This window comes from Spermophilus citellus (assembly GCF_964194105.1).
Source record: "Spermophilus citellus genome assembly, chromosome: 11".
NCBI classification, from domain to species: Eukaryota; Metazoa; Chordata; class Mammalia; order Rodentia; family Sciuridae; genus Spermophilus; species Spermophilus citellus.
In genome coordinates this window covers 60,178,405-60,322,583 of record NC_138192.1, presented here as the reverse complement: position 1 = coordinate 60,322,583, position 144,179 = coordinate 60,178,405, and positions in this window count along the sequence as shown.

Sequence of the window (144,179 nt, the reverse complement as noted above, 5' to 3'; positions counted from 1 at the left end):
GCCTACCAAATTACCCAGAAATAGTCATCTTGTAAGACAGTAGAAATACCTATTAAATTTTTGGCTAAAGGGACACCTTGGGGACAGCATTCTCCTACATCAGGGAGCTTTATTCCAGGCTATGGAATATGCAGTTAACTGCTTATATATTTTGTTGTAACCCTGATAACAAGAACACACACACACACACACACACACACACACACACACACACACACAAAACAGAATATAAAAGAGTAGAAATAGTTTCTCATTATCAGTCCCAGTGACATGACTTTAGCTTTCATCTCTGAAATCTTAGGTTCTGCTATATTAGATATCCCAGTTCCTAGTTGGGGAAGAAATACTTACCACTTAGTTACTCTGAGCTCCTCATGCTATTGTGTGAGGAGGTAAATTAATAAATTGCTTGAGTTATGGGTTTATCTGACCCTGAACCCAGTAAAAATTCTAGGGTTGCTTCCATAGATGTGGCTGGGAGAAGTATGTCTAGAAGTCAGGAATTCACTGGAGCATCATTTGATGATACAGCAACTCAGTGATAAAAGTAAATGGGAATGGAGGCAATCATTGAAAAAAGCAAGGCCACTGAAGTTTCAAACTCTGTAGGATAAAACCTTGATAACTGAACTAGGCAAGAAACTTACCTAAATGTGAGCAGAATCTGGAACCCATCAGGTAAAGAAGATCCTGAATGTGAATTATGATTTTGGCACAAGCTTCAACAGCTTGTTTCACAAACCATCTTGCCTTCAATTCTTCAAAGAAAATCCAATTTAAAAAGGACTTGCTCATGATGGATTGGACTTCATGTAGTATATGAATGGGCTGAGTCAGATACCTTTAATATATAACTTCAGATTATCTCAGCTTGATTGCTGCCTTATTTCAGCCACATCTGTAAAAAAATGAAAGGTGCTTGCACCTTCACACAGGTGTTACCGATCACAACTTGCCTGAGGCTGGTGCTGTGTGCTTTCTCTCCCCATCTTGGTACTCTTTGCTGCTGGTGGGGGATGTTTTAAAAATACACTTGTTGGTCACACACATATAATACTGAGTAGAAAGGAGAATACACCCTGTGGATTGAATCTTTGACTCAACAGTGTCAGAATTCCCCCAACAGGATGTTCTGAGAGGCATTTCATATGCTTTTTTAGACTATATTGTAAGATCAAACCACTGTCCGTGGCCATAACCAATTCAGTAAACCTCTTTGAACTGCCCTTCCTTCCTTTCTTTCTACATTAATCACACATCCCCCTCCTCTATTTCCTAGATCAAGTACCTAACAAAGTACTTGCAAAAAATACTGGGGAACACAAGCTAAGATATTCCAGAATAAAGATAGGAAATGATGAAAAATAATTGAATTTTGGACATATTCTCAAAGTACAAGGATAATGATTGAAATTTCGTTTATCAGTATATTTTTGGTAAAATGGTAAGGAACCCTATAAGAATGAATTTATGAGAGAATGCAACAGTTGGAGAACAAACATACTGACAGTGCTTCTGAGTGTTACACTATGCCCTCTTAGTTTAATTTCTCTATCCCATTTTTCACTCCTAATGCCAATACCTCACTTTTGCTACTTTATCCTTATAACTTTATACACACACACACACACACACACACACACACACACACACACACTTGTCTACTTTGTTGATCTTGAGAGTTATCTTGGATATTATTAATCTTTATCAAACATACTGGTTTTAATATCTGTATTTATATTCTTGGTTAATAACTTCTCCCCCAAACTCTAATTTTTTTGCCCTAGATTATCTCATACTTTTATTATCTTTTTTACCTTTAGATAATTAATATACTGAAAATTACTTTTTGTAGAAGGTATGAAAGTTCGATCCATATTTATTTTCTCCCAGTTGTATAACCTTTTAGGCAGCATCATTTGTTGAATAATCATTTTCCTTCTTATTAAATAAAATCACATTTTTATATTTAAATTTCAGAAATATATTTCTAGAATATAGTTTGTTTTGCCTATGCAATTTATCTCTTTGGCCTGTTCAATTTAACTACAGTCACATGATTAAACTGAATTGCAAGATAAACTGAAATATAATTTGGGTAGGAAGCCATGGATCCATATGTAAATTTATTACCATGGAAGGTGGGAAGAATGGGCATGTGTGGACACCTATCATTCTGCTATACTTGCCTATGCCACCACTACATTGATGCCTATATAAGTTCTGATGTCCAACAAAGGAAGTATCCTCCATTAATCCATCTTTGAAAGCTTTTTTTCCCCTCCTTTTTTGGATGGTGTATGAGGTAATTCTATTATCAAACTCCATTTTAAAACTTCTGTTGTTATCCTGTTTACATAGAATGTTATTAGTATGCAGACAATGATATTTCAAAATTTTTTTATTGGTTGTTCAAAACATTACAAAGCTCTTGACATATCATATTTCATACATTAGATTCAAGTTGGTTATGAACTCCCAATTTTACCCCATATAGAGATTGCAGAATCACATCGGTTACACATCCACATTTTTACATAATGCCCTATTAGTAACTGTTGTATTCTGCTACCTTTCCTATCCTCTACTATCCCCCCTCCCCTCCCCTCCCATTTTCTTTCTCTACCCCATCTACTGTAATTCATTTCTCTCCTTGTTTATTTTCCCGTTCCCCTCACAACCTCTTATGTGTAATTTTGTATAACAATGAGGGTCTCCCTCTATTACCATGCAATTTCCCTTTTCTCTCCCTTTCCCTCCCACCTAATGTATCTGTTTGATGTTGATCTTTTCTTCCTGCTCTTCCTCCCTGCTCTGTTCTTAGTTGTTCTCATTATATCAAAGAAGACATTTGGCATTTGTTTTTTAGGGATTGGCTAGCTTCATTAAGCATAATCTGCTCTAGTGCCATCCATTTCCCTGCAAATTCCATGATTTTGTCATTTTTAGTGCTGCATAATATTCCATGGTGTATAAATGCCACATTTTTTAATCCATTCATCTATTGAAGGGCATCTGGGTTGGTTCCACAGTCTAGCAATTGTGAATTGTGTTGCTATGAACATTGATGTGGCAGTATCCCTGTAGTACGCTCTTTTAAGGTCTTCAGGGAATAGTCCAAGAAGGGCAATAGCTGGGTCGAATGGTGGTTCCATTCCCAGCTTTCCCAGGAATCTCCATACTGCTTTCCAAATTGGCCGCACCATTTTGCAGCCCCACCAGCAATGTGCAAGAGTACCCTTTTCCCCACATCCTCACCAGCACTTGTTTGATTCCTCACAAAATACATGACCTTTCAATTCTCTAGAAAATCTGTTTTATTAAGATTTTAGTTTTATCTATTTCATCATTAATTAAATGTATTCTTAATTATTTTATAATTAATGTGATGCTTTTAAAATTTTCATTTCTAGTTTATATTGCCAACTAAATGAAAATGGTTTATTTATTTTCAATCCAGTAATTTTAAATAATGCTAATATTATTAAGATTTTTATTCTTAACATTTTTTGTTCTTTTTAGATATATAGGATGGTAGAGTATATATTTCCTTATTTATACAAACATGGATTACATCTTATTCTAATTAAGATCCTAGTCTTGTGATTGTACATGAAGTAGGGATTCACTGTGGTGTATTTATATATGTATGTAGGAAAGTTATGGAAGAATCATTTCACTGTCCTTCCTATTTCTTTCCCCCATACCTTCCCTTCATTCCCCTTTGTCTAATATACTAAATTTTTATTCTTCTCCTCTCCCGCTTATGTGTCAGCATGCACACATAAGAGACAATCCTCGACCTTTAGATTGGCTTATTTTGCTTAGCATGCTAGTTTCCAGATTCTTCCACTTCCTGGCATTAATTTTATGGCTGCATAGCATTCCATTGTGTAGATTTACCATACTTTACTTATCCATTGATCTGTTGTAGGGCACCTAGGTTGGTTCCATAGCTTAGATATTTAGAATTGAGCAGCTATAAATATTGATGTGTCTGCATCACTATAGTGTTCTTTTTTAAAGTACTTTGGGTATATTACAAGAAGTGAGATAACTGGGTCAAATAGTGGTTCCATTCCATGTTTTCTGAGGAATCTCCATATTGCTCTCCATAGTGATTGCACCAAATTGCAGTCCCACCAGCAATGTATAAGTGTGTCATTTCCCCAACATTGTCACCAACATTTATAGTTACTTATATTCTTTTTTTTTTAAAGAGAGAGTGAGAGAGGAGAGAGAGAGAGAGAGAGAGAGAGAGAGAGAATTTTTAATATTTATTTTTTAGTTCTCGGCGGACACAACATCTTCGTTGGTATGTGGTGCTGAGGATCGAACCCGGGCCGCACGCATGCCAGGCGAGCGCGCTACCGCTTGAGCCACATCCCCAGCCCTTTACTTATATTCTTGATAATTGCCATTCTTATTGGAGTGAGATAAAATTTCAGTGTAGTTTTAATTTTCATCTCTCTGCTAGAGATGTTGAACATTTTTTCATGTATTTGCTGACCAATCCTATTTCTACTTCTGTGAAGTGTTTGTTCAGTACCCTAGCACATATATTGATTGGATTATTTTGGATTTTTGTTTTGTTGATGACTTTTTTTGAGTTCTTTCTATATCCTGGAGATTACTGCTCTATCTGAGGTGCAGGTGGCAAAGATTTTCTCCAATTCTGGGGGTTCTCTCTTCACGTTATCAATTATTTCCTTTGCTGTGAAAAAAACTTCTTAGTTTGCTGATGTCCCACTTATTGACTCTTGATTTTACATATTGTGCTTTAGGAATCTTGATAAGGAAGTCAGTTCATAAGCCAATGTGATATAATTTGGTGCCTACCTCTTCTACTATTACATGCAGGGTCTCTGTTCATCTGCCTAAGTCTTTTATCCACTTTTAGTCAAGTTTTGTGTAGGGCAAGAGATACAGATTTAATTTCATTCTGCTACATATTGATTCCCAGTATTCCCATTTGTTGAAGAGGCTATTTTTCCTCCAATGTATATTTTTGGCACCTTTGTGTAGTACAAGATAATTGTATTTATGTGCATTTGTCTCTGTGTATTCTATTCTGTACCATTGGTCTACATATCTGTTTTGGTGCCAATACATACCATTTTTTTGTTATTATAGTTTTATAGCATAATTTAATGTCTAGTATTGTGATGCCTCCTGCTTCATTTTACTTGCTATGAATGACTTGGCTATTCTGGGACTCTTATTTTTCCAAATGACTGGGTTTTTTTTTTTTCTATTTCTATGAAGAAGGTCATTGGAATTTTAAAAGAAATTGAATTAAATCTGTATAGCACTTTTGCTAATGTGGCCATTTTGATAATTTTAATTCTGCCTATCTAAGAACATAGGAGGAAGTTCTTTCAATCTTTTAATGTCTTCTTCAATTTCTTTAGTATTCTGTAGTTATAATTATCTTTTTTAGAGCTAGGTAAACACTTTTATTTTCAGTAGCTTATTTCTCTCTCTCTCTCTCTCTCTCTCTCTCACACACACACACACACACACACACATGCTATAATTTTTGTCATCTTTTTTTAAGTAGTATTTTGGTGTTTTTTAGTTGTAGTTGAACAAAATACCTTTATTTTATTTTTATGTGGTGCCGAGGATTGATATGCTGATATCCTGCCCTGCATATGCTAGGTGAGCACTCCACTGCTGAGCCACAACCCCAGCCCCTTGTCATCTTTTTTTAAAATTGGTTCTTTTTAGTTATGCCAAACAATAAAATTTATTTTGACATAAGTATAAACTCATGAAATATAATTTGTTTTAAATCAGTTCCCAGTACATTTCCTTTTCCTCTCCTCCCTCCCCCTGTTTCCTTCGCTATACTCTACTGATTTTCTACTATCTATAATTTCTTTTTTTAAATAGACCTTTATTTTTATGTGGTGCTGAGGATTGAACTCAGGGTGTAAGTGCTATGTGAGCACTCTAACACTGAGCCACAGTCCCAGCCCCTGTAATTTCTTTTTTAATTAGTGTTTTGTGGATGAAGAGATTCACTGAAGTCTATTTATATATGTATGTAGAAAGTTAGGTTAGACTCATTCCATGGTATTTCCTCCTCTATCTTATCACCTCTTCTTTCTCTTCACTCCCCTTTGTCTATTCCACTGATCTTTCTTCTATTTTTTTTTTTTTTTTAATTTCCATCTTCTTGTTTTGGATTAGCTTTGGCATATCAGAGAAAACATTTGACCTTTAACTTTTTGGGACTGGCTCATTTCACTTAGCATAAGAGTCTCCAGTTTCATTCGTTTATTGGCAAATGTTGTAAAGTCAATCTTCTTAATTCTACGTAATATTCCACTGTGCTTATGCACCAGATTTTCTTTATCCATTCATCTGTTGAAGGTACTTACATGAAATCAGAGTAATTTTGATTTGAATTTCTGTAATTGCTAGAGATTTTGATAGATTTTATGTAATCTTCTGAGAAGGGTCTGTTCAGTTCCTTGGCCCATTTATTCATTGGGTTATTTGTGGGAGTTTTTGTTGTTGTTGTTGTGTGTGTATGTGTTTTGGTGTTAAGGTTTTTGAATTCTTTATATATTCTACAGGTTAGTGCTCAAAACTCAAATCAAAGTGGATCAAGGACCTAGGAAGTAAACCAGAGGCACTGTGCCTATTAGAAGAAAAAGTAGGCCCAAATCCCCATCATTGTAGGATTAAGCCCCAACTTTCTTAATAAGACTCCTATAGTGCAAGAATTAAAATCCAAATGAATTTTACAACTGTATATTCTAGTTCTTCGTAAAATACTGTTAGAATTTTGATGGGAATTGCATTGAATCCCATTAGTGCTTTTGGTAGTATGGCCATTTTGACAATATTAACTCAGCCTATCTAAGAGCGTAAGAGATCTTTCCAACTTCTAAGTTCATCTTTAATTTCTTTCCTTAGTGTTCTATAGTTTTCACTGTAGAGTTCTTCTCACTCTCTTTTTTTATAAATATTGATTCCCAAGTATTTTTGAGGCTATTTTGAATGATATAGGTGTCCTAATTTCTTTTTCAGCAGATTCATCATTGGAATATGGGAACATGATTGACTTATGAGTGTTAATCTTGTATCTGGCTATTTTGATGAATTTATTTATGAGCTCTAGAACTTTTCTGGTGGAAATTTTGGTCCCTCTAAACATAGGATCATGTCATCAGAAAAGGGAGATAATTGGAGCTATTATTTTTCTATTCATGTCCCTTTAATTTTCTTCTCTTTCCTGATTACTAGGGCTAGAGTTGCAAGGACTATGTTGAACAGGAGTGGTAAAAGTGGACATCCTTATTTTGTTCCTTTCAGTTTTTCTCCATTTAGTATAATTTTGGCCTTGGGTTTGTCATATATATCCTTTAAAATGTTGAAGAAAATTCCTTCTATCTCTTGTTTTTCTAGTGTTTTAAATATGAGTGAGTGCTATACTTTGTCAAATGCTTTTTTTCATGTATTGAGATAATTATATGATTCTTGAACTTAATTTTATTTATATGTAAATTACATTTATTGATTTCTATATGTTGAACAAAACTTGCAACCCTGAAATGAAACCCTCTTGATCATGGTACACTAGCTTTTTAATGTTTTGTTGCTGCTGCTGTTGTTGTTTTTTAGCTTTAGACTAGAGATGCTTTCAGGGCCTTTCACTAAGGTTTTTCATATCATAGTAAATAATTTGGATTTAGTTTTACAGAGTAGTGACTTGAACATAATTCCATTTTAGAAGCTCCTCAGAAAGACAGTGTAGAGTAGAAGTTAAATGGTTAAATACAAGGAAGGCAGGAAAACATTTAATCAATCAACCCCCAAATCCACTTGAAAATGAAAACTTTAGTAAGGGCACTGGCCATAAGATTAAGAGGAAAACATGACAGATGAAAGTGACCTGAGGGTTTGTGGAAGGAAAGTGTTCACAACGATGCAATTCCAAGTTACTCCTCTTCTTTCCATTGTAGCTTTTACTCTGCTTTTAGTAATTGATGTTTGTAAACTGTCACGTGGCCTCAAATATCCTCGACCTAGAATGGTATTTCAATGATAAGAAAATCACGTAGCTCATGATTATGATATATAAAATAGAAAAAATATATCAGTTATATTTAAAAGAACTTGATAAAATTTACCAGATGTTTATAACAACAACAAACCCCACAAAGCAATATAGAATAAGTTAATTGGAATATATTAATAATTATAAAATAGTAATGATAATAACATTAAATGTCATTCTAAATGGCAGAGCTCAATGCAGTGTAAATAAATCAGGGATGACATAAAACAGACTTTTCGTTTTCTAATTATTCAATATTGTCTTAGATGTGATACTAAACTAATATATAAATACAAAAATAAAGGAAGAAAATAAAAGTAGTTGCATAAATATTATAAAAGAAGACACAAATTTACTATTTTTTTAAATTACATAAAATGACTAGCAAAAAAAAAAATAGAAGGCCCAGGAAAGAAAAATTAAATAAATAATAGAAATAACATTAGTGATGGTGGAATGGAGCCAGGCAGTGAGTCCCAATCTCACAACAGAGGCAGCAAAGGAAAAGCAGACTTGAAAGATGAGTGACAAAGTAAATGTTCTAAGAGTCAATATTACATAGTCTAAGACCTGTAGAAATTGGAAGCTAGGTTACAGAAAACAACAACAACAAAAAAAACCAAAATTCCCTTAACCCTGAACCCAAACCCAGGGATAAAAAGGGGAAGGGGCAGCAGAGAAAGAGAATGAAGGGGGAGCAGAAATTCTCTTAAGCTTACCCACTTAAAAAAAAATTAAAAAGACAGAAAAAAATAAAATGCAATGGTAACAGAATGGTCCTTAAAACAGAGTAAACAGCTTAAAACCAAACCTTAAAAAAAAAAAAAAAATTATTGAGCCAGGGTTCTACAGTCATCTTGTGGAGCCCTCATTCAACCAGAAGAAAGTCCCCTGTGGTGGGATCTCTTAAATTTAGTCATATAGTCTTCTAGAAGGACCACCACTAGCCCCAAATTGCTGTACTCCTCTCTCCCCCTCCCTCACCACAAACAAAGTGGAATGGCTGGCAGGACCTGTGTGAGGAACTGTGCCTAACTCTGCTCAGTGTGACACAGGCAAGGGTGGAGAGCTCTGTGTAGCATCCACTTGCTTGACTCGGACAGAGACAGCAATGAAGCAACTTTGACCTTGAACAAAGGAAAGTGGATTTACCAGGTCCTGACCACTGCCAATAGTGGAAGGCACTATGGGAATCCCAGAGATGGTCCCAGGATCGGTTTGCATCAGAGGGAAGATGCCCAAATGCCCAGTGACATAGAGACCAATGGGAAGTTACCAAAGCCTACACAGAGGGAAAAAGTTGATTTCTGGCTTAACTGGCTCATTGCCTCACTTGTGATCACAAATGGTGAGTGAAAGGACATTGTTTGGTTATATGCAGGACATTGCATCAGACTTATTAAACAGGGGGAATCAATGCCCGCCTAGAGTCCAGATGAACCACCTGAGACCCTTCACTACAGAATTTCAGAGACTGATATCGGCTGGGGGATACCTCTGCACCACAGAATACCATGGAAAACTGCAGAGTGAGTTCCTGCATTCATAGACTGGAGCCACCAGGGTCTTCACTACTGCAAAAAGGATCCAGGGGAGAGGAGCAAGTATGTGGTGACCCACATCTGATTTTAATTATTTTCTGACTTTTACATATTTTGGTGTTGATTTGTTCTTCTAGGGCTTTGAGATGTAATGTATGCTAGGTTATTGATGTGGTGACTTTCTATATTTTTAATGAATGAGCTCAATGCAATGAACTTTTCTCTTAGAACTGCATCCAATAGAGTCCCAGAGTTTTTGATATGTTGCCTTAGTGTTCTCATTTACTTCTAAGGTTTTTTTTTTTTTTTCCCCATTTCATCCCTTATTTCTTCTGCTATCCATTGTTCATTCAAACAATATTATTTGGTCTCTGGATCTTAGGGTAGCTTCTTTTTTATTATAAAACTTATTTCTAGTTTCATTTCATTATGATCTGGCAGAATGTGAGGCATTATATCTAATATTTTTTATTTGCTAAGACTTGCTTTGTGGCCTAAGATAGTCTATTTTAGAGAAGGATGTATGTATCTGAGAAGAAAGTATATTCAGTCACTGATGGAAAAAATATTTACTTATGTCTTTTAAGTATATGTTATTGTATTTTTTTAGTTCTAGAGTTTATTTATTTATTTATTTTTTTGCTTCTAGGATCTATGCAGTGGTTAGAGAGGTATGTTAAAGTCACCCAGTATTATTGTGTTGTGGTCTATTGGATTCATGAAATTGAGAAGGGTTTATTTGATGTATGTACATGTACCATTGTTTGGGGCATAAATATTTACAATTGTTATGTCTTGTTGATATATAATTCCTTTAAATAGTATGAAAAGTTCTTTTTTGAACCTTCTGATCATTTTTGACTGGAAGTCCACTTTATCTGATATGAGAATAGAAACCCCTGCTTGCTTATGCAACTAATTGAATGAAAGTTTTTTCACATAATTTTACCTTAAGTCTGTGAATGTCTTTGCCTATGAGATGAGCCTCTTGGAGACAGCATATTGTGAGTCTTGTTTTTTAATCCAATCTGCCAGTTTATGTGTTTTGATTGATGAGTTTAGGTCATTTCCGTTCAATGTTATTATTGAGAAATTATTTTTATGACCTGTCATTTTGATCAATGTCTGATTTTATAAATTTAAATTGGTTTCTTCCTTGATTGACTATCCTTTTAGAGTAATTCCTCCTTTTGCTGTTTTTCACTTTTATTTTTTTCATTTCTTCATGAAATATTTTATTGACAATGTTCTGTAGTACAGGCTTTCTAGTTGTGAATTCTTTTAGCTTTTATTTATCACGAAAGGCTTTTATTTCATCATTAATTCTGAAGCTTAATTTGCTCAGTATAGTATTCTTAGCTGGAATTTATTTTCTTTCAGATATCGGTAAATATTATTCCAAGAACTCCTAGATTTGACGGTTTGGGTTGAGAAATCAGCTGAGATATGAATTGTTTTCCCTCTACATGTGATGTGTCATTCTCTATGGCACTCTTAAAATTCTATCAGTAATTCTGTATGTAGGGCATTTTCATAATAATGTGCCTTGGTGTGGATCTGTTGTAATTTTGTATATTTGGGGTTCTATAGACCTCCTGAATTTGATTTTCCATTTAATTCTTTGGGTTTGGGGAATTTTCTGATATGATTTCACTAAAAAAATCATACATTCCATTGGTTTGTATGTCCAAGACTTCATCTATCTCAAATAATCTTAAATTTGGTCTTTTCAAGTTATCCCGTGTTTCTTGCAAATTTTGTTCATGGGCTTTTAACATCTTTTCTCTATGATATACTTTATTTTTAAGATTATATATTTTGTCTGCATTGCCTGAAACTCTGTCTTCCTAATGGTCTAGTCTGTTGGTGATGCTGTCCATTGATTTTTAATTTGGTTTATTGATTCCTTCATTCTGAGGATTTTTGCTTGATTTTTTTTTCAGAATCTCTATTTCTTTATTGAAGTGATTTTTTTCACTTCCTGTATTTTCTCTCTGATTTCACTCCTTCCATTGTCCTTTAACTCACAGATCAGATTAACTAGGTACCTTCTAAACTCTTTCTCTGACATTTCTTACACTCTGGTGTTGACAGATTTTGTTATTGAAATATATTGGTTTTTTGGGGGGTGATTTCTTATCTTTTTTTTCATGTTGTTTGTGTGTCTACCCATCTACCAGTATGGACTTCAGACAGTAGTGTCTCTCTCTGTCCTGTGAACTTATTGTGTTCCTGAAGGTTTTCAGCACCTCACCTTTCAGGAGGAGACAAATAATGACAACAACCAACGCCAACAATATATTAACATTACACCAAGTAGTTACTGCTATGATGTCTACAATGTTGATTCTCAAAATAAACAGAATTATATAATCAGTTATGCCTACAATAAAAACAGTAAGTTTGCAAAAGAGTTTACAATTTTGAATGGTGAACAGGAAGAGAACAGATTTGATGTAGGATGTGATATTTATGAGGGAGGATGAGAGAAGATAGAACTAAAAAATTAAAGAAGACATGAAGAGAGAACAATAGAGATTGGCCGTTAGCAGCAGAAGAGAGAGAATCAAGGGAAACAGATAAATGAGAGAATAAAATATATATAAAGTTAAATTTAGAAAATTAAATATAAAATTAAGAATATAATATAAGAATAAAACAAAATTGAAATATATTAGTCAAATATACTAATCCTCAAAAAACTGATTCATGAAAAATAACTGGCTCCAAAAATGCTAGAAATGATAAAAAAACAAATATTAATATGTATAAATGTCCATGAACTATTGAGGTCATAATTAAACAGAAAAGAAAAAAAGATTAATGAAAATTTAAAGAATTGTTTCCATTGGAGTTCAAAAGATTATTGGCTTTCCTCCTTAGCAATTTTAGGTGGAATTATCGAGAGTGTGATACTTGCTTCACCCTCAAGGTGGAGTTGCTAGAGTAAGAGAGCTAATTCCATACTGGAAATTCTGGAGGCAGAGTTCAGGCTTAGGTAGGTTCCAGGTTCTTTGCTGAATGCCAGTTGTGCTGGAGATTTAAAATCGGTGCACCTCCAGGGCCCAGGAATTGCTGATCCACGCTGGGAGACTGCATACCAGGGATTTCCCCTGGGTTCCATTCGTGTGGTGGAGGAGCCAATTCTTAGTCAACTTTGTCACCTGTGGATCCCACATTTCCTGGTCTTAAGTTCAGTCTCCAAACTCAATCTCTGCCATCCCTGCACTTTCAAATTCATGGCCAGTTGCATCTTTCCCAGCTAGTCCTGAGAGCAGCTGGATAAGTGGGGGAGGGGTGAGCTGGGTGGGTTTCTACAACCAATAGTCCCCTGTGTAAACCTCGGTCCATGTTTGATTTTCTTCTAGTTACTTAGGGACATTGTATGTCATGCAGAATGGATTTTCCAGGCTATATTTTGGGCCAAACATGGGTTTTCTATGAATTGGCTCCATCAGCTGCTGGCCCCCACACTGCAGCTACAAAATGATTTCTTCCTCTGTCATCTGCAGGCAGTCAGGAGAGATGGGGCTTCTATCCCATGCAAGGAGATTGTGTGACATGCCTTTCAGTTTAGTCAAGCAGTGTCTTTGATTTTTAAACTCTTAATAACCAGACATGCCTCAGGCCTGCTAAAAATGTGGTTTCCTTTAATCCCTTATCCCTTCACTTTGTTCACAGAGAGACAACTCTGGCTGTGGCCTCTGGCTGCAGAAGAGGCTGTGGCACTGTGAATTTCTTCCTTATTTTATTATATCCAACCCCCTGAATCCCTGATCTTTGAATGTCCAGTATTAAATTCCAGTAAAGTTCCCCCAGTTTTTTTTTTTTTTCTGTTCATCTACCTTGATGAGAATTTGCCTTTCTGCTTTTTTGGTTTCATATCATAGAGCATCCAGGAAAGCAAACTTCTCTATTCCATTGTGAAAACAAAAAAACTTTTTTATGTCTCTCAATCACAATATTTTCTCCTGCACTTGTTTTAATCTTGGGTGGTTTTATTCCCCATGGCCCATACACACACAAAATTCATTGCTAATGTTGACAGTAGGAGGCCATGTAGCATTCTAAACCTAGAAACAAAATCAATACCATAAAATGGGAAAATCAGTGGTTATTGTTCTAGTTAAGTATGTATACTTCCACCATACTCATGATCTTGAAGAATAAGCTTAAAGTGTCAACAGCTGTTGAAGTGACTGTATTAGATGGAGATACTTGTAATGACTTGGATGACCAGATGCAAAACATATCTTTCTCACTACCATGACAATCAAGGACAAAACAAAAGTTTGTTTGCAATGTTGAGAGAAAAGACCGAATCAGATTTTTATGTTTAATTTGCTGTAAGCATTTAGTGGCTTAAATGACTCAAGGATGATTATGTGAGAATGAATGGTGCGACTGTTTGTGTTGATGTTAAAGCAGCTGAAAAAAAATTGGAAATCTTAGATAAGCTGATTGTAGAGAAAAATTACTTTCCTGAGAAAATCTTCAATATGAATACAACTTCTCTATTCTGTAAATAGATGGCCTTCCTTTGGATAAAAGTACTTTAAGGCAAGTCAATGTCAAATTTGAAGATTTTTAAGGCCAGATTAAGAATGTTGCTGATGGGAAATGTTTCAATTTCTGAATTAAAACCCTTTGTAACCTGGCACCATTAGAACCACAGCGTCTTCAAGCTTATCAAGAAACATGCATTGTATACTACAGGAGAAATAAAATATTATGGATGATCCAGTTTCTTTTCCATGATGACCTCAGTGAATTGTTATACCTGCAAAAGGGAAAAGTAGTATTTGGAAAATAAGATAGATACCTTTCAATACTTAGGATATTACTAATAATGTTTCTGCACATTCTCCTTTTTTATTGGGCTTTGCTCTGATATAAAAGTAGTATTTCTGCCTCTACATATCATCTCTTGAATCCAACCAATGGACCAAACAGTTATAGTAGGTTTTAAACCCTACTTTTTGTTGTTGTTGTTTGTTTGAATTGATTGAACGTAGGGGCCCTTAATCACTGAGTCACATCCCCAGCCACTTTTATTTTTTATCTTGAGATAGAGTCTCCCTAAGTTGTTTAGGGCCTCACTAAGTTGCTGATTCTGGCTTTGGACTGATGATCCTCCCGCCTCCGCATTGCAAGTTGGGATTATGGATGTGAGCCACCCCACTCATCTTAAAGCTTAGTATTTGAGGTGAACCTATGCCCATGCTATTACTAAAATTAAGAGACAATGATACAACACTGATGCATATAGATGACAACATCTGTGTTTGCATTGTGAACATTTCTTGTTCTTGGGGTAATGTCACCAAAGTCTGTATGAATGATATCTGAAAGAAGATGCTCAAGAGGTTTGGCTATGCCTTCAAAGAATTTGCCAAGGATGAAGAAGATGCTAAAATCAACTGTTGTAAGTTGTAAGTTCAGCAACATTATCCTGGGTGTGGATGAAGATGACATTGAATAGATCCTAGAGGTGATTCCTAAGGTATTAACTAATGAGTTTCTGGAAATGAACCAGGAATTCAGAGATTAAAAAAAAAATAGGCAAGTTAAAAAGAAACTGCATGATAAAAAACCTTCAAAAGTTAATAGTGAATTATAAAGAAGATTTTGAGACCTCAGCTCCTTTGTTTCAGAAGTTTGAAAAAATGTAACCCAACACTGAAGAGTTTTCATTAATAGAGAGAAATAATGCATTATCTGATGAGTGCAAATCTATGACAAAAAAGTATAAAGCAAACTACCACAGACATATTCTGAAAAGAATGACATTTCTTCATAAAATAGGTGCTTCATGAGGTATTCTAGGAGAAAGCATTACTATCTTAGGAGAAGTAGCTTCATGTGTACTATTGCCCTTGGAGACCTTTCAATGGGATAAGAAGTGGAGGTCAAAGACCGTGACATTGATGATCCTGACCTTGTGAGGTCAATCGATGGTATGCATTTTTTGTCTTGGCATTAAACAAGAGTTGAAATAGTGAAATAAATCATTTCAAAAATAGAAAAAAGGCAGGGCTGGGGTTGTAGCTCAGCGGTAGAGCGTGTGAAGCCTTGAGTTCAATCCTCAGCACCACATAAAAATAAATAAATAAAATAAAGGCATTGTGTCCAACTACATCTAAAAAATAAATATTTTTAAAAAATAGAAAAAAGCACTCAAGATATCAAGGATATAAAGAAAAAGCATACTTCTTCACAATCATACAATGAGAACATTAGTGTTTAAGCTGCGTTTTAAAATTTCAAAAAGCTAAAAGGAAATTAAGGTATAAAGTAAAAAAAAAATATAAGCTAAGATCAATTTTTCACTGAGGGAAGAAAAATATTAGTAACTTTAATGTAGCCTAAGTTTATCTTTTTTTATAAAATCTCCAGCAATGTAAATAGTCTCCTAAGCCTCTCCATTCACTCAACACTCACTCACTAATGCACCCAAAGCAACTTCCAGTCCTGTGAGCTCTATTTCTAATACAGATTCTATACATAGCCCCCCTTTAATCTTTTATACTATATATTCACTGTGCCTTCTATATTTAATACTCTAAGATATATAAATGCTTTCCATTACTGTTGCCTATAGTATTCAGTACAATAGCATGCTGTGCAGGTTTGTAGCTGAGGAACAATAGGCTGTACATATAGCCCAGGAGGATAGCAGGTTACATCATATAAGTTTGGGAATGTATAATATTCTCATAACAATGAAATTACTTATCCCTTATGGTTTAGATATTAGGTGTCCCCCAAAAGCTCATGTGTGAGGAAATGAAAGAACATTTAGAAGAGAAATGATAGGCTTATGAGAGCCTTAACCCAATCAGTGAATTAATCCCCAGATGGGATTAATTGAGTGGTCTTTGAAGGTAGGTAGAATATGGCTAGAGGAGGTGAGTCATTGGGGTCATACCTGTGGGATATATATTTTGTATCTATCAAGTAGACTCTCTCTCTGATTTCTGGTTATCATGTGAGATGTTTCCCTATGTCACACTCTTCCTCCATGATGTTCTGCCTCACCTCAGGCCCTGAGGTGTGAAGTTGGATGGAGACTTTAGAAACTATGAGCCTTGAGATAAATTTTTCTTCCTCTAAAATTGTTCTTGTCAGGTTTTTCAGTCACAGTATCAAATAATCTGACTAAAAATTGACTTATTTTTCAGTATGTATCTCCACTGTTAAGCAACACATGGCTGTATCTTCATTTACAATACAAATTCTTGAGTTCTAGATCAATAGAATTTTATGTATCTTGGTTTTAATGATTTTAGCTCCTCCTACTCAATGGGACTAAACCCATATCACTTCCTTCTTTACAATATTTCTCTTTCCTTTTTTGAGGGGGATCACCAGGAATTGAATTCAACCACTCAGTCATATCCCCAGCCCTATTTTATATTTTATTTGGAGACAGGATTTCACGAAATTGTTTTAACACCTTGCTTTTACTCAGCCTGGCTTTGAACATGCCATCCTCCTGCCTCAGCCTCCCAAGCCTCTAGGATCACAGGTGTGTACTACCCTGCCCAGCACACAATATTTCTCTTCTTGAGTTACCTCTATCCATTCATGTCTCTTCATAAAACATATTGCTATGTTTTATTGTCCTTATAACATAATTTCCCTCTCAGACACAGGATAATATTTGTAAAAAAAAAAAAATAAGTCTGATAATGATTCTTGGTTTCTCTGATCAGAGTCGAAACAAAAATAATTGACTTTATTAAATTAGTCTTGAAACTGTTTTTAAATTTAAACAAAAATAACTACTTGAATTATTTCAATCTCCTCAAGAAGAAATAAACATTCCTGTGAAAGACTGAATACCAGAAGATGTAAAGGAATTTTGAGAAGTGTTGTTATCCATGTGTGAAATTATAGAAATATTTAATTGAAAAATAATCCTGAAATATGTTAGGCTACAATAAACTTATCAGAAAATATTTTTCTTGAATAATAAGTCAGCTTTAATTTACCATTACTTTTTTAATTCATAATTTTGTACTCTATATGTCTTTTCAAAACACTTGGATAATTTAATATAGCCAGCTAATAGATAATATAGTATGAATAGTAAATTAGAAAATTCTTATATTAAAAACCAAGTAACTATATTAAAGTCTAGAAATTTCTTACACAGCAACATGATATATTTTAGTTGAACAATGAGAATAAAATGTGTATAAAATATGTTAACAAATATTTTGAAATGTAGTGCCTCCTCTCTCTTTTTGGAAGGAGGACTTAGCAGCTGACAGCAGAGAGCCTCTAACACTCAGCTCCTTGATCCACCTGCACCGCAAAGAGCAGCCTCCCTGCCTGTGAGCTTGTGCTCTGGGATTGGAGACTGCCACCCAACCAGATAGACAGGATGTATCATGAGATTGACAGGAGACCATTGTGATGGGTTATTTATGCCCCAGAAGTCCCCATGGGTTGTCTAAGCTATGTTAAGAATGCACTGCTGTTCAGCTTCTATGTCTGCTCAATCCTGATTCCAGTTTATCTTCCAAGGAGATCTCTTAAAAAAAAAAAAAAACAAAAAACAAAAAACAAAAAAAAAAAAAAACCTGCTTGTTAAACTCTGTTAGTACCCAATTCCAAAGAATCCAACCTGCAGAGAGGTTATCCATTATTATGCAGAGAACAGAATATATTCACTCTCTACTTAGTCTTCTGGTTCACTTTACAATGAACATGATGTTTTCTTCTTTTCTACATATAATCGTCTAAGAAAAGTCACATCCTCTTATTATTATGCTCAAGTTTGGAACTTATAAACAAAACATTAAACAGCAAATATAACTCCAACCACTTAATTAAAATAATCAATTCCATGTGGCTTTTCAAACAGAAAGAGATAAAATTTCCAAATAAAGACTTTTTTTGGAAAGTCACTATATGAATATATTGTTTATGAACAGTTATATCAATTCTTTCAGAGGTATACATCATAGTCAACTTGAGGCCAAAAATGCTTTTATTTTTAAGTAAATAGTAAATAATTAGTTAATAATTGAATCCATGAAGTTAGGGGAAAATGGTCCATAAATAGGGGAAATAATTTATGGAAAAAATTAACTATCAAACCAGAAAAAAGCAAAAAATAATAGTAATTAAAAACTTGTAAATATGCCTCAAATGGGAATATCATATGTGGATAAATATCTTCAGGAAAAAAATAACAAATATTCGCAAGCATGTGATTCAGACATGTAAGAAAGAACATAGCTGTAAATATTGCAATCTCTAAGGAACTAATGGAGTTGAGAAAATATAAATTACCAAGATTAATTGAGAGAATGGTGCATTTGTCTTAGATGAAATTGAAAATTATTTGAATGTGCAAATAATTATATCCAGAAATTATATATTTCAGAATTTTTCATGGGGGTGATTTATGACAGACATTTAAGGAATGTTAATTATATATTATTTAAATCATACTCTATACCTTGCTTAAAAGGAGTTAATTTTAAGATACTTTCATAACCTTGATATAAAAACTTTATTAGCAAAATGAAGAAAAAATACTGACAAGTCACACTTATGAAGATACATTTTTTTGATTATGCTAATGTCCATGCTAAGTACTTTACATGCATCATAATACTAAACACTCTAAACCATCTGCAAGAGTAGAATATTGTATTATCTATGTATTACACACAGAGTAATGCTTAACAGGTGTAGTCAAGTTGCCCAAAGTAACAGAGCTAAACTAAGAGTGAAAAGGGATATGAATTCAGATTTTTCTTATACTAAGGCTAAACTATAAAACATATAATAAAATTCTGTAGTCTACTTAGTCAAATACCATAAATGTAAGAAAATAAAATCTCAGACTATCAAAAATGATGAAATCACCAAGTGCAATCCTTTCACGTACTCTTTTCTATTCCTCTTCTCACCACCTAAAAGTTTCTTCTGACAGCCATGTATATTACTTTCTCGTCTTTGAAATGTTGCCTTTCATCAACACCTTGTCCCTGCATCCTTTCTAAAAATGCAACATTTCCTGGTTCAAATAGTGTAAGGGGAGAGTATATCTAACTCATTCCCAGAACAGCAAGGTCACAGTGGCTGTGGAAGTAAGAAAAAATCCAATTTGCTAAACGTTCCTCTTCCTCCACTACCTTCTTTTTCTTCTTTTCCTTCTTTCTCTTTGGTACCAGGGACTCAACTCAGGGGTACTTAACCACTCAGCCACATCTCCAGCCCTTTTGGTTTATTAATTAATTTGTTAGAAAATGTCTCACTAAGTTGCTCAGGGCCTTCCTAAGTTTCTTGGGGCTGACCTGAAACTTGTGATCCTCTTGTCTCAGCCTATTCAGTCACTGGAATTACAGGCATATGCCACCAGGTCCAGCTTATTTATTCTTTTTATTTTAAGATGATTTTATGATTTTATTATGGCATTAGAATTATATATATTATAGTGGGGTTCATTTTGACGTTAATATACATGCATGATATATATTTTGCTATGTTACAATCTATTGAACTTCCTCTTTCCCTTTTCATCTTCCTCCTCCTCCTATTTTCCTTTCTCTTTTATTGTTTTTTCCTCTACTTATTATTTTTTAAATTGGTACTTTATAGCCATACATAAAAAGTGAAATGTACTATGGTATATTCATCTATTTACATGTGATAATTGGGTCAATTTTATTCCACAGTTCCTTTCTTTTCCCATCCCTTCTATTTTCACCTGAATCATCATCATCTGCTCCATTGATTTCATTTCTATTTTCATGGTGTCCCCTATGAAAAATTAATTAACTCCTTTTTCTTTCCTTTATTGTGCTCTAGTTTCCATATAAGAAAGAAAACATTGTACACTTGACTTTCTAAGTCTGGCTTATTTTATTTAGAATGATGTTCTCCACTTCCAACTGTTTACCAGCAAATGCCATACTTTCATTCTTCTTTATGGCTAAGTAATACTCTATCGTGTATTAGTATCACATTTTATTTATCCATTTATCTATTGACAGGTGGGTTGGTTTATAACTTGGCTCTTACGAATTGTGCTGTTCTAAAAATGTGACTGTATCATTATAGTATGCTGATTTTAGCTCTTTGGGAGAAATACCAAGGATTAAAATAGCTGAGTCATATGGTGGTTCCATTCTAAGTCTTTTAAAGAATATCCCTACTGCTTTACAAAGTGTCTATACTAATTTGCAGTCCCACCAACAATGTATGAGTGTACCTTTTCCCCCATCTCCTAATTAGAAGTAGTTATTATTCATATTCTGTATCATTATCATTCTAACTGCAGTAAGATGGCATCTCAATGTAGTTTTGATTTGTATTTCTCTGATTTCTAGAAAAGTTGAACATTTTTTGATATATTGGTTGGCCATTTGTATTTCTTCTTTTGAGAAATGTCTGTTTTGTTCTTTTGCCTGTTTTTTTTTTTAAAGTTCTTTATATATTCTGAATGTTAATATCCTTTCAGAGGAGTAGCTGGCAAAGATGTTTTATTTTCCCCTTTTATGTAGACTCATGCTCTAAATTGTTTTCTTTGCTATGAAAAAGCTTTTAAATTTGATATCATCTGAGATTTCAATTATTTATTTTATTTATTGAGCTATAGTAGTCTTATTAAGGAAGTTGGTGCCTGTACCAATATGTTGGAGTCTATCTGACTCAGATATACTGTTGAGCCTAAGTTTTCTTCTAGTAATTGCTCAGTTTCTGGTACAATTTCTTGGTCATTGATCCACTTTGAGTTGACTTTAGTTCAGGGTGAAAGAGGGGGAGCTAGTTTTCTTTGATGCTGATTTCTACTTTTATTCCATTATGATCTCATAGCATGTAAGAAATTCTCTTTTTTTTGTATTTGTTAAGAGTTGCTTTTTGTCTTAAAATATGGTTTATTTTAAAGAAGTTTCCTGTGCAGCTGAAAAGAAAGGAAATTCATTTGTTAGCAAATGGAATATACTATAAATGTCCAATAGGTCTAATATTTTCTAGTTTTGAAGAGTTTTTACATTGTTTATGTCAGAATAATGTATCAGTTGTTGAGAGAAGTATGTTAAAATTAGCCAGTATTATTATATTGGAATCTATTTATTTATATTGAGTAGGGTTTATTTTATGTGTACAGGTGCACCAATATTAGGGGCATAAATATAATTGTCTTATTGTTGGATGGTTCCCTTAAACAGTATGAAGTGACCTTTTTCTCTTCTGGTTAATTTGGGCTTGAATTCTACTTTATCAGATATAAGATTAGTGATTTCTACTGGATTTTGATCTCTTATTTATTTGCATGGTATTTCTTTTTCCATACTTCTATCTTCATCCTGTGGATTTATTTCCCTGAAAGGTGAATCTCTTATAAACAATATATGGTTGCATCTTGTTTTCTGATCTATTCTACCAATATATGTCTTTTGAATAGAATGTTTAGACTATTTAATTTCAGGGTCAATTTTCATTTTCTGCCATTTTGATTTTTAATGCTTAATTCAGACTTGGTTCTCCTTTAATAAGAATTTTAGTAATCATCCATACACTGACTCTGATATAAATTTTTTATTTTTTTCTGCATGACATATCTCATGTTTTCTAGTGCTGGCTTAATGGCTATGAATTCTTTCAGTTTCTGTCTATCATGGAAATTTTTATTTCATCTTTAATTCTGAAGTTTTGCTGAATATAGCAATCTTAGTAGGATCCTGTTATCATTCATGAATTGGTATATGCTATTCCAAGCCCCCCAGTCTTTTAGGGTCTGATTTGACAGATTAGTTAAAATCCAAATTGCTTTACCTCTAAATGTGACCTGCTTTTTTTTCTCTTTTGGCTTTTAGGATTATATCCTTGTTATGTATATTAGGTATTTTCATTATAATGTATTTTGATAGGATCTTTTTTGATTTTATTTATTTGAGGCTCTAAATGCATCTTACATTTGGAATTCCATTTCATTACTCAGATTTACATTTTTTTTCTGCTATTATTTCATTGAAGAGTTTGTGAATTCCTTTGTTTTGTATTTTGTGCCTTCATCTACACAAATGATTCTTAGATTTGTTCTCTTTGGATAGTCCCAGGCTTCTTAAATATTCCAGGCATAGTCTCAATATTTTCTTTTATTGTTGACTTTATTTTCAAGATTACACAATTTTTTAAGGCCTGATAATCTGTCTTTAAAGTGGTCTCCTCTATTGGTGATGTTTTCCACTAAATTTTTAATTTAAATTATTGAGTCTTTCATTTCCAGGATTTTATTTTATTTTTTTATTTTTTGATAAAGCCCGAGTGTTTTACCCAGTGAGTTACATCCCAGAACTTTTTATTTTCATATTTTATTTTGAGAAGGTGTGTCAATAAATTACTCAGGGTCTTGATAAGTTGCTGAAGCTGACCTTGAACTTGTGATTCTCCTATCTCAGCCTGCTGAACAACTGAGATTACAGACACATGCTAACATGCCTGGCTTCCAGGATTTCTTTGTAAATTCTTATTCAGGAATTTCTTCCACTGTGGTGTCAATGGTGTTGTGAGCTATTTGGGCTAGCTTGTTTAACCAGAAAAACCAAGGAATCATTCTCTTATACTTTTGAATAAGGAAATTTTGACTGAGATGATCTTCCTTTATTATGTGTCCTGGGTTGAATAAATGTTTGGTGTCAATATTTCACTCAGTCTGAACACACTATTATGTCCATTTTCTAACACCACATTGAGGAGATAGTATTTTCAGTAGTTTCAGTCACTTCAGAACAATGCCTTATACTAATAAATTTTGGGGGGAGGTGTTGGGTGCCCAGGGATTAAACTCAGGGGTACTCAATCATTGAGCCACATCCCCAGACCTATTTTATATTTTATTTAAAGACAGAATCTCACTGAGTTGCTTAGCACCTCACTTTTGCTGCGGCTGGCTTTGAACTCAGTGATCCTCTTGCTTCAGCCTCCTGAGCCACTGTGGTTACAGGCATGCACCACTTCACCCAGTCTGTCAAAATTTTTAAAAGTAAAGTTCTTTAGCAACCCACTAATCTATGGAACTGTTTTTTGAAGTAGTGTGTTTTATTTATGGAGTTCAGTTATTGTGCAGTTTGTTTATTCTCAGCTCTAATACAAAGCTATCAAATATATTCAGGGTGCCTGTATGCAAATTAATGAAAAAAACAGAACAACACTGACCCTGCCCCAGCATCAAACAACTAAAGTAAAAAATAAAGTCAACAAAAAATTTAATAAACCAACCTCGCCAAAAATCCAAAGAGTCACTATCTTAGAAAAATAGTACTAAATAGTAAAAGATTAATAAAAAGAAAAAAATAATAAAATAGGAGTTATAAAAGCAGAAACATAAATGCATATGTATACATGAATCACTTAGCAAATATGGCCATAAAAACAACAAAAATTATTAAAATAGAAAAAAATATTAATTAAAAATGCTTGAACTTTTCCACTGAGGAAGCTGAAGTTGAGACTTTATGTCCTATTCCAGAATAACATTCTGTCTCTTATTTCTTGGGCTATGCACCTTTTAGAGGCAGCTGGGGCTAGGTGATATTAAATCCAGCCTCTTTTTTTTTTTTTTTTTTTTTTTTTGCCTTAGTGCCTGTGGGAATAGTTAGGAAGTGTAGCCAGTTGGAATGTCTCTCAGCTTCTCTTCTTGCCTGTAAGGGGTAAAGAAGGGAGGTGGCAGGATGGAAGTAGAAGTACATTCTCTTGAGATTTTGTTTGAATGTCTTAGATCACTGCTCCTGCTATTTGGAAGTAGTATGGAAGTATATTTGGGAAGTTCTGGATGCTGGGTTTAAGTTCTACATTGAACTTTAGATTTTTTGGTAGGCTACATACTTTGGAGAGCTCAAACTTTTGCATCCCTAGGGATGAATAGATGTCTATGTCAGCTTGGCAATTGCTTTTCTAGCATCTCCCCTGAGTTCTACTCATATAGAAGGGCAACAGAGAAGGGTAACAGACCAAATGGTGCACAACAGGATTCCTGTGGCCAGCCCACCACCCAAATATGAATTTCTAAGTCCTGAATGTAGTCATGCACATCTGATTAGTTCCCCACCCATCATTTTCAGCTCATCATTGATGCCACAGAGCTCTAAAGGAAATTGAGTTACACTTTTCTTTCTCCATCATAATCATGCTGCCTGGAAAATTTCCCCAATTCTTTTTCATTGGTCCTTTGCACATCACAGTGTCAGAGGGAAAACAGACTCTATTCTGCTATGTACATCTATCTAGAATTCTCCTGGATCCTCTATTCTTTATAGCTGTTTGGTGAATATGATTTTCCAAGTGCATTTAGGTCATACAAGAAGAACTGGCTGAGACCAAGTGGAAGTATTTGTTAAGAACTCTTGAGTTCCCATAGGAATAAGATTTGGTATAAACCAAAGTTTTTTACTTTGGGATTTGGGAAACATGGAGCTTTTTTTGTATGCCAAATTTATCCACTATATTACTCTTTCCCTTTGTGTAGCTCCTCACTTTGCAATGAAACCGCATCACTGTCTCTGCTGGGTCTAGGCGTATTTTATTATATTCTCCATTCACTGCATCAGAATCTCTGGGCTCCTCTGATTCTGGCAGACACATAATGATTTGCCATCATTTTCTTTAGACACCCATCTTGGATATGAAGCCATATTCCTGCATACAAATTCAAAGAACACAGTGGGATGTGCCTACTTTCTATACTCCACCATCTTGTGATTCTAACCAATATCTTTTGTTAAAAATTTAGATGTAAATTAATGTCTGTATTTTACTGTATATTGAATATTTCTCAGTGATAATGCATTATCTTACAATTTGAAAGAAATTGTTGCAACACAGAAAATTACACAAGTAATAAAATTAGGTGATCCCAGTAATTTCTAAAGGCCAACTGTATAAATGATCTGCTTACAAGTGAGTATTGCATCCTCCGCCTCCATCCAGTGAAAACAATTGCAATGGTGAAATATTACTATCTAGCCTATAAATCACTAACCCTTTTTTGCTTCTTGGACAGTTTTTAGAATCTAATGCTGCATTTGCCACATAAGCCTCCTTGTTCTTAACTGAGAGCACTGTGGGACAAAGCTGTTGGGTAGATCACATGAGTACCTTCTTCTCACCATTGCTACAGTTCTGCTAATCATAAAATGTGTTTGAGATTGAAATACCTGGCTGACGTAATTTATATTTCATTATAGTTATGTAGTTTGTAAAGCAATTATCTCTTAATATGTTCATTGAATGGACAGTGAATTCAAGAAATGATTATCTGAATAAGCCAAAGTCTTCATTAAATATGAGATACATAAAATCATTTTAAAGATAACTTATATCTTGATACTTAATATTATTAGATACTTAAATGTTTTAGGTATAAATCCTCCTTCATAATTTAGATTATACTCTGTCTAGAGCATTGTGGTAGAAGCTGAGCAATACTCTTAATATTTTGTTCTTGATTATAAATCCCTTGAAGTACTTAACAGAGGGGCTTATAAAAAGGCTCAGTTTGAAAACATTTCTCAATAAGATGAATTTTCTATGGACTGAATTATGTTCCTGCTAAATTCAAATGCTGAAGTTCCAATCCCAATATGATGGTATTAAGAGACAACTCCTTTGGGAGATGAACACAATTAGAAGAGATCATTAGGAAGTGGGCCTCATGATGGAATTAATTCTGTTCTAGCTGGTGAAAGGCCTACCAGATTTCTCTTTCCACCACGTGTGGGATGCAGAGAGACATTAGCTGTACAAAATTGAGGAAAAAAAATGACCCTCATTAGGAACTAAGCCAGTCAGCTAAGGCACTTATTTTGGGTTTCCCAGAACTGAGAAATAAGTGTTTGTCACTTAGCTACCCACTCTATGAGATGTTGTTTCATTAGTCTGACATAATATTGGTCTGTTTAGTTTTTTTTTTATATTTACCTGATTCAATTTGGCAAGATTATGAGTGTCTAGAATTTGTCAAAGTCTTCCAGATTTTTCAGTTTATTGGAGTATAAATTTTTAAAATAGGTTCTGATTATCCTCTGGATTTCAGAAGGGTCTGTGGTTATGTCCCTTTTTCATGGATGATTTTGTTGATTTGCATCTTTTTACTCTTTGTTTTGATGAGTTTTTCTAAGGGTTTGTCAATCTTATTTATCTTTTAAAAGAAATAATTCTTTGATGCATTGATCCTGCATATTGTTATCTTATTCTCAATATTATTGTTTTGGGCTCTGATCTTAATTATTTACTGTTTTCTTTTGGTTTGGGACTTAGTTGTTTTTTTTTTTTTTCCCCTAAAGTCTTGAAATGGAGCATAAGCCTATTTGGGATTTCTATATTTTTGATGTAGGCTGTCAGTACTATAAATATTCCTTTTAGAATTGCTTTCATACCATAAAAGATTTTGATGTGTTGTATCTTTAGGTTCTTGTTCATTTCTAAGAATTTCCTGATTTTTCCTCTCATTTTTTCTTTGATCCTGTCCTCATTTAAGGGAGTATTGTTCAACATCCATGTGTTTATGTGTCATCTATTATTTGTCTTACAGTTTATTTCTAATTTAATTTTATTATGTTCTGATAGGATATGTGTAATTCTATTAATTTTTTTTCTATATTTGTTAAATTATGCTTTGTGGTATAGAATATAGTCTATTTTGCAAAATTTCTAAGCACTGATGAGAAGAAGGTAAATTCAGCTGTTTTGGTATGAAGTATTCTGTAGATGCCTGATAGGTTTATTTGGTTTGTAGTATTATTTTGGTTGTAGTTATCTTTATTGATTTTATGTTTTGATGACCTGTTTATTGATAAGTGTGTGCTGAAAGTCACCCAGGACTATTGTGTTAGGGCAGGGTCTATCTGGGATTTAATGTCATGGAGGGTTTTTTTTTTTCTTTTTTTTTTTTTTTTTTTTGTGTGTGTGTGTTTCTTTTTTCTTTCTTTCTTTCTTTCTTTCTTTCTTTCTTTTTTGTAATGTAAGTCGTTGTGACATTTGAGGCAAAAAATATTTCCTATCTTTATATGCTCTTCTTGAATTTTTTCTTTTACCAGAATATAGTGGCCTTTTGGCTTCTTCTAATTAATTTTTTCTTGAAATCTACTTTTTCAGATATGAGAATAGCTACTTCTGCTTGTTTTCTTGGTCCATATGCATGGAATATTTTTTCCCATCCTTTTACCTTCAGCCTATATCTTTGCTTGTAAGATGGGTCTCCTGTAAACAGCATATAGTTGTTTTTTGATGCATTCTGCCAATTTGTGTTTTTTAATTGGGGAGTGGAGATCCTTAACATTCCCTATTATTATATATGTGCATTTGTGGTTTCCTGCCTTTTTGATTTTTGGCTCTATTTAATCCTACCTTGATTCTCATTCAGTGTGTAACTCTTCTATTGGACTTCCTCTGTTTGATAGCTTTGGAAATTTTGTTTTAGTTTCTCTGTGTGCAGTTTACCTTTGATTATTCTTTGTGGTACTGGATTGCTGCTCATGAATATTTTCAGCTTATTCTTCTTATGAAAAGTTTTTATTTCCCCCTTGAACTTGGAATGGAGCTTTGCTCATTATAATAAACTCGGATGGCAGTTGTTTTCTTTTACAGCTTGAAATACCTCATTCCAGGACCACCTCCTTAATTTTCAGGTCTGAACTAAAGTATCAGAAGTGAGCCTCATTGTTTTGCCTCTAAATGTGACTTATTGTTTCTCCTTTGTGGCTTTTAATATTCTTCCCTTTGTTCTTTTGCAAACTAGGCATTTTGGTTGTGATATGTCTTGAAAAGGTTCTCATTTGAATAGCTTCTATTTGAAATCAAATGATTTCAGCATTAAATAGAACTATCTGGGGTCCTATTAGACTTATGTATGTGGATGTCTATCTCATTTCTCATGGGAAGCTTTCTATAACTATCTCATTAAAATATGCTTTATTCCTTTATCTTGTGTCTCCTTGTTTTATCACAATGTTTCTCAGGTTTGGTCTTTCACATTTACCCAGAGTTATTCTATATGCTGAACATGTTTTCTATTTTTTCCCTTTATTGCATTCTGTGTTCTCAAAATCATGAACCCTGTCTTCAGTGCCTTAAGTTTTGTCTTCAAGTGTTGAAGTTCTGTTTTCTATGGGATCTAATCTCTTAATTATGCTCTCAAAAAAGTTTTAATTTTATTGATTGTATATTTCATTTCTATCCATTACAATTAGCTTCTTTATACTATTTCTAAAGTAAAGAGGTCTTTCATCTTCTGTATTTTCTCTCTTGATTTCTTCTTTAGATCCTTTAATTAATTGATTATTTTAATAATCAGTTTTTATAATTTTTTCTGGGATTTTTGTCCACATCACTTTCAGTGGGATACTTCCTTGCCAATTGTGAATTTGGGGGGGTCAGGAATTTTGTCTTGAACTCTTGCATCAATTGAGATGAATTACCCTTCTTTTTTTGCATGTCCTTTAGTGTATAATCATCTTACTTGTTCTGGGATTCACTCTTTTTTTGATATCTGAGAAGATGTCAGGGAATGGGACCTGAGGTCTCTCAATTTTTCTCTTTGGGTTTTTGTTGTTGGTTTCATTTTTGTCTCCTCAATTCTTTGAATTGGAGTAATATCAGGGCTTAGACAGAACAGACTGTGCGTAAAGTGAGATTTACTGTTGGTTGGATGAAATGTATTTCTCAGATGCAAGATCTCTACTCTGTGATCTTGAAGTGCCCTAATCTGTTCCCAGCCCCTCTTAGAGGAAGGGGAAGCCAGGACTGCCGTTAATGTCAACAACAGATTTATGATAAATGTCTGCTGTCTATTTTGACATCTATAAAACTAATTGTCACCATCTACACACAGATAGTGAGGTTAGCCTTTAACAGTAGTACATCAATAAAAAAAATTATGAACTAGATCAGGAATTTGATAGCAAGTGTTGACGATGTATATTAGTAGTCACCCCAACTTGATTTGCGTAGGATTTACAAAGTCAAATTGTTAGTTTTGGTTTTGTCTCTTCTATTCTTTGCACTAAACCGTAGGTGAAGACTAAGTGTCATTAATTTATGTGTGGAGCAAGGCCCACTGTTTTGCTTGAGTTTAGTACAGAAGAGTCTCTGACCTGTGAACTATTATTGTCCCTATAGGTTCCAAGCACCTCCAAAAATAGAGCAAGATAAACAATAGTAATAACTGTCACAAAGAACACACAACATTAAAATAAATACCCAGTTCCTACTATGACATATTCAACACTTAACACCCTTCCTGTTGTTTGGTGGTATCAACAATTATAAACATGAAAATAATAACCATGAACTAGTTCGGGCTTTAAAGCAAGCAGCAGATGTCAATTATATAATTCACAGCAATAATGATTTCAGCATTAATGGTGAGGACAGGGATTCTGAAAAATGCTAAAATACAGTTAATCCAGATAAAAGAAAATGTGTTTAAAAGGTAAAAATACAGTTTATAACTTCAAAATGTGAACAGTGAGAATTCAGAAGAGATGTAGCAGGTGGTGATTATCCAGAAGGAAGGGAAAATAGGAGAAGCAAAGTAATGGGAAAGATGCAGAGAAAACAATAGAATTTGGCAAAGGGGAAGAGATAAGAGCAAAAATAAACAAATGAAAATCATACTAAAGAAAACCCAAATGTGAAAACAAAAAACCCCAAACCCTCAAAGGATAAGGCAAGAAAAAATAACTACATTAAATAAATGTAAAAAATGAGAGAAAAATAAATACGTAAAAATAGGTATTCAGGTCCCAGAACCAATTAGTACAGCAAGAATTTACATTCACATGCACACATGTGCACATGCATGCGTGCATATGTGCGCGCGCGCACACACACACACGCACACACGGGAAAAAAAGAGAAAGATTCTTAATGAATAATTAAGAAAATGTCTCCAATATGGTGGTCAAAATGGTTGACTAGAATGGGTAGTCACAACAGTACTTCTAACTCTTCTTGAGTTATATACTGAGAGAGAGAGAGAGAGAGAGAGAGAGAGAGAGAGAGAGAGAGAACAGGGTAGGGGTTGTTAACACCTTCTTGTTTTTGTGTTGCTCTTTGAGCTTCCAGTTGCATCAGGCTAAGATTGAAGCTGTTTGATATAAGACTCATTTTCCCTTCTCATGAGGAGGGTTGGGTTAGGAAGTTCTGTCAGTTATAGTTTTGGCCATTGAGACCAGTTCTGTGTACTCCCAGGGTAAAACTTATTCAGAATTCTGAGGGAAGTTTCAGTTTAGGTCTAATCAGATCTCAGGAGATTTGTTGGGTAGAGTTGGTTTTAGAGAGATTAGATCAGCCTGCCCCTAGGACTTGACAGTAGCTAATCTCTGTTGCTGGTTCTCAGTAATCTCCCAAGAATTTCAATCATGGAACTTTGTTGGAGAAGACTGATCCTCCTTACACTGCTCCCCACAGGCACAGCTTTCCAGGCTTAGTCCTAGTGATTCTCCTCCTTGTGTGCAGTCTCATGGCCTGCCCACTTCAGCTGATCATGTGAGCTACCACACACAAAGGAGAAGCAAGTTGGACGCTCCTTTGTCCTTTTGACTTAAATACCCTGGGTACCATCTCATGCCTGTTTTACTCATTTTCCACCAGTTATGCCCCCTGCCACTTGGGTAGCCACTTGTGGGTATATGGCAGGAGTGTTTGCTCTTTTCTCCCATTTCTTGGAGTTGCCATTGAGATGCAATCACCCCAAGATGGCCCCCACCTCATCTCTGCACAGTCAGTTGGGAATCAAGGCATGCTTTTCAAGCACCAGTGCACAGTGCAATCCCTGGATCTGCAAAATTCAGGCATCTTTTTTGATTTTAAAGTTTTCCATGCCAAATCTGTGTTTCCCTGTCTTCACCCTCCTTCTGTGATAAATCAGTGCTGCAGTCCCTACTGCTTTTGGTGCAATGTAGCAACAGTAGGCTCCAATGTATTCTTTCTTCCTTTTTTATTGTACTCCAATTTCTGAGTCTCTAAGCCACTTTGGATGTCCAATAATGAATTATTCTGAAATTCCTCTTTCATGCACCTCTCTGAGAAGCTATACACCCACATTTTGAATTTGAGCCACAGTGATTCTTTGCAGAGTAGAGGAAAGATACATTCAATCTTCTGGTCTCTGTGAATGTCTTCCTCTGAGGCAAGTCAATTGAGAATGCCCATTGCCTATCTGCAGGATAAGTTTGATGTATTTATAGATATTAGAGATGGATTGTCAATAAGGTCGTTTTATATTCTGCAAGAACATTTCCAAAAGTTTAAGATTTTTCTCAAATAAAAATCTTTCATTGTGGGCTGGGGATGTGGCTCAAGCAGTAGCGCGCTCGCCTGGCATGCCTGCGGCCCGGGTTCAATCCTCAGCACCACATACCAACAAAGATGTTGTGTCCGCTGAGAACTAAAAAATAAATATTAAAAATTCTCTCTCTCTCTCTCAAAAAAAAATCTTTCATTGTAACAATAGAAGACTAACATAGATTCACTCCTTTTCCTGATTTTTTGTCTTCATAATATTAATATCCATACTGTTACTACTTATTTATTCACTGTATCCCCTTTTTAAATTAAGCATAAAATAAAATATTGTATTTTGAAAGGATACAGAAAACTTATACTAGCTTGACATGAAAATTGTTGTCACTGTATTGATGCCAATTATGTTACATATTGCTGAAAAAAAGCCTTCTAAATTCTTAGAAATACTAATTGAATTCTACATTCATTTACAATTTGTGTTCCATACCTTATTCATTATGCTACTTTCCACTGATTAGATAATTACATTTTAATCATAAAATGTAAGGGAAAATAACTAAGCCTACATGTTGTATCTTCCCTCACACTTATGATTCCATCATATTAAAAAATGTAAATGAAACCTATAAAAAACAGTGGTATATAATTAGGAAACTTTTTTTTTTAACTACATCAATGATCTAATGTGGTAAATGTCTTCTTAGCATTGATCATGTTCCTGTATTACTGAAATAATTCAGAAATTTACTAAGGACTATTATACCATGGTCATCAATTTAGATTAGACATTATTTCTACCCTCAAAAAGTTGATAGTCTAATGGGAGATAACACACTGTTATCTAGTTTGGGAGAATTAACAATATTATCAATATTGAACTTTCTAAAGCATTGTTTTGGTTTAAATATGTGGTGCCCCTAAAATCTCATGTGTGAGAAAATGTAAGAAGGTTTAGAGTACAATGACTGGGTAATGAGAGATTTAACCCAATCAGTTTATTAATCCCTGGATAGGGATTAACTTATTGATTACTGAAAGCAGATTGGGTAGGAATGAAGGTGGTGGATCCCTGGGGACTGCTTTTGGGTTATATATATTGATTCTCACTAGTGGAATATCTCTGTTTTTTGATCATCATATGAGCCACATATCTTCACCACAATCTTTCACCTTGACCCTCAAGCAATGACGTTGGCTGTCTATTGACTGAGGCCTCTGAAACTACCAACCCTCAAATAAACTTCATTTTCTCATAATTTGTACCAGGAGTAGGGTCATTGCTACGAAGAACCTGACAGTGTGGTTTAGAAGCTTTTGGAGCCTTTTGGGATTTGTGGGAAAACTTTTGAAAGTTTAATAATGCAAGCTAGAAAAGGCTTAGGTTGTTGAAAGTTGAGCTTAATGGGGGATTCTGGTGAAAGCTCAAAAGAACAGAATGCCCATAGGATTGTGCAAAGGAAAGACAGGACTCAAGAGGCTGAAAGAAAACAGGACACTATTGGAAATTGGACTAGAGGCCATTCATATTACATTCTGGCTAAGAAGTTGTATGCATTTTCCTTGTATCCTGAGACTTCCTATTAAACTGAATTTAAAAACAATGGATTTCATAATCTGGCAGGAGAAATTTCTAGGGAACATAGTATTCATGCGGTGGCATGGGTATTGGTACTGCTTTAGCCAAATTTATTGTGATATTCAGGAACAGAAAGCAGAGCAAAAAGATTTTAAAAACTTGGACTTGAAACGTGGGACTAAAACTGGGGCTAAAGAAGTTGCAGTTGTTAAAGACATTTACTGTCACTGAAGACTGCTCAGAGACAATAAGACATATGTCTTGAGAGTATCTCAAGCATTAGCAAGACTACACACCCATCTCAGGCTTAAGGGAGTAAAAATTTCTTTGAGAGGAGACGAGTGGGGCACACTTCTTGCATAAGAGGTCCTGGGAAGTTTTTTCATTGTGCTTAGCCAACCAAGCACACAGAGGCTGCTGCAGCTAGGGACCGTGGAGGTTTTACTCATGCTTGAGATGGCAGCAGAACTACATGATGCTGATACTGCAGGAATGCAGGATGTTGGAGTTAGTGTGTCATGGAGCCTTCCACCAAGATTTTAAAGGAAGACCTAAGAGGCCAGGAAGAATATCCCAGGGTCAGAGTCCCTGTGGGCATCCCCTGAAAGGGCAGTGTTTGAAGATATGTTTTAAAAAAGCTAAAACTGGAGTGGAGACCCACAAGATTAAGAAATGCCAGTACTGTAAACATTATGTGGAGGAAAGCTTCAAGAATTGAGCAGAGACAATTAGCAGAGGGGCAATGTGAGCTGCATTCAGCGAAGCCATAGAGGCAGAGCTATACAATCTGAACATCATGATGTCATGGGCTCCTAAAGCCAGACATGGAACTACAGAATTTATTTGCCCAGATGGATTTTGGTCTCGCTTTGGCATCCCTTCTTTCTAGGCTCCTATTTTTGTGAATGGAAATGTTTATTCATTTTTAAATGGTCTTGATTTTTACAGAAGCTTATAATACGAGGTTACCTTAAATCTCAACAGGGGACTTTGAACTTGAACTTTTGGGAAATGTTGAGACTATGGAGACTTTTGGAAATGGACAAAATGTATCTTGCATTTTGAGATGGTCTTGAACTTTGGGAGATCAGGGGAGAATGTTATGGTTTAAATATTAGGTGTCCCCATATACTTATGTGTGAGATAATGCATGAAGATTTATAGTACAATGATCAGGTTATGACAGCCTTAACCCAATCAGTGAATCAATCCCCTAACAGGAATTAATTGAGTGGTAACTAAAGGTGAGTAGGGTGTGGCTGAAAGAGGGGGGATGTGTCTTTGGGGTATATATATATTGTATTTGGAAAATGGAGTCTCTCTCTTTCTCTGCTTTCTGATCATTATGTGAGCCACTTGTCTCTGCCACACTCTTCTGCCATAATTTTCTGCCTCACCTTGAGTCCCTGGCTGTCCATGGACTGAGACCTCTGAAACCATGCACTCAAAAATATGGTTTACCTCCTTACAGTTGTTCTTTTCAGGTCTTTTGGTCTCAGGAACGAAAAGCTGACTAAACAGGCATACACAGAGTGTGCCTCCATTTATTCTTTTTCAATTTCTTTAGGCAGCATTTAATAATTTTTAGCATACAAATTTTGCAAATTTCATTAGATTTATATCTAAATATTTCATGATTTCAGTGCTCTTTTAAATGGTACTATTCTTTAATTTTACTTGAATTTCCAATTTTTTATTGCTAAAAGGTAGAAATACAACTAACTTTTGCATATTGCCATTACATCCTGTAAATTTGGTTAATCACTTATTAATTACATTATTTTTATATAGTCTCTAAAATTTTTAATTTGATGATGGGATAGTTTTGTTTCTCCCTTTGCCATAGGTGTTAATTTCATTTATTTTCCTATTCTATTACACTATTAGGCTCTCCACTTTGATCTTGAAGAGGAATGGTAAGAGAAGATATCTTTGTTCCAGAGCTCAGGAAAGAAAAGGAGTATTTTATCATTAAATATGATGTTAGCTGTAGTTGTTTTGTCAAAGTGCTTTTTCTGGTTGAAGACTTTCCATTCTATTCTTAGGTGGCTGACATTTGTATTATTAAAAACAGGTGTTAAATTGTGTTAGAAGTTTCCTATGTCTGTTTGAATGATAGTCATTATTTTTACCATAACTGTATGTAAAATTGTGGATAATGTGATTTACCTGGATTGATGTTTGAATGTTGAAGTAGCTGTGGATTCCAAGGATAATCACCCTTGGTTATGATATATTCATCTTTTTATGTAGTACTGTATTTCTTTTGTTAATATTTTGCTGATGATCTATATATTAATAAGAAATATTGTTCGGCTATTTGTTGTCTTATATTTTTCCTGACTTTGGCATTAATGTTGGCCTCATAAAGTGGGTAGAAAATATAGAAACACTTAATTTATATTTTCTTCAAAAGATTGTGTTGAGTTGAAATTATATCTTCTGAACATGTGTGGTAGAAACCCCCAGTGAAACCCCATTGGGCTCAAAGTTTTGGTATATTGGAAGGCTTTTACCTCCTAATCCAATTCCACAAATACTTATTTGACAATTCACTTCTAGAGTAAGTTTGCTTGTGACTTATAAGAAATTTACCCATTTCATTGAAGTTTCTGTATTCATGGTATTGAAGTTATTCATATTTATTCTTTTACTATCTTTTTATTGACTGTAAGATCTGTAAGGATATTCAGCTTATATTCCTGATAGTAGAAATTTTGATAACTCTCATCTCCCTCTTCCCCTCTCTGTCTCTCTCCCTCCCTCCCTCCTTTTCTCCCTAGTTCTTCTGTTCTCTTTCTTTACTTAGTCAAGATGACTGTAGAGAATATTGATCTTTTCAAAGAACAAGTTTTTTACTTGATTGTTCTCTATCGATTTTGTTTTCAATTTTGTTAATATGTAATCATATATTTATTTCTTCTTGCTTATATTTAATCTTCTTTCTCTCATTTACTTTCCTCCTTTCTTCCTTCCTTCCTTTCTTTCTCTGCTCCCCTACCCTCCATTACCCTACTTTCCTATCCTCTCCTCCCCTCTCCTCCCCTACCCTCTCTTTCTTTTTCATACTGGGAGTCAAACCCAGGCCTTGCATATGCACTGCCTTACATCCCCAGCCCTTCTTATTTCTTGAAGTGGAATCTTAGATTAATTCATAATATGAGTTAACCTATGTATATATTTATATATAAAATATTATATATATTATATATTCTATATTGTAAAATATAATGTCTATAGAATCTCATATAATTATAGCTAATCCAATAATCAGTTTTCCAAATGTTGTATTATCTCCCTTCCATAAATTCTGATATGCTGTTATAATTTATATTAAATTTAAAATATTTTCTACTTACCCTGTGACCTTCTTCTCTAATCTATTTTCCCCCCATGGTTTCTACTGGTGCATTATAATTATACATGTTGGGATTCATTTTTATATATTGATACATAAAACATGATATAACAATATAATTTGGTCAAAACCATTCTCCAGTATTTTTCCTTACTTCCCCTTTCCTTCTCTTTTGTTCTCCTTTATTCCTTTCCTATATTGTAATGGTCTCTCTTCCATTTCCATGAGAACTTACCCCTACCTTTCTTTTCCATTTCCCCCAGGCTCCCATGTATGAGAGAAAACAAAAGACCCTTGACTGTCTGAGGATGGCTCAGAAAAGTTGCTCTCAAGTTCCAATCATTTTTCTGTAAATGACATAATTTCATTCTCCTTTAATGCTGAATAAAGCTCCATTGTTCAAATATACAATTAAAATGGTGGCAGATGCAACCAAGTGGGTAGAGATGCTTTAACTGCTGTCTTAACCCTATGTGTGCCTTTAGGCCTGAGGCCCCTTTCCATCCTTTTCAAGGGGACTATTAATTTCTCCTTTCAACAACATTGTAACCCATTTTAGAAATATTTACAAATATTTACAAATATTTTAGAATATTTAAAATACTTTCTGTTAACTATTTCCAATTTAATTCTACTTTTTTTTTTTTTTTAAGTACAAATTTTCAGAGTTGTAGGTCTTGCGCTTAGGCCTTCAATCCATTTTGAGTTGATTTTTGTGCCAGGTGAGAAAGATCAAATTTCAGTCTTCTGCATGTGGATATTCAATTTTCTTGGCACCATTCGTTAAAGAGGTTGTCCTGTGTCCAATGCCTATGTTTGGTGTCTTTGTTGAGAAACAGTTGGCTATAGGTATGAGTTTACTTCTGTAATCTCCTTGCTAGATGATTTTCAAGTCCCCATTCTTTTCATCTTCCTTAGTGAAGCGAATCTAATTTTAAGTTTAGCACATTGGTATGAAGTTTAAAACCTATAATACATAGACTTCATTATGGTCATATGGGACATATGTGTAGATTTGGTCCTATATGAGTGATTTATGGAGGAAATCCCTATGGAACTTACAGGAAGATTCATTAAAAGGATGGAGCAAATCTCTTCTCTTTCTTCATACCTTTAATATGAATGTAATAGCTGAAACCCTGACAGTCATCTTTCTCCTTACAGTGATGTATTACGTGAGGCACGGCAGTATTATAGAACTCTGACTTCCTGGTATCAACTTGGAGTCACTATCATAGCTTTGGTCTTCTTTTGTTTAAGAAATATATCTATAAGCTGAATATGGTATTGATATTATATGGTTTTGTTTATAGGCTTACAAACCAGCTTGCATCTTCTAATCTATATAATTTGGATATTTATAGTGACTATTTTATTAGGTTTGTTGTTGTAAAGCATAAATGAGTTAATGTATCAAACTGAGTAAACAATTGACCAGCATATGGAAAATATTTTTTAAATGTTAGCTATGTTCATACATTATGAAATTATTTTAATGTGGTTCCTCCCTTGAATTTCACACATCACGACACATATTTTCCCTGTTTTTATCTTCTACAATTAATGCAGCCAATAACAGTGTGATTAGCAATTAATTTAAATACATAGCTGCTCCTTGACTTAAGATGATGTTCCATCTCAACAGGCTCATTGTAAGTTGAAAACATCATAAGTCAAAAATGCGTTTGTATTGGTTTTGTAGTTCAGTGGTAGAGAGCTTGCCTGGCACATATGAGGCACTAGGTTCAATTCTCAGCATCACATATAAATAAAATAAAGGGATTCCGACTCAGACTCGGCTATGGCTCTCAGCACAGGACCCCCAGCCTGCAGGTGCGATGAAGTAAACAGCAGTTCCACTCTTTTCTTGGGTTGAGAGGTCTGGTCCAATTTGGAAGTCTGGTGGGAGTCCTAGCTCTTGCCTGTGGCTGACCCTAGAGCAACGCCTGTCAAGAAGCAAGTGAGGCCGACGGAAGATGTTGGCGAAGGGAGTGCATCACCCCAGTGTGCCGCTTCACTGTGTGGGAGAAAGACGAGGTGAAACAGCTGAAGGCTATCTTGTTGGGAATTTCCAGTGAAATTGAGGTGCTCCAGAATCTAGTGGACGGATTTCCATCGCGCGAGGTTCGGCTGCGGGGGCTCGGACGCGGGCGATTTCTCCGCATGGAGGGTCGTGCCCCGCAGCTGGAGTCTGTGGCGTGAGCTGGGAAGCGGCGAGGTGCCGGAGCAGGGGTGCAACGATGCGGATTCTGGGGGCTCCTGCCGGTGCAATGGCCGTGCTTAGTGCTGAGTTCCGGCTTTGAGACAGAGGAGAGAAGCGGTCCAGTTTGGTTCTCGACACCGGTCGGACCACGGAGGAGGACATCAGCTGCCATCTTGGAGAGCTGATGTAATCATCCCTGTTTCCTACTGATCTCAGCTCATTCAGCTACGGAACAGGTGATTTCAGGCTGGTATTTGCCTGCGTCTCCCAGACAGATCGCTCAGGCTCGGGGCTGGAGAACCAGTGGAGAATACTCCTAGGGGCTCGCTCCTGGAAAGGCGTGCGCTGGGCTCTGAGCGGCCGGAATCTGGTTCCCGGGGCTGCTTTGGCCCAGGGCTAGGGAACCTGCGGAGACTGAGTGTTGAGGCCAGCTCCAAGTGGAGCATGCGCTGAGCTTGGGGCAGCTGGATTCTGACTCCCGGAACAGTTTTGGCCCAGGGCTGGGGAGCCCGCGGGCAGCCTGCGTCCCACTGGCAGGACAGACCCGGTAGCCTGCCAGCATGGTGGACACGTAGCACCGAGGCAGTCACGTCACACTGGTTGGAGTGGGGGTGGAGCAGAGCCGCCGCCCATGTCCGGAAAGATATACATGCTTCAGATGATCTGGAGTCTCAAGGAAGACATGAGACAGCAAAATCAGACAATGAAAGATTACTTTGACAAGGAACTACATAAACAAATACAGGAAGTAAAAGATCAATTACACAGGGAGATAGAGGTAATAAAAAACAAATAGAAATCCTAGAAATGCAGGCAGCAATAAACCAACTTAAAAAATCAATTGAGAATGCTACCAGCAGAGTAGATCACTTAGAAGATAGAACATCAGACAATGAAGACAAAGTATTTCAACTTGAAAAGAACATAGAGAGCTCAGCAAGACTGCTAAGAAACCATGAGCAGAACATCCAAGAAATATGGGATAACATTAAAAGACCAAACTTAAGAGTCATTGGGATACAGGAAGGCACAGAGCTCCAAACCAAAGGAATAAACAATCTATTCAATGAAATAATACGAGAAAACTTCCCAGACTTGAAGAATGAGACAGAATCCCAAATCCTAGAAGCCTACAGGACGCCGAATGTGCAAAATCATAAGAGATCCACACCTAGACACATTATAATGAAGATGCCCAATATACAGAATAAGGAGAGAATTTTAAAAGCTACAAGAGAAAGGAAGCAGATTACATTTAGGGGTAAAACAATCAGGATAACAGCTGATCTCTCAACACAGACTCTGAAAGCTAGAAGATTCTGGAATAACATATTTCAAACACTGAAAGAAAATGGGTTCCAACCAAGAATCGTGTATCCGGCGAAATTAAGCTTCAGGGTGGAAGATGAAATTAAAACCTTCCACAATACACAAAAGTTAAAAGAATTCGCATCTCTTCAAAAAATCCTTGGCAAAACATTACAGGAAGAGGAAATGGAAAATAATGAAAACCAACAGTGGGAGGTAGGACAGTAAAGGGGGGAAGTCATCAAAGAGGAAAACAAATCAGGTTTAGTAACATTAATAAACAAATATGGCTGGAAGAACAAACCATATCTCAATAATAACCCTAAATGTTAATGGCTTAAACTCACCAATTAAGAGACATAGGCTAGTTGAATGGATCACAAAACAAGACCCAACAATATGCTGCCTACAGGAGACGCATTTGATAGGAAAAGATATACATAGACTGAAGGTGAAAGGTTGGGAAAAATCATACCACTCATATGGACTGCGGAAACAAGCAGGAGTGTCCATACTCATATCTAATAAAATAGATTTCAAGCCAAAGTTAATCAAAAGGGATAAAGAGGGACACTACATACTGCTCAAGGGAACCATACACCAACAAGACATAACAATCATAAATATATATGCCCCAAACAATGGTTCAGCTATGTTCGTCAAGCAAACTCTTCTCAAGTTCAAGACTCTAATAGACCACCATACAATAATCATGGGAGACCTCAACACACCTCTCTCACCACTGGACAGATCTTCCAAACAAAAGTTGAATAAGGAAACTATAGAACTCAATAACACAATTAACAACCTAGACTTAATTGACATATATAGAATATACCACCCAACATCAAGCAGTTACACTTTTTTCTCAGCAGCACATGGATCCTTCTCAAAAATAGATCATATATTATGTCACAGGGCAACTCTTAGACAATATAAAGGAGTAGAGATAATACCATGCATCCTATCTGATCATAATGGAATGAAACTGAAAATCAACGATATAAGAAGGAAGGAAAAATCATGCATCACTTGGAGAATGAACAATAGGTTACTGAATGATCAATGGGTTTTAGAAGACATCAAGGAGGAAATTAAAAACTTCTTAGAGTTAAATGAAAACACAGACACAACATATCAGAATCTATGGGACACATTGAAAGCAGTTCTAAGAGGAAAATTCATTGCTTGGAGTTCATTCCTTAAAAAAAGAAAAAAAACAACAAATGATCTCATACTTCATCTCAAAATCCTAGAAAAAGAAGAGCAAAACAACAGCAAAAGAAGTAGAAAGCAAGAAATAATTAAAATCAGAGCTGAAATTAATGAAATTGAAACAAAAGAAACAATTGAAAAAATTGACAAAACTAAAAGTTGATTCTTTGAAAAAATAAAAAAAATCGACAGACCCTTAGCCATGCTAATGAAGAGAAGAAGAGAGAGAACTCAAATTACTAGCATACAGGATGAAAAAGGCAATATCACAACAGACACTTCAGAAATACAGAAGATAATCAGAAATTATTTTGAATCCTTATACTCCAATAAAATAGAAGATAGTGAAGGCATTGATAAATTTCTTAAGTCATATGATCTGCCCAGATTGAGTCAGGAGGATATAGACAACCTAAACAGACCAATAACAATAGAGGAAATAGAAGAAACCATCAAAAGACTACCAACTAAGAAAAGCCCAGGACCGGATGGGTATATAGCAGAGTTTTACAAAACCTTTAAAGAGGAACTAACACCAATACTTTTCAAGCTATTTCAGGAAATAGAAAAAGAGGGAGAACTTCCAAATACATTCTACGAGGCCAACATCACCCTGATGCCTAAACCAGACAAAGACACTTCAAAGAAAGAAAACTACAGACCAATATCTCTAATGAACCTAGATGCAAAAATCCTCAATAAAATTCTGGTGAATCAGATTAAAAAACATCAAAAAAATTATACACCATGATCAAGTAGGATTCATCCCTGGGATGCAAGGCTGGTTCAATATACGGAAATCAATAAATGTTATTCACTACATCAATAGACTTAAATAAGAACCATATGATCATCTCGATAGATGCAGAAAAAGCATTCGACAAAGTACAGCATCCCTTTATGTTCAAAACTCTAGGAAAATTAGGGATAACAGGATCATACCTCAACATTGTAAAAGCAATCTATGATAAACCACAGGCCAGCATTATTCTGAATGGAGAAAAATTGAAGGCATTCCCTCTAAAATCTGGTACAAGACAGGGATGCCTTCTCTCACCACTTCTGTTCAACATAGTCCTCGAAACACTGGCCAGAGCAATTAGACAGATGAAAGAAATTAAAGGCAGAAAAATAGGAAAAGAAGAACTTAAATTATCACTATTTGCAGATGACATGATTCTATACCTAGCAGACCCAAAAGGGTCTACAAAGAAACTATTAGAGCTAATAAATGAATTCAGCAAAGTGGCAGGATATAAAATCAACACGCATAAATCAAATGCATTCCTGTATATCAGCAACAAATCCTCTGAAACAGAAATGAGGACAACTACTCCATTCACAATATCCCCCCAAAAAATAAAATACTTGGGAATCAACCTAACAAAAGAGGTGAAAGACTTATACAATGAAAACTACAGAACCCTAAAGAGAGATATAGAAGACCTTAGAAGATGGAAAAATATACCCTGTTCATGGATAGGCAGAACTAACATCATCAAAATGGCGATATTACCAAAAGTTTTCTATAGGTTTAATGCAATGCCAATCAAAATCCCAATAGCATTTCTTGTAGAAATAGATAAAGTAATCATAAAATTCATATGGAAAAATAAAAGACCCAGAATAGCAAAAGCAATTCTAAACAGGAAGTGTGAATCAGGCGGTATAGCGATACCAGATTTCAAACTATATTACAGAGTAATAGTGACAAAAACAGCATGGTACTGGTACCAAAACAGGCGGGTGGACCAATGGTATAGAATAGAGGACACAGAGACTAATCCACAAAGTTACAACTATCTTATATTTGATAAAGGGGCTAAAAGCATGCAATGGAGGAAGGATAGCATCTTCAACAAATGGTGTTGGGAAAACTGGAAATCCATATGCAACAAAATGAAACTGAATCCCTTTCTCTCGCCATGCACAAAAGTTAACTCAAAATGGATCAAGGAGCTTGATATCAAATCAGAGACTCTGTGTCTGATAGAAGAAAAAGTTGGCTATGATCTACATACTGTGGGGTCGGGCTCCAAATTCCTTAATAGGACACCCATAGCACAAGAGTTAATAACAAGAATCAACAAATGGGACTTAATTAAACTAAAAAGTTTTTTCTCAGCAAAAGAAACAATAAGAGGTAAACAGGGAGCCTACGTCCTGGGAACAAATCTTTACTCCACACACTTCAGATAGAGCCCTAATATCCAGAGTATACAAAGAACTCAAAAAATTAGACAATAAGATAACAAATAACCCAATCAACAAATGGGCCAAGGACCTGAACAGACACTTCTCAGAGGAGGACATACAATCAATCAAGAAGTACATGAAAAAATGCTCACCATCGCTAGCAGTCAGAGAAATGCAAATCAAAACCACCCTAAGATACCATCTCACTCCAGTAAGATTGGCAGCCATTATGAAGTCCAACAACAAGTGCTGGCGAGGATGCGGGGAAAAGGGTACACTTGTTCATTGTTGGTGGGACTGCAAATTGGTGCAGCCAATTTGGAAAGCAGTATGGAGATTTCTTGGAAAGCTGGGAATGGAACCACCATTTGACCCAGCTATTCCCCTTCTCGGTCTATTCCCTAAAGACTTAATAAGAGCATGCTACAGGGACACTGCTACATCGATGTTCATAGCAGCACAATTCACGATAGTAAGGTTGTGGAACCAACCTAGATGCCTTTCAATAGATGAATGGTTAAAAAAAATGTGGCATTTATACACAATGGAGTATTACTCTGCATTAAAAAATGACAAAATCATAGAATTTGGAGGGAAATGGATGGCATTAGAGCAGATTATGCTAAGTGAAGCTAGAAAATCCTTAAAAAACAAATGCCAAATGACTGCTTTGATATAAGGGGAGTAACCAAGGACAGGGTAGGGACGAAGAGCTTGAGAAGAAGATTAACATTAAACAGGGATGAGAGGTGGGAGGGAAAGGGAGTGAGAAGGGAAATCACATGGAAATGGAAGGTCATCCTTAGGGTTTTACAAAATTACATATAAGAGGAAAGGAGGGGTAAGATAAGAATAATACAAGTGGAAGAAATGATTTACAGTAGAGGGGGTAGAGAGAGAAATGGGGAGGGGAGCGGAGGGGAGGGGAGAGGGGATAGTAGAGAATAGGATAGACAGCAGAATACATCAGACACTAGAATGGCAATATGTAAATCAATGGAAGTGTAACTGATGTGATACAGCAATCTGTATACTGGGTAAAAATGGGAGTTCATAACCCACTTTAATCAAACTGTGAAATATGATATATTAAGAACTATGTAATGTTTTGAACGACCAACAATAAAAAAATAAATAAGTAAAATAAAGGTCCATTAACAACTAAAAATATATATATTTAAAAGAAATGCATTCAATGCACCTAACCAAACATAGTAGTTTCTGACTTAAACACACAGAGAACACTTACATCCGTCTATAGTTAGCAAATTTAGCAAGTGCACCTTATTTTATTATAAAGTATTGAGCATTTATGTATGTGCACAGATGTGTGTTTTGTGCCATGAAGAGATGAGAAAACACAAAATGAAATATCCCAAAATCACAGTACCCATAGAGTTTTTGTTGTTTATATCACATGGGTGTGACATATAGCTCACTTTCATGGCCTATCATTGCAGGAAAATACTTTGTTCTAGTCAGGGAAAGATCAAACTTCCAAATTCCAAAATGGTTTCTTCTGAATGTATATTGCTTTTATGGTATCATAAACTTGAATAATCATAAGTAGAACCATTGTTAATCCTGATTACACTTATATAATTGTTATGAAAGTCTATGAAAAATTAAATTTGCTAAAGAATAAAGAGTAATTCCTTGGAAGTTCTTTGATTAATGTACTTTTTTTCCAAAACAAAATAGTTATCTCTTGTATATGATGCAAAAGTCAATAAAGTCAAGATTAACATTAAACAGAGACATGAGATGGGAGGGAAAGGGAGAGAAAAGGGAAATTGCATGGAAACAAAGGGAGACCCTCATTGCTAAACAAAATTACATATAAGAGGTTGTGAGGGGAATGGGAAAATAAACAAAGAGAGAAATGAATTACAGTAGATGGGGTAGGGAGAGAAGTTGGGAGGGGAGGGGAGGGGGGATAGTAGGGGTTAGGAAAGGTAGCAGAATACAACAATTACTAATAGGGCATTATGTAAAATTGTGGATGTGTAACCGACGTGATTCTGCAATCTGCATTTGGGGTAAAATTAGGGGTTCATAACCCACTTCAATCTAATGTATGAAATATGATATGTCAAGAGCTTTGTAATGTTGTGAACAACCAATAAAAAAATTAAAAAAATAAATAAATTAATTAATTAATTAATTAAAAAAAAGAAAGGAAATATAAGTAATATTTGCCAAATTCATGAAATTTTCATGGAAGTAAATTTTTTGGAAAACCTGTTTTTGCTTACTAAGTATTTTACTACTTGGTCCAGTGGTTCCCTGATATGAACAGCACTAGACCTATCATTAGCAGAAATTCCTCACTGGCTGGGACAAATTATGGAATGTTTCAGATAATTATAAAATTTCAATAAACCTTTCTCGCTGAAAAAAAAAACAAAAGTCAATAAATATATGTATACATACAATACATATATACTGTATAGTATTTTCTATATAAATAAGCTCACTTGGATATTTACAGAGGTAAATAATTTACTTTTAAAAATTAAAATTTTTTAAAAAGTAAAAAAAATTCTGATTTTTAAAGTATATGCAGTGATATGCTTTTATACAAATTATATCTGGCTTAACAATGATTCTATTTAGGATTTTTTAACTTTATGATGGCATAAAAGCAATATACATTCAGAAGAAACCATCTTGGAATTTGGAAGTTTGACTTCCCTGATTAAAGGTATATATACATATATTTTAAAGTATGATTCTCTGAAGCTTTGTAAAATTGTTTCATTTACATTATGTCATAACCCCTACATTCCTCCAAAATATCCCTGAAAGGACAAACTATTCTTTAGTTGAGTAAAAGATGTGCACAAGTGAGATATTTTCTTTTTGACTACTTAAGATAATCATTGAGATTTCAAATCTCTGCCAGTTGTTCTGAGGTAACATAGATTCAGTCTTAGTGGAAACCCTCAAACTGTTACTTCTGAGATCATATTTTCTATTTGGCCAACAGGAGTTATCTGAATGTCAAACATGAATTGCATTTTGTGAATGACTAAGGGTTCCTACGCATTAGACATCAGGATAGTGATAATAACACATAAGAAAGCTTTTTGTCGGCGGGATCATAGCTCAGTGGTAGAGTCCTTGCCATGTGTTAGACACTGGGTTCGTTTCTCAGCACTGCATATAAGTAAATAAATAAAATAAAGGTTCATTGACAACAACAATAACAACAATATTTAAAGTAAATATTTTTTTTGTACCAAAAAATGGATATCTTCGGAATTAATGTGAAAATCACTGGGTACTGAATCATAGAAGCTTCTGCACCAGGCACTGAAAGAGACCAAATTTTGTCTTAAAGATAGTACTATTTTGTTATGGAGGTTGTCTTATCACAGACCTTGTATACATAAGGTGTAAACCTATAATTTCTCTGATATGTACTATTTCTTGTTTTATTGAAAAGCAGATTAAATAGTAGCATAAAACCTCTATAATTTGCATGTTTGTAGGGTAAGGCCTCAGGCAAACCATTCTCTTTTGTCTTGTCCCATACTTGCAGGGCAATCCCAATTTCAAACTGCTATATACCAAAAGGATATTTTATTCCCCAGCATCCTGAAATAATAACATTAAACATACTCTATTTATTCTATAGCTTAACATTGTTCCTTAACCAATTTTTCTTTATAATTTTAGTAATGAGTGGATATTGTATAAATATTCAGATACATAATTTAGTCAATAAAAGACACACCTTAAAAATCTTAAAAAGTGAGATTGAAAATGTGTTTTACTGACTTGGAAAGTGAAAGTGAAAGTGTTAATTATCCTGTGCTAGAATGGCACTTACCCTTAATACTGATGTGAAGGCAGATACCATATTTATCTTAAACTACCCCAGAGCAAAGAACCTGTGAAGAAGACAGTTACCTTCGGAACCATATTTATCATGTAAATAGCTCAGAAAAGGATACTGCCAGTTACATCTTTAAAATACAAAAATGCATGCATTTCACTATTTTGTAAATGCCAGAGAGATGCAGCATCCGTTAGAGTTAACGGTGCGGCACTTTTGTGTTCAGTAGCATGAATCATTAATCATGAGACAGGCCATATTCTTGTACTGCTTCTGCTTTCATTACTTGGCCTAATTAAACAGTTCTCTGAACTGGAATCTCAGATTCCTCTGTTACAGATTATCATTAATTATGGTGAAAGTGCTCAGAGATGTTGGACTCAATTATATTCTACTCAACTCTGGCACCGTGTGATTCATTGCGCAGCCTGCTCTGCAGATGTACTCTTTTCTTATCTCGCACTCCCACTTTTGTAAATTGGGCTCTGGCAGCCAACAAACTAAGAGTTATGTGCTGCGTTTTCATTAAAAACATGTTGGAGAAGCACAGACCAATTAAGGATTCTGTATTTTATAAGGAGTGATGAGATGAATAGTGGATTCTGGGAGAATTAGCTCAGTGAAGAAGCAATCTCAATCTTATTGTATTGCTAAATTTGATGCCTGTTTTGGCGGGTGGGGGCTTTCAATTGGTTAACTCTCTGGCTTGAATGTCTTTTTTTAAAAAAAATTAAAGTAAATAAATTCATTGCTAGTTAATAGGAACACATTCAAAATTTTGTTTGATGCTTACGTGAGCTTATGTGAGCTACTGAAAAACATTCCTAGTGACATATGCCAAGCACATTATAGCTCAAAAGACACTAATTTCATCAATTTTGACAGTCATTTTCCATGCTATGTAACAAAATCTGTTCTATAGCACTAGTTCTAAGCAAACTGGACTAATATTTTGGCATAGACAAAGCCAAAATATCAGGATTTGCAGGCTTTGGGTAGTGTTTGTGGTATGCATTTGGGGGAAGGAGGGTGCATGATTTGACATATGGCACATGCATATCAAATTATCTTGAAGTACTTCTATTGCATGTAAAATTTGTTTATATATTTAAGGATTCCCTTTTTCCTCTTTTATTCTTTCTTCCCCCCTTCCTCCCTCTCTCCATCCACATTTTTCTCCTTTTCTTTTGATTAAAAATGTCGCATTTGTATTCAATATTATAGAAATTATGTACAATTAAAAATATATTTTAGTAATTAAAATAGAACAAAATATAAAATAAAATGATTTCTCTAGTTTCTCTGTTGGATACAAAACCATGCCCCCAAAAGCAAATATTTAAAATCAATAGTATTTTAGCATCTCATCAAAATAGAAGATTTATTTAATTTAAATGTTAAAAATACATAAAATAATGGATGAACTTTCAGTTGCAGATTATTCATTAAAATGTTGGATGAGCTGGGTTTGGATACCTTTTGGATCATAATTCAGAGATTTTTACAGAAACTTAACTACAGTGATAAATATGCAAACACATTTCTGAAGGGTCTGCAAAGGAAATCCAGTTTTCCATTCTTATGAATTTTAAATTACAATAGAAATTATCTGCTTGTAGGACAACTGTTCTTAAAGTGAAATCTACTGTCATTCTACTAATTCCTGTTGTCGTTTTTTAAATTAAACAAAAATCAAGGCTTTTAGTGAAGTTATTTATTCTCAACACTATTTTTTAATTAAATAATCTGTACAATGTAGCAAATTTGTGTTATTGTGGATCAAATGACATAATTATGTCCTTTGACAACAAGATTTTCTGTGGGGAGAAAAAGGAAAGCTATGATTTCGTTATTTTGTATACTGAAACAGAAGAAAGCATTGAACGTTGCATTTATAAATCAATCATTTATTTAAATGCAGCCATATGGATTAAAGCCAATGCTTCCTACCTGATAAATGCGATTTTTACTAATATGACAAAAATGTTTAAATACAATTTGTTCAAAGTAAATCTGAAGTTAAAAATTCCCTCTTCCTCTATTTGATTCCACTTTAAAAGTATAATACCAAATCCAATAGACAAAACTGCTGTGTTTGTCTCCCTTTGTTTCTCATCTGAGAGATTCTCAAAAATAGCACACAAGTAACTCTTATCACAAAGCTATTCTCAGGAGTGGGATATGGACAGGATTGTCTTGTTTCAAGTCAACTCAACTAATCACACTTCTCATCATTTTTGCTAGTTCTCTATTTTTGCAACCATTACCTTTGTTAATTGATATTAAAAACTGCCCACATCCTATCTTAACCCTACTTTTCTGCTTTTTAAGTGGATATATTTACCCACAAGAGAAGGTCCAAAAGTAAGTGAAGGGAATATTTCTTTTCTTATTTTTATATTTTTCTGAAAGTTTCTCATTTTTTTTCTAAGTGATCTTTAATTTGTATGTGTTTCCATGCACTATATGCCCACTTTCCCTGAATGCAGGTCAGAAAGAGAATAGAATTTAAACAATGTGGGGGAAAAAGTTCTAAATGTAAGCCTTTTGGCTTAACAGTTTGTAGGTTTTCATATCCTGCAGTAGTTTCAGGTTTTAATATATATGAAAATCAGTGGTCTTGTATCCATGCATATGTGTCGTCTATAATATAATTTTGACAGATGGTGAGCTGGATAAATCTAGTCCCTGACTATAGAAAACCTTGGCTTGACTTGCACTCTACCAAAACTTGTTTAAAAAGGCATTCACATGTATTTATTTTTTAAATAAAGATTCATTTTTTGGCCTGCCCTGATTTCTCATTGAGATGCTGGCATCCTCATCTTTGACTGTCCCATATACACATTTATACACATTTTACCTGAGCTGTTGTGTTTTTTTTTTCAAAGAGGATTATTCCATGCATAATGCTGATGACTATACTATTCTACATCTCCTCCTTATTAAAAATAAATATGTTACCTTGCCCCTGTTTGCACCATCTAAAATTCTGACAACAATATCTTACTTAAAAAAAAAATACAAACCTAGAAACCAGGAAGCAGCTTCTCCCACTAGCAGCTCCAGACAGACTGCTCATTGAAAATGTAATACACTGCTGCCGTGTCACAGGTCAGCTGGCAAATGGCAATCTGAATTTTAAAAGGAATATGAATAAAATTCTGTTTTATTTTGAAAATGAACTTTCTGCCCTCCATCATGAATCCAATATATGTCTTAATCTTCTGTGCTCTTGAAGCCTGCGGCTCCTGGCTGAGTCCTTTGACTCCTGATCCTAATAAGGAAATAGGTTGTTTTCTCATCCTCGTCTCATTTTTAGAAGGGCTGAAACAAACAGTCCCCTATTTCAAATGTAATTGACAAAGCATAAAAACATGTATGTTATATAATTTTAGGTTTACAACCAAGCTCGGCACTGGGATGTTTTATTTTTAAATTTGATTAAGATGTTATACCTTTGGAAATGTGCTGTCAAGATTCGAAATCAAAATTTCCAAGTGTACGATGCATGTTTACCTTAGAACTGCACATGTGAAGCTGATAAAGGATAGAATGGATAATGGTACACTTCTACTGGGAACATTTTCATTTAACCTGGACATTATTTATGGCCATACCGAGGGATGTATAGACAGAGTTTTAAAAACATATATATATATCTTTATGGCTATTGTTGCTGTTAAAAATCAGCTGTGTGTGTCATATCTGTGCCTACATTTGCTATTTTTCCTAAATAGACGTTAGTTCATTATGCTCATATTTTAAAATTATTGCTTTCTCATTCATTTAAGCATGACTTTTAATTAAAAAAATAAAATGTCCACCTTTAAAGGACCACAAGAATTTGATTTTAGAATGTATTTGTCCTTTTTCATTTAAATTTCCTAGGAGTGATACACTGCCATGGCATCATTATTCTTGTTCTTTTTATAAATCAAATAATAATGAGAACTACATTTTTAAAGAGAACTGATGGGATATGAAACACTTAAAGGAAGTGCATTTAGGTATGCTGTGCTGCTTTTGTATTGTATAATCATATTTGCATAGAATCATCACAATCTAATTGGTAATGGTAAGGAAATAAATGCTGACATTTCAGTATGTATGTTTGCATGTACTGTGTGTGTGTGTGTGTGTGTGTGTGTGTGTAAGAGGGAGAGAGGGGGAGAGACAGAAGTGTACATGTACCCTTAAAGCAATGGGTTTTTTAATGGTTGGATTTTGTTTAAACCTAAAAATAGTCCATTATTTTTTTTTACAGAAGAGTTATTTTATTTTATGATTATTTGTTCTAAGTTTAAAATAATATATTTACAGTGATGTTTTCATTATTAAATGTTACAAACATGTAAAACTTTTTTAAACTTTTACTTAAGTAACCATATATCGTCCTACTACCTTTCTTGATATCCTGATAATACCTAGGCTCAAAGAAGACCTGAGAGAATCACTCACAATTCAACACATAATTACTGAATATCAAAATATTGAATTAAAAACTAAGCATACAAAGATGAAATAAGACATGGTCTAGCAACAGTGAGTTTAGTTGGTATAATAAGACATAATATGATAGTTATCATCAGACACCAGTGCATTAAGGAAAGTAGGCAAAAGTAGTTAAAAGCAGAGAAACAGAAAACTGGCATGGGGAAAGGGGTTGAGAAAGCACTGTGGGACAAGTGACACATAAGACTGCTGTCAAAGGATGTTAGAGGAGGGAAGTCATATTATCTTCCTTTGGAGTGGGGTTACCATAGTCAAGCACGTGCATTTTAAATTTGTAACTAAGAGAAGGAATACACATATGTGGAGGAAATGAAAATATGGATTACAGAGTCCTTATTATGCCATGCGTTTTACTGTTTCCTATTAGATAACAGACACGTTGATCAGAAAGTATTGGTTCCAGATTCAGGAATATGTGTTGCCTACGTTAAGCCAAGTTAAGATAGAAGAAAATCATTATTCCAGTAACTTGGGTTTATATAAGCCATGTTATAATGATACATAGATATCTTGGTTCAGGTGTGGGCATATAAAGGGATAATACCATTATACTACAGGAATGTGATTTTGTTTCATGGATATCTTAATGATAAACACTGTTTGCTAGATTTAAAGTGTTCAAGGAGTCTGTAGTCCTAGAAATCCTGTCCACATTCCATGTTGGACCAAAGGACTTAGGACAAAAGGATTCATGTAACAGCTGGTTCTGCCTCCAATGAAAAGCTTTCTCGGAAACCAAGCCCTGTGGATTGTGTTTATATCTCAGACACAAGAACTATGGAAAATGTCTACTTCTATCTGTAAAGGCAGTGGGAAATATATTTTTAGCTGGAAAATTTGAACTACAAATTAGAATAATATTAGTAAATAAGCACGGTATAATGAATATGAGCTTTTCTACTCAGTTCTATTATATAATTCCTGGTGACATCAAAGTGTTTATAGTCTACTATGGGAAATGACACAAAAATACAACACATAAATATACAGGCATAAAAATACAATATATTTTTTTAAAGAGGAGAGAGAGAATTTTTTAATATTTATTTTTTAGTTTTCGGTGGACACAACATCTTTATTTTATTTTTTATGTGGTGCTGAGGATCAAACCCAGTGCCCTGGCATGCCCGGCAAGCACGCTACCATTGAGCCACATCCCCAGCTCCAATACAATATATTTTAACAGTACTTTAATATATTTACCAACAACATATTACCACTGTTAGTATTTGGACAATGATCTTTTCCTCATAAGAAAGCAAAAGATTTAATTTCCCTTGATACAAATTGCAGGCAGTTTCTGGCTTTAAGATATAATATATTCAAGTATCATAGAAAACAAATTATTTTGAAAACCAAGATGGGACATAATCTGTGGACTGATTCTTTTATGCACTGAGAGAAAAACAGTAGAAACAAAATCAAGGTAGAGAGGCAATGCTTTTCTCAGAAGCAAGCACCATTGGCTACTTCAATGGAAAGATGATGAAGTTGGTGTCTAATGGCCTCAGTGGATGAACCCTCTGAGGTACCAATACACACGGTATCAACCATGAATTGTAGCCCACTATGGGAAACTGTCTCAGCTACTAAGAGGAGGTAATGAGTCTCCTACTGCTGCAGAAGACTTGAATACATCTTTTGCAGAGTTTGCACAACCCACATTAAGTGGAATTTGTATGTGGTATAAAGTGATAATACATCACCACATATCTAATGTTAAATAGTATTCCGATATTAAGTAAATGAATCAGGCAAGAAAACACAAGTGATAGAACAAACTGAAAAAGATTATAAATGCATAAATTACATACACATGGAATAATAGCAATTATGAAAAATAAGTTAAAGAAAAATATGCCTATGGAAATAATTATTTTAACTGATATAAGACAAAGATAGCAGAATAGATGTAAATGAGAAGCTAAGAAAATATTCTTGGATAATATAAAAATATATAAATAAAAAGATGTAAAATTTAAGTGGAAACATGGAGGATAGATGATTGAACCTTCAGGAGTGCAATGAAGAATATATCCAAAATAAGAAAACGGAATGAATATAAGTAAAGATTTCTTGGTTTTTAAATTTTATTTATTTATTTTTTTTATTTTGGAGGGGCAGTGTGCTGGGGATTGAACTCAGGGGCACTGGACCACTGAGCCACACCCCCAGCCCTGTTTTGTATTTATTTAGAGCAGGATCTCCCCAAGTTGCTTAGCTCCTCCCAGTTGCTGAGGCTGGCTTTGAATTCTCAATCTTCCTGTCTAAGTCCGGAGCTGCTGAGATTACAGGGGAGTGCCACAACACCTGGCATAAATCCCTGTTTTTAAAGTATTTTATTAGTAGTAAAGAAGCATAATTTTTTCCAAACCAAATTTTTTAAATTTAAATCCAATAACATCAGAATAAGTTTGGCCTCACATTTTTTAGTCAAAGAAAAAATTAATTTATACTCAGTGATTTCTTCAGCTTGTTAACATACAAGGACAAAACATTTTTATTCATTAAACTTAGAATTTTAACTTTCTACAAACATTAGAAGAGAATGTATGTCAGTGAAAAAATAAAAATTAATCCAAAATGAAAAAGTATGTTTTAAGAAATATGATGAGCATACTTATCAAACATGGCACATATAAATAAACATTAATATTAAATAATTTAGTTTCAATTAGATCATTCCAGATTATAGCAATATGGCTACTGATCCTACAGTATTTATTGATAAAAGCCAAGCAAAGTAAAGGTATATTAATGTTGATTTCAGTGGAGTGTGTGTAGTGGCTAGAGAATATATTCACAAGCAAAGAAACAGGAAAACATTTCTTACAGCACTAAAAACAGATATAAATAAATATAAGTAGAATATAATAAAATCAAACAGATATATTCTCTAAAAGACAGCTCTATGAAAATAGAAATTAAGTTAATAGAAATATTTGCAATATAAATGTTAAAGAAATATCCAGAATATTTCAAGTAAAGAACTTATACAACTCAAAAATAATAAAAACTGGATAAAATATTTAATATTAACTTCATGAAATACGATCTTGTATGACCAAAACAAAGATTCTCAAAATTAATATTTATCAAATAATGCAAATTGAAAACATGAGAAAACTACTATATATTCTTTCTAGAGATGAGAAAATTTTAGTAGATATTACCAAGAATAAAAATTGATAAATTGCTGGTTAGAAGGCAATTATAAAGGCAATTTGGAAATAACTTGGATAAAATGAAAAGTTGTAACTGTCAAATGTTGAAAGTAACTAGAATAAGTACAAATTTCATAACTTTGGTGAGAATGTAAGTGGTATAATTGCTTTCTAAAACTATTTGGTGTTTCTTTTTAATAAACTTATATTTACATATCTTGTCCAGCAGCTAATGTCCTAATGTTTTTTTTTCTGCAATAAAATAATATATCACTGTAGTGGTAGCAGACATTAAAATAACATAGAAATTTTATGAAAACTTAGAAAAAAAATCCATTTCTTGAAAAAGTACAAATTCACCAAGATGAAATAGTTACTATGGATAGTTCTATATTAATAAAGAAATTTAATTAAATTTACAGTTTAAAACACACCAAGAAAGAAATCCTTAGTCTCAAATGTTTCACTTATGAGTTATAACAAGCATATAAAAAGATGAGTAAAATCAACTCTTTAAAGTGTCTTCTACAAAATAGAAGACATCAATTCTCACTCAATTTTATCACGCCAGAAACATCCTGAAACAGAAATCAGACAAAGACAATGCAGATATTGTTATATTTGTGTTTGGACCCTGTTTTATCCAAATTTGTGTTACTGTGACAAAAGACATGACAAAAACAACTTGAAATTAGAGAAATTCCTCATGGTTTTACAGGTTCTGCCCACAGTTGGCCAACTCCATTACTCTGGGCCAGAGTTGAGGCAGAACATCATGGTGGAAGGATGTAGCAGAGGAAACACAGTTCAGGATATGATAACCAAAAAGTAAAAGAGAGTCACTCACCAGGGACAAAATATGACCCCCCAAACTCATGCCCCAAGTGACTTTCTCTAGTCACCCTCTATCTACCTGCAGTCATCAGCCAGATAATTCATATGGGTCAATTAATCTACTGATTAGATCACAACTCATAATCCAAACATTTCACATCTGAAAATTCCTGCATTGTCTCTCACATGAGTTTCGGGGGGATATCTCATTTTCAAACTATAATAGAAACAAAACTCCTCAACTGAGTGTTAGCAAATTAAGTCCAATAATTTAAAAATAAAGCAAAACAAAGCCTGGAGTAGCTCATACTGAGAAAGAAAAATTAAAAAAAAAATTAATCCATTATAATTCAGTGATGCAGAAAAAAATTTAACAAAACTGAATTTGAACTCATGAAAAAGTCTTTAGCAAGCTAAGAAAGAATTTCCTTAAGCTGATAAAGAAATATAAATTAGAAAAAAAATTCAACTCATCTCATGCTTAATGTTGAAAGACTGAATGTTTTCTCTCTAAAATAGGAACCAGGGTGTTTTAGTAGGCTATCTTCACTGCTATGACTCAAGGACCCAACCAGAACAATTAGAGAAGAAAAGGTTTATCGGAGGTCTCATGGTTTCAGAGGTCTCAATCCATAGAAGGCCGGCTACATTCCTTGGGGCTCCAGGTGAGGCGAACATCAAAATGCAAGAGTGTGTCAGAGGAAGCAGCTAACATCAAGATCAGGAAACAGAGAAAGTCCACTCACCAGATACAAATATATACAGAAACATGCCCCAGTTTCCCCCACCTCCAGCTGCACCCTGTCATCAGATGCACTCAGTTAATCCTTACCCAGGGATTAAATCACTGGTTGGGTTAAAACTCTTCCAACCCAATCATTTCTCCTGTAAACCATCTTGTACTCTCTCAAGGGAGCTTTTGGGGGACATTGCACATCTAAACCATAGCACAAGGGAAGATGTTCACTCTTATCACTCCCACTTAACATGGTATTGGAAGATTTAACCTGTTCAATATGGCAAGAAAGCCAGGCACTGTGGCACAGACATGTAATCTCAGTGGTTGGCAGGCTGAGGCAGGAGGATTGAGAGTTCTAAACCAACCTCAGCAACAGTGAGACGCTAGGCAACTCAGTGAGACCCTGTCTCTAAATAAAATACAAAAAAGGGCTTGGGATGTGTCTCAGTGGTTGAGTGCCCCTGAGTTCAATCCTTGGTATCCCCCCCCCCAAAAAAAAAATGTATATATATCAAGAAAAACAAATGTAGAGAGAGTAATGCTCTCTGTCCCTGTTCACAGGGAACATGATTGTACAAGATATCTGAAGGAATATTAAAAAAACAACCACAGAGTTACTGAAAATGTTTAGAAAGACCACAATATACAAAGTCAAGTTAAAAAAAGCAGCTATATTCCTATATATTAGTAATAAGTAATTGGTGATATTTCTTTCATAATTTTGCAGCTATCATGTTATTTATAAAATTCTTAGCTACACATGTAACAAAATATTTACAGGATCTACAAGCTGAAAAGTATAAGATATTTACAAAGTAAAGATCTAAAAAAATGAGAAACGAAATTCATGAATTGGAAAACTCAGCTAAGTAAAAAATTATGATAATCTGTGTATTTAGATAAGTGTTTAACAAAATTCCTATTACAATCCCAGTACCATATTTCATAGATATAGAAAAGCTTAATAAAAAATTAAGAGGACAAAGCAAAGGAACTAGAATAGGTAAAATAATTTTTAAAAGAATAGAGATCATGCTGATTTCAAAACTTAAAGTAATACAGGTATTCAATATATATAATTTTGAGAGATAGACATGTAAATAAGTGGAACAGAATTATAAGTCCAAAATTAACCCTACACAAATATGGACATTTGATATTTGACATAGAATGAAAGCAATTAAGGTGAGGAAAGTTAGTCTTTTCAACACAATTCTGGCAAAAAAAATAAGTAATTAAAAACTTAAATCATACCATATAAAAATATTAAATCCGATCACTTTTGAGGTGTAAAACATAGACTTATTAAACTTTTAAAGGTATAAAAGAAAGAAATCTTCAACACCTAAGATTGCAAAAGGGTTCTCCAACATTGATATCAAAAGAATGATCCATAAAAGATAAAAATCAATAAATTGATCTTTAAAAAGTTAACAAAAACAACTTCTGGCTATTTGAAATACACACTTTGTTAATAGAATAAAAAAGCATAATTTTACATTTTATCCCAGAATAGCATATTTATGACAAAAAAAACTATATTAAAATATGCAATGGACTACGAAAACTAAACAATAGTAAAAGAGTAAACAAATACAGCTTTTAAAAAATAAATGACTTCTGGGCTGGGGCTGTAGCTCATTCGTAGAGTGCCCGCCTCATACGTGTGAGGTGCTGGGTTCGATCCTCAGCACCACATAAAAACAAAGATATTGTGTCCAACTACCACTAAAAAAAAATTTAAAAAAGTAAATGAATGACTTCTTATTTCATTAAAGTGAAGCAGATAACAAGCACATAAAAACTTTTATCTCATTATTTGTATAATGCAAATTAAATTCACAATGAATTAAAACTACACATCCAGTGGAATGGCTAAAATGTTTTTTTAGGAAAATACTAAAAAAGTGTTGCTGACAATAGAAAACAAAACTCTGATTCACCATTTGTGCAAATGACAAGTAGTACTGCTGGAAACCAGTTTGGCAAATACTTATAAAGTTAAATGTACTCTTACCATATGACTCGGCAATCCTTAGAGTGAGGAGCACACCTTCTCACCAAAATATGTGCATGAATATTTATAGCAGCACTATTTACAATCTTTAACATTTAAAAACCCACATATCTTTTAGTGGGCCAATAAATAAATAAATTATTGCATCCATACAATAGAAACATTTTAAAAATTTCTTCTAATTATTTATACATGATAGTAGAATGTATTTTGCCATATTATACATACATGGAATATAACTTCTCATTCTTCTGGTTGTACATTAAGTGGAATTACATTGGTCATATAATCATGTAATAGTAATGTCCAGGATAGTAATGTCCAGTTCATTTTACTATCTTTTCTATTTCCATTCCCTGCCTTTCCATTCATTTCCCTTTTTCTAATCTGAAGTACTTCTAGTCTTTCCTAACTGCCTCCTTATTGTTAAATTAGCATCTATGTATCAGAGAAGACATTCAGCCTGTAAATTTTGGGGATTGATTTATTTCACCTATCACAATATTTTCCAGTTGCATCCATTTACCAGCAACTACCATTATTTTATTTTTTTCAATGACTCAGAAATATTCCATTGTGTATATACACCACATTTTCTTTATCCATTCATCTGCTGAAGGGCTCTATAGTTTGGTTATTTTTGAACTGAATTGCTATAAGCATTGATATGGCAGTGTCAACTGTAGTATGCTGATTTTAAGTCCTTTGGTGTAAACCAAAGAGTGGGATAGCTGGGTGAATGGTGGATCCATTCCAAGTTTTCTGAGGACTCTCCACACTTCTTTGCAGTTTGCAGTTCCACCAGCAATGTATGAGTGTACCTATTCCCCATAGCCTCACCAAAATTTATTATTGCTTGTATTCTTGATAATTGTCATTATGACTAGAGCAAGATGAAATTTCAGTATAGTTTTAATTTGCATTTCTCTATCTGCTAGAGATGAACACTTTTTTTCCATATATTTGTTGACCAATCTTGTGAAATATCTGTTCAGTTCCTTAGCCCACTTATTGATTGGGTTATTTGTTTTTGGTCTTAAGTTTTTGGAGTTCTATATATATCCTGGAGATTAATGCTCTACCTGAGGTGTGGGTGGCAAGTATTTTCTACCATATGTAGTCTCTCTCTTCATGTCTTGGTTTTTTCCTTTTCTGTGATTCCATTTATTGATTCATGATTTTACTTCTTGCACTTTGGAAGTCTTGATAAGGAAGTCAGTTCCTAAGCCAACATGATAAAAATTTGGACCTACTTTTTCTTCAATTAGGTGCAGGGTCTGTGTTCAAATGCCTAAGTCCTTGATCCACTTTGAGTCGAGTTTTGCACAGGATGAGTGATAGGGGTTTAATTTCATTTTGCTACATATGAATTTCCAGTTTCCTCAGCACCATTTGTTGAAGAAGCTATTTTTTGACAATGTACATTTTTTACATCTTTGTCTAGTGTGAGACAAATGTATTTGTGTGAGTTTGTCTCTGTGTCTTCTATTCTGTACCATTGGTCTACATGTCTCTTTTGGTGCCAATGGCATGCCATTTTTGTTTCTGTAGCTATGCAATAAAACTTAAGGTCTGGTATTGTGATGCCTCCTGCTTTGCTTGTCTTGCTAAGTGCTGCTTTGGCTATTCTGGATCTCTTATTTTTTCCAAATAAATTTCATGATGGCTTTTTCTATGTATATGAAGAATGTCATTGGGATTTTTTTAGAAATTGAATTAAATCTGTATAGCACTTTTGGTAGTATGGCCATTTTTGATAATGTTAATTCTGCATATCCAAGAGCATGGGTGGGAGTTCTTTCCATCTTCTAAGATCTTCTTCAATTTCTTTCTTTAGTGTTCTGTACATTTTATTGTTGAGGTCTTTCCCCTCTTCTGTTTGATTGATTCCCAATTATTTCATTTTTTGAGGCTATTTTAAATGGGATAGTTTTTCTAATTTCACTTTTGGTAGATTCATCACTAATGAATAGGAACACATTTGATTTATGGTTGTTAATTTTATATCCTGCTAATTTGCTGAATTCATTTATGAGTTTCAGAAGTTTTCTGGTAGAGAATTTTTTTTTGTTTTCTCAATATAGAATTATGTCATTGGCAAATAGGGATAGTTTGATTTCTTTTCCTATTCATATCCCTTTATTTTTTTTCTTCTGTATAATTGCTCTGGATAGAGTTTCAAGGATGATGTTGAATAGAAGTGGTGAAGAGGCCACTCTTGTGGTGTTCCAGTTTTGAGAGGGAATGCTTTCAATTTGTGTCCATTTAAAATTATGTTGGCCTTGAGTTTAGCTTATATAGTTTTTATAATGTTGAGGTATGTTCCTACTATCTCTAGTTTTTCTAGTTTTTTGAACCTGAAGAAGGTGTGCTGTATTTTGTCAATTGCTGTTTTTTTTTTTTTTTACTTTTCCATCTATTGAGATAATCTTATGATTCTTGTCTTTAAGTCTATTAATATGATGAATTATGTTTATTAATTTCTGTATGTTGAACTAATCTTGACTCCCTGGGATGAACTCCACTTTATCATGGTGCACTATCTTTTTAATATGTTTTTGTGTATGATTGATATTTTATTAAGAATATTTACATCTATGTTCATGAGGGTTGTTTATCTCAAATTTTCTTTTCTTGATGTGTTTTTATCTGGTTTTGTTTATCAGGGTGGGACAAGCTTCACAGAATATGTTTGGAAGTATTTCCTCCTTTTCCACTTCTTGAAATAATTTGAGGAGTATTGGTTTTAGTTCTTCTTTGAAGATCTGGTAGAACCTCACTGAGAATCCATCTGGTCCTGAGTGTTTCTTTGTTGGTAGGCTTTTGAAGTTGTCTTCAATTTCACTGCATGGCCTCCAGATTTAATTTGAGTGGGTCATGTCTCTAAAAATGTCAGTCTTTGAGATTTTTCTAATATATATATATATGGTTGTAGGTGAACACAATGCCTTTATTTTATTTTTATGTGGTACTGATGGTTGAACCCAGTACCTCAGGCGTGCTAGGTGAGCACTCTGCCACTGAGCCACAACCCCAGCCTGAGATTTTTCTATTTTTAGAGTATAAATTTCCAAAATAGTTTCTGATTATCATCTATATTTCAATAGTGTCTGTCATGTTATTTCCATTTTCATAATGAATTTTAGTAATTTGAGTTTTTTTTCTCATTCTCATCATGAGCTTGCATAAATGTTTATCAATTTTATTTATTTGCTTCAAAGAACTAACTTTTTTCAATTTTTGGAATTATTTCTTTTGTTTTAATTTCATTAATTTCATCTCTAATTTTAATTATTTTTTTACCACTTTTGGTGTTTATTTGTTCTCTTTTTGGGGTGTATTGGGTATTGAAATCGGGAGCATTGAACCACTGAGCACATCCCCAGCCCTATTTTGTATTTTATTTAGAGACAGGGTCTCACTGAGTTGCTTAGTGCCTCATTTTTGCTGAGGCTGGTTTTGAAATCATGATCCTCGTGTCTCAGCCTCCCAAGCCACTGGGTTGACAGGTGTGTGCCACTGTGACTGACTTTGTTCTTCCTTTTCTAGTGTTTTGAGATATAATATTAACTTTTTTGGGATATTTTCTATTCTTTTAGTAAATGAGCTCAATGACATGAACTTTCCACTTACAACTACTTTCATAGTGTTCATAAGTTTTATCAATATTCTCATTTACTTCTATGTACACTTTTTATTTCATTCCTGATTTCTTCTGCTATCCATTGGTCATTCAGTAACATTTATTTAGTCTCTAGGTGTTAGAGTAGTTTCTGTTTTTTATTTTATCATTGATTTCTAATTTGATTTTATTATGATCTGATATAATACAAAGTATATCTGTTTATTTGTATTTGCTAGGAGTTGCTTTGTGGCCTAAGATATGGTCTATTTTAGAGAAGGATCCATGTGCTGCTGAGAATAATGTGTATTCAATCATTGATGGATAAAATACTCTATATGTCTGTTAAATCTAAATTATTGACTGTATTATTTAGTTCTATAATTTTTTAGTTTTTGTTTGGAGGATCTAACCAGTGGTGACAGACTTGTGCTAATATCAACCAGTATTATTGCATTGTGGTTTATTTAAAATTGAGAAGGTTTTATTTGATGTACATAGATGCTACAGTTTTGGGGGGCCATAAATATTTACAATTGTTATGTATTATTGATGTATATTTTTTTAAACAGTATGTAATGTCCTTCTTTGTCCCTTAGGTTGACTTTGGCTGAATGTTCACATTATCTGATAGGAGTATAGAAACCCCAGCTGGTTTATACAAGCCATGTGAGTAATATTTTTTCCCATCCTTTCACCTTTAGTCTGTAGATGTCTTTGCATAGGAGGTGAGTCTCTTGGAGAGAGCATATTGTTAGGTCTTGTTTTTTAGTCCAAACTACCAATCTAGGTCTTTTGATTGATGACTTTAAGCCATGTATATTTAAGGTTCTTAGTGAGATATGACTTGTATACCCAAGCATTGTGGCTTTTTTTCTGAGTTTTAATTTGTATTAGTGTCTCCTTTGATTGACTGTTCCTTTAGTGTAGTTCCCCCATTTGCTGGTTTTTACTTTATTCTTTTCATTTCATCTTCATGTATTATTTTGCTGAGAATGTTCTCTTGTTCAGGCTTTCTAGGTGTGAATTCTTTTAACTTTTGTTTATAAAGAAAGGTTTTTAATTCATATTTAAATCTGATGCTTAATTTTGTAGTGTATACTATTCTTTGATGGCATCCACTTTCTTTCAGTATTTGGAATATATGACTCCAAGAACTTGTAGTTTTTAGGGTCTGGGTTGAGAAGTCACCTGAGATCGGAATTGTTTTTCTCCTAAACATTACCTGACATTTTTCTCTGGAAGCCTTTAAAATTCTATCATTTTTTTGATATGTAAGGAATTTTCATAAAAATGTGACTTTGTGTAGGTCTTTTGTAATTTTGTACATTCAGGGTCCTGTAAGCCTCCTGTGTTTAATATTACTTGGAAATTTTCTCATATCATTTCATTATAAAGGTTGTGCATTCCTTTGGTTTGTATCCCCATGCCTTCATCTATCCCAATATGCTGAGAGCCATAGCCGAGTCGGAATGGCCCCTGGCATTTTACCAGAAGTAATGGTTGAGAGGTGAGCCATTAAGATGATGCTGGATTGATTCAATTGTATATAGACCCTTGCCGTCCACCTCGGGTGCCCAGTACTTTGGAGTTCTCCCAGGATTCCTGGGGAGTTCACATTGGTTGGTGAAGTTCCGGTGGAGGGAGTTCCGGTTGGTGTGTGGTGCCGGAGAGGAGCTGGGTGGGTGGCGTTCTGGAGAGTTCCTGGGGAGTGTGCGTGGAGTGCTGTTGGAGTTCAGGCAATAAAGTTTCCTGTTTGAACATACAAGTGCTTTGTGGCAGCTCGGTGATTTGTGCCCAGCCAGACTGCAGCACCAATACATTTTAAATTTGTTCATTTCATGTTATATTTCTTAGAAGTGCTGTATATATTCTTTTAACATCTGCTTTTCATGGTTACCTTTATTTCCAAGATGATATATTTTTTTCTTCATTGCCTGAAGTTCTTTCTTCCAAGTGGTCTAGTCTGTTGATACTTTCCATTGAATTTTTAATTTGTTCTATTGATTTCTTCATTTGTAGGATTTCTGCTTGATTTATTTTCAGAATTTCTATCTTTACTGAAGTTAGCTTTTACCTCCTAAATTTTATTTCTGATTTCACTCCTTGCATTGTTCCTTACCTTGCAGATTAGTTTTACCTTGCAGATTAGTTTAACTATGTATATTCTAAACTCATTCTCTGACATTTTTTCCACTATGGTGTCAATGGATTCTATTATTGATGCATCTTGATTTGCTTTGTGTCTTTCTTTCCTTCTGTTTTCATGATGTTTGTGTGTCTACCCATCTAACAGTGTGGATCTGAGGCAATAACGTTTCTACCATATAGACTTATAGTTTTCCTGAATGTTTCCAGTATGTCATCTTTAAGACAGAGACAGATAATAACAGCAACTAATGCAAAAAATATGCAGCCTTAAACCAAATAGCTCCTACTATGATGTCTACAGTTTTGTCATAATTAACAGAAATGATGTGTTCAGTTTTTGCCAACAATAAAGACAGTAAGTTTGCAAAAGGGCTTACAATTTCAAATGGTGGACAAAGAGGGAAAAGAAGTGGTATAGGATGTAATTTTTATGACGAAGGAGGAGAGAAGTTAGAGGTAAAAAGTTACAGGAAGAGTGAAAGAATAATAGAGGTTTTCTGTTAGGAAAAAAAGAGAATCAAGAAAACAAATAAGTGAGTGTAAATTTATATATATATATATATATATATATATATATATATATATATATATATATATATATAAATTTCAAAAAATAAAATAAAATTTAAAATAGAAAAATGTATAAAGAATACAAAACAAATTGAAATATACAATTTAGATATCCCAGTCCTCAATCAACTGATGCATAAAAAATGATTTGTTTCAAAAATGGTAGAAATGTGAAAGAAAAAAGATCTCCATGAAAAATTGTTTCTATTGGAATTCAATTGTTTATCAGCTTCCCTTCTTATTAGTTAGGTGTGGTTTTCTGGAGTTTGATGCTTGCTGTACCCACAGGATAGATGGAGTTGCTAGGGTGAGAGAGTTAATCCTAGAGGCGGAACTCCTGGAGATGAACTATAGTCTTAGGTATGCTCCAGTCTCTTTAGTGCATGCCACTGGTCTGGAAATTCTAAGTCAAAGCACCTCCAATATGCAGCAATTGCTTGTCCATGTTGGAGACTGAATCCCAGGAATATCCTTTATGTTCCACTTGCATGATGTAAGAGCCGATTCTTAGCCTTCTACCTTATCTGCAGACTCCAAAATTTCTTATCTCATATTCAGTCTCCAAACTCAATCATGCCTGCCCCCTCTTTTCAAATTCCTGGTCAGGTATTTCTCTCCCATCTAGTCTTGAGGGTCAAATGGGACATGCATGCTGGTCCTGAAGCTGTGCTGGTCAGGGCAGTTCTAGGGGCTAAGCAATTTGTAGGGTGAGTTGAGGTCCAGCCACATCACTGACACTACTGTTCTGTGATGGGTGGATCAAAGTTGGGCACTGAGACCTGTGGGAGGGCCATGAAACTGTGAATGTGATGACCTGTGTTAGGAGCTAGGGACTGATTGGGAGATTGGGGGCTGGGGAGCAGGAGGGACTTGCTGGGTTCCAGACTGAAGCTGGACCTGGTGAGTCCAGGGCACTAGTTGATGCTGGACTGGGGAGGGAGTTGAGGACCAGGCTGGTGCTGGGACCCATCAAGTGCTGGCCCGAGTGAGTCCCAGGAATTTGGTGGGTACTGAACTGACTGGCTGAGTGAGCTAAAAGCAAAATGCCCTCATACTCTCTTCCAGCCTTCTGACTAAACTGCTATAGCCAACTCCATCAGTCCCCATGAGCTTCAGAACTCATGGAGCTGGGAAAAAACCAGCTATCTCCAGCCTCTGTAACCTGTATTCCCCTGGGTGAAATGTTCCCAGTTTCTCACTTTCCACAGGATTTCTAGACTCAGATAGGCCTATGCTGATCTTGCTGCAAACTCATGGACCTAGGTTTCCAGTTTCTGTTGCCTTCACCATGTTGCAGATCCCAAGACGGGTTGCCTTCACCACGTTGCAGATCCCAAGACGGCTCCTTGATCAGCTTTTGGCAGATAATTGGTAAATTCCAGTGGAGAGGTTTGTTAATATCATTAATGAGTCAATCAGTCTACGGTTTGGCTAGGGCAGACTTCTCCTCCAGTCTCAGGACTTCTCACTCTAAGCCTCTGGGAGAAGTGATATTCCTGTTGTTTGAGCTTTGGATCACTGATCAAAGAGAAATGCTGCCTCACACTAATACACCATCTTCAAGCCCCTCAAGAGAAACTTTTAGTTGATAAAAAGAAAAGAATTAACCAAGTGATCAAAATTATATCAACAGTGATAAGTCACAGTGTATGTATTTGTGATATGGTGTGATGAAAATGGCAAAGGCAGGTTTTTGTGATCTTTCTCCTCAAAAACTGATAACCCAGTAAAATTGTGAGAAAAGCATTAGACAAATATTAATTGAGACAGTCTTCAAAATGCCTTGCAGTATTCCTCAAAACTGTCAAAATCATCTAAAACAAGGACAGTCTGAGCAATTACCACAGCCATGAGGAGCCTAAAGAGACATAACAAATAAACATAATATAGTGTCATGACTGTGACTTTGGAAAAGAAAAACAGGTAAAAAAAAAAAAAGAAATATGAATAATATATGGGCTGGGTAAAATATATCAATATTATTTCCTCAATTCTGACAAATCTATTATAAAGCATGAATATGAGGGAAAATGACTAAGATCTGTGAATGATCTTCATAATTATCTATAAATATTAAACTATTAAAATCAAGTGTTTATTAAACTATATTAAAAGTGTGGAAAGAAACATTATAATTAAAGATGATAGTGAAAGTAAATATTAAGGAGTCAAATAAGAAGAAAATGATTGGTATATTTAGCCTTTTGGATGAATCTCAGACATTACTATGAGTAAGAGAAACAAGTTCCTAGAAATTATATATTATATGGTTTCAAGAATGTTCTCAAAAGACCATAGTGCTATAATCAGACTATATGGAGATCGTTCATACTGATTTCTATAGTGGTTCTAATTTACATTATAAGTCTATAACACTTCCTCTGCCCCATAGCCTTACCAGCATTTATTGTTACTTTTATCATTGAAGATTGCCATTCAAACTGGAGTGAGATGGAATTTCAGTGTAGTTTTGATTTGCAATTCCCTGATTGCTAAACATGTTGAACCCCTTTTTATAAAATTGTTGGACATTCGTACTTTTGAGAAGTGAGTCTTCAATTCACTTGTCCAATTATTGATTGGGTTTTTCAAAATATTGAGCTATTTTAATTTTTTTAGAGATTCAGAATAGAGGAGTAATTGGCAAACATTTTCTCCCATTCTATTGGTTGTCTCTTCGTTTTGTTACCAAAGTCAACATATTTTAGAGATACATGTATATGCATGTTTATGACAGTACAAATTACAGTAGCCAAATTATGGAATCAGTTTCGGTGTCCATCATTAGATGAATGGATAAAGAAAATGTGATAAATATACACAATTGAGTTTTACTTAACCATGAAGAAGAATTAAGGTAGGTCATTTAAAAAAAGAGATGACTTGGAGACCATAATTTTAAGAGAAATAAGTCAGAGTCAAGGAGAAAATATTATACTTTTCCTCATATGTAGAAGCTAGATAAAAAAATGGGAATAAGGGAAAACAAAGGGATTCCATGAAATTAGAAGGGAAATCAGAGGGATACAGGAGGGGGTATTGGGGGAGGAAGATGGAGATACTGGGGAGTTATCTTACTAATTATCTTATTTCAAATGTTAACTGACCCAATTATCAACTGAATTTTGAATCAAAATAGTAGAAAATAGATTCAGAAATCATTGTATAATTTTGAATTTAAAGCCTTATTGTAGTTATTATCTATTATTTATTATCTCTTTTTAAATTTTCCTTTTCTCTTTCTCATTCTCTTTCTTCTTCCTTTGCTTTTATCTTAAGAATTTTATGAGACTGCTGAAGTAGCTCATTAGTATAGAACTTGCCTACTATACACAAAGCCCAAAAATTAAAAAATAAAATAAAATAAAATTATATGAAAGAACACATTTTTTCCTAACCCTTTCAAAATTTGCTAACCTTATTTGCATGAAAAATATAAAATTTATTTTTAATTTACTTTTTTTTTGGAAAAAGACCAAGTTACAGGTGTAAGTTATACTAACTGGCCAACTAGGTTTCAAGTTATGTGAAAAACCCATTCAAACATTTGCCACTTACTTAAGTTAGATGGTTTCTCTTTCCTATTTCTCATAATTCTAATATTTGAAAGTTTATATGAAGTATGAATGTGTGTGTGTGTGTGTATCTTCCTATTTCTTGTATTTTCTCCTTTTTCTGTTTATGTATTTTTAATGTTTGCTTTTGTCAATATGTTTACATCTTAGGTGGCTATTTCAAGAGAGTATTTAAGGTGAAATATATTTTTTTTTAATTAAGGGAGGGTACATAAATATACTGGCTAATTTATTGAATATTTCATCCTTCCCAATGATTTTAAGTACTCGTGTTGAAATTTCAAACTTTTTTATGTGTATGACTCTAAATCATTGTTTAACAATGGTAAATTATCAGAATTATATTAGCATTATACTTATTCTTCTAAATTGTAATACCACTTAACCTTATCTCTCTTCTTCAAATATGCTACGTCTATTCTTGGTCTATATTTCATGCATATGTTGTATGATCAATTTGAGGATATTTTTTAAATGATCTTGGTAAGTTCTGGGGATGTAGCTTAGTGGTAGAGCGCTTGCCTAGCATTTGGGAGGCCCTGGGTATAATACCAAGTACTACAAAAAATAAATTAATAATAATAATCTTTGTGATTTCTTTTGAAATCTTAATAAACTGTGGAAGAATTTGCATTTTCTGATATTGTTTCTCCATTCATAAACATGGTATATCTCTATACTTATTTACATATTTTTTTTTCATTTCTAAATTTTATACTGTATATACACACTGAAGTTAAAATTTATCTTGGATATCTAGAGTTTTTATGCTTTTTAAAAATTATTTTATTCTTAAATTACAGTTTCTAAATATCTCTAATATTGTTTCACTAGCACAAAAATGTTGCTCTTGACTTCTTAAACTCTGTTTCTACATATATATTCACATAAAATAATGTTTATATAAATTTATGATAAACAATCTAAAACAATATAGTTTTTTATCTTCTCTGTGATATAAAACAAAATTTATCTAACAGTTTTTCATTTATTGAACTTGTGTATTTTCTTTATCTTTTAATGGTTGGTACATGTATTTTTAAATGTTAAACCAATGTTAAACCTGGCATTATTCTTGTTTGATGATTCATAAAATGAATGTTTTCACTAATGTACATAAATGGGATTCATTTATTTAAGTATGTATTTATTTGTACATGGGATTGTACCTAGTGATGCTTTATGTATGACTGAGGTAGGTCTGCAGTCCTTTTTTTTTTTTTTTTTTTTTTTTTTTTTTGAGACATGTTCTCACTAAGTCCCAGGCTTGCCTCAAACTTGAAATTCCCCTGCCTCAGTCTCCAAAGTTGGAGATCTGACAGGTGTGTGCCATTACACCAGGCTTAAATAAGTTTGATTTATAAATAAGATTGATTTTAAAATATTCATTGATTTTTAAAATATTTATTAATTTTTAAAATATTTACTGATTTTAAAATATTTATTGATTTATTTTTTGTTTGTTACACATTGTATACAAAGTATATTCACACCAATTCATATCTTCATACATGTACTTTGGATAATAATGATCATCACATTCCAACATTATTTGTAACCACATGCCCCCTCTCTTCCCCTCCAACCCCTCTGCCTTGTCTAGAATTCATCTATTCTTCCCATGCTCCCACTCCCTATCCCACTATGTATCAGCCTCCTTATATAAAAGAAAACATTTTGCATTTATTTTGGGGGGATTGGCTAACTTCACTTGGCATTATCCAAATCCATCCATTTACCTACAAATGCCATGATTTTCTTTTCTTTTTTTCCTGAGTAATATTCCATTGTGTACAAATGCCACATTTTTTAAAAAATCCATTCATCTATAGAAGGGCATCTAGGTTGGTTCCACAGTTTAGCTATTGTGAATTGTGCTGCTATAAACATTGATGTGGTTGTGTCCCTGTAGTATGCTATTTCTAAGTCCTTAGGGTATAGACCGAGGACAGGGATAGCTGGGTCAAATGGTGGTTCCATTCTAGTTTTCCATGAAATCTCCATACTGCTTTCCATATTGGATGCACCAATTTGCAGTCCCACCAGAAGTGTATTAGTGTCCTTTTTCCCCAAATCCTCACCAACACTTATTTTTGTTTGTTGTCATGATAGCTGCCATTCTGACTGGAATGAGATGAAATCTTAGAGTGGTTTTGATTTGTATTTCTCTAATTGCTAGTGATGATGAACATTTTTTCATATATTTGTTGATTGATTGTATATCTTCTGAGAAGTCGCTTTTTAGGTACTTGGCCTATTTATTGACTGGCTTCTTTGGGTTTTTTTTTGGTGTTTAGCTTTTTCAATTCTTTATATATCCTAGAGATTAGTGCTCTATCTGTGTAAGAGGTAAAGATTTGCTGCCAAGAGATAGTCTCTCTATTCACCTCAGAGACTGTGTCTTTTGCTGAGAAGAAACTTTTTGAGTCCATCCCATTTATTGAATCTTGATTTTAATTCTTGCACCAGAGGAGTCTTATTAAGGAAGTTGGGGCCTAATCCCAAATGATGGAGATTAGGGCCTACTTTTTCTTCTATTAGATGCAGGCTCTCTGGTTTTATTCCTAAGTCCTTGAGCCATTTTGAGTTGAGTTTTGTGCATAGTGAGAGACAGGGGTTTAATTTCATTTTGTTGCATATGGATTTACAGTTTTCCCAGAACAATTTGTTGAAGAAGCTATCATTTCTCCAATGCATGTTTTTGGCACATTTGTCTAATATAAGATAATTGTAATTTTTAGGGTTAGTCTCTGTGTCCTTTATTCTGTATCATTGGTCTACCAGTCTGTTTTGTTGCCAATACCATGCTGTTTTTGTTACTATTGCTCTGTAGTATATATGCTAGTTTAAGGTCTGGCATAGTGATGCCACCTGCTTCACTCTTTCTGCTAAGGATTGCTTTAGGTATTCTGGGCCTCTTATTTTTCAGATGAATTTCATGATTGCCTTTTCTATTTCTATGAGGAATGTCATTGGGATTTTGATCAGAATTGCATTAAATCTACATAGTGCTTTTGGATGTATGGTCATATTGATAATATTAATTCTGCCTATCCAAGAGCAAGGTAGATCTTTCCATCTTCTAAGGTCTTCTTTGATTTCTTTCTTTAGGATTCTGTAATTTTCATTATATAGATCTTTCACTGATTCCCAAGGTTTTTTTTTTTTTAAACTATTGTAAATGGGGTAGTTTTCCTCATTTCCCTTCCTGAGGATTTGTCACTGATATACAGAAATGCCTTTGATTTATGGGTGTTGATTTTATACCCTGCTACTTTGCTGAATTCATTTACTAGATCTAGAAGTTTTCTGGTTGAACTTTTAGGGTCTTCTAGGTATAGAATAATGTCATCAGCAAATAATGCCAATTCATGTTCTTCTTTTCCTATGTGTATTCCTTTAATTTCTTTTGTCTGTCTAATTGCTCTGGCCGGTGTTTCAAGAAATATGTTAAATAGAAGTGGTGAAAGAGAGTATCCCTGTTTTGTTCTGGTTTTTAGAGAAAATGCCTTCAATTTTTCTCCATTTAAAATAATATTGGCCTGGGGCTTACCATAGATAGCCTTTATGATGTTGGGATATGTTCCTGTTATCTCTAATTTTTCTAGTGTTTTGAACATAAGGTGCTGATTGATTTCAGCTTTGATTTTAATTATTTCCCTGTTTTCTGCTGCTTTTGGTATTGATTTGTTCTTCTTTTTCTAGGGCTTTGAGATGTAATGTTAAGTCACTCACTTGTTGACTTTTTCTTCTTTTAAGGAATGAACTCCATGCAATGAACTTTCCTCTTAGAACTGCTTTCATAGTGTCCTGGAGATTTTGATTGTTCTATCTGTATTCTCATTCACCTCTAAAATTTTTTTAGTATTCTCCTTGATGTCTACTGTAACCCATTATTCATTCAGTAGCATATTATTTAGTCTCCAGGTTTTGGAGTGGATTTTATTTCTTATTTTATCATTGATTCCTAATTTCATTGCATTATGATCTGATAGACTGAAAGGTAGTATCTCTAATTTTTATATTTGCTAAGAGTTGTTTTGTGGAACAGTATATGGTCTATTTTAGAGAAAGATCCACGTGCTGCTAAGAAAGTATACTCTCTCATTGAAGGATGAAATATTCTATATATTGTCAGTTAAGTCTAAGTTATGGATTTTAGTACTGAGTTCTATAGTTTCTTTGTTTAGCTTTTGTTTGGAAGATCTACCCAGTGATAAAAGAGGTGTGTGTGAGTCACCCAAAATTATTGTGTTGTGGTCTATTTGACTCGTGAACTTGAGAAGATTTTGTTTGATAAATATAGATGCTCCATTGTTTGAGGCATATATATTTATAACAGTTAAGTCTTGTTTGTGTATGGTTCCTTTGAGTAGTATGTAGTATCCTTCTTTATCCTTTTTGATTGACTCCAGTTTGAAGTCGGCTTTATTTGATATGAGGATGGAAACCCCAGATTGGTTCCACAGTCCATGTGAGTGGTATGATTTTATCCCAACTTTTCACCTTCAATCTGTGAATGCCTTTTCCTATGAGATGAGTCTCTTGGAGGAGATATATATATATATATATATATATATATATATATATATATATATGCAATCTGCTAGTCTATGTCTTTTGTTTGGTGAGTTTAGGCCATTAAAATTTAGGGTTATTATTGAGACATTATTTGTATTCCCAGACATTTTTTTTTTATCTTTGGTATTTATAATGACTTGGTTTTTCCTATGATTAGATTTTCCTTTAGTGTAATACCTCCTTCTGATTTTTACCATTGTTTTTTTACTTCCTCTTCTTGAAATATTTTGCTGACTGTGTTCTGTAGTGCAGGCTTTCTAGTTGTAAATTCTTTTAACTTTTGTTTATCATGGAAGGTTTTTATTTCATCATCAAATCTAAAGCTTAGTTTTGCTGGACATAAGATTATTGTTTCACATTCATTTTCTTTCAGAGCTTGGTATATGTTGTTCCACGATCTCCTAGCTTTGACAGTCTGGGTCAAAAAATCTGCTGAGATACAAATTAGTCTCCCCCTATAAGTGATCTGATTCCTCTCTCTTGTGGCTTTTATAATTCTATGCTTATTCTATATGCTAGGCATTTTCATTATAATGTGCCTTGGTGTAGATCTGTTGTGATTTTGTACAATTTTTGTCCTGTATGCCTCTTGTAGTTGGTTTTCCAATTTGTTCTTCATGCTTGGGAAATTTTCTGATATTATCTCATTAAAGAGATTGTGCAGTCCTTTGGTTTAAAACTCTGTGCCTTCCTCTATCACAATAACTCAGATTTGGTCTTTTGATGCTGTTCCATAGTTTGTCCTTGGATGGTCTGTTCATGGTTTCTTACTGTCTTCACTGTGTGACCAACTTTATTTTCCAGATTGTTTACTTTGTCTTCATTATCTGATGTTCTTTCTTCCAAGTGATAGTTTGTTGGCTCTGCTTTCTATTGAGGTTTTTTATTTGATATATTGTATTATTCATTTCAAGGATTTATGACTGTTTTTTTTTTTCAGAGTCTCTCTCTCAGTAATCTTTTCCTCCCTGTATTTGCTGTCTTATCTCTTTGTTGGAGTGATCAATTTTTGACTGTATTTGCTCAGTTAGGTCATTCTTTAATTCACAGATTATTTTAATTATGAACATTCTTAACTCCTTCTCTGACATTTCATAAACTTTGCTGTCCATTTGCTCTTTTATTATAGTACCTCAGTTTGTTTGGGGCACTTTCCTCTCTTGTTTTTTCATTTTGTCTATGTGTCTTCCATTCTTGCAGTGTGGATCTGAGATATTACAGTTTTTTTCCTAAATTCTTGTAGTACCCACACAGATTATCTGTACCTCACCTTGATGTTGAGCTTCCAGATCCTGCTGGTGTCCCTCAACATATGCTACTGCATCTAAAGTTGGTGACAGCCATAGCAGAGGTAATGTGAGATAATAGTTAAGGTGCCCCAAGATGGAAGCAATGTCTTAAAGAGATGGGGCTGCAAGAATGGAACTCACACTCCCTTTGGGTTGCCTGCTCTGAGATGCAGCTGCTTGTAAGTCCTGTCCCTTGTCAAAAGTTAAGGACTACTGTGTGAGGAAGGCTATGGTGATGGCTTCAGTGTCCCAAGATGGAAGTGGATTAGGCTTAGGCTCCCAGATGTGTGTGTGGGGGGAGAACTCAGACCTTTCCTGGACCTGGATCCTACAAAAGTCAGTGTGGATGGATCTTGGCTAGGCCTGGACTCCTGTGTTAGTCAGCTGTTCAGAAGAGGCAGTCCTGTGCCAGAGGCTGGATTTTGGTGAGTGCCTGTCGGTAGAAGGGTGGACCCAGGCCTACTTTGAGCATGGGAGCTGCACAGGCCAGTATGGGTAGATCTGGGCCACTGGACTTGACCTCCCACAGAAGTCTGGTGGTCAGAAGGGGCAGTCCTGTGCTGGAGGCTAGGCTCTGGCGGGTGTCTGCCCCTCTGGTGGAGGGGTGGACCAGGACCTACTGTGGGCCTGGATTCCATGCGCGCTGGTGTGCATGGATCTCAGTTCTCTTAAGTTTTGTGCAGGTTATCCATTGTGTTTTCCATAATGGCATCACATATTTGCATTCCTATTAACAGAGTGCAAGGGTCTCTTTTTCTCCATCTCCTTGCCAACTCATGTCATCTTTAATCTTTTTATAATAGCCATCCTAAGAGGTGTGAGGTCATTGTGGATATGAGGTATTAGATATTGAATGAGATATGAGGGTATTGTGGTTTTATTATGCATTTTCCTGGTGTAGAGTAATGTTGAACTTTTTTGAGAAATGATTTTTCAGATCCTTTGCCCATTTTTAATTGGATTATTTTATTTATTAGTATTAAGTCTCTTAAGTTCCTTATATATTTTTATATTTACCCCTATCAAATCCATGCTTTACAACAATTTTCTACCATTTTGTGAGTTGCATCTTATATACATTAATTGTTCTTTTTTTATCTGGTTGGTCTTTGCTGTGCAGAAACTTGGTCCAATGTAATCACATTTATCTATTTATTTATGCTTTTGTTGCTTGTGCTTTTCACATTAAACCTGAAAAACTTTTTGATAAGTTCAATGTCAACAAGATTTCCCTTATGTTTTATTCTACTAGTTTTACAGTTTGGATTCTTAAGTTTAAGTCATTAATAAATTTGAAAATGATTTGCACAGATAATGAGAGATGAGGGTTTAATTTTATTTATTTAATTGTGGATATCCAGTAATTTTATTAGCATTTATTGAAGATGCTTTCTTTTCCCTGTTGTGTGTTATTAGCAGTTTTATTGAAGATCAGTTGACTGTAAGTGCCTGGATTTATTTCAAAGCTCTTTATTTTCTTTCATTGGTCTTTATGTCTGTTTTTGTGTCAGTAATCATGCTGTTTTGACCACTTAGGGCTTTGCAGTAAATTTTGACATAGGTAGAAGGATATCTCCAGTGTCTTTTTATTGTTGTTTGTTTGTTATTTTTCCCCTCTCAATATTTGACTATTTGAAGTTTACTTGTGTTCCACATGAGATTTAAGATTATGTTTTATATTTTATAAAAAATGTTATTGGAATTTTCACAGGATTGCATTGCATCTGTACATCAGTAGGATAATATGGAAATTTTAATTTTATTAATTTTTTTCAATGCATGAAAAGGATATGTTTACATGTACTTATCTTTTTCCATTTCTTCCATCATCAATACAAAACACTATTTTGTGTATGTATATTTCACCTCTTTAGTTACTTTTATTCCTAAATTTTCTTCTATTATAAATCAGATCATTTTAAAAATTTTTTGAGAGCTTCTTTTAACAGAATATTATTACTCCCTCATTATTTCCTTTCATTTTGGAATACTGCATAATTTTATAGAGGCTAGTCATTTTGACTAGCATTTTTCTTTACTCTCTTTCATATTTCATCTTTTTACTATAAATGATATGTTCAAAATAATTTTTAAACTCTATATTTTACTTTGCTAATTCTCTTTTCACCTGTGTCTAATCTGATGGCTACCTTTTCTTTTTTTTTTTTAATTTATAGTTTTATTTAAAGTTGTAGATGGACACAATAACATTTTTTTTGAGAGAGAGAGAGAGAGAGAGAGAGAGAGAGAGAGAATTTTAATATTTATTTTTTAGTTTTTTTGGCAGTCACAACATCTTTGTATGTGGTGCTGAAGATCGAATCCGGGCCGCATGCATGCCAGGCGAGCGCGCTACCGCTTGAGCCACATCCCCAGCCCAATGGCTACCTTTTCTACTAAGTTTTAATTTAATTTGTTTTCATGAAGTTCATGTTTTTGTTTAGTCAAGTTATGTTTTATAGTGTCATGCTCTATTTTTTTAATATGTTGCTTTTCATAAACTTATACATTTTACATATATAATTTGTTTTATGTGTCACCTAATGATAGTTTACTTATACTACTGAAGTATATTGAATTATTTATCATTTTCATGGAATATGCCTCTTAGACATCATTTATGAAGAACCATTTCTTTGCTTTTAAATCCATAATAGATTTGTAATTTTCTAGATAAAATAAAATGCATTGCTAAAAAAATGAAATGAGTGGATATGAAAAATATTAGGGTTTTAAAATATATTAGATCAAATTATATTACTGTCAAAATGCTATAACCTTTCTAACACCCTCAATTTTTATAATCCCTTGTTACTGGTGAGTAGCAGTATATGAACAGCTACAGTTCATGGGTCTATTGTACTGTGGTTTTGTTTTTGCTTTTGTCTTACATATCAGATTTGTGCATTTTGTGAATTATAGACTCACAATCCTGTTTCTGAGATTGACCATAAAATTTCTATCCCATTGACATGACCTCTACCTTGTTCATACAACTACAGAATCAGATAAAAGGTTTATTTCTATTAATTTAATTTCTCATCTCTGCATGCAAATAAATTTAGATATATTTTATCTTGCAGTTCTAATTCTTTATCATTTTCCTAATTATTCAATCCAGAATATTCCTAAAACCTGATAGATTTCCAGAACATTTATGTCTGATCTTAAATTTGAAAATCTTTCTTGTCGTCTTTGTCATTTTTCACCATAATGCTTAAATTTTCACTAAAGTTCTTCTCAATGCATAAAGCTGGGTTTACAACTAACTAATTCATCAATCATACTAATCCAAAATTTTTGAAAATTACCAAATGTAAATATTAAGAAATAAAAATAAAGAATTTCATAACAAATATTCTGTTACCATGTATCATTTGTTAAACCAAGTGATGTGACCCAGCTGAAAGTCAACGAGATGGGAAATACTAGGAAAGTGTAAAGAGAAAAAAAATATATAACAAAGCATAATATCTAAAAATCAGTGAACTTAAATAGTTCTGTAAAAATACCTAATATCATATTTATAGTTTATTTTAACATAATAATATACAGATAGAGCTATTATAAACTTAAATACAACACATAGCTTACAGTAAACATGTCACAATTTAAGTGATAGAAATGGAATAGATATTTACTTAACCAGTATTATTGAAAAATATTCTGCAATATCAAGTCAGTGCAATTAGAGAAGAGGAGGAGATACTTGGTACACAAATTGAAAGGAGAATAAAAATTTAACTTTTTGCAGATGGAATATCTATACAATAAGAAAGCTCAATAAAATGATGAACATGAATGAGATGATTTAGTGTAGTGGGTGGTTATTCAATTAATATAACATAATATCTTTATTAAGTATAAATGATGACAGGTTAAAGAACAAAGAAACAAAAAATCTATCGTCACCTATGTTAACATCAAAAATACACTTAATCAGAAATGTATTCTTTAGGAGAACCATGGTAAATCTGTGATCTATTATTGGACAAACATGCAATTGAAAGCAACATACTGAGTGAAAAATAGAAAAGATCATATTCTTTGATAAGAAGCTGTATTGTTATAATTCTTCCTAAATTAAATTCATAAATTCCATTCAATACCAATTAAAATTCCATCAGCCTTTTTCCTGGGGGGGGGCACTTGACAAAATGACACTGGAGTTCATCTGGGGGAATAAATATGTGACAATATCCAAGAAATTTCAGAAAAAAGACCAGTAATGAGACCCTTACCACATACTAAAATGGCCACTAATGAGGATCTGTTTATATAAATTATGTTTTTATAAGAAAATAAAATCTATTAAAATAAGGTAGATAATTATTATATGTAGAGGTTCAGAATTATTTAAAATATAAAAACATGTGAGAATATAAATTTTAAAACACGTATATTTGTTTTCTCTGAAAGAATATAAGAACTGTTAGGTTGTCACATATTCAGAGGCACTAGTATGGTAGAAAAAAAAATGCTTTTCATTGATTGCCTGTTATCATGTGTGTATTACTTTTTAATATAATTCTCAAAAATCTTTCCAGTACTGAAAGATTTATGATATATCCAGGAATTGAAATGAAATTTACATCCATGAACAAAATCAATTTAGATATTCCATAAAAATATTTTAATGATTTATTTTTTCTCTCCACGAATATACTAAACTAAATTTAAGGTACACATTTTTTTCTGAAGACATATGTTTAGCATCGGTTTCTTTTGCTGTACTTATAGTAACATAAGTTGAGACCACTATCAATTTCATTGGCTCTCTAACCTTATATAGTTTGTTTTATTGTTCACAGGAGCTAGTCAACAACATCTGGAATATATTGATCAAGTAAAGAGTTCAGTTAATATCAATTCTTTATTACACCATAAGATTATAAAATTTTGGGAGAAGAGTGTCATGATAGATTGCACAAAACACTCCTATTTTCTTTAGCTAGTTAATTGTAGCTTCCTTATAAAACTACCCAACTTCATTTTTGCTGATGTTTTAAAATTCCAAATTAAAAGTGTCTAATCCATTATGACCTTCTAATATGAATATTGCTGTGTCTGAAATAAATGAATTACTGAAGTAACTCTCCAAAAGAAAAGGGAAAATTTGATGAAGCCTAAATGCCTAAGAATTATACAAACTTACCTTACTTGTAGCAAGATCCCTAAAACAATGTTGCTTAAAAATCTGGTCCTAAAGAAACATATTTGATGTTGAAACAAGGTCTCTTTGCTAGTTATTTCATTGCATGTCCATCTGCTATGTTGAGAATATGCCAGCTCACAAACTGGTCTGCTATTTTCAGTAAGGCATGTGCCAAAGCAGCACATGGTTTAGACTGGCAGATTACATAAGGCTGTGAGTATCCACTATAATAAAAATTTAGTCTTTTGCCCAGCGTGTTTGATCCATATATTGCTCACTGCACATTCATTAACTCAAAAAAAAAATCCCTTGAAAGAAGTTATACATCATTACTTCACTTTACAGTTAAGGAATCTTGACAAGAAATGAAGTGACTTAACCAGAACCACAAATGAACACTCAGTGGGATGTGTGTGTTCGTTTACCTGGAACTATATCTTCTCATCTGAGTTTTAATATTTGCATCAGAAAAAAAGAATGGTGTCATTCAAACTGGTATAGATAGCACTCAGCAGAGAAATACACATTTCCTAAACAAGCAGTTAGTAATGAGAATGATACCCTTAAAATAATATGAAGATACGAATTACTATTATAACTTCTATTTTATGAATATGAAAATTATTGCTTTTGAAACAGTAATTAGCTAATATTACATATTCCTCTTAGAATGGATACTTTCTTTAGCTTTACTGGACTGGAAAACAAAGGCTATTTAAAGAAGCTCTAGAAATATTATTTATTTCAGTGGATATTTTTAGAAAGTTTTGAACATGACTTTCTTGGGAAGAGAATTCAGATAATGTTTATATTTTGTCATGTTTAAAACAGTTTTAAATTAAAACTATATAAGAAAATAAGTAATTATTAACATTTATAAGCATACTATTATTATAACATGTATAAGCATATGGCAAAGTTTCAATATAAGCATTTTAACAATAGGACATTTTTTCTTTAGAATAAATGAAATTTTTTTCTTGATCAAATTGCTAGGTTTGTAAAATTATCAAATTTAAGATTTTGCTAGAGTGTTTTTAAGACTTTGGTGAACACTCACACAGCATGCCAATTGTATTTGTTATGGAATGAGGTTAAAAGTCATACAGAAAATGCTCACCTATTACCAATACCTGAAAACCTTCAACATGCAAACCTGTAAAAGTTAAAATGTAGTGGTGGTTTACCTAAACTTATCTTGCTCTTAGGTCTAAAAAAACCCCCCAAAATTTATAAGATGAGAATAAAGAAAGTGTAGAAGTTTTCCATTAGTATAACAAATTCTTGAGATAAATCAACTCATAAAGAGAAATAAGCATATGTTGGCTCAAAGTTGTGGCAGTTTCAGTCATGAGTGGTTAGCTCCCTTGCTTTGGGCCTCAGGAAGCACATCATGATGGAGCATGTGGTGAGACAAAGCCATTTACCTCATGGCATTGAGGAAGTGAAAAAAGAAAAAGAGACAGGTGTCCCAGAATTCCTTTTGAGGGCACACCTTCAATGATCAAAACTGTCTACCTAGTTCCCACCTCTTAAAGGTTCCAATATCTCCCATTAATTTCATGAGCTAGAGGCCAAGCCTTTAACACATGGTTATTTCAGAGAACTCTTATTCAAATTATAGCAAAAGTCATTTCTAGGAGTAGAGATACGTCTTCAACCTATAACTAACTCTTATAAAATTGCAATAGAGTTATAGATTATTTTCAGGATCAGCATGATGTAGCCAGACCATGACACTTGGTTTAAGGCATAATAATGAGAGAGATTCTAATAACAGAAATAGAGAACATAAATCAAAAACATTAAAAGATCCAAAGATATTACATAATACTTTAACATTTGAATAACTGGGATTTTTTTTGAATCTAGAGTACTCAGGAAAGATGGAATCTATGTTTTGAAGAGAGCTGAAGAACTACATGTGAAAAATTATTTAGTCATGATTTGTATGCTTCAAGAAGCAAGAAGATCCAGCACATTGAATATGGGGCACTTTTTAATTCAAGTTAAGGGATTGTTTTGTTCAACTAGAACCACCTAAAAACAGAATGAGATTTCAAAGAGAAAACACTTGAAGTAATTTATGTAGAGTTTAGCATATTATTTTTAACTAGAGTATGAAAGGAAATTAAATAATCTGTTAAGGACCAGGAAGAAAAGTAAGACATTTAGAACATTTTACCCTGGTGGTCCCTTTAAATTCATTTGTAATTTTAAATGAAAATTCATGAGAAGTTAAGACCAAATTTTTTATAATATATATAGATATCTGCCTGTATATCTATATATATCTATATGCATATATATATATACTTATATATGTATATATGTGTAGCATTATTGATATAGATATATACATAGCATTTTTATTTGAATACAAGCATATCTGGAGAGTTGGAAGTTCTTTTTTAATAGTGTAAGAAGTATATAAATGTTAATAAGTATTTATTGCTCTTGAGAATGGAGAATTTTAGACTCCATTTTAAAAATTCCAAATAATTTGATGTCACTTGATTTCATACTTAACTGTTATAATGATTTTACTTTTTTTCCCTTTGGATAAAATTGATCAAAAATAAAAGTGACATCTAGGGCAGTGTGTATAAGGACAGAAGGGTAAGAGAGAGGTGGGTTCCTTGAAGACGACAAGAGGAAGCCCTGGATTTGCTGTAGGAGGCAAGAGGCCATGAGTAAACGGATTCAGAAGGGAATGGTTTGGTCTGAACAACAAGAAACAGGGAAATGTTAAGCTCTCAAAAGCTTTCCAAAATAAAAGGGACATGGAGAATACAAGATTTCATATGTCCTAACCCTGCTATCTAACTGAGAAACACACAAAAGAAATGGGCCAGATAACGCTGGTGTTTATCAGGAATGGAGCAGATACACCCTTAACCTGGTGACTTCATGGGCAGACTACAAGGCAAAGGCTTACTTGTTCTGGGAGGTGAGTTCAACATCAACACGAAGGGATAAGACCTGAACAAAGAGAGGCAGAAGTCAGTATAAGGACATGCGGTGGAAGCCTAATGGGTTTGGGCAGCAATTCCCATTTCCCAAGAGTGAAAGGGACTTTTACACTAAGCCTCAGCAAGTCACTGCTTTCTCCATGTCCCTGTGCTACCAATGGCTAGCTATGACACTGCTTTACTTAGAATCCTGAGGATCTGCAGACTCTGTAAGGCACTTTAGTTCATTCTTCTTCTTCACCCCACTTCACCCTGCCATTGGGATAAATGTTTACTTTGAAAAAACTTTTAAAAAATGATTCAGTTTATATTCATTTCTGCCATCAAATGAGGAAGCAATTTTGAAGATCTTTAATTCTTCTGTTACTCCTACTATTTAATACAAGTGTATTCACTTGAAGTAGTTCTATATTTTGTATGTTAATATTACTGAGATATAGTTCTTAAAAGGAATCTCACTCATTTCTGATTTTCATTCATAAGTAAGATTTATGAGACAAGTAGATATTCTTGACATTACGCACTGTACTGATAATATCATTACTATTATTTTATTTAAAATATTGCTGTTTGCTAGGTTAACAGAATGGATTATAGTAATGGTAGATTCTAAACACTGTCTATTAAATGCTTATTTCTAAAGCTGAGGTATGTCAAAAGCCAATGGCAAATAATAAAAATGATGATGATGATGATAATAATAATAATAATAGAAGATAAAGAATAAAATAAAAAAAAAAACTTAACCTAGAAGGACTAACTCCATTAAAGAGAACACTTCTTTGACTATCCTCTAGTCATCAGCTTTCAAAGTGTGTAAACCATTTATGAAGCACTGCTCTGAGGAAATAAGAGAAAGAGAACCAGTCTAGGCATTTATTTAACTTCAATAAATCATATGCAGAGGCAAATAAAGAATAAGCAGAGGCAAACACAGAAGAGGGGAGGGTCTAAAGAATAGTATCAAGCTACATGATAGATATACAGAGGTGCATATAGATAATGTTTAAGTCTGAAAGGTACAATATAGAAGAGAGCAAGTGACGATCCATCTCCAGGTTGGAGAATAATTTTCAGATTGTTGTTGGATCTGTTTTAAAAATGCTTTATTTTAACTTGGGCAGCTGAGGCAGGAGGATCAAATTCTGGGCCAAACTATACAACCTAGGGAGACCCTCAAGTCACTTAGCGAGAATCTGTCTCAAAACATAAATAGGACTGGGGATATAACTAAGTGATAAGCACTAAAGCACCCCTGGGTTCAATTGCCAGTTTAAAAAGAAAAAAAAAAAACTATTGGAAGAAAGATTGAGCAACTGTTAGTGAAGATCTCACTACAAATTAATTTCCCTTTTTGATCCTTTCATTCTTATTTCACCATGCCCTTCATACAGCAACTTACAATTATTTTATATACTTAGTACTCAATATGGCAAGTATATGGCAGGTGCCTGGTCTCAATACTGAATATGTGAATGAAGTCATCTTTATGGAGGGTAGTGATGAATGTAAACAAATGCCTGTCTGCTTTGAGGCTGACTGATAATCAAGCAGATTCACAATACCAGAAATTTCAAATAAATCTTCTAAGCTCCCCCAAATTCTAAGAATCTACCTATGTGATAATAAGTCACACTTTGCACAATTTGAAATAAATATTTGTATTTTTTAAACAAGGTGTTTCAAAATTCTTTTTTTTTTTAATTTTAAATGTCTGTGTTTACATTTTAAGTCCATATGCAGCATAAGTATTAATGATTGAAGAAATCCACAGAAGTAGAAGAAACACATATGAATGAAATTCTCATCTCTTTAACATCATTTTCTTTATTTTTTCACATTAATTGTGATACGGTATTAATGATCTTAGAATTTTAAAGCATTCCTTATATTTAATATCAAGTTAAAGTAAATTACCAGGCCTATCTTATTTTAAAATACAACTATGTGTTCAAATTCTAGAGTGAAATAAATTTTTAAAATGTGTTCGTAATAAAAAAATTTGAATAAAAGACCATTTATAAGTGTTCATCTTAAACATTCTTTGACATTCATTTCTATTCATCTTGATAGCAAAAAAAAAAGTTTCAAACATGAAAATGGACTGAAAAGTACAACGGCAAGTCTAACTTAAGTAATCACTTAAACTTAAGTCATGCAAGGAACGTTTATTATAATAGAAGGAATTGAAATTACATGGGAAAAAGCTATGACAATTGGCAGATTATGATTCAAGTACCTGTAAATTTTTATGACACTATAATGTTTTAAAAAACGTTAAGAGTAGAGAATCCATGTGCTACTCAGTTTAGGATAAATTAATAAAATTCTGCATATTATTATCTACCTTACTGATATTTTTGTGGTGTCTTCAGTTAAATTCAAACTACTGTAAATCAATTCAGTAATAGTTACTGAAATAAAGAGAAAGAAGATAAAACCTTGAATAAATGTACCAAGAAAAAAACATTACAGTCTTGGCATGTTTATAGTTCAACAGGACATTAAGTTAGCAATTCAGCAAAAATGAGCTTTCCAAAATATTTAAAAGTACTGATTTATTCTGTCATACAGCCAGGCTAGTGATTTCTTTAAAGATCTCATTGATATGTGGACACTTTTTCTTGTTGGAGCCATGTATAGTTTATTGCACTTTAGGAAATCTAGGCACTATCTTTTTGGAGAGAGGCTGCCCATAGTTTTTCTCAGGGTTGGACATAAGCTTTTGGTGGTTTTGCTGTGTGAAATAAAGCAAAGCTACTTTTCTAGAGTCTGCTATTTATCTCTTGGGGGAAAAAATGCACTAAAGTTTGACTGACACTAATTTCCTGAACAAGATACCCTAGAAACTCCAGTTTATCTCATAAAATCATAACAGACAGGGTTTGTGATGTCCCCTCTGCAAGATTCTTTATTCTGTCAGTTTATAGCATTTGAAATGACGGAAAGAGATGCGTTCCTTTCATATGCCATCCAGGAGAACAGAACCTGTCACCAACAGTGTAATGTGCTGTGTATTATCACTGTGAGTGATCCGGAGGCCCAGAGACTGTCATCTTTTTAGACTGTACAAGTCAACACAAATAAAACTGAGGAGGCAAATGATAATGTCTGAGATAGAGCCAGGCTCATTCTAGCCATTACTTTTTATTCAAACCTTACAGATGACATGATGTGAAAAATGAGCCCATGTCTAGTTCAGTGCCCATTAGTGTGTGAGCACATTATCTTCCACTTTTCACATTGAATCTCTCTGTACTCACTCTGCCAGTTATAGCTCGGCAGACTGTCAGCTAGAGGGGGTTTTGACTCCTTCCTTAAAAGAGTTATTATCATAAATAGAAAATATTACTGCTTTGTTGATAAATTGCAAACAGTTTGAGCTACCCATTCAAAAAATTAGACACAGTCTTTCCCTGAAGTTTCTCAGAGATTATTCTTCTGTAGATAGAGGTGGCATCCAGCCTGTTATTCTGAACCAAAAAAAAAAAAAAAATACCTGTTGAGAATAATTTTTAAAAGACCTAGATAGAAATTCCATTCAAGTCAATAAGCTGAGAATTTTAATCTCTATTGAGTGAGCATTTTGAGTGAGACGATTGTCCTATCATTTCCTATTCATAAAAAATTCCATAGTTTTCATCTTCATATCTCAGGCACTCTCTATCAAAAAGGGTGATTTTGTGATGTAAAAGACTCAAAATGTTTATTTCCTATAGATACTTGTTGCTGAAGAAAAATCTAATGCATATTTTTACAATCCTAAAAGTTGCCAGGAACCTCATATTGCTTACATAGACATAAAAGAAACATCTTTGTGCCTGGTGATGTGGAGAAGTCAATTAATTTATCACATCAGTCTTTAAGTGTCACATTATTTTGGCCAGGGGTAGCAAATTGAAATATGAAAATGCACTTTTCAACAACTCTATTGGACAGAAAATCTGACAGCCCTCAAAGCGCATCATCAAAAATAGTCTCACATGCATACATGTGTGCGTGCACTCGCACACAAACACACATTTTGAATATAAATCCAAGTCCTAAAGAATTTTAACACGTTCATTAACATTATTGATAGAAACAAATTCTTACTTCTCTATTTATAATTTTTAATTATCCCTAATACATTTAAAATATTCCTCACTAAACTTCCAGGGAGAATTAGGAATATTTAATTTTTTTTCTTAAAAAATATAAATACAAGCGATTGCTAGGGTCCATACCTAAATTACAATGTACTTTATTAAAATCACATTAAGAGGCTGTGGTTCTGGCTCAGTGGTAAAGTACTTGCCTAGCATGTGTGAGGTACTGGGTTGGATCCTTAGTACCACATTAAAAAAATAAATAAAGGCATTGTGTCCATCTACAACTAATTTTTTTTTAAATTGTATTAAAAATTGCTACTACCACATATGACATGAAATACATGATAGTTGATTTTTTAAACAGTTACTGTATATTTAGTTTTGCCATTATACTATTGCTAAGTACTGACTTCATGGTTAATAATATTCCTTTTGTGGCCACAGGGAGAGCCTAAAAAAGTCTGAAGTCTTCAAAAAAGAAGCTGAATCTCCTGTTAGCAAGTTTTTACATGTTTCCTGTTACAGGAGGGTAACGGCATGTTTTATGATGAGCTTTATTTTATGTTGAAGTCGTCAGTCTTTCCCTCTCAGACTGAAGCATTGTTTGGATACCATAATTTCTTACATCAAAAAATGGTTTACTATGTTTTCAGTTCCCTTCTGAAATGTCAATGATAGGCATTACTGTCTGTGCAGAAGTTAAATGGTACCACACTGGAAGAATAGTAGATGAGGAATATTTATTTTAACTTCGTCTTCCATTTTCTTCTGCATGGATTATCATCCTGTGTTATTTATGGTAAGAATGATGGCTGACTCTACACAATTGTGTGCACTGCTTGAGAGAGATATTAGAGCTACCATGATGACTTTCTATGGTGAGTACTTTGTCCAGATATCACAACAATGTTAGTGACATTAGTTGAAGGTTATTTTAAAATTCCAATTCAAATAATAAATAGCTTAGTGTTGTAGTCAATGACCACCTTTGAGGAAAAACAAAAACTGTAGGGAAGGTGTGAGATACTGATATAGTATATGATAAAATATTTGCCTGTTTATATAATATTTCAAATAGTTTAATACTAATTAAGTAACTCTTTGTTTATTTTGTCTAAAAATCAAAGCATTTAATGGATTAAATTTAAACATTTTCATTGGGTTTTGAATTAGTCTCTTAATATTGCCTTTTGCTTTTTTTTTCTTTTAAGAATCAGAGGAAAAAATGACTACAATTTATTCAGTTATTATAATTGTGAATACTGAAAAGAAATACTCTTAAAATTTGATAATTCGATCCTTAAACTAATGAAAAAAAGTGAATAATTCTTCTTCATTCCTTGTGATGGAACCTGCTAGGTTTTACATTCTCATAATGTTCTCTTGGCACATATATCCTGGAGAATAGCTACTAAAACCAAGCTAAAATAATATATTGGTTGTCAATGGAAGGTTGACATTGAAGCTAATTGATTAGCAAGAAAAAAGTTGTTATCAATGACATCCAAATAACAATTTCTGGTAAGGTGAATTATGCTTCTAATCTCTTAATTATTCAGATAGACCTTAATATTGTGCACTATATTCATACTTTGCTTTTATATAAAACTCCCTGAATTAAGAAATGCACTCTTATGCTTTCAAGTCCTTTGCAAAGGGCTTGTCAGATTCACATTTTTGTTTTGATTAGGTTTTTACTCTTTTCTTTTTTCTTGAATCTATTTTCCTTGTTTGGAAAAAAAAATATATCAAATGCCTTATTTGTGTTTACATTTTCCTAAAAATATTCAACTGGTAATCTTTCTGACTTTGACCTCATTTTCTAGATCTAGTCTGATCTTTAACACTTTTTACTCTCCTTCTCAAGAAAGAAGAGAACCAAAACATTTTTATAGGTTTGCATATGCTCTTTATTTTTTATTTGGCTATGTAAAATATTACAAATTTATTTACCAAGGACAACATATTTAAAATATTGATCAATATTTGTAAAATAAAACTGTGTTGAAATAGAGTTTATATATATATAAAATTTTTAAAAAGATTTTTAATTACACAGAGGAAAGAATTAACTTTTCAAGATACCAGCATTGGAGGGAAACAGGAATTGGGGAAAACAACATCTCTTCAAAAGACTTAATTGCTTAGGAACTTCTTCATATTAGAAGCACTTAAAATAGCTAAATGAAACCATTACTTGGGGATATGTTTTTAAAAATGTTAATCTTACCCTAAAGTGTTTGCTTTATTAACACTGGTTTTCATAAATCCCAACCTCAAATATTCCTATTTATAATAATTTTGTGCCACTACAGTGAGTCATTTTGCTTAGGGATTAACAAATATTCAAAGAAAAGGACCAGTTTTGTGCCTCTGAAAGTACTGTAGAAACTGTGTAATCCTAAAGTAGGTTAAAACAAGTAAGCCAAACTCCATTTGAAATATATCTGGTAAATTAACATTTTTATTTTTCTACCACTATACTCTTAGAGAAGAGTATTGACTGGAAAAGCAGTATGGAGATTCCTCAGAAAACTTGGAATGGAACCACCATTTGACCCAATCTCTCTCTCTCCTCGGCATATACCCAAAGGGCTTAATATCAGCATACTATAGCAACACAGCCACATCAATGTTTATAGCAGCTCAATTGACAATAGCCAAACTATGGAACCAATGTACATGTTCTGCAACAGATGAATGGATTAAAAAAAGTGTTATATATACACAATGGACTATTACTCAGCCTTAAAGAAGTACAAAATTAAGGCATTTGCAGGTAAATGAATGGAGCTAGAGAATATCATGCTAAGCAAAATAAACCAGTCCCCAAAATACAAAGGCCCAATGTTTTCTCTGATATGTGGATACTAATTCACAATAAGGGGCGGCGGGTTAGGGAAAATTGGAGGTACTTTGGATTAGGCAGAAGGGAGTGAAGGGAGGAAGTATGGAGGTAAGAAGTATAGCAAAATGAATTGGACATTATTACCTTCTTTACCTATATTATTATACAACCAGTGTTATTCTACAACATGTACAACCAGAAGAATGAGAAGTTATACTACATTTATATATTTTATTTATATGATACGTCTCAATGCATTCTGCTGTCATGTATAATTAATTAGAACAAGTAAAAAAATTATACCCATGCAACTAGTCTGTTTTTCACTTTCAGTTTATTAGTCAATAGATTGCATAATGTATTCAATACTTCATTATAAAATATTATTTTTGTAAGATTATTTTTTCCAACTGTAGCCTAATGTTAAGTGTTTTGAGCATGTTTACAGTAAGTTGGAATCAGCTGTGGGGTAGGTCAGGTATATTAAACACATTTTCAAATTATAATATTTTAAATTTACAATAGTTTCTAGGGATGGGAATACCTGATCATGAGTTCAAAAGAATCCATACTAGAATAATCTAGACATAAATGTTGAGTGACCAAACTTCCCAACTTTCTCTGGACTCAGCATTTATCAAACACAGCCAAAGCAGTATTCCAAAGAAAATTCCCAGCAGTCAATAAAAATTAAAAATGAATAAATAATTGAAACATGCAAATTCAAAAAAAAAAAACTAGAAAAAGTTCAAAAAAGAAAACTCAAAAATCTAAACAGTTAAAATTAAAAATATTCAAGAACAGAATATTATGAAACATGCTATATTAATAGGGAAAAAATTATGTAGAACTGCTTTTAAAGATTAGAACATGATATATGAGAAACAAGCATTATAGCAAGCAAAACTGAGAGAAAACACAAATTACCAGTATCAGGAGGAAAAGGGGGAATATCATTGTAGATTTAATAATAATAAAATGATTATAAGAAGATATATGTTCTAAAAATTTATACTAAAAAATTTGACATGTGCACAAAATGTACATATTTATAAATCACAATTTATCAACAGAAAAAAAGATTTGAACACCTTTATGTCTATTAAGAACAGTGAATCATTTATTAAAAATCTTTCATAAAGATATTACCATGTGTAGATGGCTTAACAACTGAAATTTTAAAAATGCTTAATTTTTTGCCTCAAATTTTATTGCACATTAAAAAAAAAAAGTTGAAGAGAAGCAGTTTTTGTATCTTTTCAGGCCTGCATGACCTTGATTTCAAAACATTATATGGATAATAAACAAAGAATTCTACAGGTCAATATTTATCATGAAAACAATGTCAATTTTTATTGGTTACTATAAAATTTAATATTGTAAAATAAAAGGAAAAACATCACAAAATAGACTTTATTTCAGGAAGGCAAAAATGATCTGATTTTTTATTTTTAATTTTTTTTTTTTTTTTTTTTTTTTTTGTAATGGGGATTGAACACGGGAACTCAACCATTGAGCCACAAACCCAGTGTGTTTTTATTTTTTGAAACAGGTTCTCGCCAATTTGCTTAAGACCTCATTAAGTTGCAGAGGCTGGCTTTGAACTTGGAATCCTCCTGTCTCTCAGCCTCTAGAGCCACCTGGATTACAGGTGTGTCCCACCCCCACCTGGCAAAAGTAGTCTAACATTTGGAAAGCAGTAAATACAGTTTGCCATATTAACACAAGAAAAGGGAAATAGGTATCTTTTCAGTGGAAGCAAAAAATAACACTAAACAAGATTAATATCCTTTCATTAGAAAAACTCTCAGCAAATATGGATTGAGGAGAAATTCCTCAATCTGATAAAGTGATATAGTTGAAATAGTGGGAAGTTGAAAATATTCTTCAGAATGAGACTGTGACAATAAACTCTACTATCATGCCTTTGAGTCCACTTTGCACTGGAAGTCTTTGCCAGTGTAATAAGGCAAGGGTAAGAAATAAAAATACATGGAAATTATAAAGGAACAAAATTTGTCATTGTGAGAATATTTTCAGTTCTCAATTTTATTTTCTATTAAATAAGATTCATACCTCATTTACTAATCATTGTAAAAGAGCAAACTTATCTCTTCTATTATTTTTCTCCTTTACAGCACATTAAGTTGATTTTTCTCTATTAATTTCTTTATTGTGCTCTTCTTTTAGTTTTTTTTGCCTTTTCTCTGATATTGATGATTTTGAATTATTGATGTATTTGAATTATTTTATGTAATCAAATTAAATATTTATTTTGCTTCTATGAGTACTATTTCAATGGCATCCCATAGTGTTTTATAATTACATTCTTTAGTTTCCTTAACATTATTAATATTTTTCTTTTGATAAGACTGCTATTTTTTTTAATTTTTCATTTTAATTATACATGGCAGTAGTATTTTGGCAGAATATACACACATAAAATATAACTTACTCAGTTTAAGTTCCCACTCTTGTGATCATACATGATGTGGAATTACCCTGGTTGTGTATACAAATACAAGGCTAGGAAAGTTATGACCATTAATTCCTGAGATATAGTATATTTGATTTGTTTTTTTTAAAGTAAAATGCAGCAATAATGCTGTATATGTCCTTGGTTCTATGGAATGCTGTTTAATTTTTTTTTTTGACATTTGAGCTTTTCTGAAATGAGCTGGAGGAGGGTGTATTACAGCTGATGCATATGTCTAAGGGGTCTCCTTCCCCAAGCTGTCATTTAATTCAAGGAGTATCTTTTAGTCTTGAACTTACAGTAATACCCACCTTATCAGGTTGTCTTAGGGAGTTAATAAGAGAACATATGTGAAGAACATTTGTAAACTATAAACCAATATTCAGAAGTGAGATATTTTCAAAAGTGGAGATAATGGAAAAGAAAAATGTACTAATGTGTGGAACAAATAGAATGTGTTGTAAAAGCACTGGGTGACTCGGGAGTACTGTCCTACGGGATGTGTGTGGGCCCTTTCCTTCTTTCCTCTTTGAAGTATGTGAGTTTGGTTTTTCCTGAGCAGTAGTTGGGCACTGGAGTGACTAAGACTGCTATTTTTAAAATAACTTTGTAATGATTAAGTGGGGGTGTAAATTGGTAAGAATTTGTTATAAATTTCTTATTTATTTGTAAGTTACTGAAGACGGTGTATTTTTTCATTTAACAAAATACAATAGATTTTCTTTATAGCCAAATATATCTTTAAAGTTTATATATTTTTGATGTGTTTATGAAAGACATACTTTCTATATCAAGGTATACTATTATTAGGTTAATTTTAAAGGTACTATTTTTGTAGTTATTTTACAGGCATTGTCAACAAATTCAAACTTAAAGTTTATTATTATATCTTGTTTTTGTATCCTCTCTAATTACTACTATATCAAAGATGTTTCCCTGTCTATATGTAGAGATATGCATACATAGAATATTTTTTTTTCAATTGTAACTTTTCACTTAATAATATATACTTCTGAATTTTGACTTAATTTATGACAAAATCACAGTGCAGTTTTTCTTCCTATTTACATTTGCAAAATGTTCATTGGCCTTAATTTTATTTTCATTGCTTCTAAGTCATTTTTCTTTAGTTGTGCTTTTTATAAATACATTGAGTTAACATTATAATTGAGATGTTTTCCTTTACTATGACTGCTAAATTTATTTTCATTTGTTATTATGGATATACACATAGATACATATGTGTGTATAGACATGTATACATATATATTTATACATACACACACATAAATGTGTATACTCTATTTTTTCATGATTTTAATTTGTCATTTACTATTTTTTAATCTGCAGTTTGTTCTAGTGAATATCTTTTTACTTGGGCAAACATAATACATTGCTGTTTTCTTTTGTTAGCTAATATATACTCTTTCTCTCTTGAGTAACCACACAATTATCTTGTAACTTATTCCCCTCAATACTCAATTTTTGTCACTAATATTCTCTTCCTTTGTGTTTACCTTTCTATTTGTTAATATATTTTTAGTCATAACAAATATTATCCATGTTACTACTTTTATAGTTCTAAAATTAATCTAATTTCTAATATCATCTCTCCTCAACCTACAGACTAATTATAAAAATCCAAGGTTAGTTTCTTTTGGTTTCTTCCCTCAGCTCCAAATGTAGTTTAAAACAAATTATGGCATTTGCCAATAAATGGATGCAGCTAGAGAATATCATGCTAAGTGAAATAAGCCAATTCCCAACAAACATAGGCCAAAAGTTTTCTCTGATATGTGGATGCTAATTCACAAAGGGGGCAGAGGGCTAGGGAAGAATAGAGTAACTTTGGATTAGGTAGAGAGGAGTAAAAGGAGAGATGAGGTATTCAGGTAGAAAGGATAATAGAATGAATCTACCCTGTGTGCATATATGACTACATGACCAATGTGATTCTATATCATGTACAACAACCAGAAGAATGAGAAAATATACTTCATTTATATATAATGTTTCAAATGCATTCTACTGTTATGGATAACTAATTAAAACAAATTAAAAAGATAAAAATTAATAAATAAATGAAACAACGTTTAAGAGAGAATTTGGGACATTTCACTTAGCATTGCCTGACAACTACAGTTTAAGTTTTTACATTCATTGAGCTCTTTGATGAACATAGAACAAAACTATTTTTTCATTTCATCACTGTTCTCCCTGGCAACTAGCTTGCTGTCAGTTTCTTAGCCTTTTATGGCTGAGAAAGCCAATAAAAGCGGTAAAATGCACTTTGACATCTATAAAGAAAGCATAACAACTTTCTATTTTGTGATTGAAACTTTTCTTTGATTGTTTTTAATTGCAAAGGACCTAGGAAGTCAGTCCCTAATTTGCTGAGGTTTTCAAGGTCTGCTTTCCATTTGCTATGACTGTAATTTAAGTACTCACTAGTCTTCAGGTCTCTACATGAAACTTTAACTTAGAAAAAATATTGTATACAGAGCCATCATAAACTGCAATTAATCCATCAAAGTCAAAATTTTATGCAACAAACTCTTACCAAATTCTAAAACTTCCCTTACCATGGTTCAACCAAGTCATTTGGGTAAGTGCTTCCCAAATGATTCTTTGAGTTACTTTATCAAAGTTCCTAAACAGTGCAACAAAAGTTGATATTATCTGATTTGTAAATGGCCAAACAAGAAATAAAATAAGACAGAAGACAAATATATTTTACTTGCAGTAATGATATGAAAAACATAGTTTAATGTAAACATCAAATAGGATTTCTAGTTTTTCTCCAAATTGATTTGCCCCATCAGTCAGAGATAGTGCTAGAAAACCACAAATTTCCTCATCCTCATCTATACTGTTTTTATCATGGAAAAACAAAGCAGCCTTCAAGTAATGTGCAGGCAGGCAGAATCACAAAGCAAAGAAATATACTAAATAAAATATGATTAACAGTTTCTGCAAAACCTACCAATTACACAGCTCATCCTTTCCCTAAGTGATGGAATTGGGAAGATGGGGCAAGAGGCAAAGAATAGAGTAGATACATGTAAAGAATTAAACAAAGCATGAAAAAGAAGCATCTCTTCACAAAGCATTGGCTGATTCCCAATTTTTTCACCATTGAGTATTGATGGCCATTTTCTCCTCCTTGATTTATTGTCTTTCTTCCTGAAGAGTATCCATTAGAAGTCCATTTAGTATGGTGTGGCAAAAGACACTTTTGGCATTTTTTTGTTTAAAATATTTACTTTGCACTCATACTTGAACAGTAGTAGTTCAGAGTATATAGACTTCAAGGTTGATGGTTATTTTTTTTTCTCAGCAATTTGACATAACTAAGGAATTTTAAGGTATCTATTTTGTGTAAAGACACTTGCAGGAGTGAGCATGCAGCTCAGTAGTAGAGTGGGTGTTCAGCATGCATAAGGACCTGGGTTCAGTACCAGCACAAAATATATTTCCTAACATGACTGCTATTCTTTAATTTTTCCTGGTAATTTTAAAGATCCTTATCATTACACTTAATGTTCTGCAGTTGTACTAAAATGTATCCAGCTGAATGGCTACATTTATAATGAGCCACATCCATGTTTTCCAAATCTAAAGATTTTTTGATCCATCAATGCTACTAGTTATTTTACAAAATTATCTAACTCCATTTTTTTTCTAAAATACTTTACCTAAAATGCTCTGAGGTTTATATCGGGCATGTTTATGTGTTTTTTAAACCTCATGTGTTCCTACCTGTTTTATTCCTGGATATTAGAATTATTTCCTCTAGTCTACTTTCCAATATGTTAATTCTATGTTTAATTCTTCTACATAGGCCTTTTTAAAAAATCCATTCAGTTTTTAATTTCCATTTTGAGTTCTCCATGTGTAAAATTTCTATTTTTTAAAAGAGTACCTCCTCTCTCTTCACATTATATTGCTTTTTCATATGATTTCTATTTTATATCGATTACACTCAGGAATATTATGATATGATCTTATGTGTGTGTATACTTAGGGTTATTTGGTGCACTAATTTGACAGTGGTATGTGTTGATGATGTGTTGGCATTTCAAGGGACTTATTTGGGTATGTGAATTTACTTTTAGCAAGGTTTTTTGTTGTTTTGTTTTGTTTTTAGCATGTGTCCAATGTATTCTGAATTGTTGAAGTATCATTTCTGCTGAACAGTTTCCCATTTCAAATTTTGGATGAAGCCCTTCTGGTGTAAAGAAGCAGAGATCACTAAAGTCTAGTCTAACAGGGATTCAGTTTCTAGACACAGAACTTAAGATATTCCAGATGTAGGATAAGGCTCCAGTCTCAGAAGTGGTAATGGTAAGAGAGTGGGGAAATGAGTGTGTATGCACAGGAGCAGTGCTGGTGGTATCTGCATTAGCTTTGGCTGATAGTTCTATTTGAACATTTTTCAAGTCTTGAAACCCTGGCAAAAGCAAAATTGTTGTATGCTTACTACTCCATGTATCATGATACCTAACAAGTTCAATTTTACTATAAGAATAAGTTACTTTGTAATTAATTTTAGCATTAGACAAGGTGTGTGGCTTGGGTTTAGGATCTGCATTAACACAAATACAGTTTGGTTTTCATATTTTGTTGTATATGAAATTATAAGTTATATGTGAAAATAGTACAAATACACTCTGATAGCAAAATTATTTTCTTATGAAGAAATTTTCATACCATCAGTTATACTAGCTGCATGATGTTACCATGTTGAAGCATATAAAAACTCATTGAACATATTCCTAAATAGATGACAATCTTTTGCCACTAAAGCCCATTATCATACTCTTCATTTAGTGTTAATAGTACAATTAAGCTAATTATTAAGCTATGTATTGAAGGGTTAAAATTCATAGCTGAGTAAGCAAATATTTTAAAATTCTGAAAAAATTTATTTTAAATTAAGTTTATAAATGGGGCTGGGTGTATAGCTCAGTGGTAGAGTCCTTGCCTACCTAGTATGCAAGATGTCCTGGTTTAATCCCTAAGAGATGCACATGCACACACCCATGCACAAACACACATATTAGGTAAAACCAGGTCTATAAATAATGCTTTTGAACTAAAAAATAAGCACTTTACAAAATTATACACACAGTTTGAATTAGTTTATATGAAAAAATATCCTGAGGAAAACATATTATTTTTAAAAACTATAGTTAGGGTTGATAGTTCATTATTTCTCAGGATTTTCTACTTTACTATCCTGATTCTAATATCCTACAATAAATGTAATATTATTTGAATGAAGTTTTAAAAATGAATTTTAAATAATGCTATGTTTTTACATAGAAATATTTGAATTTCTAGTTGTACTATGTGATTTATTTATAGAAATAGAATAAAGTATTAAAGGAATAAATCTCTTAAAATAAACTTCCATATTTTGTCAGATTAGCTCATTTCAAATTTTAGGAGCTAACATGCTGAATTAAGTATAATTTTAGAATTTGAACATTTTGACACATAAGAATATACCAATTATAAAGTAGAAACAAAGACTAAAATTTTATTTTAAATATGACTTATTGGAGAAAATGTTCCTGGGTCCAGGGATATTTTGTTGTTTTCTGTTTGTTTGTCATATTATTAGTCAAAGAAATGGTTCATATTTAAGCATATTTTAAAGAAGCTATTCTATAAGAAGTGACAGAATATTATTTAGAAATGAGAAAAGATCTCATGTTACTATTAAAAAATAAACAAAGATTACAGTTTTAAAAATGTTATTTAAAATCAAGCCCTATAGTTGAAAAAGCTTGAATGACTATGGAAGGCAGTTTAACTTTTCTCTAATATAGCTGGCCTTTTTAAAAAGACAGTTTTATTTCATTCACTACTTTTTTCGTTTTTCTTCCTTTTTGGGTAGGGGTGGTGCTGGGAACCAAACCTAGAATTTCATGCATGATAAGGCAAACACTCTACTACCACTGAGCTATTTTTGCACATCTCTAGCTCACACTACTTTTAATTTTCAATATTAACACTGTATTTTAGCCATCACCATGTTGGATGGTGACTTTCTTAGCGATATCATCAAAAATTCAATAAACATTATTTATTAGCATATCAATGTCCCAACATCTTCATTAATGAGAATATATTTTGGCAATCTATTGCAAATATGAAAGACTTGAATAAAAACTGGAATTGAAGATTTAGATTTTATTCTCTTATTTGGCCTTATAAATTTGAAACTCATTTCACTTGAAATCATGGAAACATAATAGGAAACTAGCAAAATATTTTGCACATCTGTTAAAATGCAACTGGTCTGTGCTGTCCACCAGCAGTGAAATGCAAAGGATTCCACCAAAGACTGTATTTCCAGACTTTTAATTCCCTTTCCAGATGGCACTGCAGAAGGCTGCATGGAGTGTATGACTTTTTTAGCCAGTGCAAGATAAATCCTATTCCAAAAAGAAAGTAACTATTCTAAGTATTGACATGTAATATAGAAATCTTAGGCTGATTGCTTTTGTACCCAGTAGTTGAGTATGCATTTCAGTTTGTAGTCAGCAGACCTGTGCATAGCTGGCATCTTAGAGGTCAAGGATATATTACTTTTCATGGAAAGAAACATGAGAAGCCCTTTGTATTCACCAACAATGTGGCATTCATAGAGCCACAGTATATATTTAAAGCATTTAATTTCATCAACCATTATACCTCCCCATCACTTTAGTATCTTTCTACATATGAAATATAATAATTAGCTATAAAATAATAATTTGACAGTGTACTGTATACATGTCCATATAAAATAAAATACACTTGATCTTCTTAAATTGATTTTTGCTATAGAGAAAAGACAGTACCATTTTTCAAAAAGGAATGGAAAAAAAGTCCAGAAAGAAATTATAAAAGAAAAAAAAATAACAATTTTTATGTTCCTAAGGAAAATACAATTTTTTAAATTTTACAAATAAAAGTATTACAGTACTTAACATTTTTTTTTATTTTGTGGGTTAAGAAACAGCTATTTTACAGGCTCAATCAGAAAATGAGAAAATATTTATTAGAAAATATATTTTAATAAATAATTTGGGAGCAATATTTAAATGACCAATATAAAATTAAAATGTACATTTCTGGTTTTTAAACAAAAAAAAATATAAAGAGATATAGAACTACAAGTTCACTTTGTATCTGCATAATCTCATACCCAAGACATTGATGTAATCAACCTAAAAATCTAAGAAAATCTCATGTATTTGTCCAATTACTTCCTGGTTAGCCTTTTGTCAAAATCAAAGAGGGGAATAGGGCAAAGTCCATAGATGCAAGTGAAGTCCTCTGAGGGAGTTGAGGTGATATGCATAGAGAATAAATCAAAAGAGACCCAGAAAAATAGAGTAAAGAACATAGGAGATATTTTTGAGGGATGCATGGACACCTCAAAATAATGGCTTCTAGTTGTTTTTGGTTCCTTGTGTATATTTTAGTTTGAAGTAAATACCAGTCTCACATGGAAATTGGTGTTTTCATCAACTGGTAGAATCATCTTACTTGAGGCATTAACTTCAGAATATAAAAAGGGACAGAGAGAAAACAAAGTTATGTATGAATTGATGAAGGAATAGGTCTTAAATGTCAAGGTAGCTAGTATAATCTGAGGGAGGGGAATATGGAACACAGCATTATCCTCTAAACCAGAGATCAAAAAGCATTTAGTTTAAAGAGTCAGTAGTAATATTCCTGGGACACGATGTTTCTGTCACATTTATTCATTTTTGACATTGTCCCTCCAAAACAGCCATAGACAAAACATATTAAATGAATATGATATGCGGCAATAAAGCTTTTAGGCATTGGAATTTCAATTTCTTATAATTTTCATGTCACCAAATAATATTTGTTCCCAACCATAAAACATAAAATGCATTCTTAACCTCCTGAACCATTTAAAAATCAAGTGATAGTCTGGATTTGGCATCCAATCTGTTGTTTGCTGAACCTTGTTTTAAATCAATATTCTCCAAAGTCAGGTATGCACATGGACATTCTTGGGGCAGAAAGTTACATGATAAGAATAAGACAAAGCACTGGAGGACATGTGGTCATGTATAATTTTTATTTTTCTTTCTACATTTCTTTTTTTATGCTTTAGCAATGTGTGAGCTTAAAATAGTAACAAATGACAATCAATTTATAAACCATACGCAAAAACTTGTTTTGGCCAATAGAGAGCAGAATCCAAAAATTTGGTGACTATTTCAGTAATGTAGATTCTTAACTTATTGCAATAGGAGTACATATGAATCCAAAGGAGATATAAAATTTTAATGATATTTGCCAACGACTGCTGGTCTTTCAATCTCTAGGAAAATTCCAAGTGTAGGCAAAAAACTCAAAATCTGAGTTTGCCCTGCAGATTGAAGATTCCCTGTCTCTATTTAACTTTTTGAACACTAATTATTGTTTCTCCTCATCCTTCAACCCCAGAAGTTTTAATGTGTGTCTCTCAATCATGTGTTCCAGAAGCTATCTAACAAGTTTATTCCTCATCCTTTCTTCATTGCCAGGCTGAGTAGAAGACAAAGCTGTAACAAATGCAAATGTTTAAGTAGTTCTGTAAACCATACCTTCTTGGACTAAAGGGCTGTGAGGGATAACCTGATGAGAGTTCTCTTTTTCTTGGTTCAGAGGTGTCACTGAAATATATCATCTGAAAATGTGGACAGCAGAAAAGGTACTAAATATTTGGGTAGAGAGTACATACTGCTGAGGAACAATATCTTTTCAAATTTGAGTAATTCATCAATGGGGCTTCGGTAGGACAGTAAGGATGGGCTTCAGTCCTATAGATTTCATTACCCTCATCATTTTACCTTTGGCACAAGGAAAGAATAGCTCTTTATTCCTTTTCAGGAAGTGGATTTTTAACTACTCACACATTATGAGTCGTATTTTTTTTTAATCTTCAATGAAGAAATACATGTTTTTCTTTAGAGATTCAGAGAGGTCCTATTCCTTCTTTTCCAATGCATATTTACAAAGGCTATCAAAAAATGAAGTCTCTTAAGTAATTCAACTCTTCCACTCCTACCTTACATTTTTCCTACTCAGTTATACCATGTCTATCAAGATAAAAACAGTTGCTTACACATGCACTTGCATGCAAACACCAGATACATTTATTTCTGCAAATTAAATGTGGTTTTCAATTAATTTTTGACAAAGGAATTAACTTCAGTTTATAAAATAAAAATTTACCAAATTGGTTTGTGTTTCAGCATTTATTAAAGAATACTTAACAAGCCAGGTATGGTGGTGCATGCTTGTAATGCCAGCAGCTCGGGAGGCTGAGGCAAGAGGATTGTGAGTTCCAAGCCAGCCTCAGCAAAAGTGAGGCACTAAGCAACTCAGTGAGTCCATGTATCTAAATAAGATACAAAATAGGGCTGGAGATGTACTAAGTTGCCAAGTGCCCTGGAATTCAATCCTCAGTACCATAATAATAATAATAATAATAATAATAATAATAATAATACACTTAAAGATTACTCAGTTTTTTAGCATAAATCATGATCAAAGTTCTATGTCATGAAGATGATACCTTGATTTTATTTTTAGGATAAATTCAGTGTTGTTGCTTTTATTGTATTCCATTAAGTCAAATCGTATGAGGACTTTTTGCTTCATCTTACCATTGTATGATTTGATTTCAACTATACATATGAGAATGAAAATATTTTCACTCCTCTTAGTGTATATTAAAATAGTTTAAATAATCACATATAAAATTTATCATGTAAATATTCTTTATATTTAGGGGAAAAGGTAGAGTAGAATACAGGAAGAAAAGAAGGGAAGAGGAAATGAGGGAAGGGAGGAAGGAGACTAAAGTTGAAGCTGCAGTAATCATCTATCAATAAATAGTGACATTATTTTGCCAGAGCACAGATATAGCCCTGACCACCCCCAATGACTATTCGTCATTGCTACTCAAACTCATGAAAGTTGAGAGCAATGACTTGGTAATTCGGAATTCACCTGCTGAGCTCATCTGGCTGCTATTTGGAACTTTGCGATGTCCTACATTACACATGCATACACTGCACCGTCATTTACAGATGCAATGAAAGAAAACCTGATAAGATGAGTCTTTGGGAGACCAAAAGGCATACAACACATACAAAAATTAAAACACTCGGGAATAAGGTAAATACTGAAAGTAAGAACCGGGAATGAGACAAATATTGGATTAAGACAAATAGTGCTGTAGATTCCAATGTCAATTCTAACAGTGCTCGTAAAGATTGGATTGTGTTGACAGTTGAAGATGAGCAGCTAAAGCACAAAGCAAGAAAAAAAAACCTTCTAGATAACAATCCTATGTCATTGAAATTTTTTGACTTAGCTGACTTTGAATGATTAGATTATAAAAATAAATTTACTCACAGGTAGTTGAACCCTTAAAGGTAATTGAGACTAATAAATTAATGTAATTAGGTTAAATGGATAGCTGATACTTATATGTAAAAAATAAAACTTATTTATACTAATATTTTTATTTTCTATTACTGAGAGTTAAATTATCCACAGATATTTCACAGCTATATAGAATGTTAACTATACAATATAGGTATTAAAAACACACAAAATATTTTCTTTATATAATATTACTAATAAGCCTCTAAGCTCACTTCATTCATTGTGTTATCCAATATACTTTGATTTGTTCAGGTATAATACAATGATTATTGATGTTCATCGGTGAATCTTTTCAACTGATAGAAATTAAGGGAGGCAGATTCATGTAGCAGTCAAGGCCTGGGCTCTGGAAATAGACTGAATTTAAATGTAGACTTTGCCTCCTCTTAAGTGTGATTCCTTGGTCAACTTGAATAACCTCCAAGGTCAAGTCCCTGGCTTTCTTATGGACTGGGCCACTTGTGGGGGCAGAGGAGAAGAGGGATGAGGCTTGAAGCTGTCAACATCCAAATATCAAAAAGAGTTAGTGTCCATTACTTTGGATGTTAAATGCACTTTTGTTCCTATTTTTTTAATTCAGTTTTTAACTGATACATAAGACAAAACAACATGCATATTAATGGGGTACCATATAATATTTGATAGATGTGTACATTACATGATGTTTAAACCAAGTTAAACATTCTTAAGTGCTAATACATTTATCACTACTTCATTGTAAAATCTTTTGAAACCCTTTCTTCTGGCCTTTGGAAATGTACTGTAAAGTGCATTAATGTTATTCATAGTCACCCTACTGTGCAATAGCATGCCAGAACAATGAGTCAATTTTAGTGCTCCCAAATATTGTCTGCAGCATAGGAAATGCTAAAACAATCATAGCTCATATACCTTATCAAAGATGTTGAACTTGAATGTGTCTGATACCTAGTAGTGAGGGGAAAATGAGACACAGAGCCATGAGCTCACAGGTGCTCAAGTTTTGCTTAAGCAGTGTAAAGGAAGTGAGCACAAAACACTGAAACTACAATTCATTGAAAGGCACAGAATGAAACTGGGAGGACACATGGAGGTCTTTGTTTTTCATATAGTAGCTTCTTGGATATTAGTTGCCTCATGTACACTTCATACATATTGCACTCAAGTTAATATGCTCACAGTTCACAAACAGCCTCTTTAGTGAATTTTGCTCCTCCAGTACAGAGTTGTTGCTAAGACAACAATAAACAAGAGAGCAAAGCATTACTTTTTTTGTAAACAATTAGCACAAAAGCAATTAGTATTTTAGTCAGTCTCTGAAAACCATGAAGACAGTAACTCATAATCATATCAATGAAAAACAGATCAAATTTATCAATGTAGGAGCTTAGGAAGATGTAAAGGTCTATGAGATCATGCTCAAATTAACTCAGAACAAACTTGTGACTCTAGAGTCCTTTGTGATCATTATTATTATGCATACATTCCCACACAAGAACCCTTCCTTGGTAATCTCAAGCTTTGCTTAGTTTTAGTAGAGCTGATACAAGTGCACATCTTAATTTACATTAATATTTTTTTTTTCCTTTTAAATGTCCATGTAGAACTATGCTTAGGCTATACTTTCTTGCCAAGTGTTTAAGACCAGTTGTTCAAAACTGACCTTGTTGCTATCTACTCTTAAAGATCAGCTGAGATTTCTCAGAGATCACTCTTGGGGATGTATGTGAAGATTTTGGGTCCTTTATCTGTCCTCTACCTCTGATGCCATGTACCAGGATGGGTCAAGATCTAGTTGACCATATGGGCTTCTCTTGGAAGCATCAAGAACATTGCAATCTCCAACAACCCCACTTGTGGCAGAATGTGCACTGGATGGCTTTCTGTTCTCTAGGGTCCTCTCCATCTCCCTGATTGGCTGATCAGATGATTCACTGGAGTTGCAGGGCCCAGAGAAGGGTCCCATCATTCTCTAGTTCTGGCTGACCTTAGAGGGCAAGGGCCAAAGTGGTGACTGCTATTTCTTTGGCCATTTTACATCCTTGCCTTTGCTCTCCCAGTTTTGGTTTTAAACACCCAAACGGCCGGTATCACCAGTCTTAAAGTGGGAATAACAGGTTGTAATTTCAATATCTACAATTTTAGATTTACCCTTTTCATTTAATTAGGGTAAGTATTAGTACTGTAAGTCAGCATTATACCATCCTATAGGTGATGGCTTATTTTCTCAAATTAACTCAGGTTGTTTTATTAGAAGCAATACCTCTGCAAAACACTTAACAGGGAACAGTTACAAAATTTACAAGGAAAAAACAAATTAAATTAACAGAGCAAAAAATATTTAGTTTGTGTAATAGCTATGAACCAAATAAAATTATTTTTATAATCTTAAACCTTTACTTAGTTACATATTACATCCCCTGTTTATTTTGAGACCATAGTAATCTTTACAACAAAAGTCAATATTTTGAACACAACTCTAAATGAGCTCAAGTCTAGCCTATTTTGGAGTCAATCTAACATGGAGTAACTCGGGAGGCAGAGCATTATTTCAGGTAAGGCAGGGTTCTTGAAAAATAACACAATACAATATTACATATAAAACGTGAATCAAAGGCTGAGAACTTTTGACTTTTTTTCTGTGGAAAAAGTGAAAAAATTATTTCATATTTTAAACAGATAAGGATCTCCTTATTACCTTTCATAAATACATTTAAATTTCTACTCCAGTGTGAAAAATAACACAAATTTGTATATATAACTTATTAATAACAGGTTACTTTATTCAACTATAAAACATCAAATGACCTAAATAAATACCAAACAAATTTGTTATTTCTACACAAATCAAGATTATTGCTACAGATAATTTTAATTTGGAGAACAACTTGGTAAGGTGCTCTCCCCTAAGCTTTACATTCAACTAAGTTTAACTTTTATAGTACAATTTAGAACCCTTATTGTATGGTTACAAAAATCACAGGTCTGCATGGGTTAGTCACACTAGCAAAAGTCAAAGGATAACCTTAAATCTCTTATACATTTAGGAAACACTGTTAATGATCAGAAATGGACTTAATCATATCAAACATAAAAGAGAGTTCTTCAATTGACAGTGTGGCCCTTCTATGTCAGAAATCATGTGTAGAAGTGAGAACTTATTGGTTATCTTGCCAGTAAACCTCATGGCCCTTGTCTTAAGTGGCCAGTAACAAATACAAAAATGACAGAGAAGAGAAAATCACCAAAACTAGGGCTGACAGAGAGAAACTTTAAAACAGACAGACCTGCATGTAGAAATGTCTTCCACTTATTTTACCTTTGACAGACCAAATTGAACTACAACATTGTATAATAATACAGAAACGGTTATTCAAAAGCTATTTTATTACACTAAAACATTATCTTAGGCTTATGCCTATAGGTGGCTCTTTCTTCAACTTACTTTACCTTTGACAGACCACCTCCAATTGCAAGACTGTACAAAAAGCAAACAAACAAAACAAAACAAACAGACAAAAAACAGCCAGAGACAACCAGAAAAGAGCCCCCAAACCATGGCTGACAGACAGGAACTTTTAAATTGACGAGCCAAGATCTTTCTCAAGAGATTACCTAGAGGATTAATGCAGTATTGGCTACATCTTAAAGAGGGCAGTAATAAATACAACACGGCAAAAACACGGACAACCAGAGGGAATTCCCAAACCCAAGGCCAATAAATAGATGAGAACCTAGAACAGATCAGAAAGGAGTAAATACCTCTAGTTCTTGAGTCCCACTTAACCATGATTTCTACACCAGTGGTGCCATAGATGTCCCCACAAAGGGGGACCAGATGTTTTCCAAATAGGAACCAGATGTGTGGAATCAAGGGTCTCAGCGTGCACACTGGGAGACTTACCAGATGGCCAAGGGTGTCGCAAATTTACTGAGTTCAGTTTCCTTTTTCTCAAAGTTGACCATAATGGAGCAAACGACACTGTTCCCATGCCTAAAATTTTGAATATAACTTTGGATCCTAAATACTGTTCAACATAGTTTTGAGTCAGTTTTGTGTCACTGTAACCTAAAGACTTAACAAGAACAATATTAATTAGGATTTTCTTAAGTTAAAAATGAATGGAAATACAACAGTATGGTAAGGCAGGCTCTGACAATGTTCAAATATTTAGAAAGTAGGTATAGATTAGAGATTTTGATAAAATATTTAAACCCCTCTGATTAGTACTTCTATTCTTGAGAATGAAATTTGAACAGATATAAATATATTATTTTCATTTTCCTGGAAATCTCAATTGCCTGGCTGCTGAAGAGAGTCAATAATTACCCAGGGACCAATTAGGCTGTTTGTGGATTATCTACACCCTGTGGTTGTTTCTTCTTTGCTTTCCTCCTCATTCCTGCTTTTAGACCACTTTGCAGTTGTTAGAAAAAGATATACTAAGAAGTTATTTAAAAACACACACACACACACATAGAAAAAGTGAAACTAAGACTCTGTTAGTTATTACTCATTAAACAGAATGTTGCTATTATTAGTTGTCTGAATATTTTGGAAAAAAAATGTCAAGACAATTTACCCCAAAAGTAATTAATTTATTTCAAAAAACTTTCAGATTTGTTTATCTTAATGACTGAATTGTTTCATCTGGAAGGTTCAAGTTTGTCAAATAAGCTAATGTAGCAATAATAGTTAAAATCAACTTGAGAACTTATTCAATATTTTGTTTCTATCCTACATATTTACAATTTCCTTTGAGCATGTCAGAAAAACTTTAGTAAGGTTTTATGTGACCTTTTAATGTCCACCTAGAATATTCCTGTACCGTTTTTTCACTGACAGTTTCCACAGATGTGATTCTATTCATAGAGAAGATCCCAATACAATTGGAAAAAATCCATCTTTACCACTAACATTCACTTTTCTATTTATGTACAGTTGGAAGGGGTCCTAAAAATCAATTTGTAGCATTGTCCATTGGGGAATCGATTCTTATACTTGAATTTCATTTTGGCAGAGGGGAATTTATCTGAGCACATTTTAAACAATTTTTTTTTGTCCACATTTGGTGTCCTCTGTCATTTTGGGCCAACTCAATGTTGGCAATCTCTGTGGAGTTTTCTCTTTTCCCTGGAGGCCTCTGCTCAGGTTTTCATGAACACAATGCAGTTCTACCCTCTAAGCTGTCCTGGAACTATTCTTTTTTCTCTTCTCAAGGAAAATTCTATTCCTGACATATAATGATTTTCCTCCATACTTTAATATAAACCCAACTTCTAATACTTTCTCATTCTTTGGCTCTTCTATCATGTAACTTGTTTACAATGAATAAAATCATGAGGTAGATGATTGTTCAAACTATTGTTTTATCTCATATTATTTAATGAAAACTTTTAGCTTTCTCATTTTAACTTTCTTGACATTTTCTTCCCTAGTGCTTCTGGACACTTGTGCCCAAACATGAAAAGGGAATCCTTGAATTAATTTGCAAATGTATTTTGTGCACTGGATTGTATCTCAGAATCATCCAAGGAAAGGAAAACATTAGATTTCCATGCTGAATCAGGAAACAAGAGAGTGCTTCGATCTAGGAACCATGAAATTTTGATGGCAGAAGTGATTTCAATTTCTTCTGCAGTATTTTATGAACTGGATAAAATTTTACTTAATCTACTTTGTGCATCCTGCTTGTAGCAGTATGAATGTAATACTACCACATGATTTTCTTAATAATAGAAAGTATATAAACCCAATATTACTTTAATATTTATTGTTAATCTATAGAATTTTCCAGAAGGTAAAATAGGAAAAAAGAGAGCTGTGTACTTGGATGCCAGTTCTTCTACATGTAGGTAATTTAATTCTTCATTCTACTTCATTTGAGCGTATGCATCATTTTGGTAGAAACACAAGAAAAATAATGATTTCTTATCTATATAGAGTGGTTTATAGCTTACAATGTACTGTCAAGGTCACTATGTCATCTGTAAACTCATAGCTATCCTAGAGCAAATTACATGTGGCTATTATTATGATTATCCCCATTTTATTGACTAAGAAACATAAAGCAGGTAGCCTGTTTAGAATCACAGTTGAGAGTCAACCTTTGTATCTTATTCTTACATGATTTATTAAGATATGCTTTCTCCTACAGATAAATAAATCAATGGTAAATTTACTTGTATAGTGTTTTATATTTATAGAAAATTCCTGATTCTCTCCACAACAAACACTTATTTTGGCAGGGTGAAAAGGAGAGGAACAATATTCTTCCTCTTACAGCAAGACTCATGTCAATTATTGGTTATAAACCAATCTGACATATGAAATGAGAAGAAAAATGGAATATGGTATATATATTAGAAGATGGTGATGTTTAAGGGAATGAATTGAGTGTTTTCTAATATTTGAATTTTCCCCCTCAATGTGAAAATATATTTAAAAGGAGAAAATTACTGAGAATTCTGTGTACTTCTTGTTTAACATGTTGATTTTTTCAATTGCTACCACATCTAATAAATGTTTCCCTTTATTTGGACAATATATAATATCAAGTGGAAATATTTTGCATTTTTATAGGATTAGCAGTAGATAATTTGAAATATAGATTATATATATACATATGTGTCTGTGTGTGTAGAGAGAGAGAGAGAGAAGAGAGAGAGATGCATGTAAAAGTATTAAAGACTTGGAGGACCATTAAAAATCTGCTTTTTATAATACAATGTTTAAATGAACATGAAGAAACAGCATTAGAGCTAGTAAAACCTCATTAGCATTACAGAAAAATCAAATTTAAAATATATTGCTTTGTTTATTAGACTTTATAATATACTCAAAGATAGAAGGAAATGTATTTTTCAGTATAAGTTTTAGCAGGATGTTCCATCCGACACAATGGTTATTGATAGTGATGATAAAGTTCAAAACAGCAAAGTTAAAACACTGCCGAAATACCAAAAATGGTGGAGAGGAAGTGGAAAATTATGTGAAATGTTAGGGATGTTTCATTCCAGTACCTTGGCCTCATTATATTATCAGCTAAATATAAAATACATAGACCAGATAAATGTCTCATTAAGTCTTTCACAGTTCTTCCTGGGAACTTGGTAGTGGTCTTGAAAATGAAAAATAGAGAGTATTTTATATGAAAATTATGGTATAAAAAGTATTTCAGACAAAGTTCTTAGTAACTCACTGTGTTTCATAAGGCATGGGAGTAAGTTATTTTATGAGTGGCTCTTAGTTAAGGAGACAAAGATCTATATAACAAATTTCAAGGCTAAACAAATGTCTACCCTGTTTCAGATTTTAGGTAAATTATTAATTGTTCACATGTACTTCATATTTAATGTTCCCTATCCTCATTTTAGGCATAGGTGCTTCTCAAATAATGCCATTTTTTTAGCTAATCAGAAACAGATTAAATTACCCACATCATCCCATTTAATATGTTTATTTCTACAGACACACTCAAATGTTAGCACACACAAGGCAGGGGTGTGTTTCATGTTGAGATTTTCTTATTTCTATTTTGGATGTAAAAGCTTCATATTAATGTAACACAAGAGGATTATGGACAGGAAAAGTGTTATTACTTTGTAAGAAAAAACTTTGACAATTAATTAATCCACGTAATCTTAATGGTGGCATCTAATTAACATATCCTATCTTTTCCCAGAATTAAAGTGGAAAAACTATTTTATAATGAATCATTGCTGTATTTCTCATCCTGTCCCAGTTCTCCCTGCTTCCAGACATACCTAAAAAACGACAAGGTGAAAGTGATGACACCACTTCTCTTTCAGAAACGTAGTGATGCTGAAAATACCTACGTAGAAGACAAGTCACAAAGCATAGAAAACATCATAAAGGATGCTTGTTAACAATAGAAAAAAAATGAATGGAGAAGGGAGAGAAAGGTGTCAGATGAGAGGTGTTCATAATACCTGCAAGATATAAACACCAGGCTTCAGTTTCAGAGACAAGTGGGTCTCAGATTGACAGATGGTAGATGATTGCTTCTGGTGGAGCAAAGGATGGTTAGTTTGCAAGTAAAAGCAGATAAAGGAGCCCATGAATAACAGTCAAATCTTTGGTATGTGGGTAAGGCTTAAATTATAAATGGCTTAAATTATAAATGGTTCATGATTGACTGGCCACAAGCAACTTATTAAGAATGCACATATGGTGAAGAAAGGCAGTAATGCTAGAACAGATGAATGCAGCGGATCATAACACCAACAAAAATCTTATCTTAAATGGGAAGGAGTACTTGGGAAACAATGAACTTGAAAGAGACATAACTGGAGAGGAAAGACAAATTAAGCAGATACTTTATCATTCAAAAGCAACAAAGACATGTTTGGAATTTGGGCATGATATAAAGTTTTGTCGATACAAGGTCTGGGCTTCAATTCTAAATGCAACTAATAAAATGCATGGTAAAATAACATAAAAGTGCCAAATTAGACAAGAGGCTTTGATCTGTGACAGAAGACTCCCCCAAACACTTGCCACAGGAAGAGAGGAGGGCGGTCATCCATAATGAGTTCAAATTCATAAGGCTAGGAATTCACCCAAAACACCCCATTTCAGAATGACCTGGTCACACATGTTCCTAAGAGATGTTTTACAAGTTAGTTTATTCTTCTGTATTGCAGAGAATGTGGGATCTTGTACTATACTGAACACAATCCAAGTAGGTGATTTGTAATTATTTCTTATTTTTTTAAAAAAATGTATGTGTGTTTTTGAAATTCACATAGAATTGACAAGGTTATAGAAACAGTTTGATAAAAGTAACAAAATGTTAATTCAGAAATTATTCCCAGAAGTCATTTACTCTAAACTCCCATTTTACTTTTCTATGGAAAACATGTGGTCCAGACTATGTAACTGAATTCATTAAGTCAGAGCTGTTCATTTACTACTGTAGCAAATAAGAAATCTTGATTCCTCATGAAATCAAAAAAGTAGAAATAAAATTTTGTTCAATCATCACCGTTCTTTGAGGAAAAGTGAAAGGCTTCTTTTTTCCCCCTTTTCCAAAAAAGACCTAAGAAGTTAAATTGTCATTCTAAGACAAGTAAGGTGTTTAAAAGTAGGAAACTTGCATTCAACTTTAAATAAAACTTATTCTTCAGTTTTCTTTTCCCTTCTTTTTTTTTTTAAGAGAGAGTGAGAGAGGAGAGAGAGAGAGAGAGAGAGAGAGAGAGAGAGAGAGAGAGAGAGAGAGAGAGAGAGAATTTTTAATATTTATTTTTTAGTTCTCGGCGGACACATCTTTGTTGGTATGTGGTGCTGAGGATCGAACCCGGGCCGCACACATGCCAGGCAAGCGCGCTACCGCTTGAGCCACATCCCCAGCCCTTCTTTTCCCTTCTAACCATTTACTATGGATTAAGAATTGGAGGGAAACTTCTGCTTTACTTTATTTTCTAAATTTCTTATCAACTACTTTTATATATCCAACCTTATCATTTAATTCAATTGCTGACAGACATTACTATATATGATTATATGTTAATATAGTAATTTCAATGTGTATGACATATTTAAAAATCTAATTTAGTTTATATGTTCTCTCTTATTTTCTCACAATGCTAGCAAAGAATGCATGGATAATTAATCTTAATCTGATTACTATCAAGAAACAGAGAGGTTAAGTGAATGGCGCCAGGTCACACAGCAAGCCAGTAGCAATTTTGTAAATGTCTTATTTAAATATAAAAACATTTAGATGATGGAATAATTATTCAGGGTCATCAATAGTGGTAACACTTGTCATGTTGAGATAAGGAAAATGTATTTTAAATCTCACAGGACTTTTTCCATGGCAAGAACTGGTATAGCAGTTCTTTCACTAAAACTTAATTTTTACATTGTTTAACCTTGCATATGAAAAAATATTCAGTCCAATTTAGTAAAAATGTTGAAAGATAAATATTTTATTTTTGTAACATTGTAAGCATATTCTTTCAATAAAATAAAATCAAGTTTTTCCTTTTAATTTTTATGAAATAGTAAAAATATCAAAACATTTTATTAATATTAAATTAGCATATTTAGATAGTACATAACATAGGTTAGTCCCATTACAAAAGTCTCTTGTTTTGGTGATAAAAAGCTCAGGAAGTGTGTTAAATGTTTTTGTTTGCCTTGATCATAAAATAAAAACAGCATATAAACAAACAAAAAAATGTATTTTTTAAGGGACATCTAAAGTTTATTACAGAAAGGAGATCTTCAGCACTACATTTACTTGAAAGAGGATTAGATTTTAGGAAAGGCAGCATTTTATGAAACATCCTCCTTAAGGCAGATATGCTGTCAGTAACAGTATATGTTCATTTCTTTGTCAATTACCATGCAACTTCCTCACAAATATGTACTGTTAACATATTAAGTCATGTTGCTCAATATGTTTGTCAAATGCTTCCACTACTTTGTAGCTTTTTAATATCTTTTAAAACTCTATAATATGCATCCCAAAGAAGCAGATAATTCTTTGAAGTTTCAGAAACATTTTCTCTCCTTGTTACTAATTGTGTTATTCCCTGTATGTATTATTCCAATAATATTAATTCAGTTTCATTAGTTACCTTGTATTTAAACATTGGATAATTATTGTGTTTATTTTACTTAGATGGATGGCCATAGCATTAACATGAACTTTATGCTTTCTAGGATGTCACATGAAAATTGCCTGTGTCAGACATGCCCAGCGTGGTACCTACTACAAAGTTACAACAGAGAATATGACCCACTCCCAATGCCCAGTTCACCAATATGGAACACAAGCTCTTGACTTCACAGGATCAGAGATAAGAGATTTTGTCAGTTTGCCGAGAACTACTGAGATGCTCATTATTCTTTCATCCTCTATATTAGAAAAAAGAAACAAATTACAATTGAACATGGCCTAAGATATTTTTACAACAAATACCAATCAACATGGACAGCTAACACTCTTTGAGTTAGGAGACTTTTACTCAAATTATATGTGTGAATAGGTATTTAAATGCATTTGAGCTACAAAATAGTAGAGATAAACAGCTAAATACTCCACAAGTGATTGGTTTAGGAAGGAAACAATCCATTTTCCCAGTACTTGAATGTATATATTTGAATATATATACTCAAATATTTTATATAACTGTGGTACATAATATATAAGTATTATACTTTAATTATAATAAATAATACATAATAATTAGATATTATTTCTGTTGCTGTCAGCTTTTTTTGCTGCTATGACTTAAAAACCAAAACTACTTTAGAGGAAGAAAGCTTATTTGGAGGCTCACAGTTTCAGAAGTCTCAATCCACAGACAGCCAACTCCATTCCTCAGGGCTCAAGGTGAGGCCGAACAACATGGTGGATGAGTGTGGTGGAAGAAAGCAGCTCACATGATGAATAGGAAACAGAGAGAGAGATCTCCAATTGCCAGATTCAAAAATATACCCCAAAGCCACACCCCCAATAGCCCACCTCCTCCAGTTACCACTTAATTAATCCAAACAGGCAATTAATTGGTTGATTGGGTAAAGACTCTCATAACTCAATCACTTCTCCTCCCAACCTTCTTTCATTGTCTCACACATGAGCTTTTGGGGGACACCTCACATCCAAACCATAACAATATCTAAATCATTGCTATCAATCATACAGAAGAATAGACATAGTATTTTTTTAAGTATTTTCCATTTAGAAAAGAAAATGTTTGTTATTCTAGGTCAAGGCTTATAATACCAGAAAAAAAAAAAAAGTCTCAATACTGCTTTACAATTTTGCCCTGTTTCAAATTCCAGGCAGAGATTTTTATATACTGACAATCATAATGAACATACAGTTGTGCTTCTAACTTTTCATTAATGCTTTTAAAATAAAAAAAATTCTAAAACTACTATTTTAATATTTGTATATTATTTTATTTGGTAGATTTATTATATACAGAATCATTTCCCATTTTTCTAATCTTGTTTTGCTGATTTATAAAAAATAGTGTACTATTTTATTTATTTATTTAATAATAATGTTCTAGGAAGTGATTTCTTTTAAGATTCTCAGTTTATATTGCTAAGCTACTTTGAAAAAATTCTCATGAATATCATGAGAATACCATGAATTTATATGTCTAAATTTCTAGACTTGCTCTTGATTCATAGTTGTATGAAATTTAATCATGATAAATATATTTTGATAGGCCATATTGATAGAAAATTTGATGTTCAGAATAATTATTTCATATTTTCCCAGGTTGTGCCTTTTACAATTAATCAAAGCTTAATAGGTAACCTCAGCTAACACCAATTTATAATCTTTCAGTAGGTATCCAATGTAATATCCTTTCAGCAGTATATAGACCTTTATTTGGAGAAAATTTTACAAACATTGTTAAGTAATTCCTTTCTTGTTGACAATAAGCGCAATCTCTTACATCAGAGAATTTATGCAAAGTGTGTTTGGCATCTCTCAGTTCGTTGGTGTATGTCTGAGCATCTGTGTTCCTGCCCTACATATTTGACTAATTATGCCTTAGCATTCCATTTCTCCTTGGAGCTAAGAACTGAAATTTTTATTAAATATCTTCATGAAAAATCTAAATTATTTCTCTAAGTCTTACAGAGTTTTCCATAAATAAATCCTCTATGAGAGTGTGTTTAAAAAGTATATCATTTGTCTGAACATAGTGTAACAAGAGCTTTACCTCAAGACCATAGCTCAAGTGCATTCAAATGTCTAAACATTCCTGAGAGCACTATCCTAAATTTTGTCTCCTGCTAGAGATGGCTCTCAGTTCTGCCCAGTATGCAAATCTTGGCTTCTTCCACTAAAGGTTTTACTTTCTACTGGGTATAATGGGACTGATGTCCAAACAGCAATCTGTCCCTTTATTTAGGACTCTGATCAGTGAACTACATAGCCTGCTTTGACTCAGCTGGGAACAAACCACATGTTCAGACCAAAAATGGATAGGCATGTGAAGATAGCAAGCTCAGTTGTTGTCCCTACAGGCAGTGAAGCAATGACTGCTCACATACATGACCTACTCTCCCAAATTTTACCTTCCTTCTCCATGAACTTTAGTTTCCATCCATTCTTCTGAAACCTCTCAAGACATGATCATTATATTTACCTTGGAATTATCTGATGCCCTTCTGGGATGGTGGAATTGCTGACAAAGATCCAGCAACAAGCTAAACATATTCTTCCCACCAGCATCTGAATTCAAAGTATGAGAAGTCTGTGCAAGGAGAGCTTATGCCTACATTTTGGTTTTAAGCACTTTTACCGCTATCTTCTCTGTAAACCCCAAAGACTTGTTGAAATTGCCTGAACCACCATTCTTACTATACCATTTAACGTTTGTTTGTGCTCAATCTTGTTTGAATTACAATGTTATTCTCATGATTTTGTAAAAAGGAGCCCAAAAGATTCTGGGACAAGGGCTAAGAACAACACTGCTGATTGCTGAGCTGCTTGCTGAGGGTGTTTTCAGTGAGAGAATTGATTTTTCGGTTTGAAGATTCCTATTTGCTCTTGCCATGTAATCCTCCAAAATTTCCCATCATGGGTTTCCTTGATTTTAACTGAACATACTGCGCAAACAGTATTTGTCTTATGGATTACTACAGTCCTGAACTCCTCCTGCATTTTCACCTTGGAAGAGTACAATTACCGTATCATCAATGTTTAACTTACTCCTTGTAGCTATCAAGTTCAAGTTCTACCTGATTAAATACAGTGGCAAAATGGTGGCAAATTCATATATTGTAGTGGCAAAATAGGAATTTATGTACTGGATTCTGTTCCATGATAATGCAGACTGTGACTGGGTAGACTTCTGAATATAAGGGGATTTTTGTCCACATGTATATTGACTTATCCATCCTTCTTCACTTATGTGTACTTCCTATATAATATTTTAAATGTTTTATAGGTACTGTGTAGATACACAGGAGATACAGTCAAAATATCCAGTGGAGTCACCATTTCATTCTTGACAAACCACTGTTGATCTCTTGGAGTTATTTTAAAAGGTATCTTAAAAGGTGAAGAGGTAGTACTGAGAACAAACTCCCACTCCACCTGTTTGCCTAATCAGAACACAGATCTCATCTTGCCCCTTGGAATTCTGTATTGCTTACTATGCAGAAGAGTATGACTATTTCCAACAGTTCCCATTTAACATGGCTACCACAACAAGCAAAGGGTACCTGTTGGTTCTGCTGCTTCCTTTGCTGTGCAGATGCTTTTCAGTTTGATATACTCTTGCCTACATTTGCTCTGATTGCCTGTGTGTTTGGTGATATATTCATGGAATCATTGCCAAGATGAATGCTGTAAATCTTTCTTCCCAAGTTTTCTTCTAGGAATTTCATGATTTCAGGTCATACGTTTAAGCCTTTAATCCAATTAGAGTTTTGTAACTTATGCAATGGGAGAAAATATTTACAAACCATATACCTAATAAGGGATTGACTTTTTAAATATTAAAGAAATTTTTACAACTCAGTAGCAAAAAAAAAAAAAAATTGACACCTGATTTTAAAATAGGCTAAGATCTTAAATAGACATTTTTCCAAGGAAGATATTCAAAAGACCTATGCATATATGAAAAGATGTTCAATATCATTAATCATCAGGAAATGCAGATCAAACCACAATGAAGTATCACCTCACAACTGTTAGGACACTTATTATTAAGAAATAAAAGCAAATGTTAGTAAGGATATGAAGAAATTTAAACCCTTGTTTGTCATTAATGGGAATGCAAAATTTTGTAGCCACTCTGGAAACCAGAGGGGGGTTCCTCAAATAATCAAAAAATAGGATAATCATAAAATCCAGTATTCCCATTTTAAGTATTTATTCAAAAAATTGAAATCAGGATCTTGAAGAGATATGAGGAATCGTATGCTACTGACACTATTCACAATATTCATTCAAGATGTGAAGATAACACAAAGGTGCATCACCAGATGAACAGATAAAGAAAATGTGATAAGAGTATATGATGAAATGTTATTAGAAGCAGGAAAATTGCAAGTTTAAAGCCGTCTCAACAACTCATTGAGGCCTTCAGAATCCTAGTGAGACCCTGTCTCTAAAAAAAAAACCCACAAACATATGTATTTTTGTGTGTTGTTTTGAATATGTAACAACTCATCAGTATTTCATGATTTTTAACAAGATAGTCTTTTTTTAATAACTTTATTTCATTTGTCTTATTTTTATGTGGTGCCAGGGATTGAACTCAATGCCTCACATGTGCTAGGTAAGCGCTCTATCACTGAAGCCACAATCCCAACCCAGTATTTATTAATTTTTAAAAGTCTTCTATCCTCCTATATCTTTCTATTTAATATTAGTTTTCAAGTTTAAATTTTAGTTATTTCTATATTTACATTTACTCAAAAATATTTAGACTGTGACTACACCTCCAGTAAAAGAATAATTAATTTTGTTCTTAAGATCAGGTGGCTGAGCCACTTCCTCAGCCTTTTTATTTTTTATTTAGAGACAGGGTCTTGCTAAGTTGCTTAGGGCCCTGCAAGGTTGCTGAGGTTGGCTTTGAATTCACGATCCTCCTACTTCAGTCTCCAGAACCACTGGGATTATAGGTGTGTGCCACAGCACCCGGCTTTAGGTGGCTATTGATACATCCCATAATCATGGTGTCTTTAATTCTAATGGCTAATAATGAAGATGACATCCACCATTCCTAAAACTCAAAGTTGTTATGTTTATTCCTAAGGCATAAACTTACAAAAATTATCCTGGTACATTCCACCACTGCCTTATTCAATATACAGATGAAAAAATGTAAAGTTACTTAATTCTTTCGTGGTCTAGAGCATCTTCATTGCAACCACTTTGCTGATATAGCATGACAACAGACATAGACAATAAGTGAATGAATGGGTATGGCTATATTCCAACAAAATTTAAGTTACAAAAGTAGATGATAGACTTTCCTTGACTGATAGGTATTAGTTTACCCTCACCTGGAATATTGGAAAGTAAATGAACTTTTCACCTATGAGTTCTTCAAGGATTTTTAAAATGTATTTTTAGACTTAGCATGTAGGTCTATGATATTTTGAGACAGTGTTTATATATGATGGGAAAATTAGGTTTTACCAAGATAATTCAGAAATCTAAAATTTTAATCCCAAAGTTTTGTGGGTTAAACTTTGGCTACTTGTTCACTGGCATTAATGTTGGGTATGTTAAAGATTATATCTATTTATCTCTAAAATGGAATATTTGGGTATTACTAAAAATAATGTGTAAATCTTGGCTATACAACCTTCTTTATTCAAAAAAGAAAGATTTGTACACATACCTTTTAATAGGTATGGAGACATTATTTTTACATATATACATATAGGTATGGGTATATAGAATTTCTCAAAAGACAAAAAATAAAGTTGGTGAATAGCTTTGAAAATAAAAATTTGATCAGGTGGGGAAATATGTTCGTTTTTCAAAATTTTTCTTCTATTTTATAGTGTTTGGCATTCTTGGCAGATGATTGTGTTTATTTTATTAATTCTTAAGATCCCTGAATAATGACATTATGGAGTATGTTAACTTTCATCTTGTATTTAATAAGAAAATATGTTAATTTTAAGTAAAATAATAAATAAAAATAGGAAAAGATGAAGAAAGAATTGGAAGGCAGAGAAAAGAAAGAAGGAACAAACCAGATAAAGACTATTTTCAAAATAAATGTAAATCTCTTTCCCTGTTCCATAGGAACAGACAAGGCTAGAGAAACAAATGTCATTAATAGCTTATTTCATGAACTATTACTAGAACAGAAGTATTGAGTTAAATTTTCTTCATCTGTAGCATAAATCTTGTGTTAATTTGCTCAATGTGATAATGATTTCTCAATGAAATGTTAAATATCTGGAAATTTGTTTTATATAATATACTGGAGGCAGTCATATAAACATTTTAGTTAAATACAGAGCAGCAAATCTTTAGTTATTAAGAGTTTAGCATTGCCATAAACAATTGCAAATAGTATAGAATTCTAAATTACATTTACATCTACAAAAAATTACTATTCAGTTCTCCAACCAGGTTTTTCTCTTTTTAGAATTAGGGATTGACCCAGGGGCATTTAATCACTGAGCCAGATTCCTAACCACCCCCCTTTAATTTTTTATATTTTTAAATTTTATTTTTATTTTGAAACAGAATCATGCTAAATTGCTTAGGGTCTCACTAAGTTACTGAAACTGACTTGGAGTTTGTGATCCTCCTGCTTCATCCTCTTGAGCCTCTGGGATTACAGGCATGCACCATGTTTTGAGTGGAACAGGACAATAATATCTGCTTCAGAAAATCTGAAAATAAACCTTAGTGCAAGAAAAATATAAATAATCAATACACCTCAAGTTCCAGTTTTGATGTTTATAATGAAAATAATTCAACTTCTACTCTAACTTATAAAGCATTTTATATTTGACTACAAATTAAGAAGACTTTCTTCAAATAATATATATAAGATTCATTCAATATTTTTGATCCTTCAGGATTTTTCCTAATAATAGTCAATTATATATTTTAACAGGAAATAAAACTAATTACAAAATTCCTTGTAATATTAAATATTAAGAAATACCCCCAAACAGTAATTATCATTTAAGAAACAGGACTGTGTGTTGTCAGATAAACAAATTCTTACAATATTTTTACTTGGAAACAACAAAAATATGAAATCCATAACTTATTTTTTGTTTGGAAAATAATTTTAATTTTTTTTTGTAGAAAACAAATAGATGTACACATAAAAATCCTGGGGAAAGCTACACATTAAAATGTTCCTTTATATTGGTGCATTATAATTGTGCCTAAAAATGTTTCATTGTGACATATTCATACACATCCATAGCACAATTTGATCAATTTCATTCCCTAGAACTTCCCCTTTGCCTCCTTTTCCTCCCGCTAAATCCATTCCTTAATTCCAGTAGTTTGCTTCATATATAAATAAGAGCATTTATTTCTTTATTTTTACTTGTCTCCCTGTAGCTTCTACATATGGGAGCAAATACATGACCTTCGACTTTCTAAGTCTGGCTGACTTCATTTAATGTGATATTCTCCATCTTCCTGTAAATGACATGATTTTCTTCTTCTTCCAGGGCTAAATAAAACATATGTAATGTTTAAATATCACATTTTAATCCATTCATCTATTGACAGATACCTAAACTGGTTCCATAATTTGGCCATTGTGAATTGTGCTGCTAAAAGACACAGGTATGCATGGACTGCTATAGTATGTTGACTTTAGTTTTTTAGATAAAAAGCTGGGTCATATGGATTCCCAACCTAGTTTTTTGAAGACTCTTCACACTAATTTCCATAGTGATTGCACTAATTTGCAATCCCACCAACTGTTTATAGTGTACTGGTTTCACCACATTCTTGACAGCATTTATTATTACTTGTTTTTAATGCTTGCCTCCAATTTATAGGATTAGTAGTGATTTTTTTCTTTTTTATGTGCATATTACCTACTTATCCATAATAGGTATTTACTATTTGGGTAATAGAAATATAGTAAAGATAAATAAACCATAAATTACTAAATCTAAATCATATTACCAAGTCTTTTAAAAAAAGTATGATTTTGAGACTATCAGTTACTGAAGTCTTAATTAAAGCATCACTCCTCAGAGAAGCTCTCCTTGAACAATGCAGCTTAATTTTATGACACTGTTTTGTCTCCAATTTTCCTGTCCTTATTTTTTATATTTACTATCAAAATTAGAGGCAATATTGAACAATACACTTAAATTCCTTGAAAGCTGGGACTCTGTCCCCATTGTGTAAGGACAACAAGATAATTAAGATTTCTTCACTGTAATTTAAATCCAAAAATATAAAAATAAAGAGTTTTTAAATACCTGTAAGTCAGTCCATGTTTCAAATGGTTAATATTATAGATAATTACAAATGCAATCTTTTGGTAAAGAACTTGTGCAAGTGTCTATTTTCTCCACAGGGTCTCCACCTCCTGCCAGATGTTTTTTCTCTCCATGTTCCTGGCACCTACCTGTCAATCTCCACCATAATTCTAGAGCCCATATAAATATTCTGGATTACAGCTTCTAATAACATAATTTCTACCCATTTCTCTCATTCTTCTCGGTGATATCTGATTCCTGTTGATAATTCTTTAAGTTTCTATGTTGGAAATAATTAGAGTGCTTTCTTATAACAGATTCAATTTATGTGGTTTATCTGCTCTGGAAACCACATTTTTGAGTACAATTATATATTTAGTTGTTCAAGGACCTTTACAAAACAATGCCTAAAAAAAAAAAAAGAAAAAACCTCTTTTTACTCAGTATTGACCTTCTAAAAACACAGAAAAAAATTGAGAATGGTTTATCATACTCATAGATTGTGCTACTACAAAAATTGACAAATATGTGGATTTTGTTATATAATGATATACACCATGGTTGCTTACATAATCATATTAAATAATTGATAGATATAATTACAATGTGATGGAGAGATTTCTTTTTCAATTCTTTCCCTCTTTCATATTGATGAAGATCTTTGTCACAAGCATCTAATTGAAATTTCTCCATCCAGAATCTTACTTAAGGTTGGTGTTTATCAGTCTGATTCTTTGTAATTTATTAATCTTCTTCTGATTGTTACTGATCCATACTTTTAAAATCATTCAATAGTATCCCATCTATTACTAATACAGAAAACCCAAATATTCTATTGATTCAAAGAAAATTGTTAATGTTTGCCCTTCTTCTTCTCCTCCTTCTCCTTCTCCTTCTCCTCCTTCTCCCTCCTCTTCTTCCTCTTCTTCCTCTTCCTCCTCTTCTTCTTCCTCTTCTTCTTCCTCCTCTTCTTCCTCCTCTTCTTCCTTTTTTTCCTCTTCCTTCTCCTCTTCATCCTTCTTTTCTTCTTTTTTGTTCTACTGGAGATTGAATCCAGGGTCTTATACATACTAAGTAAGCACTGTACATACCACTGAGCTATATCCCTGCATTTATTTGTTTATTTATTATTCATTTACTTGTCTATAGACAAGTTCTTACTAATTTATCCATGCTTTACTCAAACTTGTGATCCTCCTGCCTCAGCCTGGAAAGAATTCAGAGTATATTCTTAATCAAGTGCCTTCAGGAAATCCCATACATTTGTTCCAATTCACTACTGCATAGATTCTGGCTGGACAGGAAACTTGAAATAGGCTCTCATCCTTGGTCCATGCTTACTCAATCTTCTCTGACCCTTTTCAACAAGGATTTCACTTTGGGGCTTCCATGCTCATTTCTGTTTAGTCCGGTTCTAGCAAGAATTCTTCTGAGTCAGTTTAGCAAAAAGACTCCCAGCTTTGATAGAGGATTGGATTTTTTGTCCCGTCTTTAATACCATATAACCTTGGCCTGCCTTCAAGAATAATCTTGTTCCACTTGAACTTCCTGTATTCAGAGTTGAGCCCAATGTCATTCTCCTATTACAAAAAGACATTTTAGTAGCTCTTGAATGAAGTCTACCTTACCAATCTTTTGTAAGTGTTGAGAATATTCTTTCTTTAATGAAGGATGACAGATTTCTTCTATCGTCTGAAAATATGGCTGGGGCAGGTGCTTTCTTCTTGTAAGTGCTTTTTTTTTTTCTTTTTGTACTTTTTGAGTAACTATTATGGGCCAAGCTTAAATTTTAAAAACTACTGTTTGAGAGTGAAACACTTTCAAATTATTGTCTTCCTGAAACAAATATTTCCCATTACTCATTACTCTTGACACTTTCTGCGAAGCCTATTTTGAAAATATAGGGTATATATTTTAAAAGAAAAAACCTTCAAACTGAAATAAGACATTAGGGGATTTAAAAGTAGTAAGATGCAAATATAAGATTTCTAATTGCTTCATGATTACTTTTGACAATTTCGTATTGTGAAAAGTTATGTTGTATCTCTAAATTCTTTCTATAAACCAACCTTCATTGCCCAAACTTTTCTAAGAATTATGTTATCTTTCAAGTTCTCTGGACCTCTGGAATGTTGGGCAAAAGCAATAATAATGTTCTAGTTATTATCTTCCTTACAGATTTTCAGATTGTCATTCCACACTCCTGTATAGGATGAGAAGTAGGGAATATTTTTAATCCTCTCTCAATGTCTCATGTTGCATAATTAGCTGAGTTTCACACCAGTTTGTCCAATATCTTAGCTTATTCTGAGGAGAAGTTCAAAAAATGTTAGTGCCTGTTTAATCAGCTTTTATGCTGCTGTGACTAAAAGAACTGAAAAGGAAAAATTGGGGGGAAAGTTATGGTTTCAGATGTCTCACAGCTATGATATGCAGGAAATCATTCATGTAGCAAGAAACAGAGAAATTTGAAAGTACTAAAGTTTGGATACAGCCCTCACCTCTGCCACTACTTAAAGGACCTTAGAAAAGTAGGTGTTCTTTTCTAAGCCTAAATTTCCATATTGTCAATTTTAGCATTATTGATACAGAAGCCATCACGTGAGATTTTAAGAATGAGAAACCTGGAAAGTACTTCTAGTCTATCTTCTTCAACTATCTGCTTACAAAATGATTCACAGTTTGAACTTTCTTAGGTCCAAGCAATTGTGTGATGATACTAAAACTGAAAGCTTCAACAGCAGAACAGCATCAGTAGGTCACTATTCATCTTTGCTTTAAGCTAAAGGTAAATGTAAAGCACAATCACACACAGGTAATTTTAAAAATAACTTCAGTAGAATCCAGTCATTGAAGCAGGAGTGTCAGTGGGAATTAGACTCCATTCTGAGTTACCTAATAGTAACTAAGAAATTTTGCCACCTGAAAATATACTGCAAGACCAATGTGAATTCTTGGCCCCCAAACAGTCTTAAGACAAAGAAACAGGGCCTGTAGTTACCTCCCTCATAGTCTCTGCAGTTTAGGAATTAATTTAAATACAAAAACATTACCTCTAACTAATATATTTCAAAACAATATTTCTCAGGTATAAATGATATATCATCATTTTACAATGAGTTTTAGAAACAATCCTGTTTTTTGGTTTTTTTTTTTTTTGTATTAGGATGTTTTGTAGAGGGGTTTGAAAGAGTTAATATTAGTTCATGATTTTTATAGTGTTCTTTTAATCTCTGTGAATGTATGCATGCTTATTTTTTATAGATATTTAACCTGTTGCTGTGTTCATGTAATGAAAAACCAATGTGATACTGAGAAGAAAAAATTTGAAAAGTGATTAGTGGGATCACAGAAGCAAACAAATACATAAAAATGCATATAGTCATATACATACTCATATAATCAAATACATGTATTCCAGATATTCATATTATATGTATATAAATATAGTGAAATATTTAGTGAACAAAGAGTTTGTAGTAAAAATGTATGATTCAAAAGAAGAAAGAGATAAAGAAAAATCTGATCTTAAAGAATCTTTGTATTTTATATATTTGTATTTATATAACATAAATTTAAAATATCAATTAGACATTACTCCATTATAACACCAGAACTTTTTGAATAGGGAAGTATATTCCATTTATAGTGTCTTTCCCAACTGCAATTAGGATGTTTAATTTTATCATATTCTTTTGCTGAAAACAATTTTTTATTATGTTTCAATCCATTCTTACAGAACTTTTATTTAGCCTTCATAGAGAATTTTATTTAACTCAATTATTGAGTCTTATATAATCATCAAGTCCAGTTTTACTTTTCTCAAAATTAAATGAATGTGCATATTAATTTTTATTTAGTTAAATTTTGGGTGCAATGTACAAATCTCATTTAATAATTTGTGAATATTTTCAGTTCCTTTATTCCCATATGAAAGATTGTTGATGGAGATCAACATAGAAGGAAAATTGTATAATGAAATTCCTTAAAATGTCATTGCTAGTAAAAGACAGGATAGATGACACAGAGAATTAATCAAAACTCCAATATATATATTTCCCAGATGTAAGAAGCTTGCCAGGAAGTTTGAATTTGTGAATTTCTTCTTTTTTTTTTTTCTGTATTTGAAATAGTCACTAACCATCTTTAAAAAAAGATGGAGAGCTTTCAGGATCAAATTACTTTGACAGAGTTTGCATGGCTTTCGTGTAGTTAGAAATATAGAGGTGGACATAAGATGGGATATCTTATAAGTGATACTTATGGGTATAACTTTCTAGCTACATGGGTAATTAGAGATGTGTGGCTTATTGTTGTACAATAAGAATACTACTAAGAAGTACAATAAAAAGAGCCAAAGAAAAATAATTTAAAGTGAAAAGTACTTTAATCCAAGCCTATCAAATTTTATATTTTATGTTTTCTCATATTTCTCTAGGACCAAAGATGTACTACTGCTTTCTAATCTGCCTCAGTTACACTAAGTACAATATAACTTGTCACTTGACAATTTGCCGAATTTCCATTGTCTCTACTTATGTCAAATAACCAACACTTGTGTACTAATTTAAAAATTATTTTTTATTGGTTGTTCAAAACATTACAAAGCTCTTGACATATCATATTTCATACATTAGATTCAAGTGGGTTATGAACTCCCATTTTTACCCTAAATACAGATTGCAGAATCACATCGGTTACACATCCACATTTTTACATAATGCCATATTAGTAACTGTTGTATTCTGCTACCTTTTCTATACCTTAATCATATATTAACTTCTTATAAATATGCTTCAATGTTTTCTAATTCATTGCCTTTTCTACACCTAAATATGCTGCAATTATAGAATTATAGTAATATTTTTCTCTAACAATATAATTCTCCAAAATACCTTACTTCATATTACTAATCTATATTTCTTTTTTAAAAGTATGAAATATAGGCACAAAATTACAAATTTTAAAATTGATTTGTCAAGTTAAAAATAAGACATGCTTGACATTTTCATTGGAATAACTCTTAAATTATTGGCTAATTTTTAACCAAATGGTTTCTACATAATCCCAAGTCTCCCCAATGTAGAGCAAGTATTACCTTTACATAATAAGATTTCCTTTTATTTCTTAGTAGAATTTTGTACCTTTATTGTTCTCAAATGGTTTCTGTGTGTTAGTTGAAAATTCTACTTATAAGAGTTTTCTGTTGTTATTAATAACATTAATGTATATATGTGTATATATGTATATATATGCATATATATACATATATATATGTATATATATACATACTTGACTACTTATTGTTGATATATAACAAAGTTATTGATTTCCTGTATAATTTAGAAGTGAAATACTATACCAAACTCTGATTTTATTTTTCTAACTGCCAAATTATTCTTTAGGGTTTTAAGGAAATATGTGCATATAGTTACATCCTTTTTTTTTTTCTTTTCCTGTACCTCTTTCTTGATTCCTTTGTAAAGTGGAATAATCCCAATTTCAAATAATGTTACACATAGTGGCATAATGGAGCCTTTGATTTTTTTTTTTTCCCCAGGGGTGAATATCAATATAGAATTTCTCTGTCAAGAAGGAGGTTTGATGTTAATTTGAGATAAACACAGTTTGCCATCTTAAAAAAAAGATTATTTTATATTAAAATTGTGTACCAGCTGAGCATATCCATCAAGAGATGAATGTTTAAAGGAAAAAAAAAAATATATATATATGCACAATGAACTTATGGTCATTAATAAAGAAAAATGAAATTATGTCATTTGCAGGAAAATGAATGGAACTTGAGACCATTTTGTTAAGTGAGATAAATCAAACTTAGAAGGTCAAAGATGGTATGTTTACAGGAGAGAAAAAAGGAAAAGTCAGGGAGTGATTGCATGAAAAGCAAAGGGAGATCAGTAGAAGAGAGGAAAGGGAGCAGTGGGATTAAGAGGTGGAGGGGGGAACGCTGGAGTGGAATTTGGACAAACTATACTATTACATTGTGTGCATTTACTAACTAATATGTAACAAAAGATCCCACCATTATGTATAACAAAAATATTAGCCTGAATAGCATTATGTACAACTATAATGCTCCAATAAAAAACGTAGAAAATATTTTTTTATTTATTATTTTTAGGTATACATGACAGTAGAGTGTATTTTGACATACTTATATAAACATGATGTATATCTCTTTCTAATTAGGATCCCAGTCTTGTGGTTGGTTGTACATTATGTGGAGATTCACTGTGTGTGTGCGTGTGTGTGTGTGTGTGTGTGTGTGTGTGTGTGTGTGTATAGAGAGAGAGAGTAGGGGGAGGGAGGGAAGGGGAGGGGAGGGGAGAAAATTAAGTCACATTCCTTCCATTGTCTTTCTTATTCCTGCGCCCCCCCCACCCCACCCTACATGCACTCCTTTTTCTTTAAAAAATGTGTGGCGCAGACCTATAATCCTAATCCTAGGATCATTGAATTCAAATCCAACTTCAGCAAAGGTGAGGCAGTAAGCAACTGAGGGAGACCCTATCTTCAAATAAAATACAAAATGTGGCTCAGTAGTAGAGTGCCCCCGAGTTCAATCCCTGGTACCAAAAACAACAACAAAAAATGGTGAAAATAATTTTATTAGAAATGAGTATTAATTTTTGCAATATATTTTTTATTAAAGGCCATATCATTCTTTCTACTTTTCTACTTAATTATGAATTTTAGTAATAGTTATACTACTGTGACCAAAGTGCAATAAAGGATACCTCTCACTTAAAAAAAAAAAAAAAAAAAAAAAAAAAACTTTAAATACTCCTTTTATACTTTCTGGGAAGTCAGCAGATTCCTTGACAGTTCTATGCAATTTTTGCACTAGTGTTGCTCCTAGTACAATTTAGCACTCGTTTGCAAGTTTGGGGAAGTTTTCTCCCCTCCTGTCAGCTCCCTGTTTGCTTATTTGTTTGTTTTTATACCCCATTGCAAAATGACCAAAACCTGACACACATTTTTTGTTTAATAATTCAATTTTCTTTTCATAATTTTATTAATCCTCTTTTTATGCAACAAGATTTATTATTTGGGTTTATTTTGCTTCTGAGGCTTCTGGTTTTGAATGGTTGCTCCGGAGAACCTGAGTATTTTACAGCTCTGCAGCACCAAAAAATGTGTTCCACTTAGTGCAACTTAGATATTTGATTTTCCCTTGAGGCCACCAGTGTGACAATAATTGCCAGGGTCTGGGGTGTTGAAGAAAAAGTGAGTTCAGGTTAGATTCAGTATATACAGAAAATTTGGTTTCTACTGGACTGAATGCTCCTCGGCTTTCCCACTCTTTCTCTTAATAATTATGCTTCAGCCATATTAGTCTTCTTTCTGTTCCAACTTACTTCTTGGGATTTTTCCTCTCTTATTTCTCTGTATTTAATAACCTTCCACAAAATATTAGCCAATCACTTCTCATTATTCAATGTCAAATAAAGGGCCTTGTCTAAATTGTTCACCAGCATACACTCAGTTCCAAGAATGTTAGTGTATTTCTTCCAAGAAAAAGTTTGCTGATTTTATATAAATTTTACCTTTTTCAACTCATATGCAGAAAAGCAATGTTTCCTGAAAATCTGTTGTATCTTGTATTACATTGATTTTATAAGAAATATTTAATGTTGATCTATGAAATATTAATTAAATAACAGATTATTATTAATTTTCCTATTAGTGATAAATAGGAATATTCTACAATTTTTACATTATAATTTTGTCATATTCTCATTTCTCTTTTATGATATAATAAACAATAAAAAGCTAGAAAAGTGACAGTCACAGATACACAAGACATTGTTACATGGTACAGGAGGTCCTATATCTCATATATCCATATACATTCATTTGGAAAATATATATATATATATATATATATGTACACATTATATATAATACATACACATAATTTCTTAGTTAAAAGCACTTTTTACTAAGAAATTATATGTATGTATTATATATATATATATATATATATATATATATGAAATTAACTATTAGTATGAAATGTCTAAAAACCTTTAACCATAACAAAAATTGGCTTTAAAATGCATATATATGTACATATATAACATTACACATTTTATTTATATCTTGCACAAAATTGGTAGTATTGTATTTTAAGTAATGCATTTTCAATTTGCTCTATTAATTATCTGTGGACTCATGGTTTAAAGGAGAGTATTAAATGCATGTTTCATACTAAAACTTAAAAGGTATTTAATACTATTTTTAGCTTCAATTTCTAAAGTGATGTGATACAGTATGACTTTGTGGGTACAGGATAAGTTTTCTTGAATTGCATTCAAGAAGCACTTCCTTGGGGACAAAGGCTGGAGCAACCTGCCACAGTGGAGTGGTTGATAAGTATAATTTGTCTTCACCATTTGCCATTTCCCATCCTCCTTCATAATCACAGAGGAAAGTATTCAAAGATGTACAGGTTAAATATAGTAGCAAAAGAGAAAATGCTAATAAAATTGCTGTTGGGATTTAAATAAAGTAAAAGCAGTTTTCAGAGACTATAAAATATGTAATGCTTGGATATTTTGTAAAAAAGACATAAATATTGATAACATCATGTCACTTATTGCTATTGCTTTCTCTGTTTTATTTTTTTAAGTAAACTTTTAAAGACTTCCATCAAATCTTCCAAATATTTTGATGGTCAGTCCAAAGAATGTAGGGAAGAATGGAAAAACCAATGAGGAAAATATTTTATATAAATAATATTCCAAATGGGAAGAAAATTTTAAATACTAAAAAATGGAAATAAAATAAATAATAATAAATAAGGTTAGATAGATAGATGAAGTATACTGAAGATAAATATTAAAGGGGACATTGTCTATGCTAAAGAAAATCTAGTAGGCTGCTGAGGATAGAGAGGTTTCTGAAATCTAAATTTTAGAACACATAAGAAGTACAAGTAATTGTTTCAGATGTTGCATCATTGTGCACTGTTGTGTTTTTTATAATTCATTCTCTCTCTCTCTCTCTCTCTCTCTCTCTCTCTCTCTCTCTAACCAAGGGGGATGATGTTTTTCTTGTAACTTGGATACTGGAAGAAAATTGCAAGTCTGTCAAATTAGTTGCCGGGCTATCAATGAATCATTTCAACCACATTTGGAAGTTAGCCAGGCATGATTGACTTTCCAAATTTCATATTATAAAGCATATCTGAAATTTGACACAGTTTACTTTATATATGCTCTATATAGCTTCCCCTTTCTGGATATACAGGATGACCACATATCACTGTCTGCCTTTAAGTTGATAGGGTATGTGACTCAGGGTAAGTCAATGGGTTATGGAGATCAGTAATGTAGCAACTCCAGGTTTAGGCTTATATACTATATAGCACAATTCTTCATCTCTTTCTTCTCCTAGTAAATCAATTTTGGAAACTAATTTTCTATTTTCCAATTGTGAAGGGATACCTGATCCATACTGGACTTTGTGTAAGTAAGATATAAGCACTTACTATCTTAATCTCACAGAGTTCAAGATGTAACTTAATTTTTACCATAGCATAACCTAATTTATGTGACTACTAAAGAATAATTATCTAGAGTATGGTCTTGTAATTGTTTTATACCAAGAATCTATTTACCAAGGTTCTTCAGTGTACCAGGTATTTATCTATGACAGATTGGTTACAATAATGACCCAAATGTCCTCCTTTTCCTCAGTTTGCAATTCAGAGAGGATCTCATAAAAGTAGTAATGTTCTTCCAGTCTGCTTTAATAGAAGGTTCCCAATTACAGTAATGTAGTAAGTAGCCTATAAATTCTCAAAGCTCTGTAGAAAGAGCTGTGAGTGCTCACATGTACCCTAGTAAGGGAGTAAATGAAAAGGTAATTGTTAAGCAAGGCTAACTGAGATGAATGCAATGAATACATTGAAGCACAATATTAAGAATACAAACTCTGGAATCAGGTTCCCTCTATTTAAACCATTCTTTCGTTGGAGATTTGGGGAAATTATTTGACCTCTGTGAGCTTCACACTCTATATCTGCAAAAAGAGCATAATAATAGTATTTACCTCATTATCTATAAAATTATTGGAATAATTGAAGTAAATGTTATATAATTGACGTAAATGTTATATAAGTTCTTTCTAACAATATTTGAGGACTATACTCCCCTTTGTTTCTCTTTATTATGGTTGCTAACAGATGAAATTCGTAATAGCTCTTCAATTATTTATTTGCAGTTTACAATAGTAACAAGCTACTAAAATATGATTCTGAAATTAAGCAGCATTTCTCATCATATTCCACTTTAAGACCTGTTAATATACAACCAATATAAACTACAATGATGAAAAGGAAAATAAAAACAAAAAAAATCAAAATCAAATGGTTCTTGTTTTTAATATTTATATTTTGTTTGCTTTTTAATGTAATATGTCTGAGCTATCATAACACAAGAAATGATTGAGAATAAGCTCCCACATTTATCTGGCCTGTGCTATTAAAATTTCTTCAACAAATACAGCTATCTCATATTGAATTAAAATCAAATTGGTTTCATTCAAAATACATTCCAGTAAAATTAATAGTGCACAAATTTGTATTTTATAATATTTCAGTGTAAGGACATAGAATCCTTTACACAGTTGGGTACTCTGTAAATCTATTTAGTGTTTTCAACTGATGAAAAATACATAAATGCATGTAGGCCACAAGAAAAATATTGCTTTGAAAAAGGAAAGACATCATATCACCCTCCTGCAGAGGCTTCCTGTGGGACTGATCCTCAATAAAGATGTCATATAAATTTAGAGACAGAAATAGATAACACCTCCCCAAAATGCTCAGGTTTGCTGTACTATCAGAGGTCAAGCCATTTATCCAAAATTATATAATATAATTATTTACATTCCCACGGAACAAATAATAAACTTAATAAACAAAGTAATTAGGTAAATTGTTAAGAGTTTACTAATAGCTATAGAATTAAGCAAAATACGAAGAAGAGGCAGTACCAAGGGTGTAATTATTAAAGTTTTTAATATGATGGTCATTGAGGAGGGAGGAGCAGAGTTTTAAGTAAGGCCAGTGGTAAACACATGCAAATATCCAGGAGAAGGGAAATTTCACAAAGAGAGAAAAAAAAATCAATGCAAAGTGTCTCATGAGGGATTTTACTTACTGGCAAAAAAGCAAAGGAAGCCAATCTAAAGGAATGAAATGTAGACAAAGTCGGAGATCATCATTAACCATAATTTGTGGAGTCTGTAGGACCTTAAAATGGTTATCACGTTTATTCTGAGTAAAATGGGAATAAATCATACTCGCTCTTTGTGGATAAAAAAAAAATCTCAATTCTAGAGAGATAAGGAAGTCTGAAAAGAAATGTATGAAAAACTTTAACCTATCATCACAATTAATGATTGAATATTGAATTATGTCCTCTTAATTCAGGAAGAAGTTATAGATTTCTATTCACTCCACTTCTATTTGTGTTTTTCTATAAGTTCTAGGCAATGGAATAAGTTAAGAAAAACTAATAAGTGACATACAGTTTGAAAGAAAACTATTTTAATTCATATTTGCCATAATCATATACTTAGAACAGCTTGAGGACTCTAGAGAAAAGTTGCTAAACTTATGAGCAAGTTAAATATGAGGATACAGGGTAAACATACAAGAATTAATTGTTCATATGTGTATGCAATTACATATACAATTATACGTGTTGCATGTGTACACAGACGTGTGCACATCTTTGACTATATACTAGTATGTATAGTAGTAAACAAAATAAAGTTTGAAGTCTATCATTTATAATAGCAGCAAAATAAAAAATTTCAGTGTATTTTTGATTTGTATTTCCCTAACTGCTAATGATTTTGAACATTTTTTCATGTATTTGTTGGCCATCTGTTTTTTTTTTCTTTTGAGAAGTGTTTGTTTCATTAATTTGCCCATTTATTAATCAAGCTATTGGATTTTTGGTGTAAAGTTTTTGAAAAATATAAAATAGACTCAAATATATATATATATATATATATATATATATTTGAATATTAATTTTCATCAGAATAGGAACTAGAAAAGATTTTCTTCATTCAGTAAGTTCTCTCTTCACATTTATAATTATTTTCATTGCTTTGCAGAAGCTTCTTAGATTGATGCCATCCCATTTATTTATGGGTAAAGTTTATAATAATACTGAGTATTCATATGCTGAAATCTACAAAATGTTTATGATATAAAATTCAGAAGACTTGAATATAGAGGTATACTGGGCTCAAGAATTGGAAAACACAATATTAATGCCAATTCTCCTTAAATTTCTGTATAGATTTAACCACATCTTAATAAAAACTCAAAAAATGTGATTTTTTTGTAAAAATTAATAAGCTCACTAGAATTTACATGAAAATGAGAAGGACCTAGAATAGCCAAAATGTTTTTAGAAAGGAAATTAAATTTCACAAATTTATATTACATACTATTGCTTCTATTACAATAGTAGTTATCACTCATATATTTTAAAAAAATGGTCTGGAAGTATGAGTAATCTGAAATTTTACACCATTGAGAGGTTAACAACTTAGTCCACCACAGTTTCAAAAATGCTGGCATCAAAGCAGTTCTTAGCTAAAAAGGCAGGGCGGAAGCACCACAATACCTGACTTCAAATTATACTATAATGCTAGAGTAACAAAAATTGCATGGTACTGGCACAAAAACAGATACATAAGATCAATGGAACAGAGTAGAAGATACAGAAAGAAACCCACACAGTTATACTCCCATCTGTTCCCTGACCAAGTTGCAAAAACATACACTGGAGAAATGACAACCTTTTTAACAAATAATGTTGAGAAAACTGGTTATCTAAATGTAGAAGAATGAAACTAGATCTTTATGTCTTACCATGCACAAAAATCAACTCAAAATTGACCAAAGACCTTTGAACTAAACTGGAAAATATGTGACTCCTACTAGAAAACGTAGGCTCAACATTCCAGCATATGGACACATTAATCAACTTTCTCATAAGAACCTCCAAAACTCAGGAAATAATGCCAAGAATTAATAAATGGAATAACATCATATAAAAAAATTCTAAAAAGCAATGAAAACAAGAATGTGAAGAAAATACGTATGGAATGAGAGGAAATCTTGCTAGCTACTCTTCTGACAGATATTAACATCCAGAATGTAAAACTAACTTAAAATCTTCACAGAAAAATCAATCAATAAACAGAAAAATGAATGAAATAGGTACTTCACAAAAGAAAAACTCAGATGGCAACAAATATATGGAAAAATGTTCACTATCATTAGCAATTAGGAAAATGTAAATCAAAACTACACTGAGATTTCATCTCACAGCAGTAAAAATGGCAGTCATCAAGAACACAAATAATAATAAATGCTGGAGAGGATATGGAAAAAATGAACACTTCACTGTTGGGTCCACTGTAAATGAGTACAACCACTGTGAAATCAGTATGTAGTTTCCTCAAAAGTCTAGGCATGGAACCACCATATGTCCCAGATATAACATTGGTATTTATCTTAAGGAAGTAGAGCCTTCTTTCTTTAGGGTTCTGTAATTTTTATTATATAGATTTTTCACCTATTTTATTAAGTTGATTCTCAAATATTTTTTAAGGCTATTGTAAATGGAGTAGTTTTTCTCATTTTCCTTTCTGAGGATTTATCACTGATATACAGAAATGCCTTTGATTTTGGGGTGTTAATTTTATATCCTGCTACTTTGCTGAATTCATTTACTAGTTCTAGAAGTTTTCTGGTGGGACTTTTAGGGTCTTCTAGGTACAGAATTATATCATCATCAAATAATGCCAATTCAAGTTTTTATTTTCCTATATGTAATTTTTTTTTTTCTAATTGCTCTGGCCAGTGTTTCAAGAACTATGTTAAATAGAAGTAGTGAAAAAAGGCATCCCTGTTTTGTTCCAGTTTTTTCTTCATTTAGAATGATGTTGGCCTGGGGCTTAGCATAGTTAGCCCTTATGATGTTGAGATATATTCCTGTTATCCATAATCTTTCTAGTATTTTGAACATAAAACAGCACTGTATTTTGTCAAATGTTTTTTCTGCATCTATTGAGATGATCATATGATTCTTATTTTTAAGCCTATTGATTTGATGAATTATATTTATTGATTTCTGTATGTTGAACCAAGCTTGCATCTCTAATATGAATCCTACTTGGTTGTGGTATGATTCTTTTGATACGTTTTTGTATTCAATTTGCCAGAATTTTACTGAGAATTTTTGCATCTATGTTTAATAGAGATATTGGCCTGAAGTTTTCTTTTTTTGATGTGTCTTTGTGTGGTTTTGAAATCAGGGTGTTATTAGCCTCATAGAATGAGTTGGGAAGTGCTCCCTCTGTTTCTATTTCCTGAAATAAATTGAAGAGTATCAGTATTAGTTCTTCTTTAAAGGTCTTGTAGAACTTGGCTGTGTATCCATCTGGTCCTGGGCTTTTCTTGGTTGTTAGGCTTTTGATGGTGTCTTCTATTTCATCACTTGAAATTGATCTGTTTAAATTGTGTACATCATCCTGATTCAATTTGGGCAAATTGTATGATACTAGAAATTTGTCAATGCCTTTGATATTTTCTATTTTATTGGAGTACAAGTTTTCAAAATAATTTCTAATTATCTTCCATATGTCTGTAGAGTGATATTGTGATATTTCCTTTTTCATCATGTTTGTTAGTTTGAGTTTCCTCTCTCCTTCTCTTTGTTATCATGGCTAAGAGTCTGTCAATTTTATTTATTCAAAGAACAAACTTTTTATTCTGTCAATTTTTTCAATTGTTTCTTTTGTTTCAATTTCATTGATTGCAGATCTGGTTTTAATTATTTTCTGTCTTCTACTGCTTTTTGAATTGATTTGTTCTTCTCATCCTGCTCCTTGGTCTATACCCAAAGGACTTAAAAACAGCATATTACAGGGACACAGCCATATCAATGTTTATAGTAGCTCAATGCACAGTATCTAAACTGTGAAACCAACCTAGATACCCTTCAACAGATGAGTGGATTTAAGAAATGTGGGATATATACACAATGGAATATTACTCAGCAATAAAAGAGAATAAAACCCTGGCATTTGCAGGTAAATTTAGAGAAGATAATGCTAAGTGAGGTTAGCCAATCCCAAAAGACCAAATATCAAATATTTTCTCTGATATAAGGAGGCTAATTCATAGTGGGGTAGGGAGAGGAAGCATGGGAGGAATAGACAAACTCTAGATAGGGCAGAGGGGTTGGACGGGAAGGGAGGGGGCATAGAAATGATGGTGGAATGTGATGGTCATTATTATCCAAAGTACATGTATGAAGACACGAATTGGTGTGAATATACTTTGTATACAACCAAGAGATATGAAAAATTGTGCTCTATATGTGAAATAAGAATTGTAATGCATTCTGCTGTCATATATAAATAAAAAATTAATTAAAAAAACCCACAATTCACAAGAAAAACAAAAGGTAAAGCCATCTTATGACAGTGATACATACATATGCATGTTTATAGCAGCACAATTCACAATAGCCAAACTACGGAACCAGGCTCGGTGTCCATCAATGGATGAATGGATAGAGAAAATATAATATACATATACAAGGGAGTTTTACTCAGCCATAAAGAAGAAAATGGATGGAACTTAAGAACATTATGCTAAGCAAAATATGCTGAACTCAGAAAGTCAAAGGTCATATGTTTTCTCTCATAGGTGGAAGCTAGAGAGGACAAAGGAAAAGAAAGGTGAAGGGAATCCCAAGAAAACTGAGGAATGATTAGTGGAGTAGAGGAAAGATACCAGAGGAAGGAGGAGGGGAAGAAAGGGGGAACTACTGGAAAATGATCCTGGCCAGATTATGTTGTTCTATCTTGTGAATGTACAAATACATAAACTTGAACCTCACTTTTATGTATAAGTAACAAATATGGGATAAAACTAAGGATGTTGGCATAATATGTGAGCCCTTATTACTTATGAGAGAGCAGTGTGAGCTTTGTTTTAAAGTTTTACCATGCTCCACGATTCTCCATGGAGGGGAGGCAGGGGAGCCTTCAAAAATGCGAATCACACACTCTATTTTTATTGTTGAGAAACCTCCAACTTATGAAGCCCAATGAGCCATATTGTACTGTAACAAACTAGCTTATTCTTTACTTCTGAAGGGGGAAATTGACTTTATATTAAACAAACCAACTTGTCTTTTGCTCTCTCAAACTGTTCAATGTATAAACATTCTTAGTCTGAAAAGTCATCAGTATGCCTTCTCAAGAAAGGGCAAAAACACAAGATACCCATCAAAATCAATGCAGTGTTGTCTTCCAACCCAGATCAATTGGGAAAAAATATGGATGATCCAGAAATAGATTCACTTATATTTGATAACTAAAATTTCAACAAAAAACATATGAAACTCAATGAGTAATGGGTATTTTCCACATATGTCACTGGACAATTGTATGTGCAAGCAAAAATAAATTATGCTTCTGACCCTCAGAGTATATGTAAAATTTATTCAAGTAAATAAAGAACTAAAAACCAAAATCACTATAACCTTCTTAGAAGAAATATGGGATAGAAGCCAAATGACTTGAAGCTGGCAAATTATTGTTAAATAGAACTCAAAAAGTATAATAAAAGAATAATAAATAGAAATTCACCAAAAATAAAAGTCACAAAAATAAAAGATAAGCCCTATTTTAAGATAAAATATTTGGAAATCAGACAATCTAACAAAAGATCTTTATGTAAAATGTGTAAAAACCACTTACCATTTGACACTTAAAAGTAATAAGCCACTAAGGAAAGAATGGAACAAAGATTAGAATTGATATAAAGATATCAAATAAGCAAATAGATGATGTTTGATATTATTCATTGTTAGAGAAATGTACACTGAAACCATAGTGAAATACCACTAACATATACTTATGTGGTTAAAACTGAAGAAGACAGACAAAATCAAGTGCTTACAAAGATGTTAAGCAATATGGAACTTCCATCTATTGCTAACAGGATTAAGAAGTGATATGATTGTTTTCATATTTAGATAAGCAGTTATACAGGTAAAAATATAATTGAATTAATATAGAGCATCTAAATTTTAAATATTTACCTAGAAGATTGAAAACACATCCCCACAAGTGATGTTGCTCAAAAGTTCCTAACAGATTTCTTCATAATGACTAAAAACTGGAAATAATCCAAATATGAATTAATCAGATAAACAAATTGTGGTACCTCTACATAAAGAAATGCTATTCAACAATTAAAACAAATCAAGTACTAATATATGCAACAACATGAATTAATCTCAAAAAATTATGCTAAATGAAAGACTCCAGACCTAAGTCCCCACACTATATGATTGTTTTCACTTGATTGTCTAGAATATGCAACACCACAGTGTTAGAATGTAGATGAGTGTTTCCAGGAATCCCAGCAGTAGGGGCAGGTTAATGACTACAATGTTGCATCAGGAATGTTTCTGCAGTGACAGACATTTTGTATATCTTTTTATGGAACATCTGAAACTTAGATGCTATATATTAAGTTAATTATGTTTTTACCTGTATAACTAATTGCTTTACTAATTATAAAAGCAATCATATGGTGTTTTTAATCATGTTAGCAATAGATGGAAGTTCCATTTTGCTTGACATCATGGTAAACACTTGTTTTATTTGTCTTCTTTAGTCTTAGCCACTCAAATATATGCTAGTGGAATCTCACTGTGGTTTTTAGTTTGCATTTTTTAATGATGAATTTTAAAATTAACATACACATTTATGATACTGGTGGTCATATGATTTTACACCTATTCAAAATATTTAACTTTCAAAATGGAGAGTGAAAAGAAAGAGATGGAATGGAGGGAGGGAGGAAAATACAAAAGAAAAAAGAAAGGAGGAGAAAAAGAAGAGGGGAAGGGACAAAGGATTTCCAAATTTCCTTTGCTTACCCTGCTTTCTGTGGATTATATCATGACCCCTTATTTTACTGAGATATCTAGCATCTGTTCAACAAAAATCTTTTGGTTTTAATATAATTCAAGTTCATTTTAATTATTGGCAAAGCACCCTGGTTCATAAAAGTGGTTCCAGGGAATTAAGTGGAAGAATAACTTTGGGGAAATGTGTGTTATTAGAAGGAGATTTAAAAGCCAAAGTCAGGAAAATAAATTGCAAAGTAGAAAAATGCAGAGTCCTTGCTGTATAGTGTTGAAGAGACTATGGAGTTTCATGATTCTTCTCATATTCTGAGTACCCCACCAGTAGTGAAATTCTGGATAACTAGACAACAGCTACTATAAAATATTTTTTTTTCTTTTTTATTGATCTTTTATATATTTTATTGATTTTATTTTTTTAAATATATGATAGCAGTGGAATGCATTATAATTCTTATTGCACATATAGAGCATAATATTTTGTATAAAATAATTTTAAGCTCATAAGGAATATTGGCTTTGTGTCTTTAGAGAGTTACTGGAAACAGGCATGGGTAATTTCAAAGACAGAAATAAGCTTAATGGGAACAGTTCTTAGTTTAAAGTAGGGAGTGAAATGTACATCCTTTTTGTGACCATTCTAAAAGAATCTCTCTTTGCACATTGTTTTATGCTTGTTTCTGCAAACCAAGATCAGAGTTTGCTTTTCATTGCAAACAATAAAATAACTCATAAAGAGGGCCAGATATAAAATTAGTACACAAATAAAAATTAGTACACAATAGCTTTCCTGTTTGAAACATTTAGTAAGTACATTAGAAGGATTCTCTCTAATAGCAAAACAAACATAAAGAGCATAGGAAAAAAACAATAGGAATTAAGAAGAAATGAGCAAAAACTTGGACAGACAAGAGCAAGAAGCATGAGAGTGAAAAGAATGAGGTGGAAATATTGCAAAGAACAGCTTCCCTCCTCAATCTTCTACCTCTTTTTTTTTTTTTTTTTTAGAGAGAGGAAAGGGGGAGAGAGAGAGAGAGAGAGAGAGAGAGAGAGAGAGAGAGAGAGAGAGAGAATTTATTTATTTATTTATTTTAGTTCTCCGTGGACACAACATCCTTGTTGGTATGTGGTGCTGAGGATCGAACCCGGGCCGCACGCATGCCAGGCGCGCACGCTACCGCTTGAGCCACATCCCCAGCCCAATCTTCTACCTCTTGACCACTTTGCTGACCAACCTCATCTCTGAGTTCAAGATACCCAAGAGCCAAGCATTGGCTGCCTAGACAAAAAAGGGGAGGAAACATGTGATAGATATTTTTTATTAAAGAAATCAACTTATGTCAAGGAACTTAGTGTAAGTGAGATGAGTGTTTCTGAAAAAGAATGACCTTCTCTTTCTCTGGACTGTCTTGGGTTTCTCACCACAGGGAAGCAGGAATGGCTGACAGACACTCCATCTTCAAGTGTAATGGCTTAATTTATGCCCCCCCCCCATTCTTAACTTGAACTTTCTAGAATAAGATGGCCTAAACCTTAGGGAAACCTGAAATTAGAAAAGAAAGATAAGAGAGAGAGAAAGAGAGAATTTCAAAACATCCTGTTGCAAGAAATACAAAAAGATTGAACAACATTTTCTAGAGTGGTCTCACATGCCCCAGACCCCTGCATGTTCACAGCCCTTGTGTACTTAGACTGGCAGCTGCTTCACCCTATTCTGTCTTACACAGGATCCCTATTTTACCCAACATTTTTTGGTACCAGAGACTGAACCACATCTCTGTTTTTTACCTTTTATTTTAAGCAGGGTCTCACTAAGTTGCAGAACCTCACCAAATTGCTGAGGCTAGCTTTGAACTTGTGGTCTTCCTGCCTCATCCTCTTGAGCTGCTGGGATTACAGGTCCAGCCCTGCCCAACTCTTGATAAAGCAAAACTGCCCAATCAATGTCTCTCAATATAAAGGAACTGCTATTTCCTATTCCAAGGAGTATTTTAAGCCAACTATTTCCAAAACTAGTTGATCCTTGGTTAACCCCTCCCTGCCAAAGCTTTATAAAAATTCCATTTTTCTTCCCCACAGTGCAATTCCTCTTCAGCACCTTCTCTTGACAGAACATTCAGGACTAAGACCTGGGTTTAATAGTGTTGCAAATGATTCTCTACATATTAGAAAACAGAAATAATTCTAGAATTCTTGTAAATTACATACTATATTTTAGTATGTAATGTATTTGGGGGAAATACAGCATTGAGTGGTAGACACTGGTGCCTGCGTAGATATCTAAAGGACTAAGCCCTTTTTTGGCCTAGTTCTGAATTGTTACTTCACTAGATTATGATTCATCCTGAATATGAAGACAAGCTTCCTTTTACTGACCAATGCTTTTAGAAATAAATGTCCAACCTCAACTACAAGTATTTTGGCCCCCTTCATCACTTCACTTTTTTATACTGTGTCCTATGTTAACAATATTCCCTCACCCTAACTCAAGAAAGTAAAAAATATCATTATATGTGAGCAGGTCTTAGTTCTTCACACTCTACATTCTGTGTAACTATCACATGCAAATATATTCATTTTGGGGATCAGTATTTCTTATTTTGAAAGCATGTAGTTGAGATGAAGCTAGAGTAGGCCTTGTTGATTTATTTGCAGTGAGATTTCTGTGATTTAGCATCTTTTAATTTTTAGCCTGATCACTTAAAATAGCCTTTTATGCGTTGTCATATTGACCTATGCAATAATTAACTGTTAAAAGGCTTTCTAGAGAAAAGAAAGAGGTAGATTTTGTATAATTAGAAACCCAGGACACTAAATAGCTTATAAATAGCAAGGTTATACTTCAGAATGTTGGTAACTAAAGATTGGTGCATGAATATACCTCAAACATTGAATATAAATACTAATATATAAAGAGTAAATTTATCGATGTAAGAATTTTTTCTTAGACTGTGACGTCATTTCTCTCCTTGTTCTTTAATCAATGTCAAAGTCACTAAACTTGGAATCAGAAGAATTATTTTGCTTTCCAGAACTGATATTCAAATTGATGATTTTGAATAATTTTCTTTGTAAGTCTCTCTGTAACCTTCCTGGGCACTTTCTTTTAAAGACTAAATAAGAGACACATTTTAAAAGTCTTATTTCATAGGTGAGGTGTTGGGATGGGAAACAGGAGTGATACATGGATAATTTTGGTTGGAATGAGAGTAGTATTCAATAATTTAAACTGGTAAAATAGAGTCACCCTTGGGTACAAGCATACCTGGTTTCAAGTATGAAGTCAATCATTCCACTGGGACTTTGAGAAATATCTTTCCTAAGCTTTGGTTTTCTCAGTTATAAAAAGTAGTAATATTGTTGGAAAATTGTATTGGAGATGAACTTCTTCAGAGGTTGTAAAGTACTGTTCAGTATTTCCCTATTTCTGACATAAAAATGAAACTCACCAACATTTTTTCTTCTCCATTTTCTTTCTTATGGATATTTCCCTCCCTATCTATCCAAAAAGTTTTTTTTTTAAATTTTTTTCTTATTACCAAACATACCATAGTCACAATGGTGAGAGTTCATTTTACCCAAGAAAGAGCCAACTATAACCAGCTTGTTCCTAGAGTTCAATCTTAACTATATAAATTACAATCTGAAAAATTAATATCATATCTCCTTTAACACCAAAAAAGATGTGAAAACTTTGAACACTGAGGAAAATTATTTCTGTAATGAGATTAGAATGTTCTTTAAAGCATGGGAGTGTTTTGAATATGAGACCAACATTTTTATTTTTACCTCCTCTGTATAGTTTTTTTTTTTTTAATCCCAAGAGGTTTTTTTTTTTTTGACCTTTTATTTTCATTTTCTTATTTTTCAAATGTTCTTAGCCTGGCCTTTTACTCAATCTCACTTACATGATCAGATCTTTTACAATAGGAATGGTTAGCATCAGAAGAAAAAATCTATTCACCAAAGAAAATTGAAAATTCCTAGGTGACTCTCCTTCTTGTTACTCTTCAGTTTTTCGTTTCTATATCCATTATTTTGGAAGGTAAGTTCTTTCCAAAGCACAGCTTCTCAAGTTTGATTCTCTCTTTAACCAATGGCCCTTCTCTATTATGAAATATAGAAGTGGTCAAATTACAGGTAAAAATCTTCCACTTCACACATACAGTAGTATCCAAGAGGGGAAGTATTATTAGAATTTATAGGAAATGTGGGGGAGGTGAAAAACTATCCAAACCCACATTCTGTTGCCACAGTCACAGTTGTTCAGTATGTGTGTATAAATATGTGAATACACTATGTTTAAGCTTTTATATAAACTTGTAATTTGCTTTTTCACATCTACTAAGGAGATAAATGTAATTCTTCATATTCAAAATAATATATGAATTTAAATTTAAAATGAATTTGGGGTACTTTAACTTCAAGTAAAAATTTCCATTATTGTTTAACTATAGCATCCTTAAAAAACACTCAATTTGTTCTTTTTACTGCAGAAGAAATTAGAAAATTAATATCATCTTCCTAAGAATTACCATATAAGTGCCTTTCTTGGAACTGACCAACATAAACAAAGGTTTTAAAGCATTTCCCTATATAATT